Raw genomic sequence first — 124,019 nt, 5'->3', positions numbered from 1 at the left:
CCCTCATATCCCCACAGGAGACCTCCCTTCAGCCGTTTGGATGAGAGCTCCGTTCCTCCCACCATCAGCCTTGCACCTGTGCTCTCCTGGCTCCCAGCTCCTTCCTCCCACCAAGGCCAACCCCTGCCCTCGGTTCAGGGACTTGGCTCCTGATCCCCCTCCACCCGCCCTGGCAAAGCTGACTCTGGTCTCCATGAGGCAGGTTTCTCCAGCAAACCAACGTGCTCTCTGGCTCCCGCTAAAAACCGACAGCATGCAACTCCTGGTGAACATCCTCTTTCCAGTCACGGCCCCATTTCCTTCCTTCCCTCCACAGCCAAGCTTTACAACAGGCTTGTCTGTGCTCATTGCCTCTCCTTCCTCACCCTGTCCTCACTCCTCAGCCCACTCCCGGCTGGCTCCTGACCTCACTCCTCTGCTGAAACTGCCGCCACACCCAGAGCTCACACCTCCTCCTCTTGCTCAACCTCCCTCCACCTTCCACACAGCGGCTGGCTCCAGCCTTGAAACACTTTCCTCTTTCTTTCGGCTTTGAGTCGAAGCCACGTGAATACATCTTCTATTGCTGTAGTAACAAGTTATCCCAAACTTGTTCGCACACCCAACATTGCACTCCACACACAGTTCTGCAGGTCAGAAGTCCATCAGAGGGGTCTCATTGCTAAAATCCAAGTGTTGGCAGCGCTGAGCTGGAGGGCTGTGTCCGGGGTATCCCTGCCGCTGGGCCCTGTGGGCCGTGGGGAGCCAGCGCCATCCTGGGTCCGGGACCTTGGCAGACCAAGCCTCCACCTTCAGAATTCTCCCCTGTCCTCTCAGATTCTCCCTGTGAGCTGTGCCTGACGGGGGCCTTCCCCTTGGCTGATAATGATGGCACCACACACACAAATCCATAGATATGCAAACTGTGTTAGGTGAGTAATTTTTAGGGGCTAAAGAGCGACCATTATTTGATAAGCCTTTAATGTCCTTATTGAGAAACACAGGCTGCCTTTCAACCCAAAGGCTGCCGTGGGTGGGACGGAGGAGGGACGCACAGGGATTTGTAAACAGGATGTCGAAGCTGCCGTTCCTTCCTTTGCCGGAGGAGAGCAGATATGGCTGTGAATTCATAGACAGGAACTGGACTTTTGTGGTCCTCACTCCTCATGGCTGCAGACCTAAGGTGCTTTCTCTCTTCTCGGCTTGTTTTCTTTGGATCCGAGACCTCATGCTGGTGCTCATCTTTGGACAGATGCAAATAGAGTTCTTTAAAAAAAAAAAAAAAAATTTATTGATTTCTTTACAGGGAGGAAGGGAGAGGGATAGTTAGAAACATCAGTAAGAGAGAAACATCAATCAGAGGCCTCCTGTGGGAGGTGCCCACAACCAAGGCACATGCTCCTGACTGGAATCGAACCCGGGATCCTTCAGTCCACAGGCCGATGCTCTATCCACTGAGCCGAACCAGTCAGGGCAAACAGAGTTCCTGATCCACTGTCTGGATTCCAATCCAGCCCTACCACTTGCTAGCTGAATGATTCTGGGCATGTTAATGACCTCCCCCAAGCCTCAGTTGTTTCCTGTTAAATGGGTCTACCGGTAGTATGTTTCATACATGTAAATGCTCAGAAGTAAAACGCTTAGTATGGCAACCAACCAGAGAAAAGAATCAGTCATTTGCTTATCATTATTATTCACCTCCACGGGGAGCAGCCAGAGGCTTGGGAAATGGTGCCACCGAGTTACATTCTTAAATGGCTCCCCTTCATCAGAAACCAGCAGATTCTTCTGTTTTCTGGTCTGGGTCTCTCAGAAATGCTAAAAATAATACAGATACTCCTTGCGACATTGTGTTGTGCATATTTTAGGCCACATTGCAGCTCCCAAGGAATTCCTGAGTGAATGCTTTTCTCTAAGTGAGGAAACTCAACCTTGAGACCCGCAGTAGGAATTTGGAGTTCTAATTCCATTTTGCTCAATTAATCATTTGAATGAATTCTCTCAAAATAGCAGCAATGACACCGATAGAGCCGTTAGGGAAGTTACTTAGGTGATTATTATTTTTAAAATATATTTATTGTTTTCAGAGAGGGAGAGGGAGAGGGAGATAGAAACATCAATGATGAGAATCATTGACAGGCTGCCTCCCACAGGCCCCCTACTGGGGATTGAGACTGTAACCCGGGCATGTGCCCTTGGCTGGAATTGAACCTGGGACCCTTCAGTCCCCAGGGCAATGCTCTATTCACTGAGCCAAACTGGCTAGGGCAGTGATTATTATTTTTAAAAATATTTTGACTTACTTCAGATAGGTCATCACACATGCCCTTTGTGTTGTGGGAACTCAGAATCCTGGAATGTGTTTGGAAGAAAAGTGTGGTTTCGAATTTCCCGGCATGCATTTTTCAGGTGGGGAGACACATGTATGAACTGTGCTTGTTTTTTTGTTTTGTTTTGTTATGGTTTTTTTGGTTGTTATTGTTAATCCTTACCCATGACTTTTTAGAGAGAGTGGAAGGGGATGAGGGCGAGGTGGAGAGAGAGAGAGAGAAACATCGATGTGAGAGAGACACATTGGGGACTGAACCTGCAACTGAGGTAGGTGCCCTTGACTGGGAATCAAACCTGAGACCCTTTGGTGCTTGGGCTGACACTCTAACCACTGAACTACACCAGACAGGGCATTAAAATGTATTTTTAAGGAAATTCTTGTCCAACTTCACTGGAAGGAGAAAGGTAGCAAGTGACCGTTGACTCTGGGGGCGTCTCCAGATGTAAGGCCATTCCATTTGTCCAGAGGAGGGTCCTCCCGTCTTCCTGCTGTTGCTCATTACGTGCTGGGCTGTATCCTCCGCTCAGGGCCTCCCGGTTCCATCTCACCGGGGATCAGTGATCACCGGCGGCACTGGAGAGGGGATGTGCGGTGACCCGATCCGGGGAAGGGACGGGTGCCAGGAGACGCTACCCGATCCTTTCAGACTTCCGTCAGCCTCTCAGTTTCCGCTCCTGCTGCCCAAGGTCGTGAGCAGACGCGGCCTTGGCCCTGGAACGCGTCCCAGAGCTCTGGGCCGGGCGGCTGAGTGGGAAGGCCTCCGCTCCGACTCACGGTGTGCTCCCCGCTCCGCTTCGGCGCGGGTGGCAGGGCCCTCGGGCACGCCCCCAGCTCCTGCATGTCAGACCCGGAGGAGCCTGGCCAGGGGGGGTCTGTGCACCAGGCCAGGGGCTGGGTCGTGGTGGCTCTCCTCTCTCGCTGTGCGTAACCACTGAGCCACGGGAGCGTGGGGCGCTGCTGTCTGTCCTCACAGCCTCCTCTCACACGCTGGCCTCTTCCCTGGAGGGAACGGATCGGCCATTTCACCTTGGCCGCACAGCCTGGCTCCCCGGGAGGGGTGAGAGAGATTTGGTGCGATGAGCCCGGTTATGAACGAAGCCTAAAACTTGTTCCCTGAAGCGCCTCCCACAGTACTGCCGGCCTCTGGGGCTGGTGGGAAGGCTCACAGGAGGATAAGGAAGGGACTTAGATGGCATCATCTGTGGATGGAATAAAAATCCCTCCTATTAATTGTGTATAATAAAGAATCATTAAAAAAAACAACAACACTAAAACACACATGGAACCCACACGGCAACCTAACGTGCTCAGCAAGTCACCGTCATTGCCCTTTGGGTCCACCGCAGAAGAGAACATAAAAATCCACCTCAGCCCCAGCCGGTTTGGCTCAGTGGACAGAGCGTCAGCCTGGCACGTACCTGGGTTTGCAGGCTCCTCCCAGGCCTGGTCCAGTGTGTGCAGGAGGCAACCAATGAATATGTTTCTCTCACGGGCATCGATGTCCGCGCGGGCATCGATGTTTCTGTCTGTTCTCTCTCTCCCATTCTCTTTGAATATCAGTGGGAAAATATCCTCGAACGAGGATAAAAAAGAAAAGACAGTCCATCGCAGGTAGAGAAATGGACACAATCACAAGAACCCACCCGCAACTGGGCCCCGCCGAGCGGGCACAGGCCCCACACACCTGTGGGAATTAGCCACAACGACTGCCGTCCCAGCCACGATTCCAGCTGCTCACCGCGCGGGCATCCATTCCGGGTGCCACGTAGACACAGACACTGTCGTGGCTTAGAAAACACCTTCGCCACATGCTCAGATGGCTAACACAGCTCTCATCTGATCACCACACCACGTCCACAGCCCCAACACCACAGCGGCATAGGCGGCCTTTCACACTCCCATCACCCCCAGACAGACGGGGGTGGGAGAGGGAGGGAACAATAGTGAAATGAGCTGCTCAAACAACAGCTACACAAAGTCAGCTCAATAAGACAACTTACCAGATGGTACCACCACCCAAGAAAAGCCATTCGCACACCCAACACTGCACTCCACACACAGCAGGAGACGGTGAACTTGGGGTGGGTGGGGGACCAGGCACCTGCCTGATGAGGCTGCGATGGCGGAATCCCAGCCTCAGGATACCTGTCACTCTTTTCTTCCGCTGGAGCACACGCCCTGGGCTGGCCTGTGCTCAGGGCCCAGTGGGCTCACCAGTAGGGTCTCCCAATTCAAATGTGAGGCCCTGCTACCTTTTGGGCGACTCCCTCCTGTATAATAAAGAATCATAAAAAACAACAACCCCACATGAACAGAGGAGGGGGCAACGGAACATCAGGGCACTAGGGTCTCCAGCCTGCGGAGACCTCTGACCTGAGTGGGGGATTGGAGGCTCTGTCCAGGCGTGCCTTCACTCAGCGGTGACTCTCCTCCCAGGTGGGGTGACTGGGCCGAAAGGTTGGGATCAAGCAGCAGGGGCAGTGGGCTCTGAGGCCGTAGGAGAGGAGCATGGCGGGCCTCAGGAGCTCATGGAGCGCAGCGAGGTGGGAATTTGAACCTGTCTTCTCACTCCCACAGACGCCTCCCCTGGCCCCGCACAACACTGATAAGAACGAGTGAGCACAGCCTGGGGAGAGGAGGCGAACTCAAACAATGCTGCATCTGTCATCCCAGAATAGAGCCCGCCTCCCGTTTTAATGGCATGGCCAGGGCACGGCGACCCGAACTTTCCCCTAGAGTCTAGACCAACAGGGATCGTCAAGGTAGTGACGGCACCTGAACAGCCCTCCGGTATCTGCTGGCACAACCGGGCAGCTTTTGTGTTCTTGCCAATGCCTCCTGCTGGCCTGCGGGCCTCTCCGCAGTGCAGGGGAGGAGGAGCCACAGCAGATGTCCCAACGCAGTCCCCCGAGACTCATCTTTTGACACTGGGGGTTCTGGTGGCGGACCATCCTCCAGAAAGGCCTGATCATGGTCCTGGGTCTGGTCTCCCAGTGACCACGGTGAAGTGCTGTCTCAAAACGACCAGGAGGCTCCGTGAGCACTGTATCCATCGAGCTGTTCAGGGGCCCATCGACCCGCTCCGCCTACACATCCAAGGTATCGATGGCCGGCCTGGAGGTGTGTGCTTTACCTGCTACCTCAGCGGCTGCTCAAGGCAGTGAGTGGGGTAGGCTGTCAGGAAAGGCAGTCGTGCGAGGCTCCGGCTTCGGGCCTCCTGCACAGTCACATCCGAATGGGCCTTGGGCCTGGAACACTTCCTTCATTGCCAAGGGAGAAAGCGCTCCCAGCCTGGGCCGCTTGTCACCTTGTGTGGGAGTGCCATTCCTGCCGTAGGTTCAATGCATGCTCCTTCGCTCTGCGTAAGCACAGGTGGCAGCTTCCTGTGGTACTTCCTCCCGTTGTAGCAGGCGGGGGTGCGTGCAGCCACATCACCCCTCCGGCTTCAAGTGAACCCGCTGGCCATGGGGGATTGATGCTTTGCAAGGCGCTGGATCTTGTGTACTCTTCTCTCTTGCTGTAAGGAAACCTTGTACCACTCGGGCGTGAGCCGCTGCTGCCTGCTCTCAGCGACCTCTTGCCTAGCATGGGTCTTTTCCCTGGGTGGCAGTTATCTGCCTTTTAGCCTTGGCCCCACCACCTGGTGTGTGTGTGTGTGTGTGTGTGTGTGTGTCAGGCCTCCCAGTTCTGAGCCTTTCTGGGGTTTGGTAGGGCAGTTGTTTATCCTGACAGCATTTACTTCTTGTAGGTACTCACCATTCTTGGCTCTGCTATGTCAACTACCATCTTCCCATCTACCATTTTCATATATTTTGAGTCAAGGACAGGGATATTTAGTCTTTCCCTAGATTCAACCTGTCACTGCCGTGTGTCCTTAGCACCAAATGCAGTCTCTGGCACATAGTGGGCACTCAACAAAGAATTCTTAGAATATGCTGCAACCTGGGCTCAGTCATTTTCCGAGAACTTCCTTAAGACCCATGGTTGTGTGGGGTTGAAGGGGTGGCAGGGATGGCCATCAGCAGGCTACCAGAGGAACCCAGGTGAGATCGTGGTGGTTTCTTCTGATCTGTGGGAGCAGAGATGATTCACTATCCTGAGGGCCACACACTTCAGGGTGCTCCATCTTTGAAATTCTTTTATTCTTCTATTAGCGCTAGCTCTTCTCAGAGTTCCTATTTCTGGAAGTAAATTATAGCCTCCACACCTAGTCATCAGATGGCTGCCCTTCTGTTTTCCTGCAAGGGTGACCAACCAGACCCAAGTCATCTGCCGTGAATTAGAGGGAAGCAGCTTGTCGCTACAGAACACGTCGCTCAAATTTACCCTGAACTCTTCCCTGACCACTCCACCCTTGTTGGGTCCTTCCATTCTGGATTCTCAAACCCACGTCCACTTCCTTTGCAGCACTATTGCAATCTGTCATGCCTTGTGTTCGATGGCTTTAAGCTCATGAAGTCAGGGACCACGCTGCCATCTTTGCTGCTCCCAGCACTCAGCACAGCGCCCAGACGGGAAGGTGTGCTGGCCGCTTGAGTGGTGCACACAGGCTGCTCCCATGTGTGGGGCCAGGCATCCATGTGCAGAGCGAGTAGCTCCCACACACTGCTCACCTTATCCTATGGCCCGAGCACGGGTGCTCTACAACCAGAGAGAAATCAGGAATTAGTGTACTTTGGGGAGACCAGCTTTCTAAACTTGACTCTAAATCATGAAAAAGTGAACACCCGACAGGACCTTAATTTATAAATCAGTTTATTTACAGATTTTTTAATCTTTTCTTAAAGTACATTTCAGTTAACAAATCTATTTACACAGGTGTACATGGGAGCTCATCCCAGTTATTTTACAGATCATACATACAAACCACACCCTAAGTCTTGCGTGCAAAGCCGCACTGGATGTGACTATTGGCTGAAAACGACCTGATGACCAGGCTATTTACACATACACAGTAAACGGGTTTGTTTCTCATGTCTGCACGATACAGTACACACGCGGAGGCCGGCCTCCCAGAGAACGCTTTGCAGTGTGTTTCCCGAGAAGGCTTTGCGAAGTCCGGAAGGAAAAGCTATTAAACAAAGGTTAGTTAAAATGACAGTACCTCCTTTACATCAGTTTACATTGTTTTCTTCACATTTTTATAATACAAAGATATTTTATTGAATTGCTGCACAACCAGTTTAAGATGATTTATTTGTAAACATGTAAATTCCTACAATTTGCATTAAACATCATTGTAGTTTCTATCACTTGCTCTTTGAATTAACGTTTTACTCACTAGTATCGTTAAGGTAGTAAGAGAAGATGTAAGTTTGAACTCCTTGCAGAAAGTTATGAGTCTCTAATGCTGTGCGAGTACACACTTTATTCAAGTATTGCAAAAAGCTAAGGCCACTTTTTTTTCAAGACAAGAAAGTGAACAAAATTGTTTTTATCAATAGGCCACAACACTCTTATGAGCAATGAAATCTCTTCTGAAAGATAATTTCTCAGAGACCTGTAGTCACAGAAGGAATTTTTCTTTTCTTTTAGATAAAAGAAAAACAAATAACCTTCCTTAGTAACTACTTTTGAGCTCTTCCCACTTTTCCCTAGAGTAAAAATTCCTGTTTAGACCTGAAGAGGGAATCTATACCCTGTACTTGTTTAACCCAGAGCTAAGCACCCTGGATAGCACAAATTGTTTTGGACTCAGAAATAAATCTGAAGCCTATATGTTGGTTTACTACTAAATTTTGAGTGCTATTCTAAAAGATATTACTGCTGATGCAAAGATCTTTTTCTTAGAGGAATTATGAAGTGAAAGAGGATGGGAGTGTGGGGAGAGGAACAAAGATCACAAAGTGGGAATATTTAGGTTCATGGTTAAGAGGCAGAGCTTGATTAAAAAGATCCCAATATGGAACAAGTGGCTGGGTATCCATAGTTATCATTCCAGTCCTAACAATTATCACGCTTCCAATTATATCCAAATGGTTAAAATAATAAGAAATCTGCTAATTATAGATTCCTTTGTTTTCCGCTACCGAACTATGGATAATCATTGATAGCCAAGAGTAAGACTGATCAGGAATCGCTCTCATCTGGAGCCCAGGGCTCCTGGGCCGGTGAAGACAGCGGGAGTCTGTGGGGACTGCTGCCACCACATTCTTGGCAGCTTTCTTACCAGGGACTCTCAGCCCAGATTGCTGACTTCACAGACTTACTGCATTTCTTTGCTTTTCTGAAATCATAATGTCACAAAGAATAAAGATAAACTTTCTTATTAAAAATTGATTTAGGTCCAAATTATGAGGATGTAGAAAAACAACCTATAGTCCTATTATATTGTTTTTATATTCCTTTATAAAAAAAAATTACAGCAGCTGTAATGTTCCAGGTATTGTAAGGACAATGTTATTTTACAAACGGCCGAAGGATGTAGACAAGATGTTGTGCTGTTTTCCAAAGCACGCAAACCGGACAGGAAAGGCCTTTGCTTTTCCTGGGCCACATGAAGCACATTCCACACCACTGGGCAGCACCCCAAGAAACCCTCGCTTCTCTCAGTCCATTTGCTCACTATGGCTGTGAGACCGCAGCTCAACCTCAAAAGCCCAGAAGAAATGCTGGCAATACATCAATCTGAGCGTTTCCCGAGACCCAATCACAACAGTTAATCAGTGCTTTCCTTATTTGTCAAGAGCTATCACACCAGTCATTGTGCAAAATGCAAATAGTCCAATGTTAGTTCAGTGAGATTCTCATAATGACAAGATGAAACCAAGAGGAATGGAAGTGTGCATAGTGAAACATCTGAGACGCAAAGGCAAGTCTGGAGGGAAGATGCAGAAATGAACGAACGTGCACACGTAATGAATACACCATCTTTGGGGTTTTTCTAACGTATTCTGAAGCTGTAACATTCCAGGATGCTTGTAAATAGGAATGCAGTGGATGTCTTACATCATGCTTCTAATCGGGACCTTCAATATTAAGGCATTTTACATTCACGCCTAAGATTATCCACATTCTTCTAGGTACTTGAAGGACAGGACTGAGGGAGAGGAATCAGGAAGGCAGGGCACCGAGGTCCCGAGAGCATCGCACATGCTCTAACGTAGCAGCTGGAGTCTAGGAAATTTTTCAGATACAGGTAACAGTTGTGAGAAGCAATGCTGCAAGAGAGGCAGAACTGAACGTTACAATGTCTTTCCATCATGTTAGCTCATTCCTGCTACTGCAGGCGATCTTGGAAAAGCCTGTCTTTTCTTCACTGAATTAACAGCCTTCTTTGATGTGTGTGTGGGTTTGTTAAAATCGGGTGATTCCTGTGCAAAGACCACGAACCAGAGAAGCTTCAAGACGGAAGTGGAACTATTATAAGAAGAATCTTTCGCTTCTGAGTAGGGACACACATTTTCAACTTAATAATTTATCTTAAAATAAATTAAAAAAATGTTCCATAGCACAAAACAAGCACACAAACAACAGACAATATCTTTTTGTCTTTGGTGCACACACTCATTTCCTAAATCATTCAAGTAACAGCGGCTCTGATTTCTTGGGGAGAGATGGGGCTGAAAGTTTGAAGGCCAATGGATGACTTCACTGCTGCCATGCCTGGATGCCTGAGATGGTCTTGAGGGCCTCAATTCTGGGAGCAGCAACGGAGGTTCAGAAGAGGAAGAAGAGTACGGGGCAGGCAAGGGGCAAAAAAGCCAGCCCAGCATCAGTCCTTTGAGCCCAGTCTTTAGTGGGGGCATTATTTGTTTTCATGCCCATACAGAAAAAACTAAAATAATGCAAAGATTTCCAATTCTTTCGATGGTGCTCAGAAAGCAAGGCTACTATTAGTTTCTGTTAACGTGACAGTCCACATGGTGGTACTCAACTACAAAATGGAAGAGAATGGTCTTCAAAGAGAAATGAAATCCAGAATGTGAACTAGGCACTCGCTATTAAACTTGCCTATTTAGAAGTGGTTAAGGACTTAACACTGTTTAAAGACTATCACAGACCAGCATTACATCTCAAAATGGTATGATGCATTTATCTATATACCTCTCCTGCCTGACTTCAGACTCAAAAAGTGAAACCCTAGTCTAAGCTACGAGGTAAGTCTGGTGTTTTCAGCCCTCATCTGAGACCCAGGAGGGGTGCTAACAAGAGGTGTAGAATTATATACTGTGTCCATGTCAGATGTGCAACCATGCCCACTAAAAATCAACACCAATCCAGTGGACAGTCTCTAAAGGCAGAGGCTGTAATACCAGATACCGCATTGTCCCGTGGGCTCCAAACCAGTAGTCTTTGAGAACAGGTACCAGGTCCAGAAGCATTCTTGCTATGATGGCGATGGGGTGTGTATCAGGAGGCAGAAAGGCCCAGGACTCATATTAGCACTCAGTGTTCCATTTATTTGCAAGATGTCACACAAGTAGCACTCTCCCCTGTTTCTCACTTATTTGATTCAGAACATCAATAGTATCTCTGATCAAGGTCTCAAAGATCCCATCCGCTAGTTGCATCTTCACACACAACTCATCTTCATCATAGTTCACCCACTGTGCCTCCTCTTCATGGAGCTCCTGCACCTAGAATTTAGAAAACACAAAGGTTAGAAGTTAGCATAAAAGATAGGAAATGTATTATACTTGATGGCTTTGCAGTCCCATCCCTGGGAAAAGAGGCCAAGGAAATAAGCCAGAGAAAAAGGGTAAGTTAAATGATTCTATCAATAAACTTTCAAAGTTGCAAAAAGCATCAAAAAACTCAACTCAACTGCCAACTAAAAGTGGTTTCAAAACTGTCAAAATGGAATTTAACAACATTCCAGTATTTTAGTTAGTAAGGATTGCAAGCATGCTGTCTGTTAACAGAAGATAATGTGTATGAGAACTTGAGGGAGAAGAAAGCAAATTACTAGCTATCTAGCCTTCCAATTATAAAATGCATATATATCCAAGGACAATATTGGATATGATTCTGAAGTATCTATACAGGCAGTCCTCAAGTTACGGCGGACTTGACTTATGTCGTTTCATGGTTACGTGGCCACCTCCTATTTACAGTATTTATAAAAAAAAAAAAAGTTCCATCATTCCGACATATGTACTTTACGTTTTTTATTATTTATTTATCACAAGCTCAGGAATTGTTATCTTTCTTTTATATATATATTTTTTTTTTTACTGTTTCACTTTATTACTGCTGTACATGTGCTCCATGTGAGTGACGCAGGTGCTTATGTAGGTGGGTTCCAACTTAGAGCGAAAATCAAGTTACATTGCACTGTAGGAACGGATCACCATTGGAACAGATTTCCTACGTAACCCAAGGACTGCCTATATATATAAAAGGCTAATGTGCAAAGTATCCCCTCGGAAGTTCGACCAGGAAACCTGGAGTCTGCTAGCTCTCTATGAAATGTGCTGACCACCAGGGGGTGGCACAGAATGAAGGAAGGCCCCCCGGCACCTGGCAGCCAAGGAAGGGACCACAGCAGTTGGTCCACTGTCAACTGAAACATCATTATGTGATACTTGATTGTATAGTATATAGGAAAAAGAAGAAGGGTGTATGACTGTGCTAATGTAAGCACTTCACAAAATATTACATGGTCTAGTCTGAGCACTGTATTTACAGAAGGGCACTAATAGAGCATAGAAGGGACTGAGAAACTCTCAGACAACAGGGGAGATATCAATGTTCAGCAGGGAGAAAAAGACTCAGGTAAAACATGACATCTGTTTCAAAGGTGTGTAGGAAGAATTAGAATTACTATATAAAACCTCAAAGCAAATTAGAATTAAATATGTAAAGTTCAATTTAGGCTTAACATGAGAATTTACCAACATTATAAGTAGAAAATCAGGAGCTATCCAATAACTTATCAGATTATAAGGGGATTCAATCATTAGCTAGGTAGTTTTGCTGCAGGATTTGAATGTCAAGTGCATTTCTACCTACTGTGGGAATATTTTTCAAAGTTACTGTATATAAAGGACATACAAAAGTTGGTTTAATTATAACAGTTTTGCTTTCCGTGGTTTTAATTACCCATAGTTAATCTTGATCAGAAATATTAAATGGAAACTTGTAGAAATAAACAATTTAGAAGAAGCAAATGTTTATTATAAAATGTTTAATATAATAATTTACCATGTCATTTGGGCTTTAAAGGGCAATTGTCCTTTTGAGGCCACCCCTCCCTGTGTGGACCCCATCACCCCTGCCCGTTCACTCCAACAGTTAACTCCTCCTCTGCATCATCAGATTTTCTCCTTTGAATTCCTCCTACCAGCCTATTTCTTTCCAGCAGAAAAAACCCTCTCACCACCAATTCCCTCTTTACTATTTTCTTAAAAAACAAACAAAAAAACAAAACAAAACCTCCATTGAATTAATTACTGTGAAGATCAAATAAAGCATGAGAAAGGATGATGAACTGTAAAACACTAAACAAATGTTTACCTTAGTAAATGAAGCACTAGAGAGGTACATACTTGGGGAAAACTGACCAACTTAAGTATTACTCATTTTTAATTACATGAATGCAAATATAGATAAAATAGGAAGTTCAGAATGAAAATATTTAGAGATAAACCTGAACCCAGTAACATCTGAGTTTCCTAAGGTTTTCAACTCAGGAATAAAGGACAAAAGACCTTTTTTCCCCTTTGCTTTTTGTTTGCTTGATAAACGTTTTTCTAACGCTAGAGAAATGTAGCACAAAATGGAATAAATCCTATCCAGCTAAAATTCTGAATAATATGATGAAATAATTATTGCTAATATCTATTGAGTTATGTGCAGGGAACTGTTCAATATAGACATATGAATGCTCATTTAATCCTCTTAATAATTTTATCACCTCCATTTTGCAGATAGGCACAAAGGGGTTAGCTAGATGACTTGTTGGAGATTACACTCCAAGTAAGTGGTAGAACAGGGATTTCAACTTAGAGTCTACACTGGTGTCTTCTCAATTCAGTTCCTTCAACTTTGCTTTCTTAACTTTTTATTTCTCAATCCTCCACACCTACAAAATACTGTTCAGTTAAATATTCATCTACTGAGTTCAAAAGAAAGCAATTTCCAAAACTGAGGAGCAAAAATGCAGCAGGTGAAAACTTTACGACGTTACTATTATAGACGTAAGGTCAATTCTATTCCCTTTCCTTTTTAGAAGAGATGGTCAAAATAAAAACAGCTGTTATATATACTGACCAGGATATGATCCACTCGGTCTCTTTTCTTTCTTCCAAATTTCATCATTTTCTGCCAATCTGTTTTGTGGTTTGGCTCCTTTTTAAGACTGAACAACTTGAGTACTTCAGTTGCTATAAAGTTCTGTAAAAATAAGAGGAATGAATAAAACACAAAGTTTCTGAGATTTCATGCTTATAATAATGCAGCAAACAGATTTATGCTAAAAATATAACATGCATAATAAAGAGTACACAAATTTCTCCCACTTAGCAATGTGAAGAGAAAAGTATTCTAAAAGCTCAGACATTATTTACTTAAAGAATTTTGTTTTTACACAATATAAAAAAGTAAAACCCATTGATGAATCTGCAAAGAAAAATCACTTTAGAGGCTCACAACCCAAGAACCATTAGCTGACTTCAAGCTGGCAAAACTAGGTAAGAAGGCATAAAATATATATCTGACCCTGAAAAATCCAACATAAATTTGGGAGCAATGCCATGTGAGCAAAGTACAAGGCTTTGGCTGGGATAGTTTATTTTGAAGTATCAAGATTCAGTTAAATTTTAAAAATGTTACAAAAATTTGGTGTAAGAAGCCTAATAATTTTATTGCTAGCAACATTAGGACTATCATCTTTTTAAAACTTTATGAAATGTTATTTCAATATTAAAATTAGTGAGAAGCATCATTGTGAAATATATTGATATATACTCTCTGATACTGCTGATATATATCATGTATCATGTGTTATTTTCAACTTAATTTCAACAAAATTACTGTTGTTACTAATAATTTTTATTTTTATTACTTTTTAAGTATACTTAAGGTCTATTAAATATATATTTAAGTCTATATGTTATTATTTATTAAAAAACAATATCCTTAATGGAGGAAATGGCACACTTATGAATCAGAATAATTTGAAATGATTCTCAAACTATAATTGTGCTCCTCAAACTCCACCACTCCCTGCCTACACACACACATTCAAGGATGTATAAACTGTGAAGGGCTGAAAAAAATGAAGGACACTAGTGTTTTGAGAAAGCTCCCTAGGTGGTCCTGATAGTCCTCAAAGTTGAAAGTCATTTTAAAAGTTTCTTTTCTTTAAATTAATCAAATTAATCTTCAAAAACTTTTTTTTCTTTTTTTGCTACTTACCTTAATCTAAACAGAGGCTAGAAAACTTTTTCTATAAAGGGCCAGATTATAAATATTTTAGCAGGAAAGTAGCCCTATAGACAATATATAAACAAATGGATGTGGCTATGATCCAATAAAACTTTATTTATAAAAATGGGTAGTGGGTTCGATTTGGCCTGTGGACCATAGTCTGCCTACCCTGATATAAGCATATATCTTACAAATCCCTATCAGTACAAATATTTTCTAAAGCTTTCTGTAGTCAATAATACTGTCTGATACATTTGAAAGTTCCTAAGAGAGCAGATCTTAAAAGTTCAAAAGGAAAATAATTTGTAACTATGTGTGATAATAACTAGGCTTATTGTGGTGATCTTTTCATAATATACACAAATATGTTTTATATCTGACACTAGTATATCAATTTTTAAAAAAAATATATTTTATTGATATTTTACAGAGAGGAAGGGAGAGAGATAGAGAGCTAGAAACGTCGATGAGAGAGAAACATCGACCAGCTGCCTCTTGCACACCCCCTACCGGGGATGTGCCCGCAACCAAGGTACATGCCCTTGACCGGAATCGAACCTGGGACCTTTCAGTCCGCAGACTGAGCCAAACCGGTTTCGGCTGACACTAGTATATCAATTATATCTCAAATTAAAAGACTTTTTTAGGCAATGCCATCACATTATATACCGGGATAATGTATATGAATAGTATTAATGCATTTTGATAGTTCACATATACTCCTGGATGGTGTAAGAAAATACACCAATAAGATGAGCAACTAGAGCACATGTGTCAAACACAAGGCCCGCGGGCCAAATCCGGCCTGCCAGGCCTTGCAATGTGGCCCGCACCGCGCTGTCATCACTGCACTCCGCTGTCAGTTTATGACATTGTCAGTTTATGACTGTTCAGTAAACCATTCGGCCCGCGATTTAGGCTGGATTTTAGATTTTGGCCCCTTCTCTGATTGAGTTCGACACCCCTAAACTAGAGGTATGTTCTTCGGAAAAAGAAAAGCTTTCTATGATCAACTAAGTTTAGAAAACAACTCTAGAGCTTTGCTCCTCAGAGTGGTTCTGGAATCAATAGCATCAGTGTCACTTGAGAGCCTGATAGAAATGCAGAACTTCAGGTCCTACTCCACACCTACTGAGTAGGAATCCCCATCGTAACAAAATGCCCGGATGGTTTGTATGCACATTAAAATATGAGAGGCACTGCACTGAAAATATAACCTTTGCTGGATTAAAGAAACACTTAAATAACCAGAGAATTTCCACCAATGTAACTTAAAAGTTGGTTTGATGGAAGAACTTGTAGCTTCAGGTCACTTCATCTTTTCAGGGGCTTCTTAGATAACAAAGTATTTTTTATACATCATATTACTATCCCACATATTTCAAAACCACATTACCAATTTGAAACCTCCAAAATGGGAATCAAATATGGAAAGGTAACACCTATGTGTCTAGGGTGGACATGTTTGATACATGGTGTACTTCTAGAATATTATACTTACCTTTAAATAACCAAAAACTCATCAAAAATACCTATGAGATGCAATAATTTATCTCTCCGAAAATTTCCCAATTTTTTCTTAGACCTTATATATATATGAAATGACTTCTGAAAGTTATGTTTTGTTGCCCTGGCCAGATCCTCAGTGGCTAGAACATCAGCCCTCAGACGGAAGGGTCCCAGGTTTGATTCTGGTCAAGGGCATGTACCTCGATTGCAGGCTTGATCCCCAGCCCTGGTTGGGTGGGTGCAGGAAGCAACCAATCAATGTGTCTATCTCACATTGATGTTTCTCTCTGTCTTTATTGCCCCCTTTCCACTCTTTCTAAAAATCAATGGAAAAACATCCTCCAGTGACGATAAAAATTAAAAGTTATGTTTGTTTTGCAAATCTTGAGGATTCAGGATTCCCTCTTGTCCCCTCCCTTCCACTGTTCATGTTTTCAATGAATCAAGTATTTATTGAATGCCCAGTATGGAACAGGCTCTGAGGACAGCATGTATAAATAAGCATTCAAAAAGGAGATACTCTATAATTTTCAGTTTACCTTAATTTCACCAAGGTTATTTGGATTTTTCACTCGTCGGAAATAATTAGAGTTGACTCTACATGGCTTCATCCAGACAGGTTGATTCAAGTTGGGATCCTCAGCAAATATTTCCTCAAAAATCTCTTTTGTTAAATCAAAAACCGCCTTAATAGAGAAAAAATAAAATAAAATGGCTAAGAACCCAAATTTCAGACAAAAGAGAGGTTAAAGTTAGAATTATCCTTCCAAGTTACATACCTGTTTGTAGACCCTTTTACTAGTGCTTTCTAAATCGAGCCCCTTACTGGCACAGCCAAGCAGCTTTGCAGGAATACTGATGCTATGAAGGTCATGACCTAATTCTTTCCATTTCCAAAGTTCTTCTGCGGCGCTGTGCACAAGAACCTCTACTTCCTCCGCAGTATGTGGGACTGCCAAGAGTGTTTCACATGGCTTTTGGGGAGGTCTTTTAGCTTCTGCTATTAGAGGTACAATTGCTTCTTCTGCCTTGTTTTTTTGGATCTTGTGAGAAGAGCTCAAACCAAAATCTTCATCAAACCAGTCTTGATCATCTCCTAACACGCTCAGGAACTCACGGCTGATCTCAAGTTCAGCAAGTCTCTTAGCAAGCTCTTCCTGCCCACTAGCACCAAATACTGGACTCTCCTACAGAAATGGCACATTCAAATACAACATCTTTTAGTGACCTCAGATCAATTATGTTTTTTTTTTTTAAGACAAAGCAAATATATTATTTGTATATTTACTATATCTCTAGTAAATAAGCAAAGCAAAAACTATATGGTGGTTACTAATTTAAGAAAAAAACTACCCTGTGTCCCATAATTCTGTTACATAAGCTGAATTTTTATAAAATTTTTGTTGATGTTTTTGTTTTCTTTTTGAATCATTATTATTCTGTTTCTGTAGAACTGTCTCGTCTCTGGGATTTAGAAATGGGATATGAAATTTCTCACCTTAGTGATTATCTGGCTCATGTTACTCAAAATCATTACTTTTGTTCAACTGTACATGAACAACCTAAACAAGTTGATGGTCTGAGTAGATGTTATAATAGATATAATTTAGTCTTACCAGAATCAATATCATAACTGGTCATTTTTGCAGAACAACTATGACTGAGTAGATACGAGGACAAACAAATTCATAGGCAAAAAAGAACTGGGTTGAGAACCACTGTAAAGCTCCATGGGAAATCTGTTCAATAAATCTGAAAGGGAATCTATGTAATCTGTGGGCAGTATTCAAGGGCTGTCAATCCAACATAAACCTGCCAGTGTTTGTGACAACCCTATAGTGACCACTCATGACATAACAGAGGACAATTATACTTCAGACAGAAAAACAGTTAAAGGCCCTTAAAAATCAGTACACTGATCTTCACACATAAAATCTGAATTAAAAGGCATGACAAAAGTGAGGTTAATCGACATTTCTTCTAGGCAAAATACTTACAGGTCTGGGACACATATCTGGAGAAGAAATCTCTTCTTTTTCATCATCCAATTCAGACCTTAAGAAGTCACCTGGGACACCTGGTAATTGTTCCTCAAGATTTGGAGATAAGCCTTGGGGTGGTACTTTCTTTTGATCATCAAGAAACTCCTGATTGCTAAGCTGGATTTTCTCATTCCTAGCTTTTTTAATTTGTTGTAGTTGACTGACTGTGTCTGTCACAAAGACTTTCAGTAAACTGTCTGTCAGTAAGCTGACTGTTTCTAGTTGTTGCTTTGACTTTTTTTCTTCACTTACTGATGACCTCAGCTGGGCTTCTAACTGGTTCTTTTCTCTTGTTAAAAGATCCAGAAGTGGGGTAGAAGGTTTTTCTGAAAACTCAGAATATAGGTTCTCGTCCTTCTCTGTAATCTGCTCTTGCTTCTTTAATTCTTCAGAAAAGGTATTGTCTAAAGTATCATCTTCTACAGCAATGGAAACATCTTCTGTGGCACCAGAAACAAGATCTTTGTTTTCCTTTGAAGAAATCAGTGAATTCACTGGAGATTGCTGGTGAGCATGGGCTTCAAGGACCTCAGAAATGTCCTGTGAATGGTCCGTTTCTATTTTAAGGCTTCTATCAACTGATGCTTCAATATCGTGCACACCAGGTAAAGATTTCTCATACAAATATTCAACGGCAACCTTTTCTCTATCAAACGTGGGACCCTCTGTATCTTTTTGTTCTTTATTATTGTAGTGATATTGTTCATCTGAGTAACAGTCTTCATCTTCATTTATGTCTACATAGTCTTCAAAGTTTTCTGGAAGGTGAGATATTTTTTGTGGAGGAGCAAAAATACCATGCTTCTCTTTGCACACAAAGTACACAATGCCATCATATGTTCCATTATTATTTCCTTCAGGTTTATCCAACTCCACTCCAGCCCAAAATCCTTTAGCAAAACTAGTCACACCTTTGAATCGAAGAGTTCCTGGCTGAACATTGCCAATCAATACCCTATCACCGATGTGGAAATCAAGTAACTCATCTGCAACAGGAACTGAGGTCAAAGAAGAGCATTCAGTAACCCCCTGTTCATGCTCCACATCACTGCGCTCCTTACTTTTCATGAGCTCAGTAGGAGACTTGAGTTCTAACAGCCTTTCAGAGTGGATATTGCTATGAATAGAAAGGCTTTTCTCACTGAGGCACTCACTGATTTCACCATCAGTACTAAAGCTGTTGGCTTCACTTTTAGAGCTTCTTGTTGACTGTAAACTATCTTTGCAAGACTGAGAGTCTTTCCTGCGTGACAACAATGATGATACCTCAAAGTTACCTTTACACAATTCAGCTGACATGTCTTTCTTGAAAGACGACACTTCAAAATCTTCAGAGTATGATATTTCTTTAGGAGCAAGAAGATGTTCTGGCAAAGACAAGTCTCTTTCCTTTATGTTCTTTTGTTGATGAATGCCTCTTTCTGATTGGATGTTTTCACTATGATCCATATCTTGATCTGATTGTCTCTCTTTCAATTCTTTTTTGTCAAGGTCTTCAATGGCTAAGCTAACTAAGTCTTTCTGAACATTTATAGCATCTAAAGAAAGATTTTTCCTTGAAAGAATTCCAGATGAATCTCCTTGTTCCAGGTCTAGTTTCAGTAAGACATCAGACTTCCCAGATTGTTTAAAATAGGCTTCTTCAACCGTACTCTCCTCTAACTCTGTGTATTTTACTTCTTGTATTTCTGATTTTTGATTAGCTGCTTCTTCAACTGTGGCACCTGACACATCCAAAATTCTATTAGGGGCATTTAATTCTTTGGGAGGAGGTAATGAAGGTATATTTTCTAGAGAATCTCCAGATTCTGCTCTGATTTTCCTTGATGATCTAAGAATTGGTGACGAAGACTGAAAATGCTCTTCTATTCGACTGTCCAATTCAATCATTCTCCTTGAATAAGCAGATAAAGACCTTTCTGATACTGATCTCTCAGAACCTGCCAATGCAGCACCTTAAAGGAGAAAAAAAAATCACATAAAATTATTTAATCACAATTTCTCAATTTCTAGAACCAATGTTTAAATAAAAGCCAAATCTTAGTTAATAAACACTTTGGTCAATAAATCTGACCTCTTTTGGTTACAATATAAGGTAAGTTTTTCCTTTAAGAGAATATACTGAACCAAAAATAGATATTAAAATGACTGAAAATTTAAAGTTGGAATAATTTCTTGCTATTCTAACTTATAAAGTGAAAAATGGATCTAAGTTTATGGAGGCATTGTTTTACATGATCATTCTCAAATAATGCAAAAACAGAATTTTGTGACAAATATTACATGGTATATACTATATTTGTCTCTCCTTCATTCATATATTTTTATATATATTTCTGAAAGAATGAATTTTTCTGAGGATTTTAATTAAGCTTTTGAATATAAAAAGTGGAAAGAAAAAAGATAAAGTATTTCTACAAATATAACACTTTAAGAGCTTAAATAGCAAAATAAGAATAAGATCAGATGTGCTAACAAATCAAGAATTAAAATTTGAATTCAAATCGCTATTTCACCATTGTTACAAGGTAGGGTTTTTATGCCTCTGTTTTATTTCCTCATTGACTAACACTTTATTTTTAGTAACTATTATCTTTCTTTGTATTAAATAGAAAAAATATACTATATATAATCATTTACCCTGAGAAATAGTATAAGTTGAAAATATACATAATCAGAAACAGAATCTGACTAAGGAAGAATATAGGGATGCTGATGATACACTCAGCCATTTTAGATTAATGTCTCTATGCCTCAGTTTTTAATCATAAATTTGGAACAATAAAGATGGATTCATATAACTGATGCATAATTAAGAAAAGTATAAAAGTATAAAAGTAACTTAAAATATTAAATAATCTATTATCTTTAAGAAATTCATTTCTTAATCAAAAAGCTAAAGGGAAAATTGTGTAGGCATTAGCATAAATCCTCAGTCTATGTACATATAATGTCTTTTTTTTCTAGTTACATACCAACATGTTCAGCAATAGACTCTAGGGATCCTCTGGAACGTTCTGAGTCCGTTAGTGATTTCCAATTCTTTGCTGTTTCAGATCTGAAGTAGAAATTAATGAACAGTAATAAATGTAAGGCTGATACTATAATAACTAATAACAGAGCAGTCAATTCTTAGAAAACCACTTCTTTCTTCTTATCCTCAGGGGTATTTCCAACCTTTGCCACTTTCATCAAGCCTATGCCTGACCCACATCATTCTCAGTAGATGATCTTGCCTCTTTTAATGAAAAAACAGGCCATCAGCATGAACTTTTTTGTCTTCAGCCTTTAACCTACAAATTTATCTATAATCACAGCCATTCCAACTGCCTTTCCTCCTCTCTGCAGGAAAGAAAAAGATGTGTCTCTCGAATTTGTTCAAAGCTAATTGTTCAAATTCCATTCTGTCCCAAATCATACACATTTCCACAGCCTCATTGATGATACTCCTCAATTATCCATTCTCTTTTCTACAGTCTTTAGTTCTTCATTCTGGAAATTTCCCCCCTCAACTTATAAGTATGCCCCAAGCCTTAAAAAATAAATAAATAAATAAATAAATAAATAAATCCCCCTTAGTTTTTCATTACTCCACCTCATGCTATCGTCTCTCTTTTGGCATCTAATCCTGCCTTTTTATAATGTTCTTAAATGTTACTATTTTATTATAGTTAGTACTTGACTCTCTTTTATCTCTCTGAATGCATACCTTCTTTGGGTTATGTTCCTATATTTTATGGCTTCAGCCACCATCTCATCCCCATAAATCTAACCCTGACATCTTTCCTGGATAATTCCACTTAGTTGAACTACAGGCACCTCAAAATCAACATTTTAAAACCAAAATCATGAACTTCTCACAAAACGATACCTGAGGATTATAGCTTTTAGGTTAATGAAACTTTGACGGAACCAACTACTTAAAAGAAACCTGGGAATCATCCTAGATTTCCCCTGCTTCCCTATCAGTCAAGACTTCTTCTTGAATATTCCTGAAATCTATCTCCTATTCTCTATTCTTATTACTGCTGATTATTTGAGGCCTGGCTTAGACTACTTTCTCCCTACTTCTAGGCTTATTCTTTCTATCTTTCCTTCATATTGTACTCAGAAAGATCTCTCCACACACAAATATGTTTGTATCAATCTCTGATAAAAATCCTTCAGTAGCTTGATTAATAAAACTCTAAAACCATTCAATAGTATATTATGTAGAAATTAAAATAAAATTTATAGTTTATAATAAAAAAGTAACAAAAACACACAGATCTAAGCACAAAAAATGTAAGAAAGAAATATATCTAATTGTTGACATTTAATTTTTGGGGAGAGCTAGGTATGGCTATGATTTTAAAAATTTTTTATTGCTTTCCTGAATATTCTAATAATAATATTAATAATAACTAATACATAGTGCTAATTATGTGCTAGGCCCTATTCTAAGTTAAGTATTTGAACCCTCATTAACATGTTCATTAGTAAGGTGTTATTACAGGAATATAAATCTCTACTAAATGAAGCACAACCCTGGCCAGTGTGGCTCATTTGGTTGGAGCGTCACTGTGCACACCAAAAGGTGTCAGGTTCAATTCCCAGTCAGAGCACATACTCAGGTGCAGTTCAATCCCAATGAGACACATTTGGAAGGCAACTGATCAATGTTTCTCATATCGATGTTTCTCTTTCTCTCTCTCTCTCTCTAAAAATTAATTTAAAAATTTTTTAAAAATTGAAAAAGCAAAAACAAAAACTGAAGCCCAGAGATATTAAATAACTTGACCGAAGCTGAATAGCTAGCTGGTACTGGAGCCAAGATTCAAACTCAGGTAATGTTAATTTAATTGTAATGAATCTGTGTTACTTTTGTAAAAAAGAAAAAAATTTCCTATATATATATATATATATATATATATATATATATATATATATATATATATTTTAATCCTTTAAAGGCTTCACATCTAAAAAGTAAATCAGAAACAACTAAAAATAAATATATGTAAAGTTACCACAATTTTTCTTTGTTTTTCTGGTTGTTTCTCACTCCCACAAAATGTTATGTTCAGCCGAAACCAGTTTGGCTCAGTGGATAGAGCATCAGCCTGTGGACTGAAAGGTCCTAGGTTCGATTCCAGTCAAGGGCATGTACCTTGGTTGAGGGCACATCCCCAGTAGGAGTGTGCAAGAGGCAGCTGATCGATGATTCTTTCTCATCGATGTTTCTAACTCTCTATCCCTCTCTCTTTCTCTCTGTAAAAAAATCAATAAAATATACAGAAAAAAATATTATGTTCAGCTTCTATTATATGCTTTTGGTCATTCATGAATATCCTTCTCTCTGAAATGTCCATTTCCCAGTCCCATTGACTGCCTAAGCCCTGCTCAATGTTCAAAATTTAGTTTGAATATTACAACCTCACTTTTATATCCCATACTAGAGGCCTGGTGCATGAAAATTCGTGCACTGGAGGGGGGTCCCTCAGCCCGGCCTGCAGCCTGCACCCTCTTGTAGTCCGGGAGCCCTTAGGAGATGTCTGACTGATGGCTTAGCGCTGCCACCACAGCTGCTGTGCTCGCCAGTCAACAGCCCGGCTTGTGGCTGAGCAGTGTGCCTTCTGTGGGAGTGCACTGACCACCAGGGGGCAGCGCCAGCATCACCCCCACCACCCTGCCACAGCCTGCTTGCTGGCCTCCCCCCCCCCCCCCCCCGTCATTCCACTGGTCAGTTGATTTGCATATTAGGCTTTTATTATATAGGATTATGCATGCTTATGTTGCTACTCAGTGTCTTCTGTATATGCATTTACTGGCTGCATAGTATTCTGTCCTGAAAAGAACCATAATTTATTGGGCTATTCACTCATTTTTGGACATAAAGATTGCATTATTGTTTTATTAATATAAAGGATATTGTGATAAACAATATTCTTTCAAATAGAGATTTCTGGTAGCCTGTATTTTCTCAAGCTAGATTTCCCAAAGTGGAATTATTGAGTCAAAAGTTACAAATTTTTGCCCTACCCAGCTCAGTGGATATAGCATTGACCTGCAGACTGAAGGGTTCAATTCTGGTCAAGGGCACATACTCTGGTTGCGGGCTTAATCCCTAGGAAGGGGTGCGCTGGAGGCAGCTGATCAATGAATCTCTCCCATTATTGATGTTTCTATCTCTCTCTCCCTCTCCCTTCCTCTCTGAAATCAATTAAAAAAAACATATATATATATATATATATATATATATATATATATATATATATATATATATATTTTAAAGTTACAAAAAAATTTTTTACTTTTGAAACATTGGCAAATTGTTTTTCAAAAGGTCTATACAAACTTACAGTGCTAAGATTAGCAATATTAGAGAATACTATTTTCATTGTACCTATCAGATTTCAGGATTCAAAATATATTTTAAAGTCTGTACTTATTATAAATTTGATTTTTAATTATATCATATATAATAATTACTTTAGTGAAACTAAAAATATAAACCAGTATTTTTACTATTGCAATTTCACAGTTATTTAAGATAGCTTCTACTAAAAGTCTTTCCTTATTCTTTTCTCAAACAAGGCGGAATATAGAGAAGTTATCAAAAATTTCTACCTGTGTAGTGGAAGGGGCTTGATCTTGGGTTTTTCAGAAGCTGAGGAGAGCGTTTTAATCTGAGGCTTGGCTGTTGGTGATGTTTCCAAATCTCGATTAAGCTCGGCTTCAGTTTTCTTAATGAATTCATCATATGACTAAATTTAGGAAAATCAGAAGTGTCACTATATAGAATTTTAAAAACTATTTTAAATCATAAAATAGTGTATTTTATAAAATATAAAACAGTAAAATGTAAAAATCTTTCTCCCAGCATCAGTATCATTCCTGAGATCTCTATCAAGAGTTATTTGTATAATCTTCTTGAAATAGTCTATGTATAAAAGCAAGTCGTAGAATTGTAATCCTAATATCAATTAGAAAACGATAAAGTCTCAATCTGCAGTATCTTAATACTTATAAAGCAATAATTCAGGCCCTGACACATTAAAAAACTTATTCAGCTAATATAATTATTCTCTAAAAGATGGCCTAATACTTCCCATGGACTTTTAAAGAAGTTAGCCATTATGCTGAGTTTCGATGGAAGGGGTAGCACTTACTAGAAATACACATCCTAAAGAGAAAGGTGTGGTTGGGAGTAGAATAGCTCAGAATCGCAGAGAATGTTTTCTAGTTATTAGCCATTTTGTAAATAAAACTTTCTTCATTTATAATTCTAATTTGTATGAAATCTAAGGCAAGCTCTCCATATATTAGTTGATCTTTAGTTTTCTAAGCTAAAAGCCCTAGTTTTACAACTCCTACTATCCATATTACCTTGCTTTGAAGTCTTAATGTTTTAATAAAGTAACTTCTGACATTAGACAAATACTACAGCTAGATTATCTAGCTCACTAGGTATATACGAGAGGATGAGGATGTCTTAGATCTGAAAGTGATACTTATATACTTAGTAAATCTGTGATCAAATAAAATCCAAAAGACTCTTTTCAAAATGTGAATCACTATGATTATATATTTCTACATCATATATTAAACTTTGAAACCCTAAACGCAGAACTTTCTTTCGTCTTTATTCAAACCATTTAATAAAATGCTGACTAAAATAGATCCTGATGCACTTCTCTAGAGATCTTTCTGCCTAACATATCCATGAAAGAACATTTTTGAGCAACGCTATTCAGTCTAATAGATTTCCTTTAGCTTTCAATGGCTTGTTACCTATAGTTATGCTTTTAAATCCTGGGGCCCACCCTAGGCCGATTAAATCAAAATCTCTAGGAGAGAGACTGGATATTTGTATTTTTCAAAAAGCTCCTCAGTTAATTCCAATGTGTAGTCAGGTTGAAGACTACTGACCCACAGGATGAAGTCCAAACTCATCAGTCTAATTTCTAAGGTCCTCAACATGATTCTTTATATTTAAATTTGACTTCTCACTACTTTCCAACATGAACTTCCAAGTATGACCACAGTATCTTAACCACTTTTTCTTAATTCTAAACATCTGTGAGTTTCAACCCCAGTCCCCAATGTCACTGTGTAACTGTCTATTTTTTGAAGGTGTGCTAGCAGGCCATTTTCCAGGTGGAAGACAGTGTAGTAAAAAACAGTTAAGGACATAGGATTTAGAATTAGAGCTAGATTAAAACCCTAGCTTTACCACATTTAAACTATGTGTCCCTGGATATCATTAACCTCACTGAAACTCAGTTTTCCCATATGTAAAACAGCGATAGTAATATACCCACTTCCATTTCTTTGAGAATAAATGAAAAATACATATAAAGTAATTAGCTGACTTCTGGTACATAAGCGGGGACTTGAATATTTGATGAATTTAATTTAAAACTGTACAACAAACACATGTTTGGTGTTACCAAGAGGACAATTAAAAGGACAGAAATTCTGGCTAAACCTAACAAAGCTTTCTAATACTTAGAGCACCTAGAATCCAGCAATGAAACCAACGGCCTTGATAATTTGAAATTTCCCTTTACTTGAAGTGTTTGGGTAGAAGCTGAATGACCTTCTCTGGTGATGCCACGAGAAGGGATTCTTGTGATGAGAGAAGTTCTAACCAATTCTATGATGAACAGTAGGCTGGCAGAATGTATGCAAGCACTAGGGAAGCAACCAGAGGCAGGGACATTGAAGAGGCTAAACAGACAGTAGAGGCCAGAGGTCAAATACTGCCAAATAGTCTGATGGCAGTAGAAATAGGAAAGGACAAGCAAGAAGCTTTATAAAAAGCAATCAATGGCACCTGGTGACTGAATGGATAGGAGAAAACAGAATGAGGAAGCTATCAAAATCAGGTTTCCAGCCCACAGAATCAAGGAAGGCTGCTAGCTTTTGGGAGAAAAGTCAAGTTTAAGAGTTATTTAAGAACCATTCATATAGTACAAAGAGCCATACTAATAAGTTGTGTGGCATGAAACATCATTCTTCTAACAATAAAAAAAAAATGTTTTAAGGCAGTAACAGCCTGGCCAGTTTGCTCAGTGGTTAGAGTGTTGGCCTGGACAAGTGTGTTGAAGAATCAATTCCCAGTCAAGGGCAAGTACCTGGGTTGCAGGATTCCCGCCCCCAATGGTCAGGGCATGTGCAGGAGGCAGCCTATAGCTGTATCTCCCACATTAATGTCTCTCTCTTCCCCTTCCCTCCCAAGACACTCCTTCCTTTCAGCTCTTTCTAAAAAAAAAAAAAAAAAAAAAAAAAAAATTAAAAATCAATGGAAAAGGGCAGTAATAATTCCAATAGCTAGAATTATTTACCTAATGGTTCTTTGCTTAAAGGAGCATGGATAGTAATCTTTCTTTCATGTGTATAATCTTTCTTATTCAGAAAAAAAACACCTATTATAATACTTTAATTCATTTTAGTATTTATTTTAATACTATTATAATGTTTACTATTAAATAAATAATATTTAATTTAGTGTTATAAGCAAGAGTTTGTTTAGGTAGCCTCAGATTTTTATTTTAAGAGTTAAAATAAAATGTGGCATCAAAGTAATACTGAAAAATCCTAATTCATTCCTTTATTCATATATTAAAAACATCTGAGGCATCACCTCTGCATCAGCCCTGACATCATAAGCACCTCCCCCCAGGTCTAACCTCTAACTGTTTGATCAGGCTGGCTTCCTGGGCTTTCAGTCTTTCCTTCTGCCTTTTTTTCTGTTCCTTCTTCAACTGGTCCACAACTGATTTTCTTTTCCGCAGTTCATCCTTTAGAGCTCTGATCCTACCTTCAATGTCACTCTGGTCAGATGTAGTTTCTGAAACAAATATAAATCTTTTATTTAATTTTAACTTAAAAATAAAGTTAACTCAATAACTACTATTGAAAAGCAACAATGTAATATTCCATTTAAACAAAGCCAGTTTAGAAACTAATACAAAATAATATTAAGAAAATGGTCAGTGAAAAATAAATCTTAAAAAAAAAGGCAAAGTCAACCTAACATTTAAAAAGAAGAAATTTGAGCTTCTGAAAAAAAATGTATTAGTGATTTGCTATCCTGTTTCATCACCTCCCATCTCTCCTCATAGTCATCATTAATTCATTCAAGAAACGTTTAATAAATACCTACCATATGCAATGCAAAGGACCTGCTAGATTCTGGTGCTATAACCATTAACAAAACATACTCTCCTTTCCAGGAGTCTGTATTCTAGGAGGGGAGACCTGCTGGATAACATTTGGCTACAACTGATGTGCCACCTGGTTTAACAAGCGGAAGCACAAAGCACAATAGGCACACATAAGCATGCCTGACAGAAAAAATACTACAAATGCCTGATGAATAAATGACACACATTAACACCAGAGAATCTAAGTTTGCCATATTTCATGTAATTAGGGATATAATTAATGATCAATGAAATTTATATATGAAATTTAATTCTGGCAAGAAAAAAAAGGCTTACTAGTAAATGCAACAAAGGATAACATCATACCAACATATAGTTAGACAAAGCTTATTAAGGAAATTCAAGTATGGTACAAAGTAAAAAACTCTTCTTTATCAGTCTTACCTGACTGTGTCATAGATAATGACTCATCTGACCAACTGTAACTGGGTTGATGGGATCTGACAGGTGGATACCGTTGTCCGCCAATCCTATGACTTCCTTTGCTGGACTCCTGCTTTGACACAGACGAGCAGCTTTTGGGAGGTGACTGTGCAAACAGAAAACTAAATGAGATCTGGTCTGTGAAATAGTTGTAAATTCTATTTAAAACTCCAGATACTAACCAATTAAAGGTATTATTTACAAAGAATTTTAAATAACTCTATGACATAAAAAATGAAAAAACACCTTCATAAATTTTATAAAGGATAAGACCTCAATTTTTTAAAGGAAAAGAAAAAAGTTATAAAAAAATACTTTAAAAGATGTTTATAATGAAGTAGTAATAATTATTGTTTAAGTGATATTACCTCTTATTCTTCTTAATTTAAAACATACTAAATTAGGGTGTTAAAGCTATCTCTTCAACATAGTGATTTTATATCCTTTGGACATCTACCCAGAAGTGTAAATGTTGGACCATATGGCTGTTCTCCATCAACAAATAAATGGTACATCATGTATGATAAGATGGACGGACCTTGAGGGCATTATGCTAAGTGAAATTAAATCAGAGAGAGAGAGAAAAACAAACACTATATGATCTCACTTGTATGTGAAATCTAAAAAAAGAAAACCAAACTCACAGAAAAAAAACAGATCAGATTTGTGGTTACCAGATATGGAGGATGGGGAATTAAAGAATTGAGTGAAGGTGGTCAAATATATGAACTTCCAGTTATAAGATAAACAAACACTGGGGATGTAAAGTGGTACATGATAACTGTAGTTAACACTGCTGTGTGGTATACTTGAAAGTTGCTGCCCTAGCTGGTTTGGCTCGGTGGACAAAGCGTCAGTCTGCAGACTGAAGAGTCCTGGGTTCAATTCCAGTCAAGGGCACAATCCTTGGTTGCAGGTTCCTTCCTCAGCCCTGATCAGGGTGTGTGTGAGAGGCAGCCAGTAGATGTGCCTCTCTCACATTGATGTTTCCCTCTTTCTCTCCCTCTCCTTTCCATTCTTTCTAAAAATCAATGGAGAAATATCCTCGGGTAAGGACTAACAAACAAAAAAGACAGTAGATCCTAACAATTCTCCTAACAAGGAAAAATAATTTTGGTAACTATATGAAGTGATGGATGTTAACTAAACATAGTGTGGCAATCGATTAATAAAATATGTGAGTCAAGTCATTCTAAGCTATACACCTTAAACTTATACAGTGTTATATGTCAATTATATCTCAATAAAATGAAAAAAAATTAAATACTAAATATATACTACTTGTATTGAAGGAAGAGAGGGAAGGAAGAAGGGAAGAAAACAGAGCATAAGAAGACTGCCCACAAGAGATTACAAAGGACATACTTTCTACCTTGATGTCAACTGGAAGTGAGAATGCCTGATCTGATTGCTTGCCATCAATCACTTCCTATACCTGTGATTCTGGGCAAGTTTCCTAGCCTGCGAAGCTTCTGGGTGAGCACTGTGAGGTTAATCCACATAAGACATTTAGCACACTTCCTGGCACTTGGTAACTAAGTACTCAATAACTATTATTTTTATTATAAAAACCACTTGAAGGCACACTAATTTTGATTTTCTTTATATATTTTCTTGTGAGGGAAAAAAAAGAATTTTTTTGTATTCGATCAGATGGTGGCTATCCTGAACCTCAATAAGGATGCTAGGTAAAATCTAATCTATTTATAGCAAGTGATAAATAAGATTGTGTAAAAAGGCATAGTTTGGTTAATAATTTCACTAGTTGTATTTAAATTCCTGGAAGGTAGGAATCATGTAACAAGTAAATTATATATATAATAAGCCCATTTACAGATAATAACCAAGAAATCACTAATATGAAAATGTAATTAGAATCTTTTTACAACCTATAAGCTGTTTTCAAGGATGTGCACAAAGCATTGGAATATTTTGCAACATAACATGGAATGGGCTCTTCATTGGATAAAGAAATGACATTTATCATCCAAATTTTTCAGATGTTGTCACACATGTCAATCTGACTGATTTTCCGAAGGGAAATGCTATTCTTTCTTCACATCCACAATAAACATACACTTTAACAAAGGATATTTCATTCTGAATTTAGGTGAATTACTTTTTAAAACACAGACAGGCTTTCACAATGTTTGTGTCCATTTAATATTTGACATTTTAGGTTAATTCCTTAATATACTTTATAAAATCAAGTTAAAAAGAAAAAAAGTTAAGTCTGGAGCTTAAATTTTTACCAGCTAAATTTTATTTATGAAGTATAGAATTAAGAACAATGTGGAAAATATTTCTTATTCTAAAAGTGACCATTATTCTAATTTGGAATCAATAACCATTTCAGATCCTACCTTAAAACAATGAAAACTTACTTTTATTCTGACTATGAGTTATAGAACAATTATAAACATTATAGAGCAGTTATAAGCTACATTACAGAAAAGACACACTGTTTAAGTTCTTATTGTTTCTATTATTATGACAAAGCAGACTTTAATAACAACTTGTGATATTCCCAATATTATCTTTTCTATACCTTCAATATTAACAGACTTAATAGCATATAATTTTATATCTGTCACTAAAGCAAAAGGTCAGATATTTATAAATCTTTAGGAGTCAACGAGAAGCTTTATTTTTGCTCTAATGTCATATACAATATGTTACAGGTATAAATGATAGATGACACTGCCATTAGCAACAAGACTATAACTATTAATAATATACATTTTAGACAGTTTTTTCCTAAAGCTTTAAGATATCCTATATAATAAGAGGCTAATATACAAATCAACTAAATGGTGGAATGACCGGTCACTAGGATGCGCACTGACCACCAGGGGGCAGACGCTCAATGTAGGAGCTGCCCCCTTGAGGTCAGTGCACTCCCACAAGGGGAGTGCCCCTCAGCCAGAAGCCAGACTCACGGCTGATGAGTGCAGTGGCAGTGGCGGGAGCCTCTCCTACCTCAAGGCAGAGCTAAGGATGTCTGACTGAAGGCTTATGCCTGCTCCCCGCAGTGGGAAGCGGGCATAAGCCGTCAGTCGAACAGCCCCCAAGGGCTCCCAGACTGCGAGAGGGTGCAGGTCAGGGACCCCCATCCCGCGAGTGCAGGAATTTTGTACACTGGGCCTCTAGTAAATATATATTAACTTACATGTTTGCTAGGAGAAGTAGAAGATTCCAGTTCTTGTGAAAAAACCATGTCTTCAGTAAGTATACTGTGATCTGGACTACCAGGCTGCTCCTGAACTATGGACTCCGAATGTCTATATTCAACAGCAGGGCTGCCTAGTTCTTCTGGAATAGAGCTTTCACTGTGCAGATGAGAGTAGGAAAGTACTGGTGATTCCGTCTCACTTGCTAGTTCTAGAAATAGAGGGTGAAAACAAGAAAAGGTACACAATCTTGGTGAATGGAAATATTCCACTGTTATACTTTATATTTATTTTTAGCATAATTTCACTAGTTGTATTTAAATATAAGTTTTTAGTCCTATCATTTAATGAACTGCATTTATTTACTATAAAGTCTATTAGTCTAATTAAGAATTTTGGCCCACACAAACTGAGAGATTATATATAACATGTAATCAGCAATGACAGTTACTGACACCCTCAGTGTTTGTGAAGATGAAGAGCAATTACAACTCTTATATTCAGTGGTTCAATAACTTTGGAAGACAATTTGGTAGAATTTGGAAAAGATGAAAACTCTGATCTAGCAAATCTACTCCTCAGTATACATCCTAGAGAAATCTTGCATATAAACAGCAGGAGATATATACATGGTCAGTAGCAGGATTGTTATAATGGTGAAAAACTGGAAGAAATGCAAATGTCTATTGACAGTAAAAATAATAAATTATGGTATATTTATACAATGAAATGCTACATAGCAATAAAAATTAGTAAAATATGGCTTATGCACCAATGGAGATACACTCTAAACTTAAATTAGCACTTTCAGAATTTGTAGCACTGTCTTGCCTCTGGAATTTCCTGTCCATTGTGGCCTGTGCTCTTTCTAAGAAAATAGAAATATGTTTGACACTAGATAAGAAATTCCTTTTATTTTTGACTTTTACCCAAGGATATGCTCTTTGAAAATTGATTTTTAGAGAGAAAGAAAGAGAGAGATATAGATAGATAGAGACAGACAGACAGACAGACATGGACTGACTGCCCCATGTACACACCCAGACTAGGGATAGAACCAACCCACAACCTAAGTATGTGCCCTGACTGGGAATCAAATCACAATCTTTTGGTACATGGGACAATGCTCCAATCAACTGAGCCACTCAGTCAGGGCTAAGCAGAAAATTCTTGACATTATCTATATATATACATATATAAAAGCCTAAGCGACTATTATTACTGGTCAACCTAATGACCAGTGAACATGATGCACACTGATCACTAGGGGGCAGATGCTCAACGCAGAAGCTGCTCCTGGTGGTCAGTGCACTCCCACAGCCAACTTTTTCTTTCTTTCTTTCTTTTTTTTTTTTTAAATATATTTTATTGATTTTTGTACAGAGAGGAAGAGAGAGGGATAGAGAGTTAGAAACATTGATGACAGAGAATCATCAATCAGCTGCCTCTTGCATGCCCCCTACTGGGGATGTGCCAGCAACCAAGGTACATGACTTTGACCGGAATTGAACCTGGGACCTTTCAGTCCACAGGCTGACACTCTATCCACTGAGCCAAACCGGTTTCGGCATCATTTTGAAATTCTTCTCCCCCCAACCCCCCTCTTTTTTGCCTTTCTCTTATTTTTTAAGTCGTAAAAATAATACAAGAACATAGTAGAAAACAAACAATCTTGAAACTGTGCAGATGTATGTAAAGTGATTAGTTTATACAATTATCCCCAAGCACTTTCATTGGCCCAATTTCTAATTTCCAGTCCAGTAGGTTGCTTTGTGTGTCTTTCTAGACCTTTTACTATATAACCCGAGTTTTAAAAAATTAATTTTTTTAAGTTGTGGTAATACACCTAACAAAATTTACAATCTTAACCACTTTTAAGCATACAGTTCAGTGAAATTAAGTACATTCCCATTGTTGTACAACCATCAGCACAAGAACTTTTTCATCATCTCAAACTGAAATGTACTTTTCACTCTCCATCCTCTACTCTTCTCCCCAAAGGCCCTAGCAACAATTTTACTTTCTATCTCTATGAATTTGACTATTCAAGGGTACCTCATATAAGTGGAATCTATATATATATATAAAAGCCTAAGCGATCAGTTGACTAAACAACTAAATGGTTGACTGGTCGCTATGACACTCATTGACCACTAGGAGGCAGACGCTCAACAGAGGAGCTTCCCCTGGCCGTTAGTGCACTCCTGCTGTGGGATGTTGACCACCCAGTTGACCATCAGGTGCAAGATGCAGGGCTCACAGCTGGCAACTGCACCCCAGAGACGACTGTGGAGCAGCAGCAAGCCTATGGAGCAGAAGAGGCAGGCAGGAGCAACAGGCAGCACTGGACTGCTGGTTTCAGCCTGATCCCTGCAGGCTACAATGAGATACCCCACCAGTGCATAAATGTATGCACCAGGCCTCTAGTAATAAAATGTCTTTTTAAGACTGGCTTAACTCACTTAGTATAATGTCTTCAAGATTCATCAATGTTATAACGTGTCAGAATTTCCTTCCTTCTTAAGGCTGAATATTCCATTGCATATAGGTACTACATTTTATATATCTATTCATCTATTGATAGACACCAGATTGCTTTTATCTTTTGGCTATTGTGAATAATGTTGCTATAAACATGAGTGTGCAAATCTCTTAGAAAATTTATTTTCAGTTCTTCTCAGTATATACCCAGAAGTGGAATGGCGCTCTTTGTTTCACCTACATGAGGTTTAATTAATATTGTAAATGGCTTGAATGATGACACCCCCCTTCCCCCACTCCCAAGACATCTAATCTTATTTGGAAAAAAGGTCTTTTCAGATGTAATTAAGGATCTCGGGATGAAATCATCCTAGATTATGTGGGTTTATCCTAAATCTAACGACAAGTTTCTTTATGAGACAAGAGAAGACAGACACAAAGATGATTACGCGAGACTGGAATTATGTAGATACAAGGAATGTCTATAGCTTAGCCACCAGAAGCTAGGAGAAGGAATAAAAGAATTGTCTCCTGGAATCAAGAGTCCCTCCAACCCCTTGAGTTTGTACTTCTGGCATCAAGTGAGAAAATAAAAAACTTTTTAAGCTACCAAATTTGGGAAATGTATTCAGGTATGCAATGGCATTTCTTTATGGTTTTTATGCCCTGATACTAATGAAGTTAAACATCTTTTCATATGTTTATTAACTATTTGGAGTTCTTCATTTGTGAAGTATCTGCTCTTTTGTCTACTTAAAAAAAAAATTTCTTTATTTTTTAACCCTCACCAGAGGACATGCCTAGAGAGAGAGAGAAACAGTGATATGAGAAACATCCATCGGCTGCCTTCTGTACATGCCTTGACTGGGGACTGAACCTGCAACCCAGGTATGTGTCATGACCAGGAATCGAACCAGCCACCTTTCAGGGTACAGGCTGACAATCAACCAACGGAGCCACTCCGGCCAGGCTGCCTATTCTTTTTTTTTTTAAACATAGTTGGCATTTTCTCTTTCACTCACAGGAGTTGCTTATATATGCTTGATACTATCCCTTTGTCAGTCAGATGTGTTGCAATCTCTTACCTTGTTTTACTTTATGGCGAATTAATGAATTTATTGAAGTTGAATTTACCATTTTTTCCCTTTATGCTTTTTGTTTTGCATAGCATGTTAAATCTTGCCCTCCCCTGGGTGTCACAAAAATACCTCTCCAATACTGTCTTCTAAAAGTTCTATAGTTTTGTCACATAAAAGCTTCTTTAACCCTTGAGATGGATCTTTTTATATTGTCATGTAGGGATCCAACTTCATTTCTTTTCTCCCACAAAAAATTATTGGAGAGTCCCTTCTTTTTTCACTAGTCTGTCAAGTTACCTGCCAAAAGTAAAATTTTCTTTTCTTTTTTTTTTCAGGGCTGTTTAATAGTCCATTTGTCCTCTGTACAAATGTCATATTGTTTAAATTATTATACTTTTAAAAGTCTGCTATCTGGTTAAATAAGTTCTTGCATTTTGTGGTTCTTTTTTAGGAGTGTCTTTGCTTTTTGGTCCTATGCTCTTTCATATAAATTTTAAAATGGGCTTATTAAACTTTATGATGAGATCTTGCTGGGTTTCTGATTTTAATTGTCTTTAATCTATATATTCAGGGAGACTTAACAAGTTTATGATACTGAATCTGTGAATATGGAAAGCTTTCCATTTATTTTGGTCTTTTCTAATGTCTCAATAAAATTTTTAATTATATAAACGATCATGTATACTTTTTGTAATATTTATTCTTTAGTACTTCATACTTTTTATTTCTATTATAAATGGTATTTCTTTTAAAAATTAGATTTTTCTAACCAATTTCAGCTAGTCTATATACATGTAATTGAGTTTTATTTGTGAATTTTATATCCAGTAACCTTGCTAAACTCACTTATTAATTCTAATAACTGTCATGTGAGTGCTAGATTTTCTATGTGCATAGTTCTATCTGTAATAATGGAGAGTTTTGCTTTTTCCTTTTACTCCTTAGTTCAGCGGTCACCAACCGGTGGTTCATGGACCACTGGTGTCTGGGAGGTCCAAAAGGTTGGCGACCACTGCCTTGGGTGAAAACAAACATCTTTGGCCCTAGCCAGTTTGGCTCAGTGGATACAGCATCAGCCTGTGGAACAAAAGGTCCAGGGTTCGATTCTGGTCAAAGGCACATACCTTGGTTGCAGGCTCCTCCCAGCCCAGGCCCTGGTTGAGGCTCCTGCAGAAGGCAACCAATCTATGTGTTTCTCTCGATGTTTCTCTCTGTCGTTCCCTCTCTCTTTCACTCTCCCTAAAAAAAGAAGAAAAAAAAATCAATACTATAAAAAATAAAAATAAAAAAGGCATTTTAGTCTTATTTCCAAATCCAGTGGGAAAGCCTTCTATGTTTTATCATTAAGTATGATGTCTGTTTTAGGACTGGCTTGTGCTTTATTACAAATGCTTTTTGGATTTTAGATTAAGTGCCTTTTTTGAATCCACTAAGATATCATGGATTTTTTTCTCTTTAATTTGTCTAAGTCATTCACCACATTATCAATTTTTTAATGTGTTAAACTCCACTTGGTCATAAAATACCCTATTTCCATTTCATGGAATTTACTCATTTCTTCTAATTTTTCAAGTATATTAGCATAAAGCTATTCACAATATTCTCCCAACTTTCCAATCTCTGTAGCAAATGTAGATATATGGCCTTCATCACCCTTAATCATTCACATTTTTAAACAATAATGAAGTAACTTGTTATATTAGGTTTGAGTTTGTAGTCTGAATACAGTCAGTATTTATTACCTTTCTGTTCTGTTCTCTGGTCCTCCAATTCTTTCTTAGGAGTTTTAGGTTTTATTAATTCTTTGTCCCAGGCAGCCAAAGCTTGTTTTTCCATCTGACGAATTTCTGCTTCCTCTGCATCTAAACGTCGCTTCCATTCTAGCAGTTCTTCTGCGTGTTGTCGCCGTTGCATTAGCTTTTGCTCCCGCTTTGTCAGAAACCTATGGTCACACCATGAAGAACAGTGAGAGAACAAGTGTACAGGCAGAGATCACTTTGAGGGTGCTATCACTCAGCACCTTATCAACAAGCTGTGTAAGAAAGAGCATTCACACTACTTCTCTAAAAAAAGTTTGCGATAACAGAGGCTTTGATAAGTAAACTTAGAAAATGAGAGAATTATGTTTTACTTGTAATTTTAAGAGTAGCAAAGGAGAAAAGGATGATAATTCAGGGGAAAAATCTTGAGAACATCTGCACAACCATGACTGATAATATATATTCATTTTTCATAGGCGATTATTTTTCATAAGGAATTTTTTCCAAAGGCTCAGGCCAGAAAACACAAATGCAAAACAACAAAGACCAAAACAACAACAAAAGAAATCCCAAAGCCCCCAAACAAGCAAACAAACAAAAACATGTTTATGTCCCTTTTTCAAATGCAGCCTGGTTTTGCCTCAGGTATAGTGAGTTGGTCCCCATTACCTAAGAGATACAATGTCAAGTGTCACTCTGTTTTTCACGGAGAAAACACTGAGCACCACAGTCAGGTGTGTAATGTATATAAACATAACTGCTTATTTTCTAGAGTAAAGGATATACCAAATGCCTGAAATTTCTCAATTTAGCCTGATCTTTGAAATTAAATAGCCCAGTATATCTTAGCTCCAAAATATTAGGAGAAATTACCAATTTAGGAAAAGTTTTTTGTACTGTCCTCAAATGTAGATGCCACAGCTAAATAAAAGGTGGGCTGCTTATATTAGTGGAATTAGATCTGCAATGGTAGCTAATTAACAAAAATGCACCCACGCATCCAAGAAACACTTAATAAAAAGCACAGGAACTGTCACTCCACTCCTTGAAAAGCCAGCATGTTAAATTAATGTAGAAACAAAAAGCTGAAATCTATGGGACATTTGACAAGAGGCCTCTATGCTGTTATGACAAACAAAACAAACAAACAAACAAAAAACAAAAAAAAGAGAGAGAGAAAAGCAAATAAAACAAACAGAAAGAACAGAGCATGCTCTATCAAAGAGTGCACTGAAAAAGGTGCAGTTACCTGACCAACTGGTTGTAGATATACAGCTGGAATTTGGGATGAAGGTTGGGAAAACAGACACTGAGAGAGGCCCAGTGATGAGACGTAAAGACAGAGAAGAAGTAGTGAACAGGAGAGCAGTGTCTACAAAATAAGGAGGAAGATTTTAAAACCAAGAGATCAAGAGGCAGAAAGAATGAGAAAGGGAAAGCATAAGACTGAGTGAGGAACTTTTCATATGTTTCCAGGAGAACATTATAAGCTACTCAGTTAAAGCAAGTGTTATACTCTGTGTGAAACATAAAACATGTACTTTTTATAGACCTTACCAATGATTTCTGAATAAACGTCTCTTTCTTCTCACATGCTGCTTAACCATTATCTACACTTTTAAATAATTTACTTGTTTGTAGTAATGAGAAGTACATTCTGCAGCTAAATAAATGTTCCCATAAGCTTTAGCATAAAGTACAATTATGGCTGTGAACCTATGTATCAGCAATTCTACATACATATGTAATCCTGAGCAAGTGATTTTTATATCTGTGCTTTGTCATTTTTTATAAATATACCTTATATTTGTACTTTATATCTATACTTATATTTTAAGCTTGAAATTAAACAAAAAAGCACTACATTTGCCTTACTTAATCTTATCATGATCAACTTGAAAATAATAATTTAGAAAATCAGCTTATAGTAAAAAATACGCTATTTAACTCTACCACAAAAAAACTTACTGCTACTAACAAGACTAGGTAGAGGTTTCTTACTTTATTTTTAACAAAGGCCCACTTGAATAATGATATTGAAAATACAATATCCATCCTATAAAATATCAGGACACATAATTAAGAATAAACTAAGCTAATTCCAGTTTTAAAAATCATGCTGTGGACAGCTCAATCACAAGGTTAAAGGTAAGAAAATTATATGTTAAAGTTATAAAAATAGCAAAAATCCACTAGTTTCCCTTCTTTTTAAATAACAAACAGATCACTAGATACATGAAAGAATAAATAAGTCAAGTAAGTTTGGAAAGGCTAATTCTCTTTGACAGAGCATGCTCCTGTTCACATGCACACAACAATAACTTGTGGATCAAGGCAACATTAATTGCCTTGGAAGGGCAAGGAATAAGATCAGCACGTCACAGAAGTGAGAAAATCTAGGTATAAATCCAGCCAGTCATTTGGATTTTTAAAAGTATGCACAGTCTTTCCCATGTATATATTTTTAGAAAACAGACTACCTCAAGTCTGTTTTCTCTATACAACTTAGTATTTAACCTCTCTTTCATTTACACACACACACATCTGGATTGCCTTGATTTTCTGCACCAAAGTTTGAGGAAAATAATTTTTCCAAATTTCAGTAAGGCACTGCAATCTTCCTTGCCATTCTTTAATGCAAGAACATATAATAAACTTATTTTGATGCCAATTATCAAAATACTATGCAAAAACACATTTACTTGGCAAAAGGTCAAAAAAAAAAATCTATTCATAACACTCAAATTTCACCCACCCTCTTATTAAGTGTATAACCGCTAAATGCATGCATGACCTAGTACAAAAAGTAGAATATTGAAACATGTGAAATAAACTGTAAAAAGATACAATTTAATTTTTTTGTCCAGCCAATAAAGGATAATTTTCTCTATTAAAACAAATAGTAATCTTTTTCTTCATTTGTAAAGATTAAGCATATTCAAAAGCTCTAGGTTAGAAATGAACAAAAGAAGAAAGGGTTAACAGAAAAATAAAATAAAATAAAGAAATAGTATAAGAAAAGTTTAACTTAAATTTAGAACTTCTTCCTAGAACATATATTTCCTTATTTGATATATGTACATTTTAGAAATAAAGAGTATCTTTTATTTTATTTTTTAAAATATATTTTATTGATTTTTTATAAAGAAAGGAGAGGGATAGAGAGTTAGAAACATCGATGAGAGAGAGACATCGATCAGCTGCCTCCTGCACATCTCCCACTGGGGATGTGCCCGCAACTACGGTACATGCCCTTGACTGGAATCGAACCTGGGACCTTTAAGTCCACAGGCCAACGCTCTATCCACTGAGCCAAACCAGTCTCGGCAAAGAGTATCTTTTAAAAGCTAAACTAAAGTTGAGAGAAAAGCACAGTATTTCACACTAGATTTAACAATCCTTCAAGATGCTGCACTAGTAAGAAATAAACTTTGTGACTTATAGAGACATAAATGCCCACTAATAGAAAATGCTGCTAATACACTTTATAGTTGTAAAGGCATCACCCCAACAAGGCCTCTGACAGTAAGAGAAGTGTACTAGGATTAGATGTATGATAGATTTAATGGAGTATGAAGATTATTATGTTCCTACTAGAGGTGGGTGGGTTCCCTCTGCGTGGCCTGTGAGGACTGGGCCGAAACTGGCAGTCCAAGGCTGCCTGCTGCTTCTGCTCATCCTGGCCCCAGTGTGCCTGCCTCTGCCGCTCAGTAGGCTTACTGCCGCTCCACTGTGGTCTCTGGGCTGCAGTGGCCAGCCCTGAGCCTTGCATCTGGCACCCGTTGGTCAGCAACATAGTGCTCCTGCTGTGGGAGTGCACTGACCACCAGGGAGCAGCTCCTGCATTAAGAGTCTTCCTCCTGGTGGCCAGTGCGCGTCATAGCAACTGGTTGACTGGTTGAACAATTGCTTAGGTTTTTATATATAGAGAATACAGAAGATAATATTTAATCTTAAGAAATTCAAGAGTCATTTTTAAAGTCACAATTTCACACTCTAAACTTGAGCGATGCAGCTATTCAGCTCCAGCAATCAACCAATGGGTTTTTTTCCAGTTTCAATAAATACTATTTAGAAGTCTCAGTTTCTACTTAGATAACTTTAAGTCATCAATGTAGTTTTTTAAAAATTCTGAGGTTAAAAGCAGATAGGCCAACTTAATTCAACTTTAACTTTAGTTGGCTAAAGTTCAGAGAGCAGGGTTCCAGTTCCAGCTCTGCTATTTGATGTGTGTGAGACCTGGGACCAATTACTTAATCTCTGTCGGCATCATTTCTTCCTGTAAAACTAAGGTACTATACTAGATGACTTCCCTAAAAACCCTTCTAGTAACAGCATTTTATGGTTCCTTCTTCCTCCATTTAAGTATCTCCTTACACTTTAAAAAAAATATATATTTTATTGATTTTTTACAGAGAGGAAGAGAGAGGGATAGAGAGTTAGAAACATCGATGAGAGAGAATCATCGATCAGCTGCCTCGTGCATACCCACTACTGGGGATGTGCCCGCAACCAAGGTACATGCCCTTGACCGGAATCAAACCCAGGACATTTCAGTCCGCAGGCCGACGCTCTATTCACTGAGCCAAACCGGTTTCGGCCTCACACTTTTTTAATACAACAAAACTGCTAGGCCATGTGACATAAATTAGAACCTCTCCCCCCACCTCCACTGAGCTTTTATAACTATAGGTTGTCCCAACATATTATAAAATCATATAATTTGAAAGAGCAAAATTAGAATCTAAATTTTTAAATGAAACAACTCGTTCTAAAATCATTTGGTTCTGAAAATATTAAATAAAAATCTAATATCCTAAATCATTTTAAAATTCTTTCTGCCTCTAGGATTCATTAATTTTATATTGTTATAAGTAAAAATAAAATTTATTTTAAGTTTAAAAATGGATTCTTTCAAGTCTCTAAGTATTTCCTCTCTTTTTTTCTTGAATTTATTGGGGTGACATTGGTTAATAAAATTATATAGGTTTCAGGAGTACAATTCTATAATATATCACCTATATACTGTATTGTGTGTTTACCACCCCAAGTCAAGTCTCCATCACCATTTATCCCCACAATATTATCTTCTACCTCCCCTAGTCCTTAAAACATCCTTAATGATATTCAAAAAGAAAGATAAATGAGGATAACTGACGTAAAAGAAAATGCAGTCTAGTAATTTTTTCCTATAGAAAATTCTATTCAATTACTTAACATTATCTAATAATTTGCATATACTATCCAATAAGGAGGGAATATGCTAATTGGCCCTCATGCCATTGCAAAGATGGTAGCGCCCACAGCCAATAAGGGAATATGCTGACTGCCCCGCCCTCAAAGATGGCGGTGCCCACAGCCACAATATGAAGGTGCCCAGTCCCCTCAGCACTGCCAGGGCAACAGACATGCAGCCACTCCATGCTCTTGCCTCCAGAATCCCCCAGCCCCCTCAGCCCCACAGCCGCCCAGGGTTGGCCCGAGGCGCAGGCAAGCCTCAGAAGATGGCAGCTGCCCAGAGCCTTCCGAGGCTCAGGTAACCAGGGCCAGCCGAGGCTTGCGCTGCCAGCAGTGGCAGCAACAGAGGTGTGATGGGTCGTTGCTTTCCCCTGATTGCCAGGTCACCTCCCGCCCTTGAGGGTTCCCAGACTAAGAGAGGGGATAGGCTGGGCTGAGGGTCCCCCTTCCAGTGCATGAATTTTCATGCACCAGGCCTCTAGTACTTCAATAAGTAAAATAAGATAGGTATATTATTCCTATCTAGAAAATAAATAAAATAAAAGTATATTAACAAATTATCAGGATTTACTCAGCTATTACACTCAGTCTAGAATCTTCTTTATAAAAATTATATTCCTAATTTAAGGCAATATGTGTTACATTCTTTTAAAATTCTAATTAAAATATCTTCTTTAATTAAATATCAAAAGCCTTCCCTTGCACGTTAAATCCTTAACTTTCTTAAACTCATCAGATATAGTGAAGATTTCAATATTAGTCAGGCAATACCATAAATAATTTTTGGTTTTGTTTTGCCTTCACTAAATAAATTTTATTTTTCAATTGCAGTTTAGATTTAATATTATTTTGTACTAGAGGCCCAGTGCATGAAATTTGTGCACTGGGGTGGGGAGAGGCCTCTCAGCGGGCCTGCACCCTCTCACAGTCCAGCAGCCCTCAGGGGATGTCTGACTGCTGAGGAGGCGGGAGAAGCTCCCACCACAGCCACTGTGCTCGCCAGCCATGAGTCCAGCTTCTGGCTGAGTGGCACTCCCCCTGTGGGAGAACACAGACAACCAGGGGGAAGCTCCTGCATTGAGCATCTGCCCCCTGGTGGTTAGTGCACATCATAGCAATAGTTCATTCCTCTGTTTGGTCAATTTGCATATTAGCCTTTTATGATATAGGATTTCAATAAATTTCTATTTGAAAAAGCCTTAATTAGTCTATTCCACGGAAATCATCCAAAAGGAATACTTAGACATTGATGAATATTTGGTTTTATCCCTTATATTTTTAAAATTTGTATTTATTTTTAAACTTATTTTTATAATCACCTCGGGTATTTTTAAGTTATGAAATGCCAATATTAAGTTTTAAAATGCAATTTCAGCCAGGCTGGTATGGGTCAGTGGTTAAGCATTGACCCAGGAGCCAAGAGGTTGCTGGTTTGATTATTCGTCAGGCACATGCCGGGTTTCACGCTTAATATCTAGTAGGGGGTGTAAATGAGGCAGCCAATTGATGATGTTTTTCTCTCATCAGTGTTTCTATCCCTCTCCCTTCCTCTCTAAAAAAAAAAAAACAAAACAAAACAATAAAAACATACTTTTTATAAAAAGAAATGCAATTTCAACTAAAGCAATGATGTGCCAATGTATAACACAGCGCCTATAGTTATTAAAATTTGACTTACAACACCTTAGTTGTTCAGAAACTAATTAAATCATAGGTTAATTTAATGAATGTAGAGCATTATTTTGAATATAGAGCATATTTATGAATACAGAGCATTATTACATTTAGTGATGTGTGGTACACTGCCAAAGGATATAAAGATACAACTTAAATTCAACCTGTGGTTCAAATTGCTAACTTAAAATAAAATGGCAATCAATAAAAATTTGTTATGTGTTTCCTTCCATATTTAAAGGAAGAGGTTCTTCTTTAATCAAAGATAGGGTCCACTAGCAGCTAATTTACATATTAATAAAATGTATACCAAAAAGAGTAAACTCTCACATAAATGTTATTTTACATGGTCAAAGGGGACATACAACTGAGCTACCTTTAAGTACCTTCTTTAAAAGAGCCTTTAGAAACTAATACTTAGAAATGTTTTAAAAGAATGACAGAGTAACAAATCACTCAACATCCCAAGAGAATTTTAGTCTTTGTAGTTTCAATTGAGTAATCCACACCTACTCACAAGGTTAAATTTCTCTCTTCTATTGGAATAAGCCTGAGAGTTGTCAGAAAGCCACAGGATAAGATCTCAGGACATATCATTAATTAATTGCTTCCCAAAGTCAGGAGACCTGTCCTCAGATTTCAAAGAAAGTACAAATTTCACACTTACTCATAACTTTTGGTAAAAGAAAGGAGAAAACATTGTCATATGTATATGTGCAATTACTACTTTTGATTTTAAAGATAAGAAACCTGGCTATATTAGAAATAAGAATATTTGCTTTATAAATCAGATCTATAGTTAACTAACTTGTAGACTGATAATCATTCTAAAATGCTACTGAATCCATAAAATACTGTGTTATATCAAACTAATCTAATGAAGTACATTAAAAATATTTTTTAATGCTACTTTTAATGAAAACAGGAACTATTTATGAAAATGAATTACTTTTCATCCATGTGGCTTCTCATTTTCTTCAGTTTCTGCATAATGCTGCTAGTTTCACTGCTGGAGATGGAAATGGGGGAAGGACTTCGGGTCTCCACATCAGTTGGACCAGGACTAATTGCCTTATTATTCTTTGTGTCATCATCACTATGAGAGTCCTACAAAGCAGGGGGATAAAGTATTACACTTTTACCGAAATTCAAGATCTTAAAGTGATCATAAATACTGTCGTCATAAACAAAAATTAAGTTTATATCCAAAACAGTATTTATAAAATAGCTGAAATTATGGTATTACTTGGAAGACAAAATTATATTACATATTTAAAACTGATTAAAATATAAATTTTATGTTATGTGTATTTTACATTTATTTATAACAAATAAATATTTTTTTAAGAAGTAAACATTTTTTTTAAAAACTTCCGCTTTTAGTAATCTGGTATCTAAATGTCCTCTCTAATTTATATATATATAAAAATTATATATATTCCTCAAAATGAATATAAAATTACAGACATTGTAACTATATAAAATATATGTATAGACACAAACAATGAATGGAACATATAATTATTTTAATCATACCGATGGATAGATCTTTTTCTTTAAATATTCCTTATAGAAAACAATGTTTTTACAAATTAAAAAGTTTATAATAGCCGAAACTGGTTTGGCTCAGTGGATAGAGCGTCAGTCTGTAGACTGAAAGGTCCCAGGTTCGATTCCGGTCAAGGGCATGTACCTTGGTTGTGGGCACATCCCCAGAAGGTGTGTAGGAGGCAGCTGATCAATGTTTCTCTCTCATCGATGTTTCTAACTTTTATCCCTCTCCCTTCCTCTCTGTAAAAAATCAAAAAAAAAAAAATAAAAAAAATAAAAAAAAAAAAAAAAAAAAAAATATATATATATATATATATATATATATATATATATATATATATATATATATATATATATATTAAAAGTTTATAGTAAAACATTTAGGAATCATTAGTTTAATAAATATAACTAATGAACAAAAATAAAACTTTAATTGCTTAGTAAGACCTTCCTACAAATAATCATTTATTCTCTACTTTTTTTTGGAAGCTGGGTAGGAACAATCATGACTTTTTATTTTATGAATAATACAAAGCAGAGGCCTTCTCCTTCCTCAATGATTCAGTCCTAAAATCATTAGGTGGAACAGAACAAGGTGGAGAAAAACAAAGGGGTTGAAAGTGAGGTGTTCCAACCTGAGTGGGATGAAGAGCATCTAATGCAGGAGAGTGGCCTAAGTGGAAAATAAGAGCCCAAGTCGGGCAATGGGGATGTCCAGTGAGACATGGCAAATCATGAGCCCAGAGCAAGGTGGGATTCCCAGAGAACACAGTCTGTGTCTTTACTGAATTATATATCATTACATTAACATTGAATAGCTGAAATAAGTTTCGTATAAATAGCAAAAACAGTCTCATTAATTCTAAGGAATGTATCTGGATTGATGAGAAATAACAAGGTTCTCTGTTTCAACTGCGTTCATGAACGGAAAACATTTTTAAACTAATATATGAGCTATGTGTATCTTCCAAAACTTGAACATTCCATAGCAAAAAAGAAAAAAAAATACTATCCCTGTACATAAAGGCACATACATAAAACTTTACCCTAGTTCAGTGGTCAGCAAACTCATTAGTCAACATAGCCAAATATCAAAAGTACAACGATTGAAATTTCTTTTGAGAGCCATATTTTTTTAAACTTAAACTTCTAATGCCACTTCTTCAAAATAGATTCGCCCAGGCCATGGTATTTTTTAGAAGAGCCACACTCAAGGAGCCAAAGAGCCGTATGTGGCTCGTGAGCCACAGTTTGCCGACCAGGGCCCTAGTTCATCATGTATCACAGTGCTAGAATAAGGGTACCAATCATATCAGAAAATGAGGCAGGGCTAGATATTAGCAAGCAGCATGAGACCAAAAACAAAGAAATAATAATTTCATGTTGATTTACCAATTTATTTTCCCCTGCAGACTTTAACTTCTCCTGCAGTTTTATGGTTGTCTGTCGGATCCTTTCTATCTCTTCCTGCTGTTTAAGAATCAGTTGTCTTTCCTTCCGAGCTGCCTTATTGGCTTCTTGAAGACGTTTAATTTCTGCCTAAGGTTTAAAGAGTTAGGAGAGGCACTAAGATTTGGAGGAGAAAAGTCCAAAGTAATATTTTAAAAAGAGAATCCAACCATCACATTTACGTAACAAGAATAAATATACAGTATTTCAAGATAAAAGTAATATTGAGAGAGAAACCAAGATGGTAGCATAGGTAAACACCTGAACTGCTGCCTCGCACAACAATTTCAAAACTACAACTAAAAGATAAAATGGACATAATCCAGAACCACAGGAAGGCTGGCTGAGGGGAAATTCTACAACTAGAAGGGAAGAGAAAAGCACATTGAGATTCAGAGCTGCTGCAGAAGTAAAGTGCAGAGGTACAGAGGCGTGTTATTTTATGGCCCTTAAAACATTTGTTTTGGTTTTTTTACCCTTAAAAGTTTTAAATTTGCTTTCAAAACAGAATTGTCTTACACTTAAAATGCCACCAAAAACATGTAAGACTACATTTCACCAAATTCTCTACAGAGGATATTATTAAGCTCTCTATTGCTAATTAAGTGAGCAAAAGATGATACACTTCACTTTTAATAAATGTTAAAATTTAATGTGGATTGTCCTTTTTTCAAAAATGTTTTAATCTGTTGTCAATAAAAATAAGCATTATAAAGACATTAAGAATTTGTTACTTATAATTTCTTGCACTCCTATTTCCTAGGTAAACGGAAAAAAAAAAGTTATTTAAGAAGTAATCGGAGGGAGGGTATGTATGGGGGGGAGGGGCAATGTTAAAATATGTACACAAATAATAATTTAATAAAAAATGTAAAAGAAAAAAAAAAAGTAATCCAACATATAACTTAAATGATTAAGTTCATTGACCATCTAACAAAGTAGTAACTAGCAACAAGTCAATAAGGGAAAAGAATCTATTGATTCCATACTGACCAGGCAATATAAAATATATTTACATATGTTACTGCATTCAGTCCTCACAATCACCACATAAAGTCTATATAATCTCACTCCTACAGATAAGGAACTTAAGTCTTGGAGAGTTGCTTAAACTTGACTGTGATTACACAATTGCAAGTGATAAAGCTAGAATTCAAGTAATAACAACTAACATTTATTGAGCACTTACCGTGTGCCAAGGGCTGTTCTAAGTTTTTATATTCACTTATCCCTCCCAATAACCCTGCAAAGTATATTATCAGTATGATCTTCAGTTGACAGATAAGGAAACTGAGGCACCGAGAAGTTAAGTAACTTGTCCTAAGTTATGAAACAAATATTGATAGACTTTGGATTTTAACCCAGGCAATCTGACTCTAGAGCTGAATTTTTAAGCACTACACCATGCTGCCTCTCCAAGATTCAAATCCCAGGTGTTTCTGAGTCCACTAAACCAAAATATTTGTCTACTTTTAATTAATATGCCTTAGATTCCTATTTGGGAAAACAGTGACTAAAATATATTAATCTAAGTAAATTCTTATAAATACCTTATTTTTTTTAAAATATGCATTTTAAAGGACTATTTTGTTTTACATACTAAATGAAGGCAGAAGACTTGATTCTATACTGCAGCAATTTTCAACCTTTTTCATTTCATGGTACACTTAATTACTAAAATTCTGCAACACGCCAAAACATTTATTTTTTGCCAATCTATAAAAAAAAAAAGGTATATAATTTTGATTCAAAAACACTGGATGGCTATTGTGTTGGCTGTTGTCATTTTTTTCATTTGGCAATCTAAAGGAAAGAGGTCAATAACTAGTCAGGTATTACATGTTTTAAAAATTCTTGTAGCACACAGGTTGAAAATTGTTGCTATCTTGTATTAAATCACCAGTGACATGCAATCCTAATTTGGAGAAATACAGTATACTACCAAGCAACTCCTGTAATGATAGTAGTATAGGCATAAACAGTAGTAAATATCAATTAAATCTTAACATAATAAGAAAAAGAGATTAGGCAAAATAGTAGATTCCACATCTAACCTGCCCTATGGTAAGTTCTTTTACAGTAGTCTTTTTCCTAACATACCTTTTCTTGCTGCAACTTTAAGAGCAAGCCACGCTGTTTCTTACGAAGTGGGGGCATTTTATCATCTTCTCCTTTGTCTCGGAGATGTCTGCAAATATTTCCCATCAAGACAAAGATTAGATTAAATTTCTATTCTGTCAATAATTTCAACCACTAAAGCCTCTAAACCAATTACACATTTTCAAATGGGGAAAACAGTTGCTGCATGCAGCAATTGCTATCCCAACAATTATTTCACTGCACAGGCAATATATGCAAACTAGACTGTGTTCTTTAAAGAGAAAACAGTTTTAAGAAATTTACAATATAATAAGGAAATTAAGTATAAAACAACAACATAAGAGTCGGTTAAGTGAAAAAAGAGAAATGCAAAGAAAGTGTTACATGAGTAGCTGAAACCGGTTTGGCTCAATGGATAGAGCGTTGGCTTGGGGACTGAAAGGTCCCGGGTTCGATTCCGGTCAAGGGCATGTATCTTGGTTGCGGGCATATCCCCAGTAGGGGGTATGCAAGAGGCAGCTGATCAATGACTCTCTCTCATCGATGTTTCTAACTCTATCTCTCTCTCTTCCTCTCTGTACAAAATCAATAAAATATATATTTTTTTTAAAAAGTGTTACATTAGTAGAAGGTCTTAAAAGCAACATGATTCAAATATGGCAGCCATATTTCTAGATTGTGAAACTGGGTTGATCAAATCAAATTAAATGATTAAACAAAATCATCTTTAAAAACACAGCATTTGGTTTTAATGAGAGAAATTAAACACTGAAAACTCTGCTCACTGAAAAAACTTACTTTTTCTGATGCTCTAGCCAGGCTAATTCAGCCTTAGTTTTCTCCTTCAAGGCTTTTTCACGGAGACGCAGAAGCGAAGACTGGTGAGCTGCCCGCATTTCCTCTTCTTTCATATACTGTCGAACCATCTCCATGGTAAACTTAGAAAAGCTGTCTTGTCCTCCTGAGAATGGCATGCTCAGCTCCTAATACAGAGAGTTTACTTTGAATTTATCATCATCTAAACCTTTTGGAACATAATTAACTTCATTAAAGGAGGTATGCAGAAAAAAAAAAGAGGCATGCACTTATAAAATATTATATAAATAAAAAAAATTAAATAAATTAAAAATGTTGCCAACAGCCCAGCTGGTGTGGCTCAGTGATAGAGTATCAAACTATGAACCAGGAAGTCACGGTTCAATTCCTAGTCAGGGCATGTGCCTGGATTGCAGGCTCAATCCCCAGTAGGGGGCATGCAGGAGGCAGCTGATCAATGATTCTCTCTCATCACTTATGTTTCTCTCCCTCTCTCTTTCTCTCTGAAATCAATAAAAACTTTTTTTTTTTTAATATTGACAACCATGTAGAAAACATTATTCACAAAAGGCACAAGAGGGAGTAACATTCATCTGCTAATTTATTCAGCCATTAAATTTTTTTTAAATATATTTTTATTGATTTCAGAGAGGAAGGGAGAGGAAGAGAGAGATAGAAACATCAATGACGAGGGAGAATCATTGATTGGCTGTCTCCTGCATGCTCCCCACTGGGGATCGAGCACACAACCTGGCCATGTGCTCTTGACTAGAATCAAATCTGGGACCCTTCAGTTCATAGGCTGACGCTCTATCCACTGAGCAAAATCAACTAGGGCAGCCAGCCATTGAATTTTAATAAACAACCACTGTAAGGCCTGTACTGCTCCAGGGATATAAACATGGTAAGAATTTGTCTTTATTATCCACAAGTTTACATTTTAGAATGACATACATATAAATTTTTAAATGCAATTAAATTTTTTAAGAGTGGAACAAGTAAAAAAGCTAAAGAGATAACACTGGCTCAGACACTCAAAGGCCTTAGGAATAAGTTTGTATTCTACGTTGTAAGGAAGGCAAAGCCTAATTTTATAGCAAAAATGTAACATAAAATTGGTATCTTAGGAAAATCACTTTGATAGCTAACAATTGAGTTCAAGTACAAAATGTATCCTCACAACTTTGAGAGAACACATTCACAACTACTTATGAAGTATCTCTATGGGCACACTGAAACCCACCTTGGCAGAAGACAGTGTAGTCTTTTCTGGGGAAGTTTCTTCATCAGAGTCATCATGATGGCCTCTTCTCTTTTCCATATTAAATCTGCGATGACTCTCAGAAGGCAGTAAAGATCGAAATGACTTTTCTTCTATTTCATCTTCTGTCATGGATTCATCAAATTTCAGGGAATATTCTGTTACAATAGAAGCTGAATCTAAAAGAATATGGAGCAGTAGACTTTATCATTTTAACAATTTTTAGTAGATACTCCATTAGTGGCAGTTGCTGCCTCTTTATGAGATAATATAAAAAACTCATATAATAATCACTAGCAGTAAGCATGAAATAAACAAAATTCATTTATTTTACAAACAAGTAAAGAACTCTAAAATATCTAATATTAGTACAAGAAATAGGGTAAAAGTGTAATGTACTTCATTTACAAAGAGCTCCTATAAATCAATTAGAAAACTAATACCTTATAGAAAATTGAGAAATGGTCACAGGCTACATTCTATCCTGGTACGAGGGTAGGGAGAGGGTGTTTGGTGTGGCTGATGTGTATATTTAGTTTACTCTTTGTGATGTATGATTCTAGGTTTTGATAGATGCATAGCATCAGACAGTGCATACAACTATATGAATGTGCAATACCTTACATAACAGCTGTTTCACACTGAAAGTTCTCCTGTGCTATGTGCCCACTTTATAGTCAATCATTCTTCTTCCACCTAACATCTGGGAACCAAAATCCCTGTAGTTTTGACTTTTCCAGGATTTCATATAAATGAAATCATACAATATGTAATCTTTCACTTACTAAAGTTCACTTAAAATGCAACCATTTTGTTGCATGAAGCAATAGCTTCTCCTTTTGATCACTGACTAATATCCCATTGTATAGGTATACCAGTCTATCCATTCCCCTCATATTGTAAAACATCTTGTAGCTTCCAGTTTTTAGCAAATAAGAATAACAGTGTTATGAACATTAGTGATAGGTTTTTGTGTAGACATATGTTTTTAAGCCACTTGGTAAAACATGATTGCTGGATCCTTATAAAATATTGTTTCCAAAGTAGCATTCTGTACTCCCATCAGCAATGAATGCAAGCAAACTCCTGTTGCTCTGCATTCTTACCACATATTTGTTGTCAGTTTTTTGGATTTTAGCCATTCTAACAGGTATGTTGTAGTATCTCGATGTGATTAAAATTTCATTTTCCTAATGATACATGATATTAAATACCTTTCCTATGTCTAGTTGACATTTGTATATTTTCTCCAATGAAGTGACTATTCATTTTTTAATTGGGTTGTTGAGCTTTAGGAGTTTTTAAGATAGAAATTTTGCGGAGAACTCAGTCCCTAACATTCCATCTTCTGGCTCCCCAAAATTTGTTCCTTCTTGCTTACAAAATACATTAAAGCCATTCCAAGGGCCTCCAAACCCATCCCAGCATCAACTACACATGCAAAGTCCCATCTAAATGTCATCTAATTAGATATGGGAAAAACTCAAGATTTCCTGAGGCAAAATTTCTTTCTAGCTACGAACCTGTGAAACAAGGTAAGTTTTGTGCCTCAAAACACAATGGTGGGATAAGCGTAGAATAGACAGTCCTATTTCAAAAGGGAAAAATCAAAAGAAGAAAGGGGTAGTAGGTCTCCAGCAAAACCAAAATCTAGCAAATTCCATTAGATTTTAAGGCTCAAAAATGATCACCCTTGGCTCGATGCTTTGCCCTTCAAGCCCGCAGAGTGGCTTGATCCCAAATCAGCTAAATACCCAAATTCATCACTTTAACTTCCTTTTTATTTCTTCTTTTAAAAAAATAATTTTTATTGATTTCAGAGAGGAAGAGAGAGGGAGAGAGACAGCAACATCAATGATGAGAATCATTGATCGACTGCCTCCTTCATGCCCCCCACTGGGGATCAAGCCCACAACCTAGGCATTCTCTGACTGGGAATTGAACCATGACCTCCTGGTTCATAGGTTCACACTCAGACACTGAGCCATGCCAGCTGGGCTCATCAGAATCACCTTTAATGCCCATATTCCCACCAATAGGTCTGCAAGCCAATGTAGGCTTTTTCTAGCATGTACCTCAAAACTTCTAAACTCTACTTATTAGACAATTCTAAAGGCATGATCACATTTTTAGTATTTGTTATGGCAGCACCTCACTTCTAGATACCAAGACCTAATTTAATTAAGGTTGTCATAATTATAGACAGCTATATCTAAATATAATATTCATTATAAAATGTATAAAAGTATCTTAAAGGGTTCTGGAAGCCTCCCAAATCAAGTAATTATACATATATGTGCAAGGAAGTTACCTTTCTCATCGGGAAGAGATGGTACACTGTAACTTCGTAGAGAATCATCCACAGCAGTCTGAACCTGTTCATCAATAGAACTCTCCGTCTTTCCACCATGAAGTTTCTTCTCATTTTCCTTCAAAGATGGAACTGAAGGACTTTCTTGACGGCTGCTACCACTACTACTTCTGTTTATGAATATTATAGAAATAAACAAACAAATTAAAAAGGCAATAAGGATAACTTCAAAGTAAACTTATTTGGCTAAGGAAATAAAGGTTATGATCAAGATACAAAATGATAAAAGGAGCAATATAAAGCATAAAAATAGTAAGTAGACACACGGTAAGCCGGAGAAGAAACTTTTAGAAAAGATGAATAGGAGAGAGGAAGGTTTCATGATTAACTGGTCACACTGGGCAACCAATATTCTAAGGCTCTCACACCCGTATTTCCTTTCATTTTAAAACCAAGCTACTGGCTCAGTGGTTGAGTGTCAACCTATGAATCTGGAAGTCACAGTATGAATCCCAGGCAGGCACATGCCAGGGTTGCAGGCTTGATCCCCAGTGTGGGGAGTGCAGGAGGCAGCTGATCAATCATTCTCTTTCTTTTCTTTTTAAAATATATTTTATTGATTTTGTACAGAGAGGAAGGGAGAGAGATAGTTAGAAACATCGATGAGAGAGAGTCATCGATCAGCTGCCTCTTGCACACCCCCTACCGGGGATATGCCCGCAACCAAGGTACATGCTCCTGACCGGAATCGAACACGGGTCCCTTCAGTCCCCAAGCCGACGCTCTATCCATTGAGCTAAACCGGTTTCGGCCAATCATTCTCTTTCTCTTTCTCTCTCTCTCTCTCTTTGATGTTTATTTCTATCTCTCCCTCTGCTTTCCTCTGTGATATCAACTAAAAAACAACAACAATATAAAAACAAAGACCCAAGCTACTGAAAAGAGGCTTCTACTTGGTATTTCCACCCCCTACTTTTCATCAATATCACGATTTATCACAATCCGCTTCAACCCCAACTACTCTACTGGAACTACTCTTTTCTAACATCTACCTAAACTCTAATTGCCAATCCAATAGAATATCTGCAACCTTAGATGGTGTTGACCTCTATCACCTTCTTTAAAAGTTCTACTTGCTAAAGCAAATATAAGTAAAATGTTAACATTAGGGTAACTTGGATGAAAGGTAAAGTATAAAAAAACAAATTTATATAGTGCTTATATAATATAGGTTCTCAAGAAATGGCAGATATATTGTTACATGAAACAACTGTTTTGCAAATTAAATGGGGAAGATAAAACTTTCATTTAAAGAAATAAAATCGAGAAGTAAAAAAAAGAAAAAGCAATTGTCAGCTACTTATCATACTTTACTACATCAAACTCTTTTCAGAATGTGTAAAATATGGCTCGAACTGCCATTCTTGGATCATTATCTCAATGTGTTGAGACTTTATCTCCTGGTAATTGTTGACAGTCTGGTTCAAATAAACTCACAAACATTAAAACAAAACCCTCTTTTCACCTTCTATCGTGATTCTTGTATCTTGAAGACTCAGAATAACTATCATATGAAGAATACTTCTGATGTTTTGAGTCAGGGGTTCCTTCATTATTGTTAGAGAGTGAAACAGATTGACTTTTCCTATAAAAACAAAGCAAAACTGGTTCAACATTTAAGTCTCTAATAGGACTAAGATTTTAATACTGCTCAACAGTATTAGATAAAATCTTGAATGAACAGGAATTATGAAACTTACAAAGTATTTGAAGGCATTCATTTATGAAAAGGATGTATAACACACTAAAGAGTATCTTCTGTCCTGGCTGGTGTGGCTCAGTGGCTGGTGTGGGCCTGCTCACCAGAGTGTTGTGGGTTTGATTCCTGGTCAAGGGCACATATCTGGGTTGCAGGTTTAATCCCCACCCCGTCAGGGTGTGTGTGTGAGAGGAAACCAATAGATTTGTTTCTCTCTCTCTCTCTCTCTCTCTCTCTCTCTCTCTCTCTCTCTCTCTCCTTCCCTACTCTCTCCCTTTCACTCTCTCTAAAAGTCAAGAGAAAAAAAATATCACTCCTCAGGTGAGGATTTTTTAAGAAAAGAGTCTTTCTTTTCTAGTATGAGCAATAAGCATAAATCACCCCAAGTATCAATGAATGTGAATAGACTTAAAATCTATGAATTAGAGGTAGTCAAAATGTGGTGTAAAAGAAAAAAGGCACACACAAAACATGATCACATTACCCAGCCCTGCCTAAAACACTCTGTAATGACTTTTCACTGCTCTAGAATAAACAAAATCCTACGGTCTGCAAGGCCCTACCATGATCTGATCTCTGCATCATCTACCATTCTCCCCTTTGCTCTCTGCCTCCAATGCCATTGGTCTTCCCTCCTTTTCTCTTCCTACCTTTACGTGTATTGACTTGTATATATATATATATTTTTAATATATTTTATTGATTTTGTACAGAGAGGAAGAGAGAGGGATAGAGAGTCAGGAGCATCGATGAGAGAGAGTCATCGATCAGCTGCCTCTTGCACACCCCCTACTGGGGATATGCCCGCAACCAAGGCACATGCCCTTGACCAGAATCAAACCTGGGACCTTTCAGTCCCCAAGCTGACACTCTATCCATTGAGCCAAACCGGTTTTGGCTGATCTGTATATTCTTTACCTCCTTTACAACACCAACTCCTTTTCACCCACTGATTCTTACCATAAGCTTTACTTCTTCAGGAAAACTTTCTCTGACCTTCTTATACTCACAGGCTATTCAAATTCTTTTGTTATGTATCTCAGAGACAACTGTTCTTTCTTTCATAACACTTACCTTAGTTTACAGTGATCATTCCTTAAGTGACTATTTGAATAACATCTACCTATCCTCTAGACTGTATGCCCAAAACTGTATTCCCAGCACCCACAAGAGTGCCTGGAACTCAGTAGATACTCATTATATTAGCAGAATGACTGAATATTAACCTATCTGTTTCAGCTCTGGTCCTCAGTTGCTTCACGAAGTCTGGAGCATGTATCCGCTGGTGGTCATACAGCGTTGCTAGGGGAGCTCCTGAAGCAGTAATGGCATCTGATATATGAGTTCGAGTCAACTCTGCCATCTAAATATGAACACACAAGGCAAAAGTAGATGAACTGAGAGGGAGCAGAGTGTCTTGGGAAGATCACTGGATTGAGAGAGAGCAAATTCTGCAGTAACAGGTAAATATTATGGGCAAGTCATTTAGACTTTTTAAGTCTCAACAGCTTCCTTATAAAAATAAAGAGATTAATACAACATGATTTCTAAGGTTTCACCCAGCTATAACAATCTACAAATTAGACAGAAAACATTTAAGTAATATAATGAGCCATAGTAAACCAAAATTAAATCTTCCTTCAAGAATCAATTCAATTACTGCTTCCTATCCGAGACTTTTCTGAGGAATAACATGAGTTCGTTTTCCCTACTCTTAGCCACTAGTGCCACTGCTGCGTCTGTTATCCATTTTTTATTTTTTCAGCCACTGTCTTGATGACCTGAAGTGTTTTTGAAATCTTTGTTAATGTTGTCTAAAATTTCCCTGAGAAAAGAGATGTCACTTTATACTTATTTGCACAATTCCACAATATCCAACATATATTGGGTTCATGGCTTATTAATAACAATCATTTCACAAGCAATCCTAAATGATAACTGCTTAAATAAACTGAAATTATATCTATTGATTATGATATCCTATATAGACACGTAGTAAAACTATTTCTAGCTTTGTCCTTGGCACTAACAATACTATAAAAGACACTAACAACCCGGGGTAAAAATGAAACATCTTCACAAAAGCAGACCAGTGGCTCCCTGGACTGAGGTTGGGGACTGACTGCAAAGGGGTATGGGAGAACTTTTTAGAGGGTTGGAAATACTGATTATAGTAGTGTGGATAGGGATGGGAAGATAAGCTGTAGAAATATGCAGATACAGGTATCTAGATATTTGTCAAGTCATCAAACTGTATACTTAAAATGGGTACGTTATTTTCTTTGTAAATTATTAATAAAATTAATATCTTTTTAAAAATATATTTTTATTGATTTTTTATATAGAAGAAGGGAGAGGGATAGAGAGTTAGAAACATCAATGAGAGAGAGAAACATTGATCAGCTGACTCCTGCACACTCCCTACTGGGGATGTGCCCGCAACCAAAGTACATGCCTTTGACCAGAATCGAACCTGGGACCCTGGAGTCCTCAGGCCAACGCTCTATCCACTGAGCCACACTGGTCAGGGCAAATTAATATCTTTTTAAAAAGTTACTCAAGGGCAGAAATTTAGAGTTCATCTTTTTTTTTCTGCCTCTATAATTTCAAATGTTCAAGACACTGCAATAAAAGGCCAAAGTTATTCAGACTGACTAAAAAGAACTAAGAAGAAAATGGTTTCCAGTGGCTCTCACCTCACAGATTTGGCGTGCTGCATCTGTGGTGAGGCGAGCAGTCTCTGTTTGCTGAGCAGCTATTTTACAAGTTGCTTCCTGTAGGACTTCAGTTACATCCCGTTGTGATTTAACCACCTGCTGTAATGACTCCGCATGGACCTATAAATAAAAGGGTAAAAAGAAAACTTCTGTCATGTCAGAAAGTTCTGTTTCATGGATTAAATGCCTTACCAAAAAACAAAACAAACAAAAAACAACAACAAAAAGAACAATGGGTTTAAAATAGGAAGTCTTAAAAATCACTGCTGGAGTTTAGTCTTAACTCCACTGGTTATGAGTTGATGTGACTGTAGATAAGTAACTACCACGTAGTTACCTCAGCTTCCACTTATTAAACTGGGACTACATCCTGATTACTTAATTTCACAGGGTTGTGACAAGAATCAAATGATATGAAATTAACCCATATGACATATTTTACATCTTTTCTTTTTTACTCCTATATAATTTAAAAAAAATACTAAAGTGTTTTCAAAGACACAAATTTAGGTTTAATAACTTTGCTGCAAATAAGGTACCTGAGCTGCTTTGTTTCGGGTTTCTTCTAACTGTCTCTGACACTCCAGAGCCTCTTGTTCAGCCTTTAATTTCAAAAGGGCCAAGTCTCTTTCATGGCGTTGCTGCTGTGCCTTCAAGATAAAGAAGTGATCAACTATTAATTCTAAGATATTAAACTATTACAACTCAGTGACTACATTAAGTCCAGGGCTATTTTCTCAACATAACAACCATTTATCAAAATACTAAGTGACCACCTACTATGTTCTTTTAATTCACCATTAAGATGATTACTTTTTAATATTATTTTAAATAGCAAAGAAAATGGGGGGAGGGGGGAAACACAAAGAAAGCTAAAGAAGAAAACCCACAAATACCTTTATGATCTGAGCCAAAGACACACTTTCTTGCTGAGCGAGTGAAATGCCTCTAACTCTTTCTACATCTGACAGTTGGCGCACTGACTCCTCAATGGCACTCAAGTAGCTCAGTTCAGCTGCCATTCGATGCTGGAGGCCAGCGGGAGAAAAACGTTTAGAACCTAGAGGGCATAACAATTGCCAAATGTGAAATTGCACATGAAATTAAATTGCATCTCAGATTTCTAAAATTCATTTCTAATTTTAAAAGCCAAAAACAAAGACAGTGACTTAGGAGTACAGTGTCTTTTAATAGTTACTTCTTGTGAGTGTGTGGGCGGGTTGTGTGTGGGGGAGTATGGACACGAATAGGTATGTACATACATATATACCTATAAACACTTAGGGAGTACATACATGGCATACATTTTTCAGTGTTTTTGTTAATGCTGGCAAGATGGGAAAAATCACCACTATTGAATCCCTGATGCTTAATATTTATTTTCCTGTACAGTTTCTGTTTAAAACTTCAAAAAGTAATCACATCCATTTGTAAAAACATTTTTCTATAATTCAACTGAAACAAATTTCCTCAAAAATAAGTAAACTTATTTTTTAAATTATAACTGCACGGGTCAACTTGCCTGGTGTTGAAGTCATCATTTCTGTAGTTGCTCTGCTGGCAGCCATGTTCATATCAGGAAAAGCTGCACTAGCCTTGAATCCTGCTGTAGTTGGAGGCATTATAACTGAGGACTTAGATTTTTCTAATGAAGTTCCTGGAATGTCAAACTGCAACAGTTTCTGGGAACTTGGAGATAGGGGAGAAGTTGGAGTTTTCTGAGACCTTCCCTTGTCTGAGGAGACACTAGAAGATTTGTTTAAAAAAACACATTAGAGAAGGGAAAACTATTCCAGGAACCAGCTAACCAATTTGTAAGAATACCACAAATTACTTTCTTTATTAACATCAGTTTTAAAAAGCTGTGATTCAGGCATTTATTCGTTCAACATAGTCACTATGCTGAATGTACTCTGAGCATTCCTCTTATTTTCATATTTACAGTGGTGAACAAAACTAGGGACAAACCCTGCCCAAAAGGAGTCTATGGATTAAACTGCCACTTTAACTCTTTCCTCTATAATGTAAATACACCATGAATCATTATTGTAGTATGAAGCAAAATCCTCTAATAGCAAAAAATTACAACCACATATAAAAGATCAAGCCTTATAAAAAGTGTCTTAGCATGTCTCTGAAAGAGAAAAAAATCATTTTGTACTAAAAATTAAGAAATGAAAAAACTACTCTTTTGTTACTCCTTTTAACCCAAAGGGGGGGGGGGCAGTATGCAAGCTCCATAATCAATATAAAAATGAGATTTCAAAATCTGCCTGAGTCATCTAACTTGAGCAGGAGAGAAAAGTTTGAGAAAAAACAACAACAATGAGATCAAAAGATTGCTATGCAGTTGTGTTACAAGAGTAAAAGAAAACATCTGAGAAGCAAAAGGTATAAAGGAAATGAGAGAGTTTGTGAAAATAAACTTAGCTTAGTGAAAACACTTCGGATAAAGCTAAGTTCTTAGAATTGATGTGTGGGGTAACTGTGAGCTACCAAAGTACCCTAAGGAAAGTAGTTGCTTGGTCAAAGGGTTAAACTAAGAAAATAACTATGGCAATGGCATTTAGAATAGAAATGGGTTGTGCTAGAGGCAGAGAATTCCTGAGGGAGAGAGGTTGTTAATAGTTTACATGAAAGTTGGCCACACACTAAAATATATAATATATAAAAACTAGAGCTATGAACAAAGCTACAGTATGTATTCATAAAATACAGAAATTTATTAAATGGATTCACTGGACATCAATAATATTGTAAGTTTAATTAAAATGAATTACCGTATAAAATATACATTACTTTACCTCACAGAATGCCCAGAAAGATCCTCCAAAGTGCTATCTGTGTCAAGAGTCTGCTCATAATCCTTGACAGAGAGTTTGCTACTGGTCTCAGATTTCTTCTCTTGATGAGAGTCACGTTCTGAGCCAGAGTGTACTTTTTCCTCATCAAGAAGTGAGCTCTGAACATTTCCAGTGAGTGAATCCAGCCCTATAAAGTAAATTTCTTATAAAGCTGATTCTCAATAGAAGAGACTGAATGGTAATTGATAGATACCCAGATTTCAGTAAAATAATAAGTACAGAACAGAATATTTAAAAGTGGACTTATTTTTAAAATGTGTTTTTCATATCTTTCTGTTTTCACTTTAGGAAAGTGATGTTTCTTCCATTAACATCCCCTATTTGCTATTAAAAATAAATGGTTCTTAAATAAAATGATTAAAAAATGTAAGTATATAGTACTATTCAACGCCCATGAAAAAATAAACAAAAAGAAGTCTTACAAGGGTAAAACCAAAACCTGCCAAAAATGTTATCAGCTGCCAACTGGACTACACAATCCATTTGAAAAACTCTAGGACAAGAACTATATAGCCAAATTCATAAAACTGTTCAGATTCTCAGAATAATTTCACCTATAGGAGTATCTTAATGAGATTATGACACCAACAAAAATTATATACAATATTCCATGAACAACTTAATATATAAATTTTTAAAGTTTACATTTGCAACAGAAGAGCTGTCTATATTACACAGATAATAGTAAACACTTAAATAGCACTTTGTAACTTAAAATGCACTCCATATATATTACCTGATTGCCTTTAAACATCTTTTTTTTTTTTAAATATATTTTATTGATTTTTGTACAGAGAGGAAGAGAGAGAGATAGAGAGTTAGAAACATCGATGGGAGAGAGTCATCGATCAGCTGCCTCTTGCACACCCCCTACTGGGGATATGCCCGCAACCAAAGTACATGCCTTGACTGAAATCGAACCCGGGACCCTTCAGTCCCCAAGCCAACGCTCTATCCATTGAGCCAAACAGGTTTCGGCTGATTGCCTTTAAACATCTTATGAAGTGGGTAGCATATGCTCATTTAATGCTTAGATAACTAGAGATCTATGAGACTACTTGCTTAAGGATACATGGTCAACAGCAGAAATAGGACATAAACCCAGGCCTTATGACTCTACATCTAGTGCATTATTCACCTTGATATGTCTCAATAGCAGCATGGGAAAATATTTGTTACATTAAAAAAAAAAAGAAAGCAGAACAAAGAACTGCATTTTAATGGCATCTAAACAATTTTTTTAAATATAGGCATGGTTAACAATTAAAAGAAAATGAAAAAGTTAAAAAAATTTATACTGTAGCCCTAACCGGTTTGGCTCAGTGGATAGAGCGTCGGCCTGCGGACTGAAAGGTCCCAGGTTCGATTCCGGTCAAGGCATGTACCTTGGTTGCGGGCACATCCCCAGTAGTAGGGAATGTGCAAGAGGCAGCTGATCGATGTTTCTCTCTCATCGATGTTTCTAACTCTCTGTCCCTCTTCATTCCTCTCTGTAAAAAATCAATAAAATACATTTAAAAAAAAATTTATACTGTAAACCCATATTGATAGCAGCATTATTCACAACAGCCAAAAGGTAAAAGCAACCCAAGTATCCTTCAACACTTTGATGAATGTATAACAAACACTAAAAAGTGGCACCTATATATTAATACATACAATGAAATATTATTTGGCCTTAAAAAGGAAGAACATTCTGACATGGTACAACATGCATGAAGACATTACACTTAGTAAAATAAGCCAGCCAGAAAAGGACAAATATTCTATGATTATACACTTATATAGGTACATAGAATGGGCAAATTCATTGAGACACAAAGTAGAACAGCTGTTACCAGGAGTCAGGGAAGAGGGGCTGGGAGCATAAACTTTACTTAATAAGTTAAGAGTTTCAGTTTGGGATGATGAAACAGTTGTGGAGATGCATAATGGTAATACCTGTACAATAAGTAAGATTACTTATTTCTACTCAACTCTGTGTGCACTTAACAATGGTTAAATTTCCTAGTCAAATTCAAAGAGACAGAAAGAATGTCTCTTTGACATTAAGTTCAACCAGGAGGTCACAGTTCAATTCCCAGTCAGGCCTCATGCCCAGGTTGCAAGCTTGATCCCCAGTGTGGGTGGAAGAGGACATGCAGCAGCCAATCAACGATTCTCTCTCATCATTGATGTTTCTATCTCTTTCTCCCTACTCTCTCTGAAATCAATATAAACATTAAAAAAAAGAAATATTTTCCCAAAAAAAGTAGAATGGTGGCCAGTGGGGTAAGGGAAGGAAGAATGGGAAGTCATTGTTTAATGGGTACAGAGTTTAGTATGGAATGATGACTGCTACTTTAATCTACTAACTACTTTCAACTGCACTGGGAAGGAGCTTTTTGCACAGAGCATGTAGACACTCCTTTTCACCACCAGATGGAGTACACACAACAAAAATTACACTGATTTTATAACTTGGGGATAAAGAAGAAAGTTTAAGATGATGCTGTGGAAAGTAAAATACATAGAGTATTTCTAAGGCATTGTTATGTTAAAGGGCATTGGGAATCTGAAAGCCACAAAACACTACCTATACTACATATCATCCTGTTTTACATTATAAATTTTAAAAACCTATAATGAATCATATTGCTTATACTCCTATTCAATAATATATCATGATATTTTAAGTTGTACAGTATATTATAGTAAAAGATTTGAGATTCAAAAGTCAGAATTCAGGCTTTGCCAATAACTAACTTTAAGTGAGACACTAATGTAAACAAAGCATAAAATTGCTAAGTAAAGAATTGAGCAAGATCAGCATTTCACAAAATGTGTTCAATATGACTTCTAGTGTCATAACATGCTAGTTGAAGAAATGAGTCTGTGGTCAAATAAATCTGGATAGAATTTCATACTACATGGCTTCACAATCTTCCTAAAGTAAATAATGCGTATTAGCATATTAGAAGTGTTGATGAATTGGTAGGTAAGAGGCCTGTTTCACTCTTAAAAGTATTTCCCCAAATATACAGAACCATGTAGTTCTTTCATAAGCCTCAAAACAGCTGTGAAACAGCCTCTCCCACTGAATAAGTTTTTCACAAGAAAAGACAGACTCTGGGAAGTGCTGATAAAATGATGTCTAATGTTCCTACTAAAGACTTTCAGAATGTTTCCAATCTGTAAGAGAGTTATGACTAGGTTGATGATTAAGAAATAATTTCTGCTAGCACTCTCATATTGGAAGTATAAAATGACACTGGCTTTCTGGAGTTATTTGGCAAAATGTATCTAAATTTTAAACATGGCATACTGTTTGCCCCAATAATTAACTTCTAGGATATTCCCTTAAAGAAAAGAACCAGTAACACATAAAGATACATTTATAGCCCCAGGTGGGGCTCAGTGGATAGATCATCGGCCTGTGGACTGAAGAGTCCACATATTCGATTCTGGTCAAGGACACCTGCCCAGGTTGCAGGCTCAATCCCCAGTAGGGGGCGTGTAGAGGCAGCCCATCAAAGATTCTCTCTCATCATTGATGTTTCTATCTCTCTCTCCCTCTCCCTTTCTCTCTGAAATCAATAAACCTATATATATATATATATATATATATATATATATATATATATGTCCTTTTTAAAATATGAATATAGAATGTCCTTTTTAAAATATATATATATTTTAAAAAGGACATTCTGATAAATGATACAATATTGATGAAACTTGAGGGCATTACACTAAATGAGATAAGCCAGACACAAGAGGATTAATATTGTATGATGCCACTTAAATGAAGTACCTAGAAGAGCCAAATTCATAGATATAGAAAACAATGGTTAGCAGGGGCTGGAAGAAGAGAGAAATGGGGAATTATTGTTTAACTAGTGACCCAGTGCATGAAATATATGCACGGGGGAGAGGGGTTCTCTCAGCCTAGCCTGCATCCTCTCCAATCAGGGACCCCTTGGGGGACATCTGAGTGCCAGTTTAGGTCCAATCCCCTAAACTGGGAGTCAGACATCCCTCGTGCAATTTGGGACTGCTGGCTCAACCACTCACCTGCCTGCCTGATTGTCACTAACTGCCTCTGCCTACCTGACTGCTCCTAACTGCCCTCCCCTGCTGGCTTGATCTCACCCCCAACTCCCTCTGCCTGCAAGCCTGGTTGCCCCCAACTGCCCTCCCCTGCCAGCCAATTTGGTTCTGAATTGTCAGTTTCTATTCCAGTCTGCTTCAAAAGCTCTGCCTCCTAGGCAGCCAGTGGCTCCTCACAATTCACCCAGTTTTGGTTCTGATTGGTCTGTTTCTATGCCAGTCAGTGTCTCCAGGCCTATCTCTAGTCCTGATCAAAGAGGGAGTCAGTGTCTCCAGGCCTATCTCCAGGCCTATCTCCAGTGCTGTTCAGCAGCCCCATGGAGGCCCAGAGAGAAAAAGAGAGGCAATGGCTGATCAACAGCTGCCACAGAGGCTGTGGATCAGACCCTGCCTCTCTCTTCAGGCCTCTCTCCAGGCCTGATCCACATCCCCCTTGGGAGTCCGTGTTCTGTTGAGCCTTCGGTTGGTCGTTACGGACCCTGGGTTTTTATATATTAGGATGGGTACAGAGATTTAGTTTGGAAAGAGGAAAAAGGTCTAGAAATTTATAGTGGTGATGGTTACACAACAATGTGAATGTGCTTAATGGGCTGAACTGTTCACTTAAAACAGTTAAAATGATAAAGTTTACAGTATATATATTTTAGTACAATAAGATAAAATCTAAAATGAAAGTTAACACTCGTTAGCTGTAGGTAGTTTTTAATTTTTAAATAGTTGTCTATATTTACAGCCTTCTTCCCCCCCACCCCCCACCCCTTTTTTTTAACTCAATGAACGATTTTTTACATTTAGAAAAAAACAATTTGGAAGAAAATCATTCCCTAAAGATCATCCTGTGAGTTTAAGAGGCCTCTGCCTATTTATTCTATCGTCTCACCTCTATGGCAACATAGCCAAGATAAGAATGGAGGGGACTGAATGATATTCTTTTCAATCACTCAAAATATATAGAGTGCCCCAAGGGCCAGTTGCATATGAAACTATTGCTATCATCCTTATTTTTCAGTTAAGAAAATTTGTCTCTCTATATAAAAGGCTAATATGATAAGTGTCTGACCATTCACTATGACGCACACTGACCATCAGGGGCAGACGCCCAACACATAGGCCTGGAAACATGTAACAGACTGATGAATCTCAGAGGGAAGCGGGGGAGGGAAAGGATGGAAAGAGATTAACCAAATGTCTTATATGCACACTAGAGGCCCAGGGTCCCTTGGCGTGGCTTGCAGGGATCAGGCCAAAATCAGCTCAGTGCACGGTTTCATATAACCAGGCCTCTAGTTATATATAATGACACTTAGAGATGTACATGACATACTATGAAGTCTTTTTAAAAGCCGCTGTAAAACATCATTTTATTTCTTTTTAAAGCAAAGATGTGTATTTTTGTTTGTTTGTTTGTTTTGTTTTCATGCTCACCCAAGGATATGTTCCTCATTGACTTTTTTATAGAGAGGAAGGGGGAGAGAGAAAAACATCAATGAGAGAGAGAAACATAGATGGTTACCCCCCTGTACACACCCTGACCAGGGATCAAATCTGCATGCTAGGTATGTGGCTTGACAGGGAATCAAACCTGCAATCTCTTGGTATATGGGATAATGCTCTAACCAACTGAAGCTACTGGTTAGGGGGAAGTATGTGTTTTTATGTATATACTAGAGGCCTGGTGCACAAAATTCGTGCACAGGTGTAGGAGGTTCTCTCAACCCAGCCTGCATCCTCTCGCAATCTGGGACCTCTCAGAGGATGTTGGGTCTAAACTGGCAGTTGGACATCCTTCTCACAATCCAGGATGCTGCATGCACCAATGACCATACTTTTCATACAAGTGAAAGGCATCTTGCTTTTCTATGGGCAGCTACATTTTTTTGCCCTGATTACAAAAAGCAGTACATAACATGATCCTTCTGAGGCAGTAGTACCATTTTCCCCATCTTATGGGTGGAAAAACTGAAGCAGAGAGAAGTTAAGTAATTGGCTTTGTCACACAGTTATGTCAGAATCAGGGCTGACCACAAAATGTGCAAGCTAGAATCCTTGCATATTATCATTGCATCATCCTGTGTTTTCAGTGTTAGAGTAGCCTTGCCAGGTTTTAATGTTTAAATCTAAGAGACTGTTCCCAATATATAAGATAGGGACCCTAGGCCTGGCCAGCAATCAGGGACATCTGTGGGATGACCAGCAGGTAGGGCAATTGAGGGGCCCCCGCTGGCACCCACCTTGTTTGGTGACCTGTCGCTGCTCGTGGGCCAGCCCTGTTCCCCATCACCACCACTGGTCACCTCCCTCTCGGGGGCAGTGCACGTAATAGTGACCAGTTGTTCTGCCATTTGGTCAATTTGTATGTTAGGGTTTTATTACATAGAATTGAAAAAATAGGCATCAAGAATTAATAGTAGTTATAGCTGAGCAGAGGGCTCAATGGGAATTTCTTGTATGATGGTGTATCTACAATCCTTAAATTTTTATCACTGCAAATGTATTCCTTTTGTCTAAAGCAATAGATTTATACTGTTATATATCAAAAGGTATTACTACAATAATATGAAAGCTAATTAAATTATTATAAAGAAATTCACCTAACTGCTTATGGAATAAAATAACTTTAGATCACTATCACAAAATCATTGGCAAGAGAAAAAGTCCCCATGGAGAATTCCACTTACATTCTGTTTTTTCCTTTTTTCCTTTTCTTCCTTTAGAAGAAGTAGATGAACAAGAAGATGCAGCAGACTGGGTCCCTGATGAATGCTGGGAAGTAACATCCACAGAGGAAAGATCATAGGTTGACTTCCTGCTAGAATGGTCCTCTTTAGTACCCAAAATGCTACCACCAATACTGTCAAAGAATAACAGTGGTTAAAAAAAGAAATAACAAGTATTAAAATGCAGCTAATGTATAGATATTTTAGATCTATTTGATCACAAGGAGAATATAATTATACTCAAAGATGCCTTCCACTTTTCTTTTTTGTTTTCTTACTACCATAAGCCAGAGTTCTTTCCTATGACTCAATTTATTACTGAGAAAAATATCAGAGAGTTGTTTATTAAAGTGAAACCAATAAAAATGGATAATTTAGACACAAGAGAAAAAAATATGTTGGATACTAGAAACTGCAGCCTCAATTTCTATTCAGATTTATAATTTAATATGTGATTATTATTTTCCTTTTTCCCCCATTATTTTTCTTTTGACAACCTTACAGGGAACAACAATTTAATATGTTCTACTTTAACCTAAAAATAAAATGTAATAAATCATATTAATTGGTAATATGAAATATCATAATTAAATCCTTACAAGTTTTTATTTTAAAATTTAATCTTTTCCTAAGAGCTCAAAATTTTAAACTACACCTTTCCTGATATATAATTTTAATAATACTTATTTTTGTGAGTCCAACCTAGATATAACTATTTTTTAAAAAAACATCCAAAAATTTTATGTAAATTACAATTTGTAATTTTTCAAGAAAATTATATTGAATGTAAGTAATTACAGAGTACTTTATATAGTAGGAAAATTAGGAAAAGTCTGATTCACTTGCTGTATGACTTTGTACAAGTAACTTAGTGCTTTACTTCCTGAAGTAAGAATCCTATATAATAGAGGTAATAAGCAAATTAACCCTCACGCCCTCACAAGATGGCTGCCTACAACCAGGCCAGCAGGGAGGTTAGTGAGGGATGACCAAGGCTGCATGGGGAGACCAGGCTGGCGGGGTGGGGGGAGGGGAGGGTATCTGGAGGCAAAAGGTGTGTGGTTTGTTGTTCATATTGAAAAGGAGGAGCAGAGGAAGCACTTAGGTTTGTGTAGGCGCCTCCAGGTCCTGTGAAGTCACCTCCTGAGTGTCTACTGAAGTAAATTGAACCATCTCAGCAACATGGTGCCACTTGAAGCAGGCAAAAGTGTCTCTGACTCGCTTCCTGGCAAGGCTAAACTATCGGGGGCATTCACTGGACACCAACACCACAGACTCAAGACACAGCACCACATGGGTCAGAGAGGAAACTCTGGAGTTCCTGCAAAGAGTATCTGACACCTTAGAAGACCGAATCACATGATGAATCACTGTAGCTATATGAATATCATTACTTTTCTTCTCATTGCTTATAAATTACTCTTTAAAAACTGTTCTAGCCCTAGCCGGTTTGGCTAGGATGAGCATCAGTCCACAGACTAAAGGGTCCTGGGTTTGATTCTGGTCAAGGGCACATATCTCAGTTGCAGGCTCTATCTCCAGCTCCAGTCTGGGCACCAGATAGATCCTTGAAGTATCTATCGGGCACATACAGTAGGCAACCCGTCAATGCAAAGTTTCTCTCTCTCCCTCCCTTCTACTCTCTCTAAAAATCGATGAAAAATATCCTCTGGTGAGGAATAATAAAAACAACAGCAACTATTCTACACTGTATCTAATCATCAATAATCTTGGTCTTTTAGTTTCCAGAATTCACCAGCTAAAGGTTCCTTCTTTGAAAGTGTAACATTTGTAATATTGTGAGTTTCTCAGATTACCTACAGGGGACACAATTTCATTTACATAGTATTTATGATTTCTAGAACGCCATGAGTCCAGACCCCTGAATTCATTTTAAATGCTAAAAACACCATTACTATTTCATTCAACCATTAATACATTTAAAACTAACAACAACAGCCGAAACCGGTTTGGCTCAGCGGTAGAGCGTCGGTCTGCGGACTGAAAGGTACCGGGTTCGATTCCGGTCAAGGGCATGTACATTGGTTGCGGGCACATCCCTGGTAGGGGGTGTGCAGGAGGCGGCTGGTTGATGTTTCTCTCTTATCAATGTTTCTAGTTCTCTATCTCTCTCCCTTCCTCTCTGTAAAAAAATCAATAAAATATATTAAAAAAATAAAAAATAAAACTAACAACAACAAAAAAGAATGAGCTAATACAGGTAAAGCCCCCTCAGTCCTCTCAGTGCCTTGCACATTAAGTGACCAATAAATACTAATAATAGTTATTTTTCAATGTTTTGCAAAATTTTAGATGTTATCCCAATTGTAAAAGAAATTTTCTGATTACTTTGGATCATGAAGTCAAGGATCTATCTATCACAGAAAACCATTTCTTAATCTTCTTACATTAGTATAATGTGGACTAGTTCCCCAATACGATCCTCTACTCACAGACTGATTTAACAACCTATATCAGGCTTACTATGTGCCAGGCCCTGTTCTAAGTACTTTGTATTTAACTGAATATTCATAACACTCCATGAGATTAGTACTGTTATTCTTTCCCATTTCACAGGGAGGAAAACTGAGGCACTGGGAGGTTAGTAATATACCCAAAGACAAACGACAAATAATCAGGAGAACCTGGACTTAAAACCAGAAAGTCTGAATCCAGAACCTGTGTTCTTAAAAACCAGTGCTACCCTAACTGGTTTGGCTCAGTGGATAGAGAGTTGGCCTGTGGACTGAAGGGTCCCAGGTTCGATTCCGGTCAAGGGCAAATGCCTTGGTTGCGGGCACATCCCCAGTGGGGAGTGTGCAGGAGTCAATGTTTCTAACTCTCTACCCCTCTCCCTTCAATAAAATATATTTAAAAACAAAACAAAAACACCAGTGCTATGAAACCTCAAAATGTATCTTTAAGCAAGCAAAATCTGCCTAATATTCAGATTACAGCTCTCATTTTTAAATTTCTCTTATTTTTCAGATTTCATGCCACATTGTCAACTTATTCTTACTTAGGTTCAGGAGCTGGTTTTTTTTCTGTCAAAGTCCCATTTCCTGGAGAGGAGACAAAATCATCCTCATATGAAACACTGCTTAGAGGAGTTGTGCTGGCATTCAAGGGCTGTGATGTTGATGCTCCTCTTTCGAACCTGTCTTCAAACCCTGTCAAAAGTAATAGTTGAAATGTGTTTTAAAACAAAGATAAAAATACCACAAGCAAAACATTCCACACATGGGGATTAACAACAAAGATTTAAGGATATTTTTGTTTGCTTGTATTAGTGCTTTTCAATTTATCTTTGTTTCTAACAATACATTTTAACTTTTTATTACTTTTCAAGCATGAATCAAAGTAGAGACTAGCACAATGAAACTGAAGTATCCATCACCCAACTTTAACAATTATCAATACATGATCAATCTAATTTCAATTAAATTTCGTATTCTTCCCATCTCTCATTCCTCTTACAGATTACTTTGAACCAAATCCAAGAAAACATATTATTTCAACTGTAACTATTTCAGTATAACTATAAAATATTAATGAAAATCTAAAGGATTAAGAACAAACCCAAATTTCTTATTTAACAAAATAAGGATGTTGATTTAAAAACACTTTGCTTTCTTCAAAAGAACTTTAAAATCCAACAAACTTAAAAATTACCTTCTACAAAAATGTGTTAAATCAAAGATATCAATAGCCTATATAAGTCTACATATGATCATAACAAAGTAGCTAAATATGAATTCAGGGGAAACCCAATGTGATACTCAATTAAGCATAAGATGAACAGATGAAATCACTCCATTTGTCAAATAAGTTGTTCACTGTGTGGAATGGAAATTTAAAAAACCACAGTATCAATAGTTGACTTAAAGCTCAGCATCACTCTCCAACCTGAAATTCTTAGGTTAAACATAAGACTGTTGAATCCACCTATGGCAGTAAGAACAAAGAAAGGGCTTGAAGGAACTGAGTCCATTATAAAAAATTCTGTTGTAGAATCTTAGGCCAAGCAGGGACCTTTAGAAGTTACTGTTTCAGGAACCAACTATAGAGCTACATTAATCTTCAAAGTCTGTTCTTAAAATTAGTTTTGACAAACAGAAATAGATTTGTTTTCATTATCAGAAATGTTACTATAGTTGCCCTTCTTAATTCCTGACCACTATATTCCCAATAATTCACAAGTCACTACATTAAGAAATATACTTACTATATAAATTACATATCTATGGTCAGAGAAAATCTAGTATACATACCAAGCTTCAACATCATTTATGAATTTCTCTAAATTAGACCAAAATTTCTATAATTATCAATCAACGATTGTTTTATGACATTAAAAACTAAAAATAAAAATTTAAATATTAAATTACTATATTCTAATTGAAGCTGGCAGATAATTTTGATACAATGTTTTCATTACCCTCATTATTAACAATGAAAATTTGTACTTAAGTATTATCTTTATAGAATTATACAAATATTACAAAGCTTACTTATTTTTCTCACCTTTTCCATATGACTGATATGATTTTGTGAAAATATTAATGACACTACGTGGACTTCCCTTTGCCAATTCTTCCCATGGTTCTTTGCTTTGTATACCACCTATGTGACCCAAAAGTGGTAAGAATTTTTCAGCTTCCTTCTGAAACTGTTTGATGGGTTCATAAGCATTTCTTTCTCCAGCACAAAATTCCTTTTCCTTTAAGATTTCTGCTATCTTCAAAGAGGGCCGTCCATCCCGGCCTCCCTCTTCTTCAGAGAGACTCCCCTCACTAAGAAGAGGCCCTTCACTGACTGAGTCTGTGCTGGAACCAAGGGACTTTTTGGCTTTGTATTGAGAACAAGGCTGCAGATCGGAGCTAGAAGAGTCACTCTGCTTCTTACACAACTGTGCCAGCAGCCCTTCTGGTTTGGGACCAGGGGATCTCATTCTGAAGCTTGATATAGCACTGTGAGGTCTTATCATCTCAGGAAGCTTTTTAAATTCACTAAGGTTGCCTACACCAGGAAGCTCATCATCAAAAGTTGCATGAGATACACAGGTTCCCAGCATCTTTTGAATTCTGGCAGTGAACACATCTTCAGTATCCTCTTTCATAGGTGGACTTATAACCTTTGTCCAAGGTCCCTCTTCTCGGGGTGTTTGCTGCACATCATACTCAGTGTTCCACACTGACCCATAATTAATGTTAGCCCCAGCTAATTTCTTGGCTTCATTTTCAATCCTGCTGGACAAAGAAGCAGCTGTTGCTTTCAGGGCTTCAATACGATCAAGTTTACTCTTATATTGGCTGGCACTAGGTTTTAACAAGGCATCTTGATGAGCAGCTGGTGAGGTCAGATATGGTTGAGGTGTGAAAGTTAATGGCCCTGAAGCAATATTATGGTTCTTCCTGGTTGGTAAAATAGATTCCAAATCCTTATGCAAAAATCCTGCATGCTCTAGACCCAAGAGATGGGAGAGTAAATTTCCAGCTGATCCAACAAGAGGCTGTGGTTGAGAATGATGGACACGTGGGCTCAGTCTATCAGGCTGCACCCAGGTAGGTTCTGTCAAGTCCCTTCTGCAAATGAAAATCACAATATATTTGTTAACACAGCAACTCATAACTAAGCTACTGGATTTTTTTTAAGTTTTGCTTTTTTCTGATTATAAGCGTAATGTACATTCACTGCAAAAAAAAAAAGGACAGGCAAAGGGGACAAGAAAGATAAAGTTCACTCACAGCTAAACAATGATAAAGAGGCACTATTAATATTTCAATTAGAATTATATCTTCCCAAATGTTTTTCTATGTGTATGTAATGTTTTGGTGTTAATTTCACAAAAATATAATTTTATCATCCATACATACTGCTTTGCAAACTGCTTTCTTCAACTAAGATATTTTGAGATATTTTCATGAAAGAGAAGGCATTCTTACCTTTAAGACTGTGGATAAAATTTTTTACAACCTTGGCTCTACACTTTTCTTTAAAAATAATGCTACATAAAAGAGAATGCTAAGATTGATAAATATTAGAGAAACATCAAACAGACTGTCAAACTTCAGAGGGAAAGCAGGAGAGCATTGGGGGTGAGGGTGGTAAGAGATCAACCAAAGGACTTGTTTGTATGCATGTATATAAACATAACCAATTGACACAGACAATAGAGGAGTGAGGGCATGTGGAAGCTAGGGCTTCTCAATAGCCCTCAATCACCAATCTGGCATTAAATCAAATACCTTTAGTCCTTATTCATGTGTTCACATACATCTCCAAATATAATTTTTGAGAGGTAAGATGAATAAACTGATATGCTGTATGAAGAAATTTTGATTTAATGGATACAGAAGTGCTTTTAAAAAGTTATTTACTACAAATACTTTAAAATATTAATTTCACTGTGATTCATTCATCCAACAAACTTTTATTGTGTTTAGTTCAAAGTAAGAGCTTGTAGGTAATCCCCAAGAGGAACTGACATTTACTTTGGATATTAAAAGATAGGTAAAAGTTGAATAAAATAGAAGATGCAGTAAGTAGAAGTGTAACCATGCTTAAATCTCCATTGGAAGATATAAACCAATTTCTAAACAAACCTCTTGCTCACATAAGTCAGTCAACAAAATTAACTGAGCATAGACCACTATACTGAATTTTATGGAAGAGAGACCCTTTTTTACCTTGCAAGAGGCTGTGGTGGTTCTGACAGGGACATGTCACTGCTGGAAGATGCACTTGGGGGACGTTCCTGCACTTTGTTTTCTTTGTCAGATTCTCCAGATGGCTGATATCCTGGTCTGGTCTAGGAAGAAAAGCACATCAAATCCATCTGATTCCAATCACCATGAGACAAATATTAAATCATTTCACCTTTACAAAAATCAGGAAATGTAGAGGCTTTTTCCCCCTATCAAATAAAACCCATTTAAACTGTTTTAAAAACAGCCATTATAATTAATAGCAAATTTATACCTGAAATCCAACAAGGGAAAGTAATATTAACTGCATAATTTAGAGGATATTACACTCTTTCTAAACCTGTTTTTCACCAGATAAGTAAAAAACTAGTAGTATCTACATCTTCTCAGACTTGTGAAAATTTACCAAAGCTAAGTCTGTAAAAACCTTTAAAATGGTACACACTTAATGTTACTCTTATTATTTTAAAAAACATTAGCAATACTCATAAAATTACTACAATGAATTAGGACTAGGCTTTCATTATCATAATCTAACTAACTTCATGTGCTCAGCAATACAATGAAAACTAGCAATGAATGATGAGATGGAACAGATCGGTAACAGAGAAATAGTAAATCTCTAATTGAGAACTTACACTCAATCATATTTATCAAATAACTCTTCAAATACAATAAATTTCATGAAAGCCCATCATTACAAATTTTGCCTGAGCATACAGGAATGGTTGCTAATTTTTAAACAGTACAGCAAATAAACTTTTTCTAACCATAAATTACTTCCCTTTGTATTTCTGTCACTACTATTACCTGTGTTTCCTGCATAGTATGTTGATGAGACGGCTCTTCAAGCAAGGTCTTTTCTAGTAGCAATTTGGAGTAAGTTTCCTGTAGACGCCTAGTTGCTGATGGCTCAGAAGGAGGTACATTTTTTACTTTAGTAAAGGCTTCTTTCTGCTTCCGGTAGAGCTCCTGTAATCGTTTGTTCTTTTGCTCAGTGGCCTCCTTTTGAGCCTTCTTCTCTTCATTTTGCTTCCTCTTCCTTTCCTCCTGCTGTCTAACAATGTACTGTCGTACCTCATCTGAGTCATAGTGGCGCTTTTTAGAAATAACAGGGGGCTCTTCATTAGTTGTTATTTTGTCAGGTTTTCTTTTTATTGAGCTATGACTCCTCCAAGCTTGTATTGGTGCTGAAGACTTCTGATTTTGTAACTCTCCCTCTTGCCTTGCTGCCTGAACTGCAGAATCCAGCTGTAGGTCATCAAGAATTCCACGAATTTCAATAGGTAAAAAGTCTTTATTTAAGGCAGTATTTTCCTCCTGTTTATTATCTGGAAGAGATGGAGCTAATTTCTTTATATTATTTTCAGACCGAACTCTACTTCTTGAACGTTCTGAGTTTCGTGGAAGATGTCTATGTGAAATATTCAACCTGGGATCAGATTCTGCTCTTCCAATATGACTTCCTGCAAAGGATGATCTGTTAGTGATATATTAAAATTCTGTATTCTTTCCTAAAATTTATTGCATTCAGTGACAAAATTTCTCTTTATCTTAAACTCTAATTTAAACATCATATAAAGTTTTCTAAAAAATATTCTAGAAGGAAGCAAAAACATCTTTTTTTTAACAATAGAAGAATTTCTATATTCTGAAACACTATACTTCCTTGGCTTTAGAAAAAAATCCATCTTTTATTACTTTAAAAAAATATTTTATTAAGTTTTTAAAGAGAGGAAGGAGAGGAATAGAGTTAGAAACATCAATAATAGAGAAACATCGATCAGCTGCCCCTTGCACCCCCCCACTGGGGACGTGCCCACAACCAAGGCACATGCCCTTGACCGAAATCGAACACAGGACCCTTCAGTCCGCAGGCCAACACTCCATCCACTGAGCCAAACCGGTTTCGGCAGTATAAACAAAATTCTTAGTAGAGATCACCATAACACCTCTGTGTAGAAGTTATCCATAGACAAGCCCAATAGAATGTCTTTTTTTTTTTTTTAATATATTTCATTGATTTCTTACAGAGAGGAAAGGAGAGGGATAGAAAGCTAGAAGCATCGATGAGAGAGAAACATCAACCAGCTGCCTCCTGTACACCCCCTACTGGGGATGTGCCCGCAACCAATGTACATGCCCTTGACTGGAATCGAACCCGGGACCTTTCAGTCCGCAGGCAGACGCTCTATCCACTGAGCCAAACCAGTTTCGGCTAGAATGTCTTCTTTTTTGAGCTACATTCACAATTTTACATATAAAGCAAAGTCAATACCAAAAGAGTATTTTCTCCCTCTTTAAGTACTTACATAAGCAAATTTTAATTATTGAGATAATGTAATAATTCGATTACTTACCAGATTTAGTAGTTCTTTCTCTTCCACTTCTGTCACTTGATACTGTCCTTCGCTCTTTTTGCTCCATTTTGGGTGCAGGTCCCAGAATCTTCTTTACTAATTTCTGTCCATCTCGCCAAGAAGATGTACTTATCAGATGACTGCTACCTAAAATATAAGCATTGAATTTAAAATTTAGTTGTAAAAAGTATATCTACTCAATCATACAGGTTTTCTAATATTCTTAATGCTTATCTTATGCCAAAGTCAAAAGATTTATAATCTAATTTTTAACCCTAAATCTCCAAAATCAAAAATGTTTGTTTAAATCTTGATGTACTCACACACAGTTAAGTACCAAATATTAATAATGATAACTGAAACCTCAAAAACTAGGTCACTGAATCCAACAATTTTCCACTTAACAAAAATATTGTTAACTATAAAAGTGTTTGGTATATCCACACTAGCACAGTATCTGGCACATAGTAAAATGTATGTTTGCTGAACTTAATCTAAGCATAGAAAAAAATTTAAAATAAGTATATAACATATAACAACTGTGATTACCTTTGGAGGTGGTGATATTATAGGGAATTTCACAGATATATACCAAAACTACACACTACACTTTTATGCATAAAATAATGACATTAAACAAATACTATCAACATTTTCAATTATCCCAATTATAAATATTCATAAAAATAAAAGAATGTTCCAGTAAATACAGCGCTTTATCAGGAGAAATACTTTTAGTTTACTATTTTCAGATTGTACAAAAATTAAAATTAGACCATCATCTCAAAATAGACAGTAACTTAAAAAAATAAATGATACAAGACTGTTTATAAAATAGAAACCATAAAAAATAAGCATGAGATATATATATTTAAATGAAAAGTAATATAATAAATGGAATAAAAATAATAAAATAGTCCTTTAAACCTAATTAAATTAGAAAAATGATTTTTACATTCATAATCATTGCTGGTAGAATTATAATAAAATCATTCTAGTTATGCATTGCTTGTTGAAATATAAGTGGGTATAAAACATACACACACACACACACACACACACACGCGTACAGTTTCTTTTTAAAAAACATACAATAGCCCTAGCTGGTTTGGCTTAGTGGATAGACCATCAGCCAGGGTCCCAGGTTCAGTTCCAGTCAAGAGCACATGTCCAGGTTGTGGGCTCACTCCCCACTGTGAGGTGTATAGAAGGCAGCTGATTAATGATTCTCTCTCATCATTGATGCTTCTATCTGTCTCTCCCTCTCTCTTCCTCTCTGAAATCAATAAAAAAAATAATAATAAGGCATGCTATTTTTCATGAGATACTATGTAATACGGTTATCAGGGGAATAGTTTGAAATGAAACACTGGAACTACTGTAACTTTTGAACACTGATCTTGGATTATATTTTTCCAGTTTGTGGTAGGCTAATTCCTATGTGTACACTGGGGCAGTGACTGAGACAGTCACTAAATGTTCAAAAGCTGTATTAATAGTTTATCTATAGTGAAAGTCCTCTTTTTCTACCAGTGACTACATGAGACTATTCCAGAAAGCCAGAATTCAGAAATAACCAATGAAGATATTCAGAAGCCAACATTTATAAATAACTACCAGTATATTTATGGTTGCTTGTTTTTGATCCAGAAAATTAAGCTGAAATTAAAGAGAGGCCTGTTCTCTCATTTTGCTTAAAAGCATAAAGTTCTTTATAATTAAATTGAGCAACAGATGTAAAATCTTTTAAATATTTTAGATAGACGGTTAATAACAAGTTGCAAAATATTTTTTTTCTAAAATAAATAGCACACATTTATAATTCATGTTTCTTCATAATAGATGTTTTCATTAAAACTATACTTGCATTTAAACTTTTAAATTAAAGTCCCATTTAAAGAAACTCTAAATGGAATGTCTTTTATTATAAACTAGAGGCCTGATGCATGAATTCATACATGGGTGGGATTCCTTGGGATTGGCCTTCGGGAATCTGGCCGAAACCCACAGTCCAACACTGCCTGCTGCTCCCGCCTGGCGCTCCCACTCATCCTGGCCCCACTGTGCCTGCCTCTGGCTCGTACCCAGTCAGTCCTGATCAGGAGAGGCTTGCATCGCCGCAGCGGCCATAAGCCCTGCATCTGGTGCCTGTCTGGAGGGAGGTGAGGGGGGCCGGGATGCAACTGGTCATCTGGGTGGGCAGTGGGATGCCCTTGGCAGCCTGAGATCCAGATCTGTCCTGCTGACTTTTGCGCTGGTTGCTGGGAGCCACCTGGCAGCCTCTTTTATATTGTTTCTTCCTTGTGGAGCAACTAAGGAAGGGAAGCAGCTGTGATGTCTGAGGCCGACTTCCAGGAGGCCGGCAGCACTCTCAGGATTGGGCCTGGCCCATTCTCCAGAGATTGGACCAGGGAACTCCTGAGGAAGGGAGTGGCTGCTGCTGGGCTGGTGGGCCCCTGGGACAGGTCCGTCAGCTGAGTAGCACTCCTGCTGTGGGAGTGCACTGACCACCAGGGGGCAGCTCCTGTGTTGAGCATCTGCCCTCTGGTGGTCAGTGAGCATCACAGTGACCGGTGGTTTGGTCACTTTTATATATATAGATTCAATTAAAATAGCATTACCAAAAAAGCTTGAAAAATAGAAGAAAACACTACCCACAGTTAAATAAAGTACTAGTATTATTTTGTGTACTTCCTTACAATAGTTTTAAAAATCATAATATGTGATTGTAGTCATTGCATATATAAAATTTTATCTTTTTCTCTTAGAAGCTTTCTATAAACATTTTTGTTATATCTTATGGAAATTGCGATTTGAAATGGCCACACGGTACTCTATCTAGTAGAAATCTAGTTTAATTAACCATTCACCATTCTTCAATATTTAGGTTAATTCTTATATTATAACTAATAGCTCTGCACATTAATCCATTTGCCAGTAGGTCTCTGCTGGAGTCTGGCCAATCCAGACTGGGCAAGATGGGCAAGACATGCCCTAGAGTCCTCTCATGGTCCCTCCCCAGCTTTGACTGTGCACTGGTGGGGTCCCAGACTGCAAGAGGGCGCAGGCCAGGCCGAGGGATCCCACCAGTGTACAAATCCATGCACTGGGCCTCTAGTGATATATAAACTGTATTCCATTTTTATATGTGCCAAACAATGAAAAATCTGGTTAACAAACATTTATTTCCATGTAGATATATTTCAGTAATATCTAACTTTAGGAGGTACATGATATTGAGAAAACTAACCTGTTTTGCATTCTGGACTTGAAAATTGTGCTACCTTTTGGACTTTTCGTACTGGCTTGACCACTTTCTTCTCTTTATTTTTTTCAGTAGGTTTCTCTTTCATAGAGGTGTCTTCTGAAAATCAGAAACATTTACAGCAAATATTAAAATTATTTCTATCCACCTACTCGTCCTCTCCCCAGTATGAAAAATCAATATAAACTACATAACTCTCCACTGAGGCTATTGCTATGACCCATAAGCTACCAATGCCAATTCCTCTTATGGAAAAGTCTAAGGATTACCACTATCCCACTGTTAAGTTCCAAATCTTTGTATTTATTTTTTTCAGCAAATACTTGAGAAATGTAACTCAATTCCTCAAACTGAAAGAAACTTCAACAATAATGCTTTCCAGCCCAGTTTCCACAGCATTTATAGAATCTCAAGAGATAAGCACTTTCTCAGATTCCAATTTCATTTAAAAATTCCTATGTAACTGAGATATTAATGAACTTCTAGAATAAAACTTCATAACATACTTAATATTCCTAAATTAGGCCCTTCTATAGTTATGTTAGTGAAATATGTCAAGTATTTCACATACAAATTACTACTCCTTAATTTTTTCAATTCTAATCTGGGAATATATACAGGGGTGGGCAAAAGTAGTTTTATATAGTACAAATAATACAATAATTAATAAATAAATAGTACAGGAATAAACTCTGTTCCACGTATTCACAACTATAAATCTATTTTTGCTCGTGTGTGTGTGTGTGTGTGTGTGTGTGAATTAACCTTCATTATAAATAAATAAATAAATAAATAAATAAGCTTTAAAATAGAGAAAGTTCAGAATTCTGGGCAAAGTGGAAGTAAGTATGAGTCAAAGGCAGGAGCATACCAAATGTCTAAGAAACAGCAGGAGGCCAGTTTGCATGAAGTGAAGAGAACAGTTGCAATAATTGGGGCCAGAAACATAGGTCATTGTAAGAACTTCAGGTTTCACTCAAGATTGAGATGGAAAGAGTTTGGAAGATTTTTAGCAAAGGACTGATAAAATCTCAATTAAATTTTAGCAAGCTTAATCTAACAGCTGTGATGAGAACAGACTCGGATGAAAGGCAGAAAAGTAGGAACACCAGTTAGAAGGCAACTGCAGTAATCCAGGCAAGAGACTAATGGTGGCTTAGAGCTAGGTGGTAGTGACAGAGGCAAGCTAAGTGGTTTTATTTTAGATACGGTACATTTCAGATAATATTAGATATAAGTTATGAGGGAAATATGGGGGCCAAGGGGCCTAAACAATAAGAATAGGATTATCTGAGGTAGAGAGACTACCAGAGGAATAGGGTTAAGGGGTGTACAGTGGCCCCATTTAGTTAGCTCCATTTTAGATATATTAAGCTTAAGAAATCTATTATATATCCAAAGGAAGATGTGGTGTTAGCAGCTGGATATAAAAGTCTGAGTTCAAAGGAGACGTTTGGAACAGAGACATAAATTTGGAATCATCAACAACAAATATTTAAAGCCCTGAGACAAGTTCATGTGTATGTAGATATATAAAAGTTTAAAGGGGAGAAGAAAGAGACAGATCCAAGTACTAAGAATGGGACATGCCAATTTTTAGAGATCAGAAAAAAACTGAAAAGGTGCAATCAGACTGAGGAGGAAAACCAAACATTTATGGTATCCTAAATGTCCAGTGAAGAGTTTTAAAAGAGTTTCAATCATGTCCAATGTTGTGAGAAATCAAGATGACAAATAAAAACTAAACATTGGATTTAGCAATGTGGAAGTAGCTGATGATCTTGATAACAGTAGTTTACAGAGAAGTAGGAGCAAAAACCTAATAGAAAGGATTTGAGAGTGAAAGGAAGGAGAAAAATGGGAGACAATGGGTATAGGGCAACTTTCTTAAGTTTTGCTATAAATAGGAGACAAACAGGGCAGCAGTTGAAGAGAATAGGGCCAAAAGAGGGGTTCTTTTATGATGGCTGAGAGAACAGCACGTTATCAAATACGTATGTTTGTTGAAAGGCATAACCTTGCAGAGGGGGAAACCTAACGATGTAAAAGAAAGGAATCTGGGCTAAAGTAATGTTCTTAAATGCACAAGAGCAAATGGAATCTAAAACACAAGTGGGGATGGGTTGGTCTTAGCTAGGAGCACAGAGTTCATCTACCATAACAACAGTATAACAGACAAACCTCTTTAAGAGATCTTTGACCTACAGCATTCTAATTATCTAAAATGATACTGTTCTGTGAGGAGACTGGGAGCCGCCATTTTGTGGCTTGAGGGTGTGACAGTCAATTAGCATATTCCCTCTTTATTAGATAGGATACTTTTTCTCCACAAGAGAAAAGAATTTCTGATACAGTGCTCTAAAATTAACAGTAGGAAAACTGGACTGAACACTTAAATGACACCAAAAGTATTAGAAGGAACTCTATGAAGGCTTACTAGAAACATCTCTGGCTTTATAGTCAGAGATTGCTTTGAATCTTGACTTCAATTCCTTTTTCTATTGTTGACACTATTATAGATGTCCTCATTTCCCTGTCTTTATCCTCTCCCACCCAACGCCCACCCCACTTTGCTTCAATTCTTAACTACTATATGAAACCTTGGGAAAATTACTCTTTGGGTCTCTATTTCCTCAACTGTAAAAACACAGAATACTAAATACTAGAATCTTGTTCAAAATCAAACTAGATGTTCAATACTTAATAACATTATGAGTATGACTTTCCTATTCCCCTCTTCCTGTCTTCCAGAAGTACCTCATATTTCCAATCCTTTAACATTATTCCCTTCCTATAAGGTTCATTTTTCTTCCTGCATTTTGCCCTCATGTATCTTCTTAACTGCTGCCTGCCTATCTCACTCTGACCATTTCAAAGATCTCAAGAGATCTAGTAGAAGAAATAAACTTGGAGAGTAGGGCCTGTTTGAAGAATAGGCCCTACTCTCCAAGTTTGTATTTTCTTCAATCAGGCCCTACTCTCCAAGTCCCTCAGTTTAAAAATAGCCTCGCTTCTGTCACATCAGCCCTGTATGCTAATTTTAACCCTGGAGCAGAGCCTAGAGGCTAAGAGAGCCTTATGACTAAAACCACCACCACTTTAGTATACCACGTAGTTAGAAAAGGGAAATATCTTTAGCTTGGTGACCATTTTTATGTTTAAATATTTTAAGCTAGCTAGCATGCATGATATAACACTAAAAATCTTAGAAAGCTCTACTCTCACCTGCAAAGTGAAGTGCTAAGTCTTGATACAGTTCTCTACTCATGTTTTGAAACTCAGCCTCTTGCCACACTTTGCCATCAGGTGTTCGAATCTTGGTCTCTGATGGATTGAAGCCTAATACATATCAACACACAGAACATTCTTATCAAAGTTGCTTTGTAAGTTTTGTTCGTTATACTTTTTTAAAATAAAACATAATTAACATACTTTACATTCACTCTTTTAAAGTGTACATCTCAGTGGTTAGTAGTATATTTACAAGTTATACAACTATCATCATCTAATTCCCAAGCACTTCATCGCCCTGAAATGAAACCTTGTATACATTAGCAGTAGCCACACACACACACACACACACACACACACACACACACACACACACACGTCTCTGTTCCTTGGCAACTGTTCATCTACTTTGTATCTTTATGGAGGTGCCTATTCTAGACACTTCATATAAATAGAATCATACAATATGTGGTTTGGTGTCTGGCTTCTTCACTTAGCATAATGTTTTCAATATTTATCCACTGTGTAACATGTATCAAAACTTTATTCCTTTTTATTGTCAAATGATATTTCAATGTATGAATATACCATTTGTTATCTATTCATCAGCCGATGAACATTCATCAGCTGATGGACATTCTATTTTTTAGCTACTATTAATGCCACTGCAATGAACTTTTGTGTACAAGTTTTTATGTGGACGTATGTTTTCAATTCCCATGGGTATTATACCTAGAAGTGGAATAGCTGGGTCATATAGTAACTCTATATTTAACTTTTTGAATAACTGCTAAACTGTTTTCTAAAATAGTTGTACTATTTTACATCCTCACCAGCAATGTATGAGGTTTCCAGTTTCTCCACATCCTCGCCAACAGTAATTATTGTCTGTCTTTTTTATTACAGTCACCCTAGTAGATGTGAAATGGTATCTGTAGTATGGTTTTGATTTGCATTTCCTTAATAACTAATAATGCTGAGCAACTTTATAAGGTTTATGAGAGGAATGAATAATTAGCTAACATATAATGTGTAGACAAATACTATTTGGAAAAAGTAAGCTTCAGGGAGATAAAAGCAATATATATTTCTTCAAAAAGATTAGAACTGGCTCTAGCTGTTCTGGCTCAGTGGATAGAGCGTTGGACTATGGACTGAAGGGTCCCGGGTTCAATTCCAGTCAAGGGCAGATGCCCACGTTGTGGGCTCGATCCCCAGTTGAGGACATGCAGGAGGCAGCTGGTCAATGGTCCTCTCTCATCATTGATGTTTCTATCTCTCTTTCCTTCTCCCTTCCTCTCTGAAATCAATAAAATATTAAAAACAAAACAAATAAACAAAAAAAAACTAGAAGTGGAGAAATACTAAATTAAATAAAAAATGTCAATCATAAATTATAAATATCAGAGATTTAAACTATCCTTCTTAAGACTGACAGAGAAACTACACTACTTATTCTTTTATTTGAAGATAGGCATTAGTTGCTAATATCTGTCAGACTTTGCCTATGACTGAACTAACTTCTAGAATAAACAAACCTTAAATGTATAATATGCATTTAATGGGTTTGATATAAATATAGCAAAAGTTTTGGATAGTGACTCCCTATCTCAGAACCAACAAGCACATTTTGATCCATCCATTTGCTATTTGCTCTGTCAACAGTGTGGACAATTACTACATGGAACACAACTAACTAAAAGGTATAAAAGAATTTTATTAATAATACATTAGACCAATCATGGATAACAGAGCAATTTTTTTTCTTCAGGATTCTAAAGAGAACTACTCACAATTTTATCACAAATTAGCTAGAAATGCAAATTGCCTGTTTTTAAAAATCTAATTCACAATGAATGTCATTAGCAAAACAAAACTGGTACTTCGCTTAAATGTACACAGCAAAATTTGTTCTGCAGAAAAAAAATGACTAAAGACACTTTAGAACTATAAAAAATTACAAAAGGGGTCAGAGAAAAATTGGATTTAGTAGAAAAATACAAAACAAATTTGAGTAGAGCAAAAACTGTCCTAGTTTTTAAATAGTAACTTAAATTTAACAGAAGAAACAAATCTTGACAATATTTTGATCTTCATACATTTATGTAGAAAAACTGAACTTGGAAAAATATCCACAAAAGAAAAGTTACAATGGCAGACATTTTCACGACAAAGGTCTAACATAAACTAACCTGATCAATGTATTAACTCTGTAATAAAAACTACATGATGACCCTATGAAAATAATTTCAGGAACATAAAAATAAAACTTCTTAAAACCACTATATATATAAAAACATGACCTGGCTAAAAACAGACATTATCTCTCATAGAGTTACCAACTCTATCAATGTTGGTATATGATTTTAATATTGTTTTCTTAAACACAGGGGGGAAAACTCGTGTCGAAACTTGAAAGTTAAAATCAAATGTTAGTGCCAAAATATTCTGTAACTAAATATTAACTCACACTGACTGAACTGTTCTTTAAGTATTACTTGTGAAAGAATTCCTAATAACAATCTAAATACAATGGCAGAATAAGAGAAATACTTTCAGTTCTCTGAAAATGTACTAGTTCTTATTTCCTCTTTTTGTCAATTTATTAAATGTTCATATTGTGGTCCTGATGGACTTATTAAAGATTCAATTCTGTACTCTATCCCCAGAAGTTCTGATTTAGGTCCAGTGTAGGATCCAGAAACCTGCATTTTTAAGTTGCACCTTGAATTAATTTCTTATGTGTTTGAGAATCACAACCTGTTTTAAAGATGATCATCTCTACTCAAATACAACCTGGGGAGGTAGAGGGATAAGGAGGCAGAAAGAGAAAGATACAAGGACTGATTACAAACCTTTATATGCTGGAGCAGGTGGTGCTGTTGCCACTTTCCTGACTTTTGCTATCACTGAGCTATCAACATTAACAACCATTACTGGGTGGTCAATATGACCCTGATTTTGGCCCCGGCCATTTATTTCTTCTGAGTGTTCCCACTGTTTCCTAATCCGCTCCTTGAGTTTCTCCAGTTTGACATCATGTTGTCGCCGCTTTAAGATATCTAATCTTTGGGAATTAGAAGTACTTGTAGAAGAGGGAGAAGAGTCAGCTAGCCGTAACACTTTCGGATCAATATCATGGCCTATGTTATTGCCAGAAGTCTTCAAATTGTTCTCATTTCCCTTTGTTCTATTAGGCTTTTCTTCCTCAGTTCTCATTGGAGCTGCCATCTTAACCAAACTTTCAGAATTGTGCAATGCATCAATTGCTGGTCGATCATTTAAAAACCTAACAACAGTATCATTCATGACAGATGATTGGGAACTCTCAAAATCACGACAATGTGTATTCCGTTCTTCTCGACTGGTTACCATCCGATTCCCATTTTCAGGCTTTTCTCCATTAACATCCACACAATATACATGCTTTGACTCCAAAGGATGGGGACTTATATTGGAAGGTGTGCCATGAACTTCCCTAATATTAAAAAATAATCATTAGTTTTAAATAAAAAGTACAAAAACCAGTTAAACTGAAACCAGTCTTGCAAATGGAGAACTCCAAACTAAAATTAGAGAACAAAAGATACCCAGAAATTTCAGTAGATTAAAGCTAATAAAATAACCATTACTAACATTAAAACTCAATGACCTCTCTATCAGGTTCTAAATCATAATGTAATTATATAAAAAAAAAATACAAAAGGTGTGTGGAAAGATTTCTTTTTAAGAATGCCAGAAAATAGTAGTATAATCTGATTTTGGATATTAACTTGACACCTTTTACCAAAATGTATATTTTACTCCTTTATGAAGTCTTAAGTACAATAATAGGAAAAAAGTTCTTAAATACTGGCATTTCATATGCATAACTTCTAAATAACATACCAAATTAACAAATAAATTGGGAGCAGAAATAAAGTAAAAGTACAATAAATATTTTCCTTCAAATAAATATGGTTAGTAAAGTCAAACCTCTCTGAACCACAGACTACTCTTTTGGCAGCCTCAAACTATGTAAAGCATATCAAGAAACTCTGTGGTAAGCAAGAAGACTAGACATAGCCAAAGTACATATCACAAAGTCCACATTCTGTATTCATAAAAACACTAGCACAAGTCTTCCTTCAGAGATTATTTTTATTTTATGCATCATTCTAATAAGTTATATTTTAGGAACAGAAACAGTTTATTAAAAGGGAAGTTAATGAAGACAAAAAGGCCTCAGCAGCAAGAACACATGAATCATGAAAAAACACCCAACAAAATTGTAAAAGCACACATAACAACCTGGACATGCAATGTCTGAAAGAGTAGACATTTGCCGCCTGTGGCTATTGAGCACTTGAAATGTGGCTAGTCCAAATTGTGATGTGGTATAATATAAATCATATATGAATTCAAAAGATTTAAAGCATTAACAAAAGAATGATGCATGTGTGTATGTAACTACTAAAAAATGTATAGATTACTCATGTGGCCGCATTAATGGGATTATTATATAGCACTGATGTTTCGATTAAAGGCTTAAAACTGCCACAAAAAAGTCTTATAGCCATGACTGTTATAGCATAATATGATACTCAGATCTATTATGAATATTTGAGCATGTGTATTTATCTAAGGAGATAGTCTATAGTTTTCATCAGATTCTCATTGAGGTCCATGACCCAAAAAACATTAGACCCTGTTCTGAGTGGTTGATTATTAAATTAGATGGGGGCTGAGAACTGAGTCCTGCAGCTTCAGGACTCAGTTCTCAGCCCCCATCTAATTTAATAATCAACCACTCAGATATCATGACTAACTGCAATTATTTTCACTATCTTGACCAGACTGTAACACTTCACAGTTAAAATGATTTAGGTCTAAAATTAGCACATGGGGAGAATATAATAAAACATTAAAAATAAATTAAAAGACGTTACATACCATGCTTCAAACTTAAAAAGGGAAGGACACTGAAAAGGAGGGCAGGAGGAATTCATTCACTCACTAAATATTTGCTAAATACATGTAAGGGTATTCACTATACAATTTTTTCTACATTTCTATAAATATGAAAATTTCACAATAAAATGTTGGGGAAATATTTATGGAATACTTAGTAAATGATAGGCATTAAGACAGGGCTTTGAGAATAAGAGATTTACAGGCTTATATAAATTAATGCAATGGGTCGATATAGAAACAAAATATAATGCAATATGAAATGCTCTAGTGAAGGAAGTTATATAGTATTGTGGCAGTATAGAAGAAGGGTTAAACAGGCTGGGGGAATGAAGTGGGGTAGAAACAGATCTCACGATGTTTCAGACAGATGGTGATAAAAGATGAATTTGAAGTGATAAATGCAGTTGAGTTGGCCAGGTGAAGGGCGTTTTACTCACTATTAGCTTATAGGCATTTTTTTCATAAAAGATGCGTAATTTATACAATTTTAAATATTAAGTAGTATTCTTAGAAGAAAGAACATTAAAATCTATATAGTCAGTAATTTAGTTTCAATACTGATAGTTATTACGTTTCTAAGCAAGTTGCTTAATATTTTTGTGGTTAAAGATTCTGAACTCTGGTTATTTTTCAAAATTTCCTTTCTCTTTTTTCTAAACGATGAACTTTTACCCAGATTAAGTCCATAGCCTTCTCTTTACATTTTTTTCACCATTTTGATTATTACAACACTAGTGACAACTCCAAAATTTATATTCCCAGCCCTGACCTTTCTGCACACGTTAGTATCCAAATTTTCAAGTGACTACTAAATATTTTCACCTAGACATTTCAAAATTGCACTAAATTGAGTTACTGAAAATGGAACTCATAATCCACCTCCATCTCCCAAATTCTTTCTCTCAAATTTAAGAGTACAAACATATACCCATTACTATCAAGCAGTATCATGAAACTCCTTGATTTATTGATTGGCACTTTAAAATACTACAAGTGCTTATAAATGCAACAAAAAAATATAAGGGTCAGTGTTTATTATTTATTACTATTTGCTATACTAACAGCACGAACACATTTATATCATTAGTAAAATGTCCCTCAAAGACAAAATTTGATAATTTTATCTGTTGAATATTCTAAATTGTTACCTAACCAAAAACACAAGAAGCATTGAATATCATTCATACTATCAAAATTCATTAATTAAACTTGAACATTTAACTAAATAAGTTGCTGAAAGGAGCCTCTGGCAAAAGGTAAAACAATAAACCAACCCACACTCTCAAGAAGAAATTTTAGGTAACTGATTAATGCTATCAAAAAAAGAAGAAAACTACACTATACAAAGTTCATTATGTATAATATCCCATATGAGATATTGGGGAAGCGGGGGAGGGAGAACCACACTTCCCGAGCAATTTGTCTGTAGAAAACTACTTATTGTAATGGTAGTAGAGGCCTGGAACAAATATTACTACTTCTTCCCTCCCCAAATATTTAATCAATAAATGTAGAAAGTCAGTATTTCATAATATAAAAGACTTTTGCTTTTTTTTTTTTTTTTTTTAATGAAAAGGTAATAATTCCAAAGCCAGGGTGCTATGACAAAGTCAGAAAATAAACTCTAATCTTAAATATAACAGGATAGCCCTATTAGATAACTTTTTAAGAAAAACAACACTAACCTGTAAGAAGCCAAAGGTTCACGGAATTCCACACGATTGTTTTTCTTTACATTACTTTCCAGGGTGGTAACTCTGAGAGGACTACGAGATTTCTCTTTCCGTGGTTTAGAAGATTTGGAGGTTGGAGCATTAAGCCAAGAATCATCCAGGTATCTACCATCTGGAGAGGAAAAAAATCTGTGAGAACGTATGATATAAAATACTACTATCTCTGAATCTGGCAAGGATCTAAGAAAATAACTTAGGCATTGTTTATTTCTGAGATCTCTAGTTAGATATTATATAAGTAGATGGAAAAAACTCAGGCTACTTAAATTATTATAGTAACTCAAATCTATAGAGAAAGATTACATTCTATACAAACAATGCAAAATAAAATTCAACATATAAAATTTCTTTTTGTCAAAGGCTCTCAGTCACTTAAAAAAGGAAATATCAGCTAAAACTTAAAAGATTCACAGATTTTTTTTTTTTTTTTTTTAAATAACAATTTCAGTGGAAAGTACTAACCTGCACATTTTAGCCCACTGATTAGGAAATCAAAGAATTAAATACTTAAAAAATAAACCAAAAAAAATGGCATTGTGTGAATTTATGATAGTATCTATAAGATAGATATTCCATTTATGATTTTAAACTCCAACAAAAGATATAAATCTTATTAAGCCAACTAAATTTCTAAGTGACATAAAGACCTGTGAATTTCTTTTTTTAAAAAGACATATAACCCCAAAGGCTCAAAATCAAATTCTCACCAATAAAAACAAATGAAAGTTCAATGTCAAAGGTGATGCAGTGGTGCTTAAGTCCCTAATTAACCGATGAGGAAAAAAGCACTTACAGTCACTAAATTTGAGGTTGCTTCATACCTATTTAATACCAAAGGAAAAATGAAGAGGTATAGTCTCTGACAAGGGAGCAAGCAAATACATGGGACTATAAGAAGAAATTCAACTGAATCAAAACCAACAGGAAAATGTTATATTAAATATATCCAGTAACTGCATACATACCTTTTCTACTTATTTTTCGGGTAGCACTTGCAGAAGATTTCTTGGTATCCATGACAGAATCAAACATAGCTGTACTTGTAGGGGTTACTTCTAATTTGTTTTCAATGTGTCTCAGCTAAAGTGAAATACCATTACAACAAATAGATTAATTCTGTAAATAGCCAACTACTATCAAATTACGGAGTTATTTAAAGCTATATTGCCCAATACCTTTCTCCAAAGTAGGAAAATCTCAGGAATATTTTACTTTAATGAACAAAAACATAGTGTTTTCATTATTTACTAATTCAGCTATACCAACAGTTGGCACAATGCTGCCCAAATTTAGACAAGAAAACCAAAAAGATTCTGAGGTATATCAAAGACTTTCTATTTGTCTTGACCTATTTTTTAATTTTTTTTTTTATTAAAGCAGTAAAAATTTTATCACATTATACGCTGCATATCATTATGCATAGATCTTATGCATGTTACATGCAAAAATTAGGAAAGAATAACTCAGCCATACTAAAACTTAAGAGTACTATTCAAACAGCCACAACTTTTTATAGTCTTATGTCTGTAAAATAAGTTTCACAATAAGGATAAAAATAACAAGATAGAATTTGGGTTTCCATACAATTTACAATATGTTAATTTTTGGTATAACCACCAATGTTCTTAATGATTTTAAAAAGCATTTCCCCCTAAATAGTAATCATTTGTAGTATCAAAATGGTGGGGGGAAAAATGTATTTAGATCTATTAAACAGAAAACAAATTAAAATAATAAAAATTCCATCACAGAGAGACAAAAAAGACTTTGTATAAAATTCTGACTTTTCTTTTTCTGAATCTTTGCAGTGCAATGTACTCACAAAAGTGAAATAATCCTATAATAGTTCTGTATCAGGCTTCTCCTCCTCCATTTATGAGCCCTTATCACCCTTAAAAATTCTTTTTAAAAATCCAATCATTTTGAAAAACCAACTAAAAGTTCAGTTCTAAATTAGTTTAGCTCTAAATTAAATTGGAGGATAGAAACTATCCCTAAATTCATAGATTTTTAATGCCATGTAGAAGAGAGAAAATATAGCTCTGGCCAGGTGGCTCAGTTGGCTGGAGCATCTTTCTATGCACCAAAAGGTTGCGTATTTGCTTCCCAGTCAAGGCACATATCTAAGTTGTGGGTTCAATCCCTTGTCAGGACATGTACAGGAGGCAAGCAGTTGATGTTTCCCTCTCTGACCCCACCTCTCTCCCTAAAGTCAATTAAAAAAACATATCCTCAGGTAAATTGTTATTAATGAGGTCAGGTTATTAATGGTGGTTTTGCTCAGTGGTTATAACATCAGCCTGCCTGCATAACTCAGTTTCAGGTTCCCCTGACCCTGTAGGAGGGAGTAAGGGAAGCAACCAATTGATGTGTCTGTCTTACATCAATGTTTCTATCTTTCTCCCTATCCTCCCTCCCTTCCATTCTCTCTAGAAATCAATGGGGAAAAAACATCCTCAGGTAAGGATTAAAAAGAAAATTTTGACCCGGCATTATAACCAAATGTAGGTTACTGTACATTTTCCAGATTGGTTTTCAAACCAGTTCAAAAGATTAGGAGACAGAAAATAACATCCTATATAATAAAAGACTAATATGCAAATCGACCGAACAGCAGAACACTTGGTCAATGGGGGGTGGAGCCAGCAAGTGGGCAGCGCAAGGCCAGCTAAGTCAGGTGCCAGTGGGTAGAAGGAGGGGACAGCGATTGGGGGCGGTGGCGGAGGGGAGATGGGGAAAAGGGGAGGGCGCCAAGTGGCTGACCCTGCCCCCACCACCCCTCCACCACGGCCCCCAATCGCTGTCCCCTCCTACAGAAGGTGGCCAGACTTAGGGGAGCGGGCCTAAGCTGTTAATCCGACATCTCTTGAGGGTTCCCAGACTGCGAGAAGGCGCAGGCCAGGCTAAGGGAACCCCCGAGTGCACAAATATTCATGCATCAGGCCTCTAGTATTCAAATAATAAAGAAGTAGGTGATTCAAATTCAGATAGAATACAAAAGAAAACAAAAAGGACATATTAGAAGATCAATGTGCCCAGAGAACAAATGAAAAAGGAAGGAGTCTCCCTTCAAAGGGACTATGCATCACATGCCATATGTATTTATTTTACTAAACTCCTGACAAAACTAGACAGAAACAAATGAGAATAGGTTGCTCACAGTCATTCTTCAGTAATACTGAAAGAAAACCTTCTATTATTGCCACAAAAAAAGAAGATACAATTCATAGTCCATTCAAGAAGTAGTTCTTTCATTTCCTGACTGAGCCCTTTACATAGACTTAGCTCCACCTTCCCAAATTCATTCTGTTTTAAATCTTCATTTCAACATACCAAATGAGCAAATTTAATAAATGAGAATAAATAGCAGAAATTATTTCAATATTATATATGTCATAGTGTTAATGTTCCAGATACCTCAAGTGTCTTGATTATTCTTTTATTATTTAACTAGAGACCCGGTGCATGAAATTCATGCATTGCGGGGGAGGGGGGGGGGGTCCTCAGCCCAGCCTGCACCCTCTCCAATCTGGGATCCCTCTCACAATCCAGGACTGCTGGCTCCCAACTGCTCGCCTGCCTGCCTTCCTGACTGCCCCTAACTGCTTCTGCCTGCTAGCATGACCATCCCGTAACCACTCCCCTGCCAGTCTCATTAATGCTTAACTGATCCCCTGCCAGCCTGTTTGCCCTTAACTGCCCTCCCCTGCAGGCTTAGTCACCCCCATTTGCACTCCCCTGCAGGCCTGGTCCCTCCCAAATGCTCTCCCCTGCAGGCCTGGGTACCCCACAACTGCCTTTCCCTGTAGATCTGGTCACCCCCAACTTCCCTCCTCTGCCAGCCTGGTCACCCCTAACTGCCCTCCCCTGAAGGCTTGAATGCCCTCAACTGTCTTCCCTTGCAGGCCTGGTCCCTCTCAACTGCCCTCCCCTACTGGTCTGATCACCCACAACTGCCCTCCCTTGCAGGTCTGGTCCCCCCCAACTGCTCGCCTCTGCAGGCCTGGGTCCCCCTTAACTGCCCTCCCCTGCAGGTTTGATCGCCCCCAACTGCCCTCCATTGCAAGCCTGGTCACTCCCAACTGCCCTCCCCTGCTGGCCATCTTGTGGCGTCTATCTTGAGTCCACATAGGGGCAACCATCTTGTGTGTTGGAGTGATGGTCAATTTGCATATCACTCTTTTATTATATAGGATAGCTGTCATTAATGTTCACTTTGTAATATATGATATGTAATTTCTTACCAAAATGTCAACCTTATTATGTTACCAAAAGCACTATAGAAAAAATTTTAATTTATTCAATCACAACACGTAATTGATTTTAAAATAGAAAGAAATAAATGAAAATTATAACTACTTACAGCAGCCTTGGTCTGAGAAAGTGCATCCCACGATGTGGTTGTATCTGCTGGGGAACAATGATATTTACTGAATCAAAAGCTCTGAAGTAGACCTTGGTATCTGCATTTTAATAAGCTCCCAAATACATTCAAAAGTTTGAAACCCACTTTATTAGGCAGAACTATTCTCTAACAAGTGCTGTACTATATTGAGCCAAAACATGGTTCTCCCATCCAATAATGTTGAGCTTCCTAATACAGTATACAGTTGATTGTATTAGACACTGGTCCTATTTGTCCTTCGGACAGCTGGACTAACCCATTTCACATCTCCAACAACTTAGCCCAATGAGCTGAACAAATACAAAATTTTGCATTGTATGGTAAGTCACATTGTGTATAAAGATTAGAAAACTACATCTAAAATCTTTTATATAACAGCCCTTCACATAGTATAGGCCATATATTTCCCCTTAGTCATCTTTCTCTAGGATATTTTCATTCCTCCAAACACTCCTTATGTGACATGATTTCCATATCCCTCAGAAACCCAATAATCTTCCTCCAGATGTACTCCAGTTTGTCCATATCCCTCAAAAAAATACCACACTCTAAATTACAGTTACTCCCAAAAACATCATTTTAAAGAGTTCAACGAGACTATTATTTTTACCTGTGCACTATAGGTGGATATTAAGAGCTATGTCATATTACTTAAGTCAGAATTTCTAAGAAATTGTATAAAACTAGTTTTACATATACTGATTCTTTTACAAAAAAAATATTTTTTTTCCTTTACCATAGGATGCCTTAGAAGTTACCTTGTATTTTTAAAACAAGATTAAAATTTTAAAATAGAAAATACTATTTTTTAAACTGTATTAAGCATACATTAAAAATTTTAAATTATTCCCTTTTATAAATCAAAGCATGTATATAATTTTTATTTACTGATCAGTTCAGAACTTTATACAAAAGATTAATAAATTCAGTTTAAAAAAACACACAAATCATACCTTGAACAGAATCCTTGCTTTGGGAGTTTCTTGGATTTGGTAAAGGCACCTCTTTTGATTTGCTGCTCCTCATCCTGCCAATTTACCTGCAATAATACCATCAGTATTCATTGAGCATCAATATAACAATGTTAGTAAAGAAAATGTCCTTATTTATCTTGTCTTTCATTAAAGTCAGGAAAGGATTTTGTCCTCTCTAATAGTTATCTTTATACCGTCATAAGAATTCCTGAAGTTCTATCTAAATAGGTCTGTTCTTCAAGATACCCTGTTTCCCCAAAAATAAGACAGTGTCTTATATTAATTTTTTCTCCCAAAGTTGCACTAGATCTTATTTTCAGGGGATGTCTTATCATTCCATGCGCTAGGTCTTATTTTCGGAGGATGTCTTATTTTCAGGGAAACACGGTAGATATATAGATACACACACACACACACACACACACTCTCTCTCTAATAAAAGGGTAATATGCTAATTAGACTGGGTCAACTGGACATCTTCCAGACAAAGTCATAGAGGCGGGGACCGAGGTAGAGGCAGTTAGGGGTGATCAATCCAGCAGGGGAGAGCAGTTAGGGGTGATCAGGCAGGCAGGCAGAATGGTTAGGAGCAATCAGGCAGGCAGGCAGGTGAGTGGTTAGGAGCCAGCAATCCCAGTAATACCCTTCAAAGCCAAACTAATGTCATCTCCTATAAGCCTTTCCCAGATTCCTTGAACATTATTACTACTTCCCTGGTTTCTAATAGCACTCTGTACTTTTTATATCCCTTATCATTTTACACACACACACACACACATATCATTCATTCATTCATTCATTCAATGAACATTAGTTGAACGTACTTAACCTTCACAATCTAATGAAAGGGGCACATAAGCAAATAGTTAATATACATTGTGATGATTATATCATAAAGTTACAAATGGGACAATGATATATATTGTCTCCACAAGGCTGTCCTTATGGACACTATTTTCTGATTCATCTTCATATCAAGAGAGTCCCTCAATTAAGAGATAAACAAATGACAATGGTAGAAGCTATTAGGATCTCAATTTACACAGAAAAGAATAAAGAATCAAAGGCACAGTTGGCAGTGAAAGGATGATAGAAATGGGAGGGGGGGTAAATCAAATAAAATTCCAAAAAAAATAACCAAAGAAACAGAAGAGGTGCTTAAAAAGCCAGGCTGGAAAATTACTCATAAAAAGGGAAGAGAACACACATACACTACTAGGTCCAAAAGGCAGGAAAACAAAAGAAATGGAAAAGAGAAATGGAATTCATATACTAATTTGCAAGTAGCCTGTAAAAATTTATGGTAAATTACAAGGCACACACACACACACACACACACACACAAACACACACAGCATAATTATTCTTGTTGATAAGAGAAAAGAAGAGAGCTAAAGGTGGCCATATAATAAGCTAAATTGTATGATGCCATGGAAACAATGGGAGTCACATGATAAAAAGCACATCATCGATATGAAATGAATCGGAAGACTGCAGCAAATGTAAAGCCCTTGCTCTGGCTATACTCAAGTAAAAACCTTATTATGAAGCCAAAAAAAAAAATAGTATAAGAACTATGTATAAACTGTATTGGAGGTTCATTTATTTACTCTCTGGACATGAACAAGGTAATGAACAGTTAAACTGGAGCAATAAAAGACTGCCATCAAGATTCATTGATCAGCACAAACTACTCAGAAAGGGAGAAGATATTTCTCCCAGCTACTCACCCAGAGCAAAAATTAACTACTGGCCCAGCCAGTGTGGCTCAGTGGTTGAGCATCTCCTATGAACCAAAAGGTTTAATTCCCAATCAGGGCACATGCCTGGGTTGCAGGCTCCATCCCCAGTAGGGGGCATACAGGAGGCAGCCATCAATGATTTTCATCATTGATGTTTCTATCTCTCTCTCCTTCTCCCTCTCTAAAACTAATAAAAATACTTATTAAAAATAATAATTAACTACCAGATCCATGGCCTCAATCTCACAGATACAAAAAAAATCTTAGTGTTTCTTAGAGTGGAATGGTGTGGCCCCCAGCTAAATAGATTCTTTGCAGGAATTACTAGAGATAATACTACCTACCAGGCTACAACTTGGCAAATACATCTACCTTGTTAAGAATTCTGTGTCGCCCTAGCCGGTTTGGCTCAGTGGATAGGGAATCGGCTTGCAGACCAAAGGGGCCCAGGTTTGATTCTAGTCAAGGGCACATGCCTGGGGCTCGATCCAACGTGCAGGAGGCAGCTAATCAATGATTCCCTCTCATCACTGATGTTTCTATCTTTCTCTTCCTCTCTCCTCTCTGATTAAAAAATAAAATAAAATAAAAAATAAATTCTGTGTTGTCCAGCCCGTGTGGCTCAGTGGTTGAGTGTGGACCTAAGAACCAGGGGGTCACAGTTTGATCCTAGGTCAGGGCACATGCCTGGGTTGCAGGCTCGATCCCCGGTAGAAGCCATGCAGGAGGCAGCTGATAAATGATTCTCAAGTGAGCTTCAGAGCAGCCACACACTACCTTCCTCCAAGCAGCTGCAGAGTTCTTGCCTTCTATCTCTCTCTCCCTCTCCCTTCCCCCCTGAAATCAATAAAAATATATTATTAAAAAAAAAAATTCTGTGTTTGTTATCAATCAAGTTCCCAGATTCTAGAAGTGTGGTGATGTTGCTGAGTGCCCATCCCTTACAGACCTAAATTCAGCCTGACCTATACTGAAACCCAGCAGCAAAGATGCAAGGTGCACACTATCCAATGGACAGTAAGCAGCCAGAATCCGAACATGGAAATTGAAATAACTGAAAACAGAAATGTAGGCACATTGTCCTAGACAATACTTTAAAATGCCCCCCCCCCAATTTATTGATTTTACACAGAGAGGAATTGAGAGGATAGAGAGTTAGAAACGTCAATAAGAGAGAAACATCGACCAGCTGCCTCTTGCACCCCCCCACTGGGGATGTGCCCACAACCAAGGTACATGCCCTTGACCAGAATCGAACCCTGGGACCCTTCAGTCCGCAGGCCGACACTCTATCCACTGAGCCAAACCGGTTTCGGCAGACCTCTAACATTTTGAGGGATCCACGGGGCAGTTAATAATCATAGCTATCATTTTCTGTGTTCTTTCTCTGTGAGCCAACCACTGTATAGTTTCCCTATTTTTTTCCCTAATCTCTATTACATATGAGGCAACTATCCAACTATCCATAGGTCCATTTTACTGATGAAGAAACAGTATCAGACAGACCAAAGAACTAGCCTAAGGTCATTCAGCTAATATGTGACAGAAGAGGAAATTAAATATCCCTTTCAAAACTCTGGAAACCTCTAAGGGTCATTCACATAATGCTTCTCATATTTAAATTCAGCCACTATCTATAACACACCCCCTTATCCTCTCTTGTAATTTCATTACAAGGCACCCTGCTTTCCCACCTACATTCTATACTCTTTACAACCTCTGTCCAGTTAACTTTCCATGCACTTTTAACTTCTTTTAGAAACTGCTCACCTAACCAACATGCCTCAACTGTTATCAAATTCACCCCAAAAAACAAGGCTTCCTAACATATGTCTTCAGATGAAGCTTTTTATTTTCACTTCCCTCCTAAACAGAACAGGTGAGATTTTTAAAAAAACATATTTTATTGATTTTTCACAGAGAGGAATGGAGAGGGATAGAGAGTCAGAAACATGGATGAGAGAGAAACAGCGATCAGCTGCCTCCTCCACACTCCCCACTGGGGATGTGCCAGCAACCAAGGTACATGCCCTTGACTGGAATCAAACCTGGGACCCCTGAGTGTGCAGGCCGAGCCAAACCAGTCAGGTCACAGGTGAGGTGTTTTAGCAAACTCCTTGGTCCCCCAGTGCAGCATCAGACTGTATTCTTTTATACTCTTGGAAAACCTTTTCCTCAATCTGACCCATCCCACCCATTCATTTAACAAATATTTGCTGAGTGCCAAGTATGTAGTAGAATAAATAGTGCCCAGCAGTGGGGATATTAGCTGTTAAAAGAACAAACATGGGCCCATACTCAAGCAGTCTAAAAGCTTGCTTTGAAGTAGATATTCAACAAATATTACAAACTAGAGGCCCGGTGAATGAATTAGTGCATGGGTGGGGCCTGGCTGGCCCTCCCCCATCAGGGCCCATCGCACCGGGCTGGCCGGGGGGAGGGGCCGTGGGCGGTTGGCGGGCCAGCCCCAACCCCTGGTCAAACTCCTAGCCAAACTCCAAGTCGAGGGGACAATTTACATATTAGCCTTTTATTATATAGGACTAGAGACCCAGTGCACAAAATTCATGCACGGAGGAGGGGGTTGTCCCTCAGCCCAGCCTGCGCCCTCTCACAGTCTGGGAGCCCTGCGACAGATCGCCCCTGCAGAGGGAGGCCCTGACCATCCACTGCAGTGCTTCTGCTGGGTAGCCTGGGCCTTCCCTCTTTGGGGTGATCCATCACGGGACTCCACAATGGATTGCCCCAAAGAGGTAGACCCTGCCCACCTGGCTGGGGCTCCACAATGGATCACCCCCCAGAGGTAGGCCCCGCCCAGCTGCTGCAGTGCCGCCAGGGGTAGCCTGAGCCTTCCTCTTCGGGGCGATCCGATCGCGCCCCACAGAGGGAGCCCCCACCCACCCGACACAGCCCACTGCCCAGTGGCCTGGGCCTTTCTCTTTGGGGAAATCATGGAGCCCCCCTGATTGATCACCCCACCGAAAAGTGGTCTGAGCATCCTGCGGGGCGATCATGGGGCAATGGCCAGGCCCCCAACCAATCGCATCGCACCCGCCTTGGCTGGCCTGACGCCAGTGGGTGTCTTAGTGTGGTAGTCCGGACAGTCCTTTTGCTGTTTGGTCATTCCGTTGTTCAGCCATCAATTTGCATATTACACTTTTATTATTATATATGGGATGAAAATAATTTTTAAAAAATGCTAGTGCTATAGAAACATAGTCAGAAGGAACTCATCTAATCTGTGAAGTAGAGAGGAAAAAATCATTTAATCTTAGACCTAAAGGATAAATAAAAAATTAAGCCCAGCTGGTGTGGCTCAGTGGCTGAGCATTGACCTAAGAACCAGGAGGTCACTGTTAAATTCCTGGTCAGGGCACATGCCCGGGCTGCAGACTCGATCTCCAATAGGGGCTATGAGGGAGGCAGCCGATCAATGATTCTCTCATCATTGATGTTTCTATCTCTCTCCCCTTCTCTGAAATCAGTAAAAATATATGTTAAAAAATTTAACTAAGTGTAGGCAAGGAAGAGCTTTCCAGGCAATAGAAAGGCTATCTGGAACAGCTCTGAGACAAAAAAGACATGACATCCTTTAAGCCCCAGGTGGTGGGAGAGAGAAAATGGCGAAAGCTGGAGAAGGGAGGAAACAAGATCATGCAGGGTCTCTGACATGATTACATTTGTGTATTTAAAGGATCAAGTGTTGGCCATTCCTCTCATAAGCACTGGCCATAGTTTTCAAAACCAGTAACAAAATCTATATCATTCTATTGCACTTTGTGTCTTACTATACTAAAAGCTTCTTAAATTTCAGAAAACTGAAAAAATACTTTTATTATCCATTTAAGTGATTCAAGATTTTTTTTCTACTCTCCATTTTACAGTGAGTTTAACTGGCATCTGAAAGAGAAACAAGTTGTTTCATGTAAAAGTTGAAGCATAAATGAACAATACTGCTTTGTTCAGATTAAAGTAAAATATCATGAGGATTAAAAAAGAAACTATATTTGACATGATTCTATTTGCATCATGTAAAATATAAATAAAGCACAAAATAATAATAAACTTCCCAAGTTGGCTAAGGATGACTCTAACTTGCTAACAGAAAATAGAAACACAATTTCACTAAAGCAATAAATGATATGGAGAGCATGGTTAAAATGATAGGGAAAAAAAGTAGAAGGCCCTATAAATCAAATAAGGATGCAACTTTTTTTTTTAATATATTTTATTGATTTTTCACATAGAGGAAGAGAGAGGGATAGAGAGTTAGAAACATCGATGAGAGAGAATCATCGATCAGCTGCCTCCTACACACCCCCTACTGGGGATGCGCCCGCAACCAAGGCACATGCCCTTGACCGGAATCGAACCCGGGACCTTTCAGTCTGCAGGCCGACGCTCTATCCACTGAGCCAAACCGGTCCCGGCTAAGGATGCAACTTTACAACACTATTTGACTGCTTATAGCAATCTAAAGCCAACTAAGAGTACGCACTTCAAGTACCATCAAAATATTCACCTCATAAGTATAGAGGCTCACAGAAACTAATAGCCAATAAATTTAAAAGAATTTTACTGTCCCTCTTAGCATGCAGGCTGAGAGTTCATAAATAGGGAGAATGGGAAAAGAACAGAAAAAGTAACTCTTAGAGGCAAGGAGCCATAAGAATACTTCATCTGTTTCAAGATCTCCCCACCTCCACATTCTCTCAAGAAACATCAACCATTTTATTGTTCTCTTATGTATCTCTTTTCTTCTCCTCTCTTCAAGATTCCTCCTATCAACATTTATGCTTAAATCAAGTCTTCTTGCTTAAAACAAACAAACAAAAGTCTCTCAACCCAGCACCCTACTCTGCTACTGCTCTTTTTCCTTCACAAATTCCTTAAAAAAAAAAAAAAAAAAAAAAAAAGACTATATATTCAGTCAATAAAGTTCTCAGGACCCAGCTGTGGCTTATTCTTGGTGACTATACTTTTCAATCACCTTTCAAGCAAATCCAATGTGGTTGCCAAAAAACCTCTTCACCTCTAAATCTAATGGACATTTTCAAATAAAAAGCCCTAATCTGCCTGACATCTTGGCAGCATTCATCACAGCTGACCACTCTTGAATCACTATTCTCTTTGCTTCTATACACTACATTCTGATTTCCCATCTCCAGTTCTCTTTCTCATTCTCCTTTGCTAGCCAGTCCTTCTCCATTAAATCTTAAAGTTCAATGGAGTTTGACTTTTGGGATTTTTTTGTTGTTGTTTTTAATATATTTTATTGTTTTTTTACAGAGAGGAAGGGAGAGAGATAGAGAGCTAGAAACGTCGATGAGAGAGAAACATCGACCAGCTGCCTCTTGCACACCCCCTACCGGGGATGTGCCCGCAACCAATGCACATGCCCATGACCGGAATCGAACCCGGGACCTTTCAGTCCACAGACCGACGCTCTACCGCTGAGCCAAAATGGTTTCGGCTGACTTTTGGGTTCTATCTAACACTATACTCTCTCCCTGGGTGACCTTAACCAGGCCAATGATTGCCTCTTACAGTGAGTCAAGAGTTCTAGAGGTTCCAAGCTTTCTAAGTTCACAAACTACATTTTTTTGTCTATGTATGTGTCTGTTTTTACAAAATTGAATCATATTCCACAGTGTAGTGCAACTTATTTTCCCCCTCAATATTATATAATGAACATTCTTCCATGTCAATATGTAATAGTAAATGCAAACACTTATGTGGTTATTACTATGCTTACTTAGGGTTTAAATATTAACTTAATTAATTCTCAAAACAGACCTGTAGGAGAGAAGTATAATTATATCCCCTTTATAGATGATGTTAAGTAACTTGCTAATGGTCACTGCTAATAAATGATGCAGTTAGGATTTGAACCCAGAAAGTCTGCTACATGGTCCCTATGCTCCAGGATACATTCAGCTGTTCCTCAGGAGTAAATATAACCATCCCTCCAACTGTCACCTAGTACCTCACACCATAAATATACTATAATATTAACTAACCGCCTACCAAAGAGCATTTAGAACACCTTATTTGGGGGGGGGGGGGAGAGGGGGGGACAGGGGTGGCCCTTTCTTGTTATTTGTAAATATTAATGACATTAATTTGTAATAACGCTAAAACAAAAATCCTTATAGATTTGTTCTTCTGCTCTTGTATTAAAATTACTATAAGATAAACTCCTAAAAATGAAATAACTTTTGCCCTAGCTAGTCTGGCTCAGTGATTAGAGCTGCAGGCCTCGGAATGAAGAGTCTCGGGTTCGATTCCAGTCAAGGGCACGTACCTTGGTTGCAAGCTCCATGCCCAACCTGGTTGGGGCACATGTGGAAGCAACCAATCAATGTGTCTCTGTCACACTGATACTTTTCTCTCTGTCTCTCCCCTTTCGTTCCACTCCCTCTAAGAAACAAAACCAAAAAGAAAGCAAACAAAAAAACCAATGGAAAAGATTCCTCTGGAGTGGATTAACAACAACAAAAGAGTGCATTATTAATTATAATTTTTTAAAATATATTTTATTGATATTTTACAGAGAGGAAGGGAGAGAGATAGAGAGTTAGAAACGTTGATGAGAGAGAAACATCGACCAGCTGCCTCTTGCACACCCCCTACCAGGGATGTGCCTGCAACCAACGTACATGCCGTTGACCAGAATCGAACCTGGGACCTTTCAGTCAGCAGACCGACGCTCTACCGCTGAGCCAAACCGGTTTCGGCTATTAATTATAATTTTAATAGGTAATACTAAATGTCTTTCCAGAACATTGTCCCAGCTGTACCAGTTTATAGTCCCAATGACAGAGAGGGTTGAGATTCATATTTTAAGTTAGCAAGTACTTTTGATTCCTAAAATGAGAGACCTGTTTTGAGTTTTTAACTAACACTGATGTAGAATAGATTACCTGGTTGTTCATAATTATCCTCTCATTTAATAATTATCTAACACATTACACAAATGTAGTTTACTTATGTACAGGGGAAGACTGAAAACTCCCAATGCTGTAATTAAGAAGTGACTTAAAGTTATTATTACAAGCCTATAATTACAGTACTAATGTAACAGGTAGGGTCTTAAAGCATCTATATTCTTTAAATTACACTATTGCCAGAACAGCTAGGCAAATCTTTAAAATGGTCAATAAAGTTCTCAGGACCCACCTGTGGCTTATTCTTGGTGACTTTTTAATCCCAGGCTGTCATTCCCCTTCTACCTAGCAAACTTCTATATATCTCTGGAGTATATTCCTAGGAACTGAGGTGTGCTTAGGACCCATGTGGTTTTGGTTTTTGGCTTTTAAATATTATGTCAAGACCATTCTTTAGTCAATTTATTCAACCAATATTTACTATTTGCAACACTAGAAATTGATATGGGGTAAAAGTCAAAAGGTAATTATTTTGGGAGTGCCCTTTAGTTCCTAGATAGGATGCTGCCCCAATTCGTGAATTGTTTAAGTAACGCCATTTAGATCTTTAAAAAAAAAAAAAAAGAATTATTTCATAACTTGCCCCACACTGCAATAACAATCACAAGTATAGATGGCCAGTTAATTTTTTAAATCATCAGTTGTCTCTACAACAAAATCACCAAGATGTTACTAGTTTTCAGTTATGCTACTGACCAGGTTGCTTTCATATTTCTTTTATATAACCAAGAATATAAATGATTTGAAGTACCTAAGATGACCGAACTATGAGTATCCAAACAAAATGAGAAACAACAAATTAATTACAATTTCTTTTAGGAACATTGTTCAAGCAAAAAGTACATGTAGAAGTAAAGAAATACATTATCAGAATTCATGACTTTTTAATAATTAACAAAATGCTATAAAAATATTAATGTTTTTAAAGAACTGACAATCATCAGCAGAAGGAGCAACTAGCAGGCCAAAAGTAAAATACATATTTTTTTAGATTTAAAAAAACCAAATGCCAGAAGTGTCTACATTAATATTCAATTAAAATAAAACGAATCCTAGAATGTTAGACTTACTGTGATCATTTCTCAACATGTACAAGTATTGAATCATTATATTGTATACCTGAAATATGTTATATGTCAATCATGCCGCAATAAGAAATAATGTGAAAATAAAACTAATTCTAGATATCTGCAAAAATAAGAGCAGCATTCAAATAAATAAATGAATCTCATTGTGTGTCAATTTCCACAACTGCAAAATAAGGATGATATTTATTGAACCTACTTCACAAAATTGCTATGAAAACTAAATAAAATGACACCAAAAAATAATGTCAGTTATTTTGAGCAACTTGTTTTTTGTTCCCACTATAATTTAAAGCAATTTAGTAAATAATAAAATTGGTTAGAAAAGGACTTCATCTCCTTTCTTCTGTCCATGATATGGTAGATGTGTTTAAAATGAGCAAAAAATTGGCAATCACCCCTAGCTAATTTCTATCAGTGAACAGTGTCCACCTGTGGACTTAAGGGTCCCAGGTTCCATTCCAGTCAAGAGCACATGACCAGGTTGTGGGCTCCATCCCCAGTTGGGGGTGTGCAGGAGGTAGCCGGTCAATAATTCTCATCATTGATGTTTCTATCTCTCTCCCCATCTCCCTTCCTCTCTGAAATCAATAAAAATATATATATTTTTTAAAAACTGGCAATCAGAAGCATTAGAAAAAATTTCAAAACTTCCTACTTCATAAATTGATTACCCCACAGGTTGTTCAAGTATTAATGCTCTTACATAACACTACACACCAACACAACTTAGAGAATCAGAGAAATTTTTTCACATGTGTACAAAATTGTTTACATATACTTCAACTTATTATTAAAAAGTCCTGCTACTGCCGAAACCGGTTTGGCTCAGTAGATAGAGCGTCGGCCTGCGGATTGAAAGGTCCCGGGTTCGATTCCGGTCAAGGGCATGTACCTTGGTTGTGAGCACATCCCCAGTAGGGGGTGTGCAAGAGGCAGCTGACCAATGATTCTCTCTCATCGATGTTTCTAATTCACTATTCCTTTCCCTTCCTCTCTGTGACAAATCAATAAAATATATAAAATAAAAAAAATAAAAAAATAAAAAGTCCTGGTACTGACTATGAAAAGATACATATGTATTTACCCACACATACAATGTATTCTAACCTGATGTTTATTTTCTGAGTAAACATCAGGTTAGATGTTTAGAGTATCTTAAATTCAGTGCAATGACGGTTCACTGGTTGACTAATTTTATTACACTGGTGTGTCAACTTCGCACACCAAAACAATTACACGCCCGCCCCATGAGTCTGGGGCAACTTCTACCCCAGGCCCAACAACCGATCCTCCAAAGACACAATCTCATGTCATCAGTAGCACACTGCCTTATTTAAGAACAAAATTTTAAACCGAGACATGGTTTAAATGCAGAACAGCTTTCAGTATTTTATCGTTGCTTCTACAAACCTTTCTCGGGTTGTCACTAGATCTAAGATACCCTTAAAATACAGGGCCGGAAGAGGTAGTTAACATGGCAACCTAACCATTAACGACTTTATCCAAATTCAAAACAAGGATCACCACCAAAACAAAACAATCTGGTGGAGTGCATGGATACTGACCACCATTCCTGGCAACCTGTTCTCTCCTGTCTGAAGGACCTGTCGCTACACCACAGCCACCTAAACAATCTATCCCCGTGTGCAGCTTCCCATCTGAAAGCTAAACACCCCGTCAGACTCCAACCCATATTTGTAGCATTCGCGAAATGTTATTTAGCATAGTGGGCTACATTTAAAAAGGGGGGAGGGGGAGAGAGAGGAAAATGGCAACTTTCAAAGCGTAAACCTTTTTCTTTTTTTTTAAATGTCCCCTGAAATCATTAGTTAGTAAATCAGAAGATGACATGAAGCAGCTGCTGGACTGGAGCAGAGATCAAAGTTTTCCCTAGACTTGAGAAGGTTTATCCCCACCAGAAAGGAACAGAAACCAAGTCATCCTTGCCACGGGAACCAGCTCCCCGGAATTCCCCCAAAATATGCCTGGTCCCCGAATGCAGAAGAGCCACTCCGGGGACCAAAGGGGAGCGGGATCTCACACCTTTGGCAGCAGAGGGGAGGGGCGGCGGGCACTGGCAGGTGAGGGGAGGAAGCCCGTCTCCGGCAGGCACCGGTGGGGACTGGAGACCCAGGTCCAATCCAGGTCGGCAAAACCTCAAGGACCCGGGGAGGTTCGCCGAGGGGCCCCCCGCGTCCCGACCCGCCTCTCCCGCCGCCGCCACCGGGACGGGTCCGCGGGCAAGAGGCAGAGGGAGCGTCCGCGGTCCCCACCAGGTCCGCCCGCAGCTCACCTGAGAGTGTCGCCTCCGCCCTCGGCTCCCACGGTGCATCCCGCGGGGCCTGGCGGAGGGTGCGGTGCGGCCGCCGCCCCGACCGGCCCCAGGGCTGCCCGGCCTGGCCTCCCCGCTCCGGGGACGCTCCGGGTGCCCGCCTCGCACCGGCTCCGCGGAGCCGCGGGGTCCGCAGAGAAGGAAGGAGAAGCGGAAAGGCTGCCTCCCCTCCCCCACGGCAAGCCAGCCCCTGAGCTGCGGCTTCTCTGCAGTCCCCTCCGACGCTGGTCCGGCCCCGCTGCCCCGCCCGGGAGTCACTTCGGCAGCGGCGGCCCAGTCGCCATTACGGCCCAGCAACTGACACGGAGGCGGAGCGGCGCCGGCAGCGGTGGCGGCGGCGGCGGTGGCGGCGGCGGCGGCGGCGGCGGCGCGAGGCAGGGCGGGAGCAGTCGGGGGCCCACGGCAAATCTCGCGAGAAACTCCCCGAGACGTTTCCACAGGAATGCAGCCTGCGGTTGGCGGCCATGTTGAGTGTGGCCGAAAGTTGAGGGCGGCGTACAGCGAGGGGAAGCCGCCCGAGGCCGCCATGTTTGGTGTGGCGCAGTCAGAGCCTTGCAGGACTCGGGAGGAGCCGAGGAAATCCGCAGCAGAGACTTCCCCCGCCCGCTTTCCTCCTCGGACTTGAGCTGGGCCTTCTGGCTGCGCATTTCACCCTGGGCCAAAAAAAAAAGACAAGCCCGGGTGAGAGAGGGGCGAGGTGGACAAGGATGAACTCTTAAGTCTAGAAATGGCACCTTCTCAGAGTTTACGATGCTCCACCAATTGTGCAAATACATCAGTTGCAGGGCGATCGCAGCTCTGCGGCGGCGACTGCAGGGATCCACGGCTGGGATCCATTGAAGCGCGAGGGTTACTATTCTGATCCGCATGCCCTCTGGCTTAAGACTCCAGAGCAAGCAAAACGGAGATTCCTCCCGCTGGGTGTTGGCATTGATATGACTCTGCTCTGAGAAACTCTCTGTGATCAGCGCATCTCCCAGCATCGTTATCCTCCGTTCCCAGTCTCCGCGCGGCGAATGCCGTCGTCCTGTCAAGATTTGGCTTAAATGACAGCAGATCCGCTGCCCAGTACGGCACCTTCAGCGAGGTGTTCCCCGCACACAAGCTCCCCACCCACCCCGTCCCTCCACCTTCTGAAGTCCACGTTAGCTATTCGCCCAGAGACCGTTTTCTCGTTTTTAAGTATTTTGAAGGTTTTTTAAATATATATATATATATATATATATATATATATATATATATACTTTATTGATTTTTTACAGAAAGTATTATAAGAGAGAGGGATAGAGAGTTAGAAACATCGATGAGAGAGAAACATCAATCAGCTACCTCCTGCACCCCCCCCCACCCCACTGGGGATGTGCCCACAACCAATGTACATGCCCCCGACCGGAATCGAACCTGGGAACTTTCAGTCCGCAGGCCGATGCTCTATCCACTGAGCCAAACCGGTTTCGGCTTGAGATGGTTTTTTGTTGTTGTTGTTGCTGTTTTTTTTAATTTTTATCTCTCTATACCCCAGTAGGGCCTAGTACAATAGGCAGGACATTGTTAGATGCTCAATAAATGTTTGTTGAGGAGATGGTATCAATGAAAGGGAGAGACTAGAGCTGTGCCTGAATAAGGAGCTAAGAGGACATACACATTTGCAGCACTTTTCTAAAATAGGGACTGTGTCTCCAGGAAGCTATGCTGGAGGAAAGAACAGGAAATGTGGGTATCTCAATGGTGCAAGAGGTAGTAAGAAAAACATCATAAGAAAAGAATATTTTAGGTTTTCCTGTGTTGTTTTTACAGAATTTATATAACCATGTCATTGAGTATTATAATCACTTTTTACAAAAGAAAATGGGCTTTGAAAAGCTAAGTCATTGGTCCAATGACTTACCATCAGTAAAAGGTAGATATAAAATTTGAAGTCTCCCTTACTCCAAAACCCATTTATACTTTTTTACCCCCAAGCTACCTCCTGGGTAACAGAGAAAACACAAGTTCCTGCCACTGCCTGGGGAGCAATTTACCCTCATATCAGCCTAGGCACAATTTCCACCTCTTATACCTGGCCCCTGCCCTCTCTCTCACCTCCTAAATACTTCAAATACATCAACCTTCCCCAAGCCGGTTCGGCTCAGTGGATAGAGTGTCGGCCTGCAGACTGAAGGGTCCCTGGTTCAATTCTGGTCAAGGGCATGTACCTTGGTTGCGGGCACATCCCCAGTGGGAGGTGTGCAGGAGGCAACTGATTGAAGATTCTCTTTCATTGATGTTTCTAACTCTCTATTCCTCTCCCTTCCTCTCTGTAAAAAATCAATAAAATAGATATTTTTTAAAAAAAAGACACAACCCTTTAGTCTTATTTTTATACCCTACAGATTGGCTCTTGAGTATGTTAAATTTTGTCCTGTTTGCCCACGGTTTCATAAGAGCGATTAATCTCTAAAACAAGATTAGATGCTTCACGAGAAAAGTCTGTCACCTTCCCAGTAGTTTCTACAGCACATAGCAGGGGTTTAATATGGTTCCCCTTTTCTCCTACTTCTTGGTAGACACCAAGATTGGGTTTTTCTGCACTTTATAGTTTATGTTGACCACTATGTCTTTGACTCTCAGTTTTCTTTGTGTAACTGGATCTTAGCTCCAAACTTCAGACTAACCTGTCCAGTTTTCTATGGCCCACCTCTACATAGATACAGAAGTCATCGGCACCTCGAGCTCCCATATTAAGTTTATTGTTTTCCCTCTCCTTAATCTCACAAAGCTGGCTTCTCCTCCTGCCCTGCTTTTCTGTTAATGGCCATTGCAGAAAACCCTTCTGAAAACTGAGAGGCTCAAAAGTTTAGAAATATATATTGTTCTCTATGCCTTGCTCCTACCCAATCAGTTTCTAAGTCTCTAAATACCACTGACATGTATTTCATATATCTACAGTGGTCCCTCCTCACCTCGGGGGGCTATGTTCCAAGACCTTCAAGTGGATGCCTGAAACCATAGATAGCACCACACTCTCTCTAGATATATGATTTTTTTCTTATACATACATACATACATATATACATACATACCTAAGATAAAGTTCAATTTGAAAATTATGCACAGTAATAGATTACCAACAATAACTAATCATAAAAATAATAATTATAACAATAACGTAAGGGCTACCTGAACACAAGCACTGCTATAACACAATGCCACGACAATCTATCTGATAACCAAGACCGCTGCTAAGAGACAGACAGCATGGGTGCATGGGACAAAGGGGGGGCTCCTGTCCCCGCGGGATCGAAGGGGTCTGCGCAAGGTTTCATCATACTGCTTGAATGGTGTTCCATTTAAACCTTGTGGGTTGCTAATGCTGCAGTTTTTCCATTTAGCGTTTTCAGAACGGGTGTGTCCATGGGTAACCAGAACCACTGAAAGAGAAACCTTGGATAATGGGGTTGGGGGGAGGGGGCTTCTGTACTCCCCTTTTGTCCAGTTGCAGCACGGCCCTTCTTATTGAAGCTCTCATGCTTACCGCCCAGATGATTGCAGTTGTCTTCCCCGCGTTCAGCCTGAGTTTTGTCCTTGCCCTCCTCTACCTGACAAGGTAAATAAAAATCCTTCACCCCAGTCATCAAGGCCCTTCTCACTATGGCACCAGCCTAGCTTTCCGTCTCCCCGAAGTAATGCAGCACAAAAAATAAAATAAAAAGGGCAGAAAGGTGGTGTCAGGAAAAAGGAAGACTCCAAATTGTGGTTCTGCCACTTACTTGCCCTATGACCCCTCAAAACCTTCATTTTATTGTCTATAAATCAAGGCCAATAATATCTATCCTGTAGGGTTGTCTTAAAAATTATGTGTCAAGAACGTGGCACATAAAAGATAGAAATGAACAGTGGCTATTATTGCTTTCCTAATTGGATGTTACATTTGAGCCAGCCTGGATCTCAGACACGGCCTGCTCATTCCTGCCTCTAGGACTTCATTCCCTGTGCTGATCTACATGATCACTCTGGTTTTTCCATTCCTGCCACACTCTGGAAGTACCCATTCAAAAACTGCCTGCCCCGGCAACAGTCCATGACTGCTCCTACTCTGCAGGTGTTCTTACACCCCTGAACTCCTCAGGCTGTGGACTCTCTTGGAGATGCATCTACAGTTGATGGCTCTGTGTTTACCTTCCATTTCCTGTCACATGAGAGTGTGAAAGCCTTTTAACTTTGATCCAGGTACTTAACCTCTTTGTGCCTCAATTTCCACATCTGTATAGCGGAGGTTACAATAGTACCCATTCCATAGGGCTTTGTGAGGGTTAAAAGAAACAACACCTGTAAAGGAAATAGCTTGGTACTTGGCACATAGTAGGTGCTCAGAAATGTTGATTATCGGTACTATTTTTTTTTCTTTAAATAAACCGGATAGGCACCTTGCATAAACTAGGCACTCAACTCAATATTTGTTAAGTTGAATTGAATGTTTGTTGAATTTAATTAAACATTGGGGATAGCAACGTGTTTTCTCTCCTGAGAATGTGAAATTTGTCATTGACCTCTAGACATAACAAATTGAGAAATGGAGTGATACCGCTGTCGTGACGTAATGATGTCACTCACTGCTTGAGGTTAATTAAATAAAATTGTGCGTCAGGATTGGCTAAAGACATTTCTCTCGAAATGTCAAGCCTAAATGCCAAATCCGATCTGTAATCCTGCCCACTGCTTTTTCAATAATAAATTCAACCATTCAGATCACAAACCTAATAAAGTGTGCCATTCTAGCAAGTGATTTTAAAAACAAACACAGCTATAACCCAATTATTTAAAAATGCCAAATGCTCTGCACCACTAGCAGTCAGTGACAAAATAAAACATTAATGAGAGCCCTGGCCAATGTGACTCAGTTGGTTGGAGCATTGGCCCTGTACACATGATGATTGCACATTTGATTCCCAGTCAGGGCACATGCAGAAGGCAACCGATAAATCTCTCTCTCTCTCTCTCTGTCTCTCTCTCTGTCTCTGTCTCTGTCTCTGTCTCTCTCTCTCTCTCTCTCTCTCTCTCTCTCTCTCTCCATCTCCCTTTTCCCTCTCCCTCTCCCTCTCTCTAAAACTAATAAATAAAAAAACATGCCCTCTCATGGGAATTTTAAAAATAATAAGAGACCATCTCATACCCACCAGATTAGCAAAAAATAAAATAAAATAAATTGGAAGGTCTGATAATACTACATATTGGCAAAGATGTGAAACAAGGGGAATTTTTTTTCCCTGGTGTTTCTCATGACGTTTGCATCTCAGGCCTGAGACCATGACTCAACTCAGAAGAATCGCCTATGAGAGGGCACATGTTGAGGCCTGTTGCTGGTCAGAAATACGGAACATGGGATGTACCTTAAGTTCTTTGAAAATTCAGCCGTAGTCACAGGTAAAATACGCCAGTAAGGTAACAGGGTTTGTCTACCTCATCGAAAAAGAGGAACGTGGGATTTGAGCTCAGAATCTCACTCTTCTTAAATGTGAAAAGTTATCTGTCCATTACAAAAAAAAACCATAGTTTGGAAGAAAAGAAATTATAACTAAACAGGATCTATTAAAACAAAGCCCTTACTTAATTTACCCACAACTTCTCATTGAGTAAATATTAAAACAAATTGGTTCTGACATATTTCAAGGTAAAAGATTTATCCCTGTCTCGGAAAGTCAAGATATCACTCTTAAGAAAGAGATCAGAGATTTTCAATGTACGTTGCACCTAAATGAGTTTAGCAAGAAACAAGCTCAAAGAAGCACAAACTCATTTTGGGTGGTCTGGAAATGTATTTTCTAACCTTAAAAAGGACTTTAAAATTCCTACTCCAAATAACCTATAAACACAACTATTTTTGACTTTGTGCAAACCAGGTGCTGAGAGTGGAATGTTTGTGATAAAATTCTTCAGGGTTTATCAGGGCTGGTAACTTTCATACCAGGGCAGGGCATTGTTGATCCAGCCACATTTGATTCCAAACTGTCTACTCACAGCAACTTGCCCTATGAGTCTAGAACAAAAAATATAACATGGATGGGCCTAATGTTAGCAGGGATGCTGGCTCTAGGGGTATATATATATATATATATATATATATATATATATATATATATATATGAAGTACATTCTATAATGTGTAAAGTTGACATGAAAAGGACAAACATGCTCTCACCAAGGGTATGTGAGACCTTTTTGAGACCAAAGCAAAACATAAATCCGTTTAACAGTGCCATGCATTTAGCTCTAACAGTTAATAAAAATTCATTCAATAGATGGATGGGTAGACAGATGGATTCATCCCATCAATGAATTAGACCAGAAGAATTAGCTGGAAATCTAAGACAGGACAAAATCCATTTCTTACACACTTTTTGTTCAGTTCAAAGTAGCTTTTAGGGGATTGAATTACCTGGAAAATTGTTTCAAACCCACATCTCACTTTTGATAGTTAATCCCTTCCTGAAGATGAGTACTGACGTGCTTTGGAATAAAGCCAGGCAATGGGGGTAGAGCGTTTCTTCCTTCCCCTTTCTGGTAAGGTCAAAAGAAAACCAGGACTTAGCACAAACTGAGGGTTTGTTTGTTTTAATAGAGACTTAGAATAACAGATTCATTTATTGTAGTAATTATGAGACATTGGAAACAATGGGTACATCTCAATACCCTTGTCTAATAAAAGCATTGGTGAGTGTAAAAAACAACTTGCTTAACTAAAGGACTTGCATGGATGCATATTATCATAACCAATGGACACAGACACTGGGGAGGTGGGGGCTTGTTCAGGGTGGGAATGGCTGGGGGACTGTCAATTGGGAAAAAAGAAGACATATGTAAAACTTTAGACAATAAACACACACACACTCACACACACACACACACACACACATGCTTAAATGATATCTACAGTCTGATGTTTATGTATATAAATACCAAAATAATTCTATACATGTTCTGTGGATACATGTATATAACAGTATGTAAAAATGATATATACTGGTATTAGGGGGCATATCTGGATTAAGGCGAGGCTGCCTTCTGATCATTTTATTACTACGATTTGCTTCCTATCTTTTGAGGTTTCCTCAACAAGAGTTGTCAATGAGACAACCAATGTGTTTAAATCCGAGGACTAACCATTACCCCAAAATTAAGTTTTATGCTTATTAAGAACAAAAATACTTCTTCAATGTGTGATTTTCACATGTTGTGAAGCTTTAAGAGTGATGTTTCCCTATATTCAATTCCCATGGACCTTCAGAGGTCAGTTTCTTTTCCTGGGGAGCACCTTCTTTTCCTTGGCATTTTCCCTATTGGCGTTCCTTTTAAAAAGCTTAGCTTAACAGACATGATCCCTTTACTCTCTCTATACCAGCAATCCCTTTTTCATAAAGAGCATTTCTCTTTAGCGTCTCTGTTCTGAGGATGCTTTGTAGGCTAGTCATAGAAAGGGAATATGCAGTAAAACATAGCAAGACAGCTGCAAGGAAGAACAAGCTGCAGAATATAAGTCAGAACAAGGTTATCTTTTTTTTTTTTTTTTTCTTTTTTTTTTTTTGCGAGGGGCGAACCAGCTTGTGAACAGGCGGTGGAAAGTTTTAAGGCCTTGACAGGAGGCTTTCTGTGGCCCTTCCCAAAATAGAAAAAGGCAGCTGGGTGCCCGGGCTGGAAGAAGACCCAGGAGTTTTAATGAGGCTTATCAACTACTAAAACTCTCCTGCGTGCTCCCCACCTGTTGAACAAGAAATGGGAACGTGTGGGTATTTGGTTACCCATCCTACTGCATTAGTGGGAGGCCCACAAGATTACAAGGGGGCAGAAGCAGAAAAACCGACAAGCGGGAATAAGGGTGTCGGTGAAGACGTAGCTGGCTTTGGAAATGAAAGGAATTGCATATAATATCGCGCATGAATTGAAAATTTTGGCAGAGCAAGCATATACTGTCCTAAGATATGCTGATAATTATTTTACATCTATATGTGATTGTATTATAAACCCATACACATGCACTTCATGTAACTAATATATAACATTTACATCACTCTCTATAATCTCTGATAACCTCAGTTATTCAGACACATTGCTTGTTTCAATGCTCACCGAAGCCTGTGCTGTGTTACCACCATCCCTCTTTCACAGATGAGGAGGCCGATGCTGAGGAAGGTGAGGGGACTTGGTGTCAGTCACAAGGTTAGACGGTGGTAGAGCTGGAACCAGAACCTCATCTTCTGAACTCAGAATGGGTGCCCGTCCCACTACACCGCTGGCTGCTCAAAGCAAGCAGAGGCTCTTGAGAAAGAACACTGGCGCCCTAACCGGTTTGGCTCAATGGATAGAGTGTCAGCCTGCGGACTGAAAGGTCCCAGGTTTGATTCCAGTCAAGGGCATGTACCTTGGTTGCGGGCACATCCCCAGTAGGAGGTGTGCAGGAGGCAGCTGATCGATATTTCTAACTCTCTATCCCCCTCCCTTCCTCTCTGTTAAAAATCAATAAAATTTATTTAAAAAAAAAAAAAAAAAAAAAAAAGGAAAAAGAAAAAGAACACCAGAGGGTGGATTTCTGTGCTTTGGCCAAACACAAAAGTTATGAGTGCCTAACTGAGAAATAGTGCTCTTTGTTGAGTTCACGATTCCTCTCTTTCCCCCAACTCTCTCGTCACCTTTGAACCAGAGCACACAGGTGATAAAGGATGTGCAGGTTGGGGCAAAAGCAGGTGTATGGTTGTGAGTACGAGAAACATGAAATTTATTCTTGTATTATTATTTATTGTATTATTTTCCATCTGAACAACTGTAAACTTATTTTTGCCCTACTATATATATATGTGTGTGGGTGTGTGTGTGTGTGTGTGTGTGTGTCTGTGTATAGCTGCATATATATATGTGTGTATAGCTGCATATATATATATCCGTTGATGCTATACACATCAATGGATATTTAGATGTAGGTCTTTGCCCTAAATTAACTCATCTCCTGTCAGTCACTTTAACCCTGAGCTCAGGTCAAAATAAAAGAGAAATTTATTAATCCTTCATTTTGAAATGTAGTTAGAGCTTACATGCAGTTAACATAAAACTCTATGTGATTATAATTTACTTTTAGCATAAGTATATGATGTTAGTCTCATGAAATTATATTTGTGGTTTTCATCAGGAGTGGTGATGTCAACTTTGCACCACAAAGTATGGGTTCATGCAGCAGAGTATAAAAGATTTACAGGAGCTCGGCTGGCGTGGCTCAGTGGTTGAGGATCAATCTATGAACTAGGAGTTATCAATAATTTCAGAGAGGAAGGGAGAGGGAGAGGGAGAGGGAGAGAGAGAAACAGCAATGATGAGAATCATTGATTGGCTGCCTCCTGCATGCCCCCTACTGGGGATCAAGCCCACAACCCCGGGCAGGTGCCCTTGACCAGAATCAAACCCGATGCTCCACAGGCCGGTGCTCTAACCACTGAGCAAAACTGGCTAGGGCTCACCATGGATGTTTCTATCTCTCTCTCCCTTCCTCTCTGAAATCAATAAAAAAAATATTTTAAAAAAATATTTATAGGAGCTTGGAGAGGACTACAGGCAGAGAACAACATTCTTGAAAGGACAACCACCATGAACCACCCCTTCTTCCCACAGTATGTCCCCAAAGACATTACAGAATTTTCAGTAATGAAAATTACAGTTCTGAGCCGAGTGGGGATAGAAAGTATAGAATAAGTAATTCCTAGGCCTCTCCTGTTCATGGCCCACCCTCCCAAAAATAATGTCTCCCACACCTGCACAATAACCAGCAGGACGCTGGCTATCAAATGATGTCCTTTCACTATGGTTCTGCATGAGACACCTAACATGGGTCCTGCTCAATAACCTAACCCTAATGTGGATATAGAACCCTAATGTGAATCTGGGAGAATTTATTTTTTAATCATCTCTTAATTTCTCCCACAAAAAAAGCAACATGACTTACCCTGGAAAGCCTTTTCGCCAAACTGTTTACAGGAGATAATTCATTTTTAAAAGTACATCCACTACACATTTACAGCAAGAAAAGTGCCTTTTGGTATCTGGAGAGTTGACCTAGTGCTAGGAACAACAAAGTGGATTCAATTCCTGAAATAATTTCCTGGTTCCATCACCAGCTCGTTGTGCTTGCTTAAGCAAGGTACTTTGCTGCTTGAGTATGCTAGTGTCCCCGCCTATGAAATGGGGTTAACACTGTTTGCTATGAGATAATGTCAGCAAAGCGCGTGGAGCGCCTCCGAGGGAAGGCGCCACGGGTATCTCACTATCTGAAGCGTGACCTCATTCTGTCTGGACGTGGACTTCACCAGGCTCGCTGATACCCCAGCACCGGCCTTCCACACTTTTCCTGTTCCACTTGCTTTTCACTTTATTCATTTCTGTTTATTCTCTTTGTGTATTTGCACTTCATTGTACTGTTTGCATTGTTTTGAGGAGAGGCGGTGCTTTGAGGAAACCATGAGACCACACTGTAATGCGTTTTCTGCTTTTTTTGTTTGTTAGTTCGTTTTAAATGCATATGCTTATATTTAAGATTTGCAACAAACACAGAAGCACTTGGATAACCTTGTAATTATAGCTAGGAGAGTTATTTTAGCTTTCTTCCTTGAGTTATTTACATTTTAATTCGTATTAAAAGATAATTTTCAGCATGCCTGCTTATCTTTGTATTCCTTTGTGGAAGACTTGAGGCAGATGTTGAAACTGCTGTCAATTTTAACGTGTTGTGCCCCTTTTCTAGAGGAACAAGAGGACAGGATACAAAGGGTCAAAAGATTATTTGCTGAGGACTAAATCTGAGCTTAACCTCTAGTCCAGCCAACTAATACGTATTGATCTCCTCTGGCAAAATGGCAAAGGTCAAAGGGCTACTTGAGAAACAACCAGATGACTCAGAAAGAAGAACTGCTGACTCAGTAACAGGTAAGACTCACGGGTGAAGTCAGAGGTAAGAAGTCGGCTGCATTTCCTGAAACTGTGTCTGTCAACCTTCTTATCCGAGGCGAATAAGAATGTTTCAGAGGAGCCGACTTGGTCTTTGAAATCTACCAATTAACCTCAGAAAATCTAATTCTTGGCACTATTTCCAAAGGAAAAGATTTCATCAGGATCTGCCCACTAAGATGTTATATTTCAAGTGGCAAGTGTTACGCCATCCAAACCCAGCTTGAGTCATCTGTTGAACAATGGACAGATTATGTCCTTCTCGAAGAGATAAACTTTCATCAGAGACAGCAAGCAAAATACCAGGGGCTTTACAATGTTTCCCTTATATCTATTATGCATGGTTTATAAGGTATGGTTTAATATCGTTGTTGCTCCTTAAGAAGTAGATTTTATGATGAGATAGAATATAGCATGATGGTTCAGAATGTAGGCTCTGGCGTCAGGAGAGTTCAAATCCCGTATCCACCAGTTACTAACAGTACAACTTTGTGCCTTTGTTTCCTCATCTATAACGGGGAGATAGGAATAGTATCTACTTCAAAGGATTATGGAAATTAAACGAGAAACCATGTGTACAGGGCCTATGATGGTGTCTGGCACATAGTAAGTGTTCAATAAATGTTAGCTTAGACTCTACTAGGCTTGGTGTGACACAGGTTGGGGCCTCTGAAAAGCTGATTGTGAGACAAACTTTCATGTGCAGGATATTTACTAGGGAGCACCCTTGGAGAGGAGGAAAAGGAACAGAATGAGGGAGGAGAATTCACACTGTACTGGCCTCAGCCACCCCCATAGGGAAGCTTATATGCAAATGGCCCATCTGAGTTACACTGTGTCGGACTGAGAAGACTGAGCCTTTATATGGCCTCCATCAGTAACTGCGTGTGCTCCGCTCTCCCAATCGCTGGACATGTCCTTGGGCAAAGAGGCTCTCTGCAGCTGAGGCAATCCAGGAAGTGACTGACAGTGCAGACTGTCCGGGGACTGCACGCCCAGCAGCGGGTGCGACAAAGTCTTCCTTATAAGGCATCTAGGTGGCCCACCTTCCTTGTTCAACACAGGGTGGTCTGTGCAGCATTTGGAAAATAATGTCAACACATTACAGGTGCTTGAATAAGAGTGAGGTCTTTGAGGATAAGAGCAGGACAGTCAAGCCATGGGAACAGGAGAAAGAACTAGATATGGACGATGGAACGTTTTTCTTGTTCTTTTGAATTCCCCAGATTTTTGGAGAGGTTGGATTCTAATTCCTGGAAGCCCTTTGCTGAATGAACGTTGTTGATGGGCTGGGGTTTGTAATGGATGTGTAACCTGGGAGAAAGCCCTCCTATTCTGCATATTAAGGGTCACCTAGGAGGGTGGGAATAGAAGCCAGCCACAGCCCATGCCATTCCGAAGGGCTAGGGAGAATGATTGTTAAGAATTTTTTAGCTAACATGGTAACTGGTGATGGCTAACATTGGATCTTTGATGTCCTTGACGCTGAGTGTCCTTCATGTATTTCCTGACTTGATCCTCACAACACTCTAATAGTCACCATGATTTCTCCCGCTGTAGAGAAGAGGAAACTAAAAGAAGAGAGGTCATTTGCCAGTGTCATTCAGTGAGAAAGCTGTGGAGCTGGGACTGGGACGCAGGCAGAAGCCAGGTTGTAGGGCCGGTGCTCTTCACCATCCTTTCCCGTCCGTCTCTGTGCAATTGCCAACGCTTCTGATGCAAACGGACTCTATTCCAGGAATTCCAAGAGGTGTCGTTTTGCATCAAGACCGAGAGAGGGCAAAAAACAGAGGCTGCGTGGTATGCAGGGAAAGGTGACACCCAGGTTGCCTGTTGGTATTTTGAAAAAGATGAACCGTGAGACAACACTGCAGGCCTTTAGTTATAAAAGCAGGATGCCAGTGTGGGCAAGCATGAGTCAACAGAGAGGATGTGCGATGCCTGTCTCACCCCACTTGAACTTCTTCAGACCCTTGGTACATGCAATCCTGGATTCCACAATGCTGAGCAAGGAGGATACAGAGAAAAGGGCGGAAAGGAGAGCCACAAATGAGAACCTGCAGGTTGGGAAAGTACTCATCTATACAGAGTCCAAACAAACTGGGGGGAAATTCCGTACATTGGGTCCCAGAGACTATATATACGGTGATCCCAATAGATGTTTTAAAGCCAATTGCCCGAGTTCACTTTGCTGCTTCACCACGTGCTACTTGGGTATTTAACTTTTTGAAATTGATTTTTAGGAAGGGAGAGAGAGAAACATCGATCAACTCTCTCCTGCACATGCCCCGACCTAGGATTGAACCTGCAACCTGGGTGTGTGCCTGAACCAAGAATCGAATGGCCACCTTTTGGTGCATGCGACGCTGCTCCAACCACCCGAGCCAGACCGGCCAGCGCACTACTTGGATGCTCTGCTTTCTCCACTTCAGTCTCCTGTCTATTAAACTGGATAACAATACCACCTCACAGGGTTATTGTGAGAATTGGGTTGACTAATGCATAGAAAGCACTTGGAACAGCTTTAATAAGCACTTGGTAAATAGCTAACAACCCATTAAAAAGGGTGAAGGCAACTTAATACATATTCAGATATAAAGGTCTTTACATAGCTCTGTTCCATCTTTGTTATACAAAATATGAGGAAGTCCATTTAAACTGAGATTGAGAATAGATTTGTAAAAAATGCTTGCCCATCAAGAAGTGCACATACTTACCGGGTGAGTGTTCTCTGTAGAGGGCGGTAAGGCATGGAGCATATTCTCTTCGTGAGTTAGCCTACGAATGTTGCTAAACGTGGGAAAACGCTGAAACATTAGGGTTGAATCAGGGCTACATGGTCACCTACCTTGCCCAAGAAATGGACTGCAAACTAAAGAAAGCTCAGTGTTCTGTTGAAGATCTTACAAGTAGTAGCCATTATCTATTAAAAACAGTACCCGGAGTTTTGGTAACTGTTTGCATTTTCAGCACAGGAAGCACAGAAGCAATGGCAAGAAATCAGAACACATTTGTCGCAGAGATACAGACTTATCTAGATTGAGCCATGACCAGGACCCAGATTTAAAAGCTTTCATATTATTTCCATTACCTTTGACTTCAAGAAAATGAATTAACAGTATGACATCACATCATGTAGAGGTCATATATACTTGAAGATGTATTTACATCTTCAAGTTGCCCCTTAACCATCTCTGCTTATTCTTTGGTCTGACCTCTCAGCAGACTGCCATTCCCACTCCTGGACCCTGTGAAAGGGGTGATCTAGGCAAACGGGTTTAACCATGTGTTAACCAGGGACATTCCGATCAGATTCACCCCTTGGTGTGTTTAAGTCACAAAGGGGAAGTGGCTAAGTCTCAGTGAACCGGAAGTAGAGAGGCAGAGGGAATGGCGGCTGAGGCTCCATCCAGAACAGCCTCCCTGGTTCCTGTATTTTCCTGTTGTGCGGTCTGAGATGTACACCCTTAAATGCCCTCTCACGCCTCCTCCTTTTCTCTTCTGCTGGTTAAACAGAGTTTTTGTTTATAATCAAACAATGCCTGGCTAAATACATGACTATTTCTACTTCAAACGCTAAAAGTCAACATCAAGACATCATGATTATCACTGTATATGTAATGATCACATGCCTGCTCTCGGAGGCATAAGGCAGTGGAGAGTGTGCTAACTGCTGTGTCAGTGGTGATTCAGGATGAATAAGAGCACAGAGACAAGGCAGCTAGACCAGTATTTGGGGGAAGGTTTCAGTGAAGCTGTCTTAAAAAAACACCAAGGCCTTAAAAAACAAATATGAATGAGCAGAGCATGAAATTGGGGAAAGGGAGAGGGCAGGAAATGAAGCATTCCAGAAGGTTCCAGGCATGTGCAGAAGGGACGAGTACAATGTATAGATTGTGAAAGGTTATTCCTTGTTTATGCTCAGGTGACAGGCTGTGTTTTTCCTACCGCCCAGAAGAGTCCACAAGAACGCCAGGACGCCTCTGAAGCTAGGCCAGAGAGAGAGGTATTCAAATTCAATAGCAGTTTCCTCTTTTGACAGCCAATGGCAGCTTGCTGGATTTGGTCCCCAGACTCAGGACTGATGTCTTCACTCCAGGTGGCTAATGCCAGTAGAATCGTCATCCTGTAAGATTTTGCCTTGATAGGGACACTATGGCAGAATAGTCCATTAACTTTACGCCTTCAGCAAGAAATACTTCCTTACATTGCCAGCGTAAAGATTTGATTACGTTCCAAAGATGTAAGATTGCAGGGAAACCGGGGTTTGTCTTTAATTTAGGAAGGAACTATATAAACCCTTCTGTTATACTTCTCACAGAATGAAAATCAAGATCTTTCTCTTTTTTTAAAATTTTTTTATTTAAAAAACTTTAGCTGAAACAGGTTTGGCTCATTGGATAGAGCGTCGGCCTGTGGACTGAAGGGTTCCAGGTTCGATTCCATTCAAGGGCATGCACCTTGGTTGTGGGCACATCCCCAGTACGGGGGTGTGCAGGAGGCAACTGGTCTGTTTCTCTCTCATCGATGTTTCTGGCTCTCTGTCTCTCTCCCTTCCTCTCTGTAAAAAAAAAAAAAAAAAAAAAAAAAAATATATATATATATATATATATATATATATATATATATATATATATTAAAATAAATAAGTAGATAAAGAACTTTATTTTTCTTCTCCAGATAGGAAGCCTGAAAATTTTATTATGCTTTATCAGGAAAATACAGGGCCTTTCCCAAAAGGCCTCGTATTTCAACTCTATGGGGCAGAAACTGCTATTGGACAGACTGAACCAAGCCAAGGGGCAGACCTGATACTAACCAATCTACTTTCTGACCAGCGGCACATGGTCCCTGACCGCCTCCACTCTCCGGATTCTATGTCCGTTCAGCCATGTGAGCATAGCACTTAGGAGAAATGTGCACATCGCTTCCATCACTCTCCACTCCTGGATCTCTCTCAGTCCAATCAAAGTCTGCTTCCTGCCCACAGTAAACCCCAGAGGTCAGGAGGCCGAAGGTTCTCGATGTCCACCCGGGGTTCCTTTGGAGGCCCAGCAACGACCCTTTCCTTCAAGATCCATTCTGTACCTTCGGATCACGCTAGTCACACATAGTAATAGCCCAGAGTTCCCGAGGCGGGATGACATGGGGTGAGGAGGGCCCATGGGATCAAGCCTGCTAGAGAGAAGGCGAGGAGGATGCAAAAAGATGATCAAGTTTACTTCAGGTCTTTGTTTTTAGAATTGGAGGTTTAGAAAACTTCCTAAAATAGAAGGAAGTCATTAAAAAAGAAGCAAATTAAGTTTCTAGATATTTCTATGATACAGTACTGTACTACAGTTTTCCCTGGACCAATTTGTCACCCAATGTCACAATGTGACTCATTTCTAAACACCCTAATGCCCATTTTCAAGCT

At 38.4% G+C, this 124,019-nt stretch overlaps 1 protein-coding gene across 5 annotated transcripts; it reads right to left on the bottom strand.

The window, feature by feature from the left end:
- Nucleotides 1–7,049: 7,049 nt before the first annotated feature.
- Nucleotides 7,050–108,024, bottom strand: CEP350 (centrosomal protein 350). 5 transcript variants are annotated; one of them, XM_084866121.1, is made up of 39 exons: nucleotides 107,603–108,024; nucleotides 95,512–95,597; nucleotides 94,517–94,563; nucleotides 91,119–91,233; nucleotides 90,106–90,265; nucleotides 86,323–86,945; nucleotides 83,462–83,575; nucleotides 80,222–80,335; nucleotides 76,972–77,118; nucleotides 75,422–76,077; nucleotides 74,594–74,715; nucleotides 72,429–73,489; nucleotides 70,924–71,074; nucleotides 67,866–68,038; nucleotides 61,039–61,225; nucleotides 59,757–59,980; nucleotides 59,131–59,294; nucleotides 58,774–58,884; nucleotides 58,214–58,354; nucleotides 56,744–56,880; nucleotides 55,284–55,403; nucleotides 53,759–53,928; nucleotides 51,430–51,626; nucleotides 50,169–50,353; nucleotides 49,371–49,458; nucleotides 47,214–47,360; nucleotides 45,220–45,377; nucleotides 38,608–38,730; nucleotides 37,341–37,540; nucleotides 32,038–32,249; nucleotides 28,830–28,974; nucleotides 27,909–28,069; nucleotides 24,844–24,980; nucleotides 21,210–21,292; nucleotides 18,190–20,189; nucleotides 16,972–17,379; nucleotides 16,732–16,878; nucleotides 13,526–13,648; nucleotides 7,050–10,890 (listed from the first exon to the last, which is right to left on the bottom strand). In XM_084866121.1, exons 2-39 carry the CDS (start codon nucleotides 95,582–95,584, stop codon nucleotides 10,726–10,728), a joined length of 9,489 nt encoding a protein of 3,162 aa, XP_084722247.1. In that variant the 5' UTR covers nucleotides 95,585–95,597; nucleotides 107,603–108,024; the 3' UTR covers nucleotides 7,050–10,725. The 5 variants fall into 5 exon arrangements, with proteins under 5 accessions (XP_084722247.1, XP_084722249.1, XP_084722248.1 ...); XM_084866123.1 differs by having other exon boundaries at nucleotides 94,517–94,560; XM_084866122.1 differs by having other exon boundaries at nucleotides 95,512–95,600; nucleotides 107,608–108,024.
- Between the last annotated feature and the right edge of the window lie 15,995 nt (nucleotides 108,025–124,019).

This window comes from Pipistrellus hanaki (assembly GCF_964339955.1).
Source record: "Pipistrellus hanaki genome assembly, chromosome: 18".
Lineage (NCBI taxonomy): Eukaryota > Metazoa > Chordata > Mammalia > Chiroptera > Vespertilionidae > Pipistrellus > Pipistrellus hanaki.
This window is presented reverse-complemented; position numbering and strand designations above follow the sequence as displayed.

Excerpts from the sequence above, each read along its gene's own strand:
- CEP350 (XM_084866121.1), bottom strand. The coding sequence starts at position 95,584 with ATGAGGAGCAGCAAATCAAAAGAGGTGCCTTTACCAAATCCAAGAAAC. Across the intron at positions 90,266-91,118 it reads CCGAAAAATAAGTAGAAAAG|ATGGTAGATACCTGGATGAT; the intron begins GTATGTATGCAG and ends TTTCCTCTCCAG. Across the intron at positions 28,975-32,037 it reads CTACTTCTCCTAGCAAACAT|TCACCTCCCAAAAGCTGCTC; the intron begins GTAAGTTAATAT and ends CTGTTTGCACAG.